The following is a 123,306-nucleotide window of genomic DNA, read 5'->3' as shown; positions in this document are numbered from 1 at the left end:
AAAAATACAAACCATATATGGAATCTGATTGGAAATGATATTTCGGACTCAACGGTGAAGGCGGAATTTCCATTTGGAGATCGTTTTGATGAAAAGTGGGTCCCACACCCAGTATCGTTTTGAGCCAGATTCCACAACTGCCATCTAAAGCCTCGGGAAGTGAACAAAGGTCGTTCTAGACCAAACTCGATCTTCCGAAGCTAACCTAGCTGTCAGAATTTTCATCTGAACACGTCTTCCAAGAAGGTTGACCAAAGTCAACTTTTCAAGTTATAAAAATCTCCAAAACAGGGAAACAGGCCTAAAAGCCAGACGAACGACCAGGCGACCGAACAGTCAGTGCCAGCAAGTCATAAATGACTTGGGGTCGCTACAGGAATGCTCTAAACGAGGGAAAGAATTCTTTAAATTTAAAAATGACCTGAAGGGTCATTACAAAAAAGAAAAAGAAAATAAAAAAAATAAAAAATAAATGGACTTTGTTGATAGTGGTGTCCATTCTAATGATCATGACATGCTTTTTGGACTAAATGGCCTGGTCTGTCCAGTCAATCTAAACTTCATTTTTGTCAAACTTTCAAATTTGAAATCGGACTTATAATCCAACTTTTGCACTAGATTTATGACTAACACTTGACTTGGGGCGCCTCAAAAGGTTTTCACTAACAAGTTTCTCTCTTTTTTATTATCTCTCACTCACTATCGTCTTACGACGCCTTGAGAGTTTTCACCAATAAGACACTCTCATTTTTCACTTTCTCAACTCTAATGATCTCCTAAGGGCTTTCAAGGATCGATAAGGTTCCATCATTTTTCACTGCTTATGCGAGTGACATGACATGTTTCCTTATAAGATAATCAATGCAGAAAGCTTGCTTAAATTGTCGTTGTTAAAATTGATCAGAAGGTCTTTATTTGGATTGGAACGTGACTTTTGGACAGGGTTACAAAGAAAGGATTGGCATGAAGGCTCAAATATAATGTGGTAACAGGGTTAAGACTTACAACTTTTGGAATCGACTCTTTTTTTTTGCTAAAAATAAAATAATAAAATACTAATAATAAAATAAATTATAATTATTATTATTATTTTTGCCCCAGTTTTTGGGATGAGAACTTTCTAGACCTTTTTCTTGGTTGGACTGAACCTCAAAATAAGGCTGCCTATGTATCTTTCCAAAGCAAGAATCAAGTCGAACGTAGTTCAGAAGTTTGTTCTTTTGTTGTTATTGATTCTTTTTTTTCAATCTCTCTTTTTTGGAACTCCTTTTCTTGACTCTTTTTTTGTGACTTCTCTTTTTTCCTTTTTGAATTTGTGATTTTTTTTTTACTGTATTTTGATTCCAAAAGAGGGTTATGAAAGAGAATAAAATTAATTCTCAAAAGGGGTAGCAAAGGATTACACGGTGTTTGGATAGTAGAATGAAATGCCTTCGTCATATCAATTATTAAAAATGACAAATACAAGCATACCCTTTAAGATGTGAAGTGAAAATCATACAATATCTCTTTGTAACGTATGCATTGATGGATATGTATATCATTTTGTCCCAATTGTCAACTTAAAATCTCCGTTTGAGTAATTCCTTCTTGACAACAAATGATATATTTATATTTTCAATCATTTTCGATACTAAAGGATGTATCAAGGTGTTTAAATCCTTTATTCATATCCTCAAATATTTTGTTTTTGACTTCTTTGATGTATTCATTCAATAATTAGATATAATTTTAAGAACTAACCAAATTCCTCTTGCATATCATGTCACAAAAATTGAATTGAAAGAGAGATGTATATATGGAAAGCTAAATAGAACACGTCAAAGTGACGTGGAATTTTTTTTATATTAAGATAAAATGACCTGATGACTAGACAATAAACAAGAATTTTAGGTTATAACTCTACAATAATCTAAACTAGGACAAGACTCAACAAACGGACACATAAGGAAAATAATAGATTTTGACTTACTAAACAAAAAATAAAAAATAAAAAAAATGAATTGCATAGCAGAAATGATGACAAAATAAACTATTCATACACTCTTTTCTAGATAAAAGAAGAGTGTATCTCAATCACCAAACTTGACTACTTAGCCACTCTTTTGCACGTTAGCCTTCGTGAAAGCTCCACAAATTTCAATTGTCTTTCCTTTAGAATTAAGAGAATTGTCATCATCTATCATCTCAATGAAATGTACATCATTAGGTGCTGGTAGAGAATTCTGAGTAACATTTGGGGGGTTATCATTTTGGACCGCAATCATCTTTTCCACCTCACTTTTCAAAGTTCGACAATCTTCAGTACTGTGCCCTGGGGCATCAAAATGGTATGCACATCGTGCTGCAAGATTGAAACATTTTGAACGTGAATCTGCATAATTTTGAGGAATCGGCTCTATCATGTTCAAACGTTTCAATTTTTCAAATATACTTGTGTAAGACTCTCCAATTGGTGTGAAATTGTTCACATGCCTTTGACCTCCTTCAAATCCCTGTCTTGGACGGGGATTATAACGTGCTTAGAGATTTTGAGAAGAAGAATGGACATTTTGATGTGTTGGCGCTTGCCATTGAGGATAGTTCGGTGGATATGCATATGGTTGTGCACCATAGACTGCATATTGAGATGAGACAACAGAGTATTGTGTGTCTTGCATGGGGAGATATTGATGAAATTGAGGTGGTACATATTGATAAATTGGACCCCTTGGACCTTTTTGTGTGTCAAACACAACATTTGCTACATCCTCCTTTATTTTCTTTCCCCCAAAATTTCCCGATACATTTCTAATCACCTGTGTTGTGGCTTTCAAAGCAGTTTGACTTACAATCTTTCTAGACTTAATACCATTTTCCACCATTTCGCCAATCTTAATAACTTCAGTGAATGTTTTTCCAACAACGGAAAGTAAATAGTGAAAGTAGTCTAGTTCTTGCACTCGGAGGAAAACATCAATCATTTCGGACTCTTTCATTGGTGGCTTAACCCTAGCAGCTTGCTCTCTCCACCTAATAGCATATTCACGAAAATTTTCAGTAGTATTTTTCCTCATGTTAGCAAGTGAGGAACAGTCTGGCATGATGTCAATATTATATTGGAACTGTTGAACAAAACATCTAGCCAAATCATCCCATGTATGCCAGTTAGAAGTATCTTGATCTATGAACCATTCTGAGGCAATTCCCATCATACTTTCCCCAAAATAAGCCATGAACATTTCTTCTTTGTTTCCAACCCCTCTTAGTTGATTACAATATCTCTTTAAATGAGCTACGGGATCTCCATGACCATCATATTTTTCAAATGTTGGAGTTTTAAAATCGACAGGCAAATGAACGTGGGGAAACATGCACAAATCACTAAATGAGATGCCTTTGTGACCTCTTAATCCCTGCATATCTCTTACACTTTGTTCCAAACTCTTTATTTTTCTAGTCATTTCTTCATGCTCCTCGTTCTTAATAACTTTCTCAACTTCTATAGGGGAACTATAATGATAAGTGTGGGGGTAAAATCCCGAATTTTTGAGAGCCTCTTCAGGAGTGTAGCCATGATCATGAAAAACTTTGGATGAAGGATCATTGTTGGATTTGGGCACCATTGTTGGATGCAGGACGCTATTAGTCGGCACAGTCGACACGAAGAGTGGATTACTCATCATAGGTGTACTCAAAGAGAGCACAATAGAAGTTCCAGCTACGTTGGATGCGCTACATAGGGATCGAATCCAGGTGGATAAACTAGATCACTTATCGACATTTGGACAGAGGGTGACATATTTGTATTTAGATAGTCACATATTGAAGATAGTGGAGCTTGTCCACTCATCCAAGCTTCGTACATCTCCGCCATTTACTGTCTTAATATCCTTACCTCTTCTATTGACACTATTTCTTGTGAAATACTCTAGTTTTGGACCTCGTTATTGTCTGACTCATTTTCGTCTTTGTGAGTCATTTTCTTTTTGCCTTTTGACCTTGTATGGTAGGGTTGAGATGCCAGCTTAACCACAAATCAACCTCCTTAATTTAACACTGTGCATGAGCGATAAAGTTTGTTAGGGTTAGACATTTCTTAATTATTAATTTTATTTTATTTTTTTAAAAATAATTTGATAATGCATTGATCAAATCCGTAACATGCTTCAGAACATGAATAAGATCATTGCATATTTTTTTTCTTCTAAAACTCAATAACTAAGTTTTTTTAGAGCTTTGAGATAAAATCCTTTATTTTTATTTTGAATTATTAAAAGAAAATTAAGAAAAACTTATTTTTAATAAAGATTAAACCTTTTTGATTTTTCATTTATTTTTTTTTGAAAAAATATATATATTTTTTAAATTTTGAATAAAGATCACCGAATCGAAAGATGGTTGCCTACGTATCTCAATGATGTGATAATCAGGTGTGCGTAGTTCATTAATTTTTTCAAAAATATACTCTATTTTTGAAACTATTTTTCTTTAGGTCATTTTATGGTATAAATGCAAAATTCAAACTATTTGAGATTTTACAAACAATTGATATATTTATTAAAATATTTAGGAAGATTTTTTCAGTTTCCTAATTTATCCTAAAGTTGGTCAATATTCAAATAGTATTTATGTAACAAATAACACATAGACTTAAATCCTGTGTTGAGCCGCATTAAATGTTCATGATGCAAACAAAGTGTATCCTACTAAGGATAGTCATTAGATGAGGCTTGTTCAACTAGGTTTTAAAGTCCTTATGAATTTGGTGTCTAGACTGGTTGTAAAACGAGAGGACAACTCGAGTTAGAGAGTAGCAACGTACCGGTAGCAGCGCTTTTCGGCTTTGTGCATGGGTGCTCCCCATCCTAAACAAGTGAGACTAAAATCCCTTCACAATGGACCGAAGATCCACTGGCTATATTGACAGAAGTCTGGTGCGCAGTCACAATTGCCGTTATAGTATTATATAAGACTTAGAGGGGTGTGCGAGAGAAAACAATTTATATACAGTTCAAATATTATCAAAACAATGAATAAGTAGAAATTAACATATTAGGCCAACAAATACAATATCCAAAAACATAAATAAATAAATATAAGTCATACATAAGTCAATATTTACAATCTCGAATTCTGGTTATCCCCAGCGGAGTCGCCATCTGTCACACCCCTATTTTCCCTCAAACACGAAATATTTTGAAAAACATAGTTTTTCCAATTAAAGTGACGTTTTGAAGAGGGATTATTTTGATTATTCAGACTCGTCACTTGGAATTGAGTTTTGATGTTCCAAGTCACCTTATGTAAATCCCTAATCAAAAAGAATTTGACTCGTTATTGTATTGGTCTGCGAATTAGAAATCTGGATAAGAAATTCTATTGACCGAGGAAAAGGTGTAAGGCTCCCCTCGAGTCCCATGGTTCTAACACGGTCTCTTTATTGACTTTTACATGACTTGAATTAATTTTGAATATATTATGTTTATGAGCGTCACATCAGCGATTCTAGATTCAGATTTATATATATATATAGATTGTCTTGTTTAGATTTTTAGAGTTTGGAGAATTTTAATATTGTCTTTTTAGTGGGATTTAAAAAATAGATAGTTAAATTATAATAGGAGGTAGAATTTTATGAGATTTTGGATTAGTTTTAGAAAGAAAATGTTAAAGACGTTAAGACCAATTTCTTGAAAATAAATTTCTTTTGTTTTCATTTTTTTTTCACGTTATTTTGTAATTTATTTTTGTTAGAATTTTTTTAAAAAACATTTTGTTTCTCTTTCTTCTTACCCTTTTTCTATTTTTTTTTGTTTAACAGAATGTTTCTCTTCTTCTTAGTTTTTATTAAAAAGAAAATTTTAGTTAAGTATTTTGTTTTCCCTTTTTTTTAACCTTTTCTTTATTTTTTATTATTATTACTTTTTATTACTTTCATCTTTTGTTTCTTCCGTTTTTGCTTTTTTTAAATGTTTATTTTATTTTATTTTATTTTATTTTTACTTTCTCTTTAATGGTTTGTTCGTTTTATTTAAATTATTATTTTTTATTTTTTTTTCAAATAAAAAAATATTAGCATAACTCAATTAATTGAAAACTTTTTAAGGTTTTGCATTAAAAGAAATGCAAAGAAAGTTGTAGATTCAATTTCTTTTACTTTTTATTTTAATTCTTCTTAAAAACAACAATAAACACAATTTTATTAAATATACAAAGTGGGAAAGTAACTTAACTTATTAGAACTAAATTTCATCTAAATATTATTAACTACATAGCGTAGAATATTAAGCTTTGTACTTTAATCAAGAACAAGATTAAAATGAGACTTTAAAGCATGCATGAATAATTATATGTTATATAAATTTTACTCTAAATTTAATGATATAAAATTTTCAGTCTATTTCATATCATAATGCAAAAATTAAACATACATAAATTTAAACAACTTCATAACATTGGAATCACATCTTGCATAATTATGAAATCAAATAATGTAATGAAGATCAAGTGTTACCTTTTGTGAAAATTAATTCACAAAGAAAAAAAAACCACAATTAGAAACCATGAACTTAAAATTACGTAACTCAATCTCAAACTCCACTTTTGTCCTTTGTTGTGCGTTTGTTTTTGGTGAGTTTAATGCTGTATTGCTATTTTTTTATGGTGTGCGTATACTTGGAGAGAAAAAAATATTTTTTTTGTATTCTGTGTTGTTGTGCATTTGTCGTTGGAAAGTATATAGTAATAGTAGTATGTAGCTTTTGTGTTTGTGGAGGTGAGTAGGAAATACAAATATTTTTGATTTTCTCCTCCTTCTTCTGTTTTGCTGATGATGTCGTGTATATGTAGGTAGTGTAGACGTGTGTGTGGGTGTGTAGTGTGAGGGAAGTGGGTATATGTGGTGTGAGGAAGTGGGGTAGTTGGGTAGTGTGTAGGTATATATAAATATAATTAAAACTAATTATTTTAAATTAATATAAATTTAAGAAAAGTTAAATAGCTAATTAAAATAGTATAATTAAGAAACACTAGTTTATTTATTAAATATACATTAAAAGAAAACATATATTTTTTGAACATCTTCTTTTCTTTTGAATAAATTGAAAACAAAACTTTACTTAAAACATGACCCTATTTTTGTGGTTTTCAAATATTTTTACACTAAACTTACTAAAATATGATAAAATTAAAATATTTAATCTAAACGTAAAAGAAATATTTAACCACTAAAATTTGTGTAAAACATCAAGTTCGATAAAAAATTACATCTGTACATTATTGAGAATCAAAAAAAATAAATCATGACAATTCTCTAACTCTTGAAAAGTTTAATAATTTTGGAAAAAGATATTCAGATATATATATCTACATCACAAGAAAAAATATTAACAAAAACAAATGAATTTATACTACAATAAAAACTGAACTAATACAAACTTCAACTGGCATTATTACAAGTCATATGAACTTCCTTTGTCGAAAATACTGAAATATTAAGAAATAGTAAATCAGTAAAACAAAAGGGCAATGTTTATATAGTAATAACTATTTTGAAGCAAACTTTCTAACAATCTAAATCACATGAGTAACATTGATAAATAAAATCCTTCTTTTGTCTTGGGCATCAAAAAATAAATCATGATAAGTCTCTAACTGTTGAGAAATTTAATAATTTTGAAAAAAAGATATTCATAAACATATATCTATATCACAAGAGAAATTGTTAATAAAAACAAATGAATGTAGAGTACAATAAAAATTAAACTAATATAAATTTCAACTAGCGTTATTACAAGTCATATAAACTTTTCTTTGTCGAAAAATACTTAAATATTAAGAAATAGTAAATCAGTAAAATAAAAGGGCAATGTTTATACAGTAATAACTATTTTGAAGCAAACTTTTGATAATCTAAATCACGTAAGTAGCATTGATAAATAAAGTCATTATTTTATCTCGACCATCAAAATAACAAATCGTGACAATTCTCCAACTCTTGAGAAGTTTAATAATTTTTGAAAAAAGATATTCCGAAGCATATATCTACATCACAAGAAAAATTGTTAAGAAAAAGAAATGAATTTAGACTACATCATGTTAACTTTATATATTGGAAAATTACTTATTAATGTATATACTAAGAAAAATAATAATTATTATATCATTATAATTATTTTACTCAAGTACTCGAGGTTAAGGAATATACCCTCTTAGGATAGAACAATTTACTTCATCAGAATAGTGGTACCTCATATTATGTTGAACCTCGAACTCACTCAACGACAATAAATCACACGAAATTTTTTAAAATAAAATAAGTAGAAGAAGAGTAGAAGATTAAAAAAAGTTGTGGTTGAAAAATGAGAGGAAATCCCTATATTTATAGTCAACAAAGAGTAGTATGAATAAGTGTATTTTGTGTCTTATCTTAAAAGTCATGACCTTTCTGAGAAGTCATATCCCTTTGGAAAAGTCACAACTCATCGAAAACTTACAACCCTTTGAAAAAAGTCACAACTCATCGAAAACTCACAACCCTTTGAAAAATATTAAAATAAAATTAATAAATAACTATTTTGAAGCAAACTCCCTGACAATATAAATCACATACGTAACATTGATAAATAAGATCATTTTTTTTTATTGAGCATCAAGAAAAAAAATCATGACAATTCTCCAACTCTTGAAAAGTGTAATAATTTTGAAAATAGATATTCAGAAACATATATCTACTTCACAAGAAAAATTGTTAACAAAAACAAATGGATTAATACTACAATAAAAATTAAACTAATACAAACTTCAATTGGCGTTATTACAAGTCATATGAACTTTCTTCGTCGAAAATACTGAAATATTAAGAAATAGTAAATTAGTAAAACAAAAGGGCAATGTTTATATAGTAATAATTATTTTGAAGCAAACTTCTTAACAATCTAAATCACATGAGTATCATTGATAAATAAAGTCCTTCTTTTGACTAGGGCATAAAAAAACAAATCATGACAATTCTTTAACTCTTGAGAAGTTTAATAATTTTGGAAACAAATATTCAGAAGCATTATCTACATCACAAGATAAATTGTTTAAAAAAACAAATGAATTTAGACTACAATAAAAATTAAACTAATACAAACTTCAACTGGCGTTATTACAAGTCATATAAACTTTTATTCGTCAAAAAATACTTAAATTTTAAGAAATAGTAAATCAGTAAAACAAAAGGGCAATGTTTATATAGTAATAACTATTTTGAAGCCAACTTCTTGACAATCTTAATCACATAAGTAGCATTGATAAATAAAGTCATTCTTTTATCTTGAGCATCAAAATAACAAATCGTGACAATTTTCCAACTCTTGAGAAATTTAATAATTTTTGAAAAAGATATTCAGAAGCATATATCTACATCACAAGAAAAATTGTTAAAAAAAAGAAATGAATCATGTTAACTTCATATATTGGAACATTACATACTAATGTATATACTAAGCAAAAACATAATTATTATATCATCAAAATTATTTTCCTCAAGTACTCGATGTTAAGGAATATACCCTTTTAGGATTATATAATTTACTTCATCAAAAAAGTGGTACCTCATATTCCGCTGAAGTTCGAATTCACTCAACGATAATAAATCACATAAATTTTTAAAAGATAAAAGAAGCAGAAGAAGAGTAGAAAATTAAAAAAAGTTGTAGTTGAAAAATGAGACGAAACCCCTCTATTTATAGTCAACAAAGGGTAGTATGAACAAGTATATTTTGTGTCTTCTCTTAAAAGTCATGACCTCTCCGAGAAGTCATATCCCTTTGGAAAAGTCACAACTTATTGAAAAAGTTACAACTCTTTGGAAAAGTCACAACTCATCGAAAACTCACAACCCTTTGAAAAAAGTCACAACTCATCGAAAAATCATAACCCTTTGAAAAAGTCACAACTTATCAAAAAAAATCACAACTCATCAAAAAAGTCACAACCTAAGTTAGGGATATTATAGTAATTTAACATTTAAGTTAGGAGTTCATGCTTTTAAGGTAATACTAGTTTCACGGCACATGCGTTGCACGTGTATATGTATATATAGTATACGTTGTTGTAAAATAGAATTAATAGTAATAAATTACATTTTTTAGTAAATAATTATAGTATAAAGAACATAGGACAAGTGCTTTTAAATGATTCCTACAAATTGTCATAGAGTTACTTGTATTTTGAGATCAAAATGACCAGATATCATTGAAACATTTCAAAATACATTCAAAGTTTGAATATGGGGAGAAAGTGACATTTCTTTAGTAGTATTATTTTTTACTTTACTAAATTTTGTAAGAAAATCTAACCAACAAGATTTAAAAAAAATATCAATACAAAAAATGTCACCAATAGTCTTTCCTCTTGAGGTTATGAACATAAATTATGGACACCATTTAAGTATAATTTTTCTCTTAAATATTCATACTTGAAATTTAGTATGTGCATGACACTAATAAGAATTACCATAAATATTTCAATATTATATCTTTATATACAATCTATCTTTTACTTGTTGTCTAATGAAAGTATCTAGTATCTTATAGAAATTATATCGTGATATAAAATATTAAACTTTTTAAATAATAAAAATTAATAGATGAATAAAATTTAAAGTATTATTTATAGAATAGTTAATTTGATTTAAGATTATTTTATGATCAATCACTATTTTCTTATCTATTTTATATAGATAGCAAGGAGTGTATCTTGTGACATACCATATTCTCAATTAAAATGAACACAAAATAACAGGAAATTCATACTTAAAAAATTCCATACTCACTATAAATATTAAAAAATATATATGGAATGATACATAGCCAATGAAGAAGGAAGACGAAAATATATGATCATGCTATATTCACTATAGTGTTCCATTTGATTAAAATCTCTTGCCACCACCACTTTACTTTCTCCATTCATTTTTACTTACATATCTATTAAAAAATAATTATTATCATGACTATATTATTATATTATAAGTAAAAGTGAGAATCTGTTTTTGAAATAGTGGAATTAACATCAAAACTAATGATTCAATAGACTACATTGATGCCCGTTGTTTTAGCAAAATTAGAAAGAAACTCCTTCATTGGAGGGTAATAAAATAATTAAAAAAAACAAAGAAGAAATATCTTACCCAAATCATGTGACTATTTTCATATTTGTTTATTATTATTGTCTTTTCCACAATTTTTCGTCACAGTTAACTCATGAAAATCGTAAGAAAAAATACGAGTGTGAATTTATGAATGTTTTGCTACAATTTATTCACGAACTATTTTTATGTGGTACATCAAATTTTGTTAAACTTTGAACTTAATGAACTATTGAAAATAACCCTGAGATTATTTAAGAAGAAGAAGAGTAGGAAACTTTAAAAAAATCGTAGTTTAAAAGTGAGAGGAAGCCCCTCTATTTACAGCTAACAAATAATAGTATGACTATGTGTTAATTGTGCAGTATCAGAAAAGTTACAACCTTTCAAAAAAGTCACTGCTCATCGGAAAAGTCACAACCTTTTACAAAAGTCACAACTTATCGGAAAAGGCACAAACCTTTTGGAAAAGTCACAACCTTTTGAAAAAATCACAACCCTTCAGAAAAGTCACAACTCATCGAAAATGTCAAAATTCGTCAAAAAAACCACAACCCTTTGGAAAAGTCACAACTCTTTAATATGAAAGGGTATCTACTTTTAATATAATATAAATAATTAAATTAATTAATAAAATAAATTAAGTATTTTTAATTAGAGGTGTTATAGTAATTTAACATTCAAATTAGGAGTTAATGCTTTTAAGGTAGTATAGATAGATATATATAGATATATAATTGTTTTATATATATATTGTCACACCCTGAGCCTACACCAAGGACGTGGTTGGCACTCAAGAACCATCGCTGGCCCCAAGCGAACCCTTGTCCTAGCTTACTTACTCAATGGAAGACTTTAAGCATTAAGAAAAGGATTCATATGCTAAATAACTCAACTGTCTCAAACTGAACTCATAATGTTTTAAAAGTAAGCATTTAACTTAGCCAAAACGACAACTCAAATCTGAACATAAGCCAATAAAAAATGATGACGAATGAACCAACATCTAATTGACCATCTATGAAGCCTCTAAAACAACTGAGATGGATGTCGGGACAGGCCCACGACATCCTAATGAACTAAAATGATAGAGTAATAAAAAAGGGGGATCCTCCGGAATGCAAGGAGGCTCACCAACAACTCTGAAGCTCAACGATGTGCTAGATGCTAATCCTGGTTACCCGCGTCTACATCAGAAGACGATGAAGGCCAATTGGAATCAATACATTGAATGTATGAGTATGCGAGTTGGAATGCTAAACACAACTTAAGCTTGAAAAGAATCTGAAAGGAACTGAAGAACTTACATGGTTCAACTCAACTCAACATAACTGAACTCACTTCAATATAAAGCAGTTTAAAAACAAGTGCACTATAAGGAAAACTTGTTTAAAACATGATGTCAACTCTGTGTATTTAGAAATACAACAATAACTGTGTATGTATGCAAAGATACAATATGAACTCTGTTTGTATATAAAAATACAAAATACTGCTGTGGGAGTTTCTCTAACCGACAACCATCACTTAAGAGCTATAGTGATGATACAACATTTTACCTCATGCTGCCAAGGACCGTCCTATACCTTGCTGGGGGTATAGAACCTAACTCACTAAATGGATCCACTAGTCTATGCTAAAAAGCACTAAAGGAATCATCTAAAAAGTATGACCCTTTTCTACCCATGGTGACTACATGGTTTATGGGGGCTGTGAGTTGTCTGAACTCTCCCCCATATCGGTGCTCAATACTACTCCTAAAAATATAATATTAGCTCTTATGTTTAAAAACATACTTCTTTCTGTGATTTGAGATTAGTGCTCTGATGAGTCCACAATTTGAACTCATTTAGGGATTTATTTTAATAGAAATAGTGTCCTCAAATGCTTATTTTATCTCAATATCTGATGAAAAATATTAAGTTTCAGGTATTTGAAGTTTTACCGGAAGCATGGAAACTTAGGCGCAAAAAGGAACAAAAAGGCTGGAAAGAACGTAAAAACTGAAGCTTGAGATTCGCCAATCACTCTTGGTGAATCGCCGAAGGGAAGCACTCTGCCCTTTGTTCCAGTATGCGAAGCCCTGAAGGAAGAGGATCAAATCGGCGGTAAAAAGGAGTAGTCGGCGCGTCACCAAATAGTTCCGCGAAGCAGTACAATACCGCCCAATGGTCCAAGATGCAATGATGCTCTAAGCAAGCACAGAAGGCGATGAACCAGATGATGGGCGAATCGCCGAGTCGATTGGCGATTCCCACTAACCTCGCCGAAAGATTCGCCAACACTATTTATTGAAGTCTATAAATACTAAACCTGTTATTAATTTTTAGGGGGTGGAACCATTATTATTATTTTACAGAATAGAATAGTAACTTTTGGGATATTTTTCTCTCAAGTTTGGAGAGGGTTTTGTGGGAAACTTGAAGAAAGAAAGATTTCATCTTCCCCAAGTTGGAAGTGGGTCTTATCCATTCTCCTTCATTTTCTTAAATCAAGGTTTAATTTCTTATATACCCATTTGATTTTATTATCATTTTAGGTATATTTTGTTATTTCTTGATGTGTGGCTAAAAACCCTCATTCTTGGGGTGTGATTTAGCAAAAATGTGTTGATATTGTTGTTGGATCTTGCTTGCTGATAGGTTAGATGTATTTTAATGTTGATTTCACCTAGTGGTTGTGGTTTAATTTAATGGGTTTGTAGTTACATATACAAAACCACCCATGTATTTTTGGCTTTCCCGAGAGGGAGGTCGCGAAACAAAGACCACTAGACTGATGGCCTAAGAAGTGGGTCGACATGAGGTTTAGCCCGAGAGGGTGATCCCTAGTCCCATATCCTAACACTCAGCTTGAGAGAGTGAGTGGGGTAAGGCGTTGGCTGGCCTTCATGCGACAAATGGGCGTCCGAGAGGAACGCATTTGAAATGGGGTAAGTTGCCCAAAAGGGAACTTATTTCCATCTAAAGCTTAGCCTAATCACTATTATCTTGCAAATTTCCTATCGAAAACATGTACCCAACGATTTATATCAATATATATTGTGGTCACACCCCAAGAACTTCTCCCCATACTAAAATTTTCTCTTTATTTTTGTTGTTTTAGCTATACTTGTGATATACCCCCATTGATATTTGACACTTTGGTGTCACCCACTTGAATTTAGTTTGATTTTATTCGATAATTTCTCAAACTACAACTAACTAGAACAAAATTCTAGCCTAACTACTATTTTCACTACCACTCCCTTGGGACACGACTCCAACTCTTGGTTGTGTTACTATATTATCGACGATCGTAGGCACTCGTACCGTAGGTTAGTGTCGTTGGTCACGATAAGCATCAAAATGGCGCTGCTGCCGGGGAGTGGTGTCAAGTGAAAATGTAGTTAACTAGAGTTTTTTGTTCTTTTTAGTGTAGCTTTTAGTTATTTTACTTTTAGTTTTGTTTTTCTTTGTTTATTGTTTGTGTATGCAGGTCCTCTACCTAGAGCCAAAAGAAGGGTGGCCTCATGAAAATGAGGCAAACCTCACTAATGGAACTTGAGTGAGGAGTTGCGTCGTGCCACGACGTTAAATAAGGCACTTCTTGGGAGGCAATCCAAGGTCATAAATTTAGGATTTTACTTTTATAAATAATGGTATGCTGATGTTGCAGATAAACCGAGGAAAGTGTGGAAAATCTCAGGTTGGCGAGAAGAAAGTCCATTCTGCGAGTCGCTCATTAGGTTGGTGAGCCAGACTGGATCCGCCATTTGGCTCAATACAAGAGTTGTACAGAGCTTGTAAAACTCGGCAAACTCGAAAAGCAGCTCGGCGCATCGCCAACCAGCTTGGCGATCTCGATGCAAACCGCCGATCTCACCCCAAAAAATTGAAGATTTTGAAGAAAGGGCGAGATAAATGACCACTCGGCGGACCGCTGAGTGGGTCGGCGAGTAGACTAACATCGCCGAATGTACAAGAACTGAACGGTTATAAAGTGACAAAAATCTCAGAATTTTTAAATTTTCCCACTCTCCCTCCTTTTAAACTTCTCAACTTCACATCTAGGTAATATTTTGTAGATTATTGCTTGCCTTTAGTATTGTATTCGATAATTAGTGCTTGGAGTGGATTACATTGCCGCCTAGCATTTCAAAAGTATTTTAATCGGCATCTAAGGTTGGTTTTCCAAACCCCGAATTTATTTTTAGCAATTTTGTACTCATTCGCAATGATTTTTTATTTGTTATTTGCATTTGAGGACAAATGTTTTTATTTGTGGTGGGGTGAGGCTCACCTTATTTTGCTTGTTTCGGATACTTGTGTTTTGGTGTACATTTGTGTTGTCTATTTTTAATTGTGTTTTTAAAAACTTCTTTGCGATTGTTTGAGCTTATGACTTTCTTTTGGTTTAATTGCAAAATAATTTTGACCCTTTCGATAAATTTTTACTTTTCAAAAATTTTCACCACCGCTTGTGTTGAAAGTGGATGTTCTTGTACAAATTTAAGTCTCGGTTTCGATCAATACCGATGACTTAAATAGTGCTCTCAATCGAACAAACATGAATGTGCGGTTACAATGAGACCAAATGAAGTTACATAGGCAATATGTGAACTCTTTGCATCTCGTTGTGATTAGCCATGTATCCAATTGATTTCTCTTGTGATGATCGTTGCACACTAGCGAAAGTGTGTAGTCTTTCTTGGCTTTAGTATCAATGCCTTGTGTGATGAGTTACTTTGAACCATGCATGAATAAACCTAGAATTTGCCCCGTTAGTCTGATTGATTTAGTAAGGTGTGCTCTTGAAATGATCTTTGGCAACTTTAAAGAGTATGAGCCAATCTGACATATACCTCTTTTGTGACCCACCCGTGAGCGTGTCAAACTCTTTTGAACACCCCTTGAGCCTTAACCTTCTTTGAAAGAAAATTTGATAAAACCTAGACCTCTATTCAACCACCACCTATAATCCTCATGACTTGTGATGTAGTGAATAGCCAACTTAAGCCAAAAGCTTAAGTTGGGGGTGTGGTGAAAAGGATAAGGAGAAGTCAAGAAGTGCAAGAAAAGTCTCTTCTAACTCATGGTGTTGTGGAAAAATGGAAGCCCTCCCTATATAAAAAAAAAGAAAAAAAAAGAGAATAAGAGAAAAAGAAAAAAAGAAAAGAAAAGAATGAAAAAGAAGACTGTGGAATAAAAGTACAAAAGAAATTGGGTTTCCAAGCAATCCATGGAGATGATTAAAAAGATGACTTAGAAGAACTAGAAAAAGAATTAATTAAGGAAAAGAAGGGGATTCCTTGAGAATACCATATCTCATGAGGAAAAAGTCACTGAGCCTAAATGACCATACCTTTGCACTCAGCCCCATTACAAGCCTTAGAAAGACCTTTTTGATCTTGAGTAAACCAAAACGAAAGTTGATTGGAAAATACGGGCAAACCTATGGGTGAAAGCATGCATTATGCTCTTCTTTTTTGAGTGTGAGCGTTGCATCTGATTTGTGATCTTTAAATGAATAGACCTTTGTGCGTGATTATGGAATCATTTTTCGTGTGAGGGCATTCAGATACTACTGTTGAGCTTGAACTTGCATTTGAAGCAAGTATTGCAAGCATGAGAATCTTTGGTAATGGTGTGTCACAACTTGAATCTTTGAGTACACAATTGAATCTTCACATAAATAGTTTGAAGTCTTGTTATGTACATTCATGATTGAGTCTTGTGTAGCACTATTTGAGACATCCTATTTGAACTCCTGAACTTGAGTTTTGCTTGAGGACAAGTAAAAGTTTAAGTTGGGGGTGTTGATGATTCCACAATTTGGACTCATTTAGGGCTTTATTTTAATAGAAATAGTGTCCTCAAATGCTTATTTTATCTCAATATCTGATGATAAATATTAAGTTTCAGGTATTTGATGTTTTACCGGAAGCATGGACACTTAGGCCCAAAAAGGAACAAAAAGGCTGGAAAGAATGTAAAAACTGAAGCCTGAGCTTCGCCAATCACTCTTGGCGAATCGCCGAAGGGAAGCACTCCACCCTTTGTTCAAGTATGCGAAGCCCTGAAGGAAGAGGATCAAATCGGCGGTAAAAAGGAGTAGTTAGCGCATCGCCGAACAGTTCTGCGAAGCAGTACAACATCGCCCAATGGTCCAGGACGCAGAGATGCTGTAGGCAAGCACCGAAGGCGATGAACTAGATGATGGGCGAATCGCCGAGTCGATTAGCGATTCCCACTAACCTCGCCGAAAGATCCGCCAACACTATTTACTGAAGTCTATAAATACTAAACTTGTTATTAATTTTTAGGGGGTGGAACCATTATTATCATTTTACATAATAGAATAGTACTTTTTGGGATATTTTTCTCTCAAGTTTGGAGAGGTTTTTGTGGGAGACTTGAAGAAAGAAAGGTTTCATCTTCCCCAAGTTGGAAGTGGGTCTTCTCCATTCTCCTTCCTTTGCTTAAATCAAGGTTTAATTCCTTATACCCATTTGATTTTATTATCATTTTAGGTGTATTTTGTTATTTCTTGATGTGTGGCTAAAAACCCCCATTCTTGGGGTGTGATTTAGCAAATATGTATTGATATTGTTATTGGGTCTTGCTTGCTGATAGGTTAGATGTATTTTAATGGTGATTTCACCTAGTGGTTGTGGTTTCATTTAATGGGTTTGTAGTTGCAAATACAAAACCACCCATGTGTTTTCGGCTTGCCCGAGAGGGAGGTCGCGAAACTAAGACCACTAGAGGAGTGGGTCGATATGAGGTTCAGCCCGAGAGGATGAGCCCTAGTCCCATATCCTAACACTCAGCTTAAGAGAGTGAGTAGGGTAAGGGGTAGGCTAGCCTTCATGCGGCAAATGGGTGTCCAAGAGGAACACATTTGAAACAGGGTAAATTGCCCGAGAGGGAACTTATTTCCATCTAAAGCTTAGCCTAGTCACTATTATCTTGAAAATTTGCTATCGAAAGCATGTACCCAACGATTTATATCAATATATATTGCGGTCACACCCCATGAACTTCTCCCCATACTAGAATTTTCTCTTTATTTTTGTTGTTTTAGCTATACTTGTGACAAACCCCATTGATATTTGACACTTTTGTGTCACCCACTTGAATTTACTTTGTTTTTATTCGATAATTTCTCAAACTACAGCTAGGTAGAACAAAATTCTAGCCTAACTACTATTTTCACTACCACTCCCTTGGGACAGACCCCTACCCTTGGTTGGGTTACTATATTATCGACGATCGTAGACACTCGTACCGTAGGTTAGTGTCGTTGGTCACGATAAGCATCATGCTCAAAAACTTAGATCAAAGGCTATCTTGGAAATCAAAGTTTCCTCTCTTGCTTCATTTAGAAAGCAATTACTCTTTTATGAAAACTAGCCCGAAGGCTCTTTGGAAATCAGGGTTTCCTTTCTTGTTTAAATGCGAATACATATCCCCCATATACTTTTGAAGAAATGAACTTCAACTTTACTCTTTACTGAACTCAAAACTTAAGTCTTAAAACAAAGTTAAAACGTTTGCAAAAGACTATTGGAAAACTTTATGAACTTCTCTTAACTTGACTCTTGACTTCTCTTGACTTGACTCTTAACTTTCGTTGAATTGAATCTATGGATTCAAGGATTGTGATTTGTGATAGGAAATATCTTATGATGTTTAGTAATGATTTTAGATAGCTAAACATGAGAAATGATCAAGAAATCACTGCCTGGAGACTACTCCGCGATGCGTAGGTGTAATTAAATTTTGGTCGCGAAAATACTTTTGAGGCAGAACGGTCCGTGACCGCTCTGCGGTGCGAAAACAATTTTGTCAAAACTGAGGAGTCGCGGACCTGCTACCTATTCCTTGTTTGATTTTTTCCTTTTTTGTTTTCCAGCCCCAATTTGCCTAAACTCGACTACCATTCTCAAGTTCTCTTTAAATTCAGATACCAAGTATGTATACACACAAATCTAACTCAAATAACTCAAGGAAACAACGTTTTAACCTCAAGGAACTCCTCAATCTCAACCTAACTCAAGAACAAAGGTCAATTTCAAGAACAACATTCAAGATTCATCAACCTTCAACTTTTTAGGACGAATTCACGCTGAATTAAACATGTTTGGCGTGTGGGTGGAGGAACCCAACGCTGTGTGAACTCACATACCTTGTAGGGATTAACCCTTGGCGAAATCCACAAGCAATTCTCCAAGAAATCGACGAATCCTTGCTTCTTCTCCTCTTCTTTTCTCTTCTCTCAAAACCCTAACTCTTTTGTGAAAGAGTAAACTGAATCCCATCAGTTTAGACCCCAATTAATTACCAAAAACCGAAATTAAGTCATGGGGCATGGAAAAGACCATAATGCCCTTCTAAAACTCGGATTGGACATTTTCTTATTTGAAAAGCCCAAATTCCAATGGGCATATCTCACTCATACGAACTCGGAATTGCCCAAACTTGGCGGCGTTGGAAATATTGTTCCAAGATATTTCCTACGATATTTGGAAACACACCTAACTCATCCTGAGCTGGGAGTTATGGTCGTTTGAAGTTGACAAAATCTCAAACTTAAACCAATTTTCCAATTTTTTATTATTTCCAAAAATCACTCTTTCTAATTCTGGCTCTTTCTACTTCTTTCAATTTATGAGATGTTACATATATATATATATATATATATATATATATATATATATATTAAATATTAACTCAATTATTATTATTTTTGTGCTATCACCTTTTTCAAATAATAATTAAAATATTTTTCGTCTATTATTGATCATTTATTTAGATTACTTACAAAAGTTTAATGGATTTGTTTTCCATTTATCTTATTTTCATAATAATCTATCAATCTGTCCATATTTGTATGTCTTTTTGTCTCTCTCTAGCTGTATGTCTTTCTCTCCCTCTATCTATTTTTCTCCTTGTCTATCTGTTTTTCTCTGTTGATTTAACGTTTCAAGCACACCTCATCCAATTCTAGGTGTTCAACGATCGTAAAACAGTATAAAACCCAACTAAATGAGTTGGGGTCGAATCTCACAGGGAGTGGTACGTGTTTCAGATTCAACTGGGAAGTATAAATGTGATCAAATCAATCATAGGAATAAACATTATTGAATAAAGACATCATTCAAATTAAGGGGTGACACGAATGTCAAATGGGGTTTTTGGTTTTGATTAACAACTACAAACAATACAAATTAACAAAATAGAGATGGATTCTTAAGATGTGATCAATTATAGGCAATTATAGACATATGGGTAATTTCACATATTAGTAAATAGCTAGATATTAGTGAGTAGGCTAGGCTATAAGGGAGGTAATTTTCTCTAGAACAATTTACCCCAAATCAAGTGATTTCTCTCGAATATCAACAAACATGCAAAATAAGAGCAATCCACACCTTAATCCATTCACTCTCTCGAGCTGAAAGTGTGGGATTGGGTTTAGGATTCACTCTCTTGAGCTGTACCCAGATCAACCCAACATCCACAAATCATCAATCAAAAACCTTAGTTCTAAAACTCCTCTCTCTCTCGAGCAAGCCAAGAACACAAAGCAAGAACTGCATCTGGAACTACAAATCTTAAGTTAAACCACAATTAATGATTGAATTCACTTTTAAATAGCATTTAAACTAACAATTAGGAATACTCATAAGCTAAATCAACCCATAATCACATAATAACACCCCAAGAATTTGGGTTTTAGCTAGACATCATAAAAAGGTAAAAACAGTTACCAAATTGATTATCCATACTCTGGGTAATAGTTATTTCGTCTTTACAATGCTCTAATTTGATGAACTTAAAAGACCCACTTCCAATCTCTCAAAAGTCAATTTCTTCAATCCATCAAAGCTAAGGAAAAACTAGAGAAAAACTCTCTCCAGATGTTCAAAACTTAATAATAAAACCGTTCTAAAGATTATTTGATACTAAACTAAATGTTCAAAAACGTATTTATAGTCTCCAAAAATGTGCTACAAAAGCCCATTCGGCGAAGTAAGTCGGGCTCGCTGAACCACTTGGCAAGCCGCCCTTTGGTCTATTCCATCGCCCTCTTGCCTTGGCATTCAGCATCCTCAAGATCTGTAACTTTGGGTGATCTATCTTGGCTTCGTGGAATTCACTCGACGATCCGCCGACTACTCCATTTCATCGCCAACTTGGTTCTTTCCTTCAGGGCTTGGCACACTGATACTTTTGGAGGTCTGATGATCCACTTGGTGACACACCGAGTGCTCTTGGCAATCCTCAGGCTCACCTATCTTCATTTCTTCAGCCTATTTTGTTTCTTTTTGCCTGTTAGTGTCCTTGCTTTGTATCTCAATCCATATTTCTGAAAATCAAGGATTTAATATTAGTTATTGGCACAAAATAAGCATTTGAGGACACTAAATCTCTATAAACAAAGCCCTAAATGAGTCCAAATCTCGGACTCATCAACACCCTCAACTTAAACTTTTGCTTGTCCTCAAGTAAAACTCAAGTTCAGCAGTTCAAAAAGTATGTCTCTAATAGTGCTACATAAGACTCAATCATGAATGCACACAACAAGGCTCAACTTACTCATGCAAGGATCAATTGTGCACTTAAAGATTCAAGTTGTGACTCACCATTATCAAAGATGCTCAAGTTCACAATACTTGCTTCAAATGCATGTTCAAGATCAACAAAGGTACTCAAATTCCTTCACAACAAAGATGATTCCATATTCACATACTATTCTTCAACAATTTATAGTTCCGAAATCACATACGACTCTCACTCTCACAAAGATGAACATATGCATGACTTCACCCATAGGTTTGCCCTTATTTTCCAATCAACATTCGTTTCAACTTACTCAAGATCGAAATGGTCTTTTCCAGGCTTGTAATGAGGCTGAGTGTAAAGGTATTGTCATTTAGGCTCAGTGGCTGCTACCCTCATGAAATGTGGTCTGAACATCACTTTCTTGCTTTTCTTCAACATTTGAATCATGCTCAACATTCACCCTATTATTGAACTTCCAATGGAATACCAGACACTCCATTCTTTTGCAAATTTCACAACTTTTCCATTCTTTTTCTTTTCCTTTCTTCTTTTCTTTCTCTTGTTTTTATATAGAGGGGTTCCATCTTTTTCAAGGCCATTTCTAGAAGGGGGAAATTCACATTCTTGATTTACCTTGTCTTTTCACCACACCCCAACTTAGGATTTTGGCCTAAATTGGCTATTCAAACAAACCACACTTGATGAGGATTATGGGTGAAAGGATAAAGAAGGGTCACAATTTCATCAAGTTTCTTCCAAGAAAAGGATAAGGCTCAAAGGGGTTCAAGCAAAGTTCACACATATCCCAAGGTTGGCCACAAAAGAGGTATATTGTCAAATTGTTTCACTATTCAAAATTTTTTCCAAAGATTATTTTAAGAGCTTGCATCACTTAGTCAACGGACCAACGGGGCAAATTCTAGGTGTCATCACACAGGGTTCACGGTAAGCTCATCACAGAAGGCATTGACACCAATATCAAACGAGACTCCACACTTTCGCTAGTGTGCAATGTTCATCACAAGAGACTCTATTTGATAACCAGCTAGTCACAACGAGATGAAAAAAATTTAACACATTGTCTATACAACTTTATTTGGCTTTATCGTAGCTGCGCATTCATTTTCGTTTGATTAAAAGCACTATTCAAATCACACAAGGTTCACGGTAAGCTCATCACTGAAGGCATTGACACCATTATCAAACGAGACTCCACACTTTCACTAGTGTGCAATGTTCATCACAAGAGACTCTATTCGATAACCAGCTAGTCACAACGAGATGAAAAATAATTAACACATTGTCTATGAAACTTCATTTGGCCTTATCGTAGCTGCGCATTCATTTTTGTTCGATTAAAAGCACTATTCAAGTCATTGGTATTGATCATAATCGATACTCAAATTTGCACAATAACAACAATATTCACACACGACAAGAGGTGGCAATTTTTTTTAGACGTGTTAAAAGCCATTTCTATTCAAAAACCATTTCTATTCAAAACAAGAAGCCATAAGCTCAAACATCCATAAGATAAGATCAAACTCAGTCTAAAATGCAAAACCCAATATATACACAAGAGGTAGGTATAGAAATACCTCAGCCACCATAAATAAAAAACAGTTGTCCCCAAATGCAACAAAAATGATCAACAGTCAATAAAAATGACAGAGAGGGAGGTAAAGAAGAATCCTATCTACACAGTCACTCCATTTGTCGGGGCATCAATGCCCGGTGTAACACTCTGATCCTGGGCATCAGTGCCATGTGTAATAGCAACACTGGCTCCACTAGCCTACTATGGACGTCTCTGTTAGCGATGTCTGAATTACTTACTATACAATCGTCTCCTCTAAATTGGACAGGTCTCCATAGATGGTCGCCTCCTGAGCATCCAACTGCTCCTCATCCGTCTCTACCTCTGACTCATCAGCTACCACATCATCCATAGGCACATCTTCGGTGGTGGCTGGAGGCATCTTCAAACTGGTCGAGGAATCCTGATCCTCTGTTGACTCAAAGAGAGAAGTGAAGTCTGTGGACTACAGATAGTCCACATCCTTTTTCAAATCTGAAACTTCTGCTTTTAAAGCCGTCACCTCTGAAGTAACCCTCTGTCCTTTCTCACAAATCTCTACTCTCACTGTGAGATCATCAATAAAAGTCTAGAGGGGTGTCAATGTAGTTAAGATGGCTCGCTCAATCATCCAAGGCACCTCGGCCTCTAGTCGGTTATCCCGCACATTGGCAGAATGGGCTAGGTGCCCCATCTTGAAGATCATAGCCTGAGTAATCCTGGTAGGCTGGGTAGCAGAAGAACCAGAAGTTTGAGAAGAAGTGAAAGCGGGTGTACCTGAAGTCCCAGAGGCCGGAGTAGGCAAAGATGCCTCTGCAGGTATAAACTCAACATCGACTTTCGGGGATGCATTCACCGGAACCGCTCTCCTCCTATCCACCTCATCTCGTGTATACTCGGCCTCTATGCACCGAATATTGGTGGAAAATGTGGGAATAACCTCTATGTCCCTCTTCTCGTCATGAGAAACTACAACACACCGACATAATTCTGTAATAAGGACTGGAAGGGAAGGGACGTTTGGCGCTGCTTTACCCTCATGGCCATCTCCTTTTCAATAATGAGTCCTAAGTTGAGCCTCTTCTTGGCGATGATCGATCCGAGACAGGCCGCCTTTGGGTGGCGGAGGATGGACTCATTCTGCGAGGGCTTGATAGAACTGCTGATGAACTCGAACCAATATCAAGAGGCAATGTTCAAGTCCTTCTTGTTGATGGGAGCTCCCCCCTCAATCTACCTCGGGGTGGTGTCTGAAATGTGGGGAACAAGCCATCCCTTTAGATAATCCAGTGTCTGGGTTGTAGCTAAACCCTTGTACTCATGCTCAAACCCAGTAGCTCTGTCAAGTACAACATTGATATGATCGCTGTTGCAGCCCACTTCTGTCCCCCGGACAATAAAGGACTTCACCGATCTGAAAGCACTGGCTTTCTTCTTCCCTTGGGGTACTAGATCACCATACGCAGTGTAGAACTCACGAACCTAGGTGGGGATATATGGGCCTCGGGGCCTGGTGAAGATGTCAAATCTATGGAACCGAAATGTGTCCCACACCAGATGGTACCTTTCCACCACTCCATCTGTAGACAATCGCTTCTCCTCAAGAATTGTCCTCAATCCCTCAGCCTTTAGCCTATTGAGTGGCCGAGGAGGAGGACCCTAAACTGATGGTGATGGAACCACCGTCTGTGCTGGAGCTGGCATGGAGTCAGTGACAGGAGGGGTATACTCCGGGATACTAGAAGAATCGTGACGAGACCATGCATAAATCTCTGCTCGTCGGGACTGTAGTGGTTGGTCATCATCATGCTCGGAGTGTGAGACCTGAGAATCAATAGAATCCCCCTCGTTGCCGGAGTTGTGGTCCAGTATCTCAGATACGAGCGCTTTTCCTTTGCATCCTTTAGGAGGTGCCTTCTTCTCTTTTTTAGAAGGAGCAGCTGCCCCCTCATTAATAACAATCCCCCCTGCTCTTTTGTAGGGCGACATACCACTATCATCCAAGTTGGACCTAGTCATATCTGCAATACACACCAAAAAGCGTTAGAATTAATCCAAGAAAAATTTCTGAAAACAAGTTGCACAAAGACTCGCCGAACCGGTCGGTGAGTCACTGAGTCACTTTGGCGAGCCAGATCGGGCACACCGAATAGACTGGCTTAAAAAATTCCCAGAAAATAACAGGTCGGCGATACACAGGGCCTTTCGGCGAGCTCAGCCTAGCCCATCGAAACTTACAGTACGTTTTAGGGGTTATGGGCTTAAAAAAGGCAATCGAGGGAGACTTTTATTGAGTCGCCGAGTGAACTCGAGAGCTCAGGAATTTTTCCGAAAGTTACATAATCAAATCTAACCAAAACATGAAATTAAAGGCGATTTAGCGAACCGTCGAACGGTTCGGTGATCTCGACCTAGCTCGCTAAACTGCCCAACGTGCCAATTTTTACCTCGTTTCCCAAAATCAAGCCTGCAGCCCCCGAAAACAAAATCAAACAACACACTCATGCAATTAGACTAAGATCCATACGACCCATGCCACCGGGGTACTCCAACTTCCCCCGGTTTGGCCAAAATTGGCCATTTGACGACTTTTGCCCTTAAGAATGACGTCATACGCTCCATCATCAGGTAAAGTACGTCATTTATAAAAATTGGGGGTTACTTAGACTTCACCCCACTAGACCCAATGACAATTTACCGCAACCTAACAAATTTTAATCAATTTTAAGGCACAAAACTTGGGAAATCAACAACTAAGGCAAGTAATCACAATTACGAAGCTACGATAGTCAAACTAACACAAAATTATGATTTCAGAGAGGCCCAGCACACATCAACAAGATTTAAATAATTGCATTTGAATTTAACCACTATTTAAGAGTTCAAGGTTCATAAAACCAACCTTTAATGCCGAACTACGAGTTTGTAAAGCTAGGTGGCAATGTATTCCAACTCCCGCAATAAAACTAGGAAAATATTGAAATTATAGAGTGTGGGTGTTATTTTATGAGGCTAAAACGAGGGAATATGAAAGAGTTTGAAATTTTGAACCTTTGGCCTTTTAATACCTTTCAGCTCGTGGCCCTTCAACGATATTAATTGTCTTTGCCGAACCACTCGGTGATGTGCCGAGTGATTACTTACCTCGCCGAGTTTACAGGACCTCAAGTTAATTTGGGGTCCAAATGGCATACAAAATCGGGCTCGCCGACCTGTTCAGTGGGTGGCCGACTCGTCCATGGGACCGCCGAGTTTTACAAACTCTCACCTATGATTTTTGTGAGTCCAACGGCGGTCCAAGTCGGGCTCACCGACATGTTTGGCGAGTCACCGATTGGACTTTTGGCTCGCCAACCTACACTTTTCAAACACATTCCACACTTCGACCTGCACAATCAACACCCGTTATTCCAAAAACAAACATAAAGCATTAAGAACTTTGGTTGCATCCTAAGAAGCGCCTTAGTTAATGTCGTGGCACGACACAAGTACTCACTCAAACTTCGTTCTTGCGGTTTGCCATAGTATCACTAGGCAACGTGAGATCATATCCTCAGTTTGGTTACGCTCAGAATCTTTGGGCTTTTGACGCTCATGGGGAGGAACATACCTATCTTTTCCCCTTCGCTTTCCTTCCAGGTAGCGTTACGATCACGCCAGTCTCTATCACGGTCTCTCCAGCCCTCATCTCTGTTCCAACCTTTTTTTCCACCCGGTCTAGGGTAGTTAGCATGATAACCTCCTCCTTGGTTGACTAGGAAATTTACTTCCTCGTTGTACAACTCTTCAAACTGGGCCTCTTTGGGGTTTACACCACCAACACCGAAAGCATTAATACTCCTCGTACCAGGACCCATGACTTCTTGGCCAAAATGTCCAGCTGGGTCATCATCTTTGCCATGTTTTGGTCTCTCTCTTGATCTTTTTCAATCTGCTATTTTGTCAAATTGTAAGTAAGAGGAGAGACATGATCTTCACGGGTGTACCATACTCGGTTAATCTTGGTCATGCCATCAAGGAGTTAGGTTACTATCAGATAAGGCCGTTGCATAAAAACTCCTGGAGAAAGTTGATCAGCCACTCCCTTGTTCACCGAATCAAGTCTTCTGTAAGAGTATTGCAGTAGAACGTTGTTGGGAAATCCTTGAGTTGGACATTGCAGCACCAACGTCTTAAATCTTAGCCAAGTCTCATGGATTGGCTCCCCCTCCAAACGCTTGAAGCTTTGGATGTTGTCCCGAAGAGTCATCATCTTCGAAGGAGGAAAGAATCGCACATGAAATGTAGTAATAAGCTCGTCCCACGAAGTGATAGAATCTCTTGGAAACTCAGCCAACCACTTACATGCTTCTCCCATTAGACAAAATGGGAACAACCTCAACTGGACCAACTCTTGAGATATATTCATAAAGGAGAACGGTCCACAAACATCAACAAAGTTCCTTATATGCTCATGGGGATCCTCATGAGCCAGCCCACCAAACAACCCTTTCAATTGTAAAAGCTGCAACATGGTGCTTGTAATGTGGAACACAACGTTCCCTTCAGGTGAAGGCAAACAAATGGCACTAACTCCACCCACTAGATTTGGGTCATTGACATTCGGTTCATTGACATCATTGAGATTTCAGATGTCATTTTGGTGGCCCACTTGGCTACCATTGCTTCCATTGACGCTCATTTCCTCTGTTTTAACCGGCAACACAAAAATCAAAACTAAAAGTAAGTACATTCAACTATGACTAACAAGAATACAATTCAACTTCACTAAAAGAATTTCAAAAAAACACCAATCTCCAGCAGCGACACCATTTTGATTCAACATTTCAAGCACACCTCATCCAATTTTAGGTGTTCAACGATCATAAATCAGTATAAAACTCAACTAAATGAGTTGGGGTCGAATCCCACAGGGAGCGGTACATGTTTCAGATTCAATTGGAAAGTATAAATGTCGTCAAGTTAGTCATAGGAATAAAAATTATAGAATAAATACATCATTCAAATTAAGGGGTGACACGAATGTCAAATGGGGGTTTTGGTTTTGATTAATAGCTACAAACAATACGATTAACAATATAGAGATGAATTCTTCGGATGTGATCGATTATAGGCAATTATAGACATATGGGTAATTGCAACTATTACTAATAGCTAGATATTAGTGAGTAGGCTAGGATATAAGGGAGGTAATTTTCTCTCGAACATCAACAAGCATGCAAAAGAAGAGCAGCCCACACCTTAATCCATTTACTCTCTCGAGTTGAAAGTGTGGGATTGGTTTTAGGGTTCACTCTCTCGAGCTGAACCCAGATCAACCCAACACCCACAAATCATCAATCAAAAACCTTAGTTCTAAAACCTCTCTCTCGAGCAAGCCAAGAACACAAAGGAAGAACTACATTTGCAACTACAATTCTTAAGTTAAACCATAATTTATGATTGAACTCACTTTTAAATAGCATTTAAACTAACAATTAGCAATACCCATAAGCTAAATCAACCCATAATCACTTAATTACACTCCAAGAATTGGGGTTTTTGTTAGACATCATAAAAAGGTAAAAACCGTTACCAAATTGATTATCTATCAACTGAGTAAGAGTGATTTCATCTTTACAGTGCTCCAATTTGATGAACTTCAAAGACCCACTTCCAATCTCTCAAAAGTGAATTTCTTCAATCCCTCAAAGATAAGGAAAAACTAGAGAAAAACTCTCTCCGGATGTTCAATACTTAATAATAAAATCGTTTTAAAGATTATTTGATACTAAGCTAAATGTTCAAAAACGTATTTATAGTCGCCAAAAATGTGCTACGAAAGCCCATTCGGCGAAGTAAGTCGGGCTCGCTGAACCATTCGGCGAGTCGCCTTTTGGTCTCTTCCATCACCCGCATGCCTTGGAATTTAGCATCCTCATAACTTTGGGCGATCTATCTTGGTTTCGCGGAATTCACTCGGCGATCCACCGACTGTTCCTTTTCATCGCCAACTTGGTTCTTTCCTTCAAGGCTTGGCACACTAGAACTTTAGGCGGTCTGATGAGCCACTCGACGACACATCTAGTGCTCTTGGTGATCCTCAGACTCACCCATCTTCATTTCTTTAGCCTATTTTGTTCCTTCTTGGCTGTTAGTGTCCTTGCTTTTTTCCTCAATCCATATTCTTGAAAATCAAGGATTTAACATCAGTTATTGGCACAAAATAAGCATTTGGACACTAAATCTCTATAAACAAAGCCCTAAATGAGTCCAAATCTCGGACTCATCATTTGTCTAAATGGTTGTCGGTCTCTCCATCTTCTATAGATATCTATATTTCTTTAAAACATGAAGGTTCTTAAAAATTTTGAGTGATATTTTTATATTATATTAAAAGACTCTACAATAGATAAAATGTCTCTTTGTTATTTTCCTCAAATAATAATTATTAAATTATTATCCTAATATTTAGGACTTTAAAATTAGTTAAATTTATAGCTTTTAACTTTTTACTTATTTTGAGTATGTATTAATTTTCAATGTTTATACTTTAAAATCGACTAAAATTCTATAAGGTTAGGTGCCTTAGATATGTAAGGCATAGGAACAAATGTTACTATGAAAAGTTGTATAATTATTTTCCTTGTTGGTTACATAAATAATGTGCCAGATCTATAATGTATGAGAACAAATTACTCTGAAAAATTATACTATTATTTTCACATTGTTTGTATTTACTAAAAATAGTAAGATGCAAACTCCCAACTGGTAGTCACCAGACCAAAAGGGCGGATAACCCAGTTGGCCCTACCTCTCCCAAGTTGACAGTGTTTACAATTGGCGAGGTTAAGTCACTTGGGAGATCCGCTCTTTTGGTAGGATACTACCAGTTGGGTGTTTGTATTACATTCAATGTTTTTTTGGCCTTTTTTTCAAATATTCATTCTTGCATGGTCCTTTAACCTCCATAGCTGCAAATCATCAAAATATCATCAGAATAGGACATTATTAGGCATTGAGGACACTATATATTGAACTAAAAAGCCTCAAATGAGTGTAAATCTACAACTCATCAACACCCTCGACTTAAACTTTTGCTTGCTCTCAAGTAAACAAAGAACAAAATTAGTTCAACAAGGGTGTCTACAACTGTTCTCAATGAGAGTTAACATGTAAGTGTCACCACAAGACTACTCTCAAGCATATGCAACACTCAATCATGCTCAAAATGCTTCAAATGATGACTAATCGACATCAATCCAAACTCAAGATCACTTAGCTTCCTTTCTAATGCAAAATCATGTTTCAACAAATGCATTCAAATTCCCTCACATAAAGAACAATTCCATGTGCTTACAAAGCATATCAACAAAGAAGTTAGGCATCAATACAACTCTCACTCTCCGAAAGAGAAATACATGCAAGCTTCATCCCATAGGTTTGTCCATATTTTCTAATCATCACAACCTAATTTACGAAAGATCTAAAGGGTCTTTTTATGCTTGTAATGGGGCTGAGGGAAAGGTATGGTCAATCTGGCTTAGTGACTTCACCTTTTCAAAAGTTTGTTGTATTCATCTTCACCTCTTCTCAAGTTCTTCATTCTTTTCACTTGGAGACTCAAACCTCAATCTTTCACTAAATTTATTAGATACCCCTTTTATTTCAACACACTTTCTTTTTCATTTCAACTTTTAAACTTTTGCTCACTTTTTCTTACACAGAGGGATTCCTTCTTCTTGCAACATACTTCAAAGTTGAGTCTCACTTTCACTTGTCTTTCTTTCCTCCTTCCTTTCCACACCCCAACTTAGGATTTTGACATGAGTTGGCTATTCAAAACAAACCAATGCTTAGAAAAGGATTTTTGAGTGAGAAGTTTGGGAAATTTTGGCTCAAGAGGTTTCAAAAGTTTAACGACAAATGGTTTAGACTCAAATGGTTCCAAGATGGTTTCACACCCTCACAAGGTAGTCCAAAAGGTATGAAAATTTGGGTTTCCTCTCAAAATTTTTACTTAAGATAATTTCTTGCATTCACCAAGACTAGAAAATTTGACTAACAAGGCCAAATCCAGGATTCAACACGCATGCTTTCAAGTTGGACCTCACCACATATGACATTTCAAACAAAATCATTTAGTAAAACTCTACAAAAATCAATAAGCTTGCATCCGATGTTCATTGCAAGGCTCACATCAAAATGCAGTTTTTCTTCACAAGAATAAAATAGATCATTCAAAAGTGAGACCACACTAATTTTCTCTTGCAACATTAACACAAAACACATTTCTAATCATAAGTATTATCCAAGATATCTATATTGAATACAACCGATCCTTGAACATCAAAAATGAAAACTCAAGCATTTCAACAACTACCAAACTCATGGGAAAAAAAGTAGGGAGAGACAAAATGAATCAAACCATCAACTATCATAACAAAATTCAAAATATCAAAATACTACAAATGTATCAAAATAAAGTTGAAAATAACAAAATACAATTAAAATGGGAATATAGGCACACATGCCCTCACCCACCAAAATAAGACAACAATGTCCTCAATGTGATAAGCAAATATAACTACGGGAGAAAAGATATATAAAGTTCCCCCCGACATGCTATGCTAGTGAAGTGCTCTGCTCTCGAGTATTGGAGGGAATTGCATCATCCGGGGCATTAGTGCCCATCACATATGTAAGAGGAATGGTGGAGTATGAACAAACTCCACAAGTGCCAACTGTTGAAGTCTCCAAACAAGATCTCTCCAATGTGGCATGCACTATTGCCTCCTCTATAGACTACAACTCTGTCAGCGTCTCAACAGTCTGCCGCTCATCCTCTGGCAAGAACTCATCCTCATCCTCATCACCAACCTCATCAGTACCATTATCAGACTGCTCAGCCACACCGCTAGGTGCATCCACTCTCGACTCAGAAAGAGGGACTACCTCAGGCACATCAAGTAAGGGGAATTCACCCCAAAGCATCTAAATATCAGTGGACCTCAGCTTATCCACATCATCCCTAAGAGTAGTAATCTCTCCCCTTATCACAGTCAACTCAAAGGCGGTACCCTCTCTCTTCTCCCTCGTATACATCCTAGCAGTGAGGTTATCTAAACTCTCCCCATATGTTGCTAACGTGTTCTGAAACTGCACCATATGGCCTCTAAATAGGAGTAATGCATTATCAATGTCCCTCTCAACAAACTTGGACATCTCACTCTCTACCCTAGATGTTCTCACATCCACCAAATGGGCAAAGTTTCCTATTTGGTAGATCAATGCTTGGGTAAAGGTAGGTCAGGACATGGGGGTAGGTGCAATAGATGTAGAGGTAGAAGGTACATAGGAAGGTTGAGTTGTACTTAGTGACTCCACAAAAGGGTGGGTTGAGCAGTATCAACCTTAAGGCCAGAAGGGTCTACCAAAAGGGTAGTGTCTAGTGGTGGCGATTTCCTCCTCGCTACATCATGCCACAAATAATCGCTCTCAATCCTTCAAGTATCATTGGATGAGGTGGGGGTGATCGTGACATCTGACCTCTCCTGTTAAGGCACTCCTAGAGCATCATACAACTATGTGATCAAGACTGGAAAGGGGATAGAGGTCTGCTCTAATGAGCTCTCATCAACATCTACTCCATGATAATTCTACCAACATTTATCTCCGTCTGGTCAGTGATGCTACTAACAAAAATTTATTTTGGATACTTGATTGAATAACGCTATCAAAGACACTTAATCCAGTTCTAAGAGTCAACGATCGTTAGTCAGTATATAACCCAACTAAATGAGTTGGGGTTGAATCCCATAGGGAGTGGTACGTGTTTAAGATTAAATAGAAAAGTACAAATATGCTCAAGTCAATCATAGGAATAAACATTATCAAAAGAAAACATAATTCAAATTAGGGGGTGACACGAATGTCAAATAACAGTGGGGTTTTGTGATTGTAATTATCAACTACAGCAGCAACAAATAACACAAATTAACAAATATTGAGACGGGTTCTTGGGATGTGATTAGATTATAGGCTAATATAAACAAATGGGTAATTGCAACTGTTAGTAAATAGTTGTAAATCAATGAATAAGCTAGACTTTAGTGGGGATAAACTTTCTCTCGAATAATTTACCCCGAATCAAGTTGATTTCTATCGAACACCAACAAGCAAGCAAATAAGAACATTCTACGATTTAGTGCATTCACTCTCTCGAGCTGAATGTATGGAAAATGACTTAGGATTCACTCTCTCGAGCTGAACCCATGACAACCCAATACCCATAAACCATCAATTCAGTAATCTTGGTTTTAAAACCTCTTTCTCGAGCAAACCAAAAACACGAAGGTAGAATTGCATTTGCAACTACAATCCTTTAATTTTAACCACAATTACTGATTGAAATCACTTCTAAACATCATTTAAACTAACAATTAGCAATACCCATAAGCTAAATCAGCCCATAATCACAAAATCACACCCCAAGAATTGGGGTTTTAGCTACATAATAAAAAGATAAAAATTGTTACCAAATTGTGTTTCAATCAACTAGGTAAGATTAATTTCGTCTTTACAAAGGTCCAAATTGAAGAATCTCAAAGACCCACTTCCAATTTCTCAAAAATGGAAAACTTCAATTCTTCAAAGCTAAGGAAAATATTGTCTCAATACTCTCAGTTCAAAACTCAAAAAATACTCTAATGAATGTTCATAATAAAATTTGATACTAAACATAATGTTTGAAAATGTATTTACAGTTTCCAAATACTGCGAAGGACCATTCGGCGCAGTAAGTCGGGATCGCCGATCAACTCGGCGATCCACCCTTTGGTCAGTTCCATCGCCTTTTTGCTTTGGCCTTCAGCATCCTCAAGTTTTGTAACTTTGGGAGATCCAACACTGCATCGCGGAACCACTCGGCGACACGCCGACTGCTCCTTTCTCTCGCCAACTTGATGTTCTCCTTTAAGGTCTTGGCACACTGGAACTTTAGGTGGTCAAATGGTGACTCGGTGACTCGCTAAAAGGACTTGGCGATCACCAGGCCGTTTTTTCTTCGGTCTTTCAGCTCAATTTGTTCCCTTTTGCAAATTAGTGTCCATGCTTTGTTCCTCAATCCAAATACCTAGAAATCAAGGGTTTTACATCAGTTATTGGCACAAAACAAGCATTTGAAGACACCAAATCTATCCAAATAATGCCCTAAATGAGTCCAAATTGTGGACTCATCAACACCCCCAACTTAAACGTTTGCTTGTCCTTAAGTAAAACTCAAGTTCAACAATTCAAAAAAGATGTCTCAAACAGTGCTACACAAGACTCAATCATGAATGCACACAAAAAGACTCAACTTGCTCATGCAAAGATCAATTGTGCACTCAAAGATTCAAGTTGTGACTCACCATTATCAAAGATTCTTAGGTTCACAATACTTGCTTCAAATGCAAGTTCAAGCTCAACAAAGGTACTCAAATGCCCTCACACAAAGAATGATTTTATATTCACACACAATGGTTCAACAATTTATAGCTCCAGAATCACCATCAACACTCACACTCACAAAGATGAACACATGCATGACTCCACCCATAGGTTTGCCCTTATTTTCTAACCAACACTTGTTTAAGCTCACTTAAGATAAAAAAGGTCTTTTCAAGGCTTGTGACGGGCTGAGTGTAAATGTATGATTATTTAGGCTCAGTGGCTTCTATCCTCATGAAATGTGGTATGAACAACACTTTCTTTCCTTTTCTTCATCATTCTCATTCATTCTCACAAGTCACCCATTATTCACTTTCCATGAAATACCAGAAACCCCATTTTCTTTTGGAGCTTTACTTCAAACTTTTTCATTCTTTTTTCTTTTTCTTTTTCATTTTTCTCTTTTTTTTTGTATGGAGGGGCTTCATCTTTTTCAAAATCATGGGTCAAATGGGACTTCTTTGCATTTCTTGATTTACCTTCTCTTTTCACCACACCCCAACTTAGGCTTTTGGCCTAAGTTGTCTATTCAAACAAACCACATCTCATGAGGATTAATGGTGAAGGGATAAAGAAAGGTCACAATTTCATCAAGTTTCATCCAAGGAAAGGCTAAGGTTCAAAAGGCGTTCAACCGAAGTTCAGACACTCACAAGGTAGGACAAAAAAGAGGTATAATGTCAAATTGTTTCACTCTTTAAAAATTGTTGCCTAAGATCATTTCAAGAGCTTGCATCACTTAGTCAACCGAACCAACGGGGCAAATTCTAGGTGTCATCACACATGGTTCACGGTAAGCTCATCACACAAGGCATTGACACCAATGTCAAACAAGACTCCACACTTTCACTNAGCTTTAAAAATTGTTGCCTAAGATCATTTCAAGAGCTTGCATCACTTAGTCAACCGAACCAACGGGGCAAATTCTAGGTGTCATCACACATGGTTCACGGTAAGCTCATCACACAAGGCATTGACACCAATGTCAAACAAGACTCCACACTTTCACTAGTGTGAAGTGTTCATCACAAGAGACTCAATTTGATAACCGGCTAGTCACAACGAAATGCAAAAAGTTCACATATTGCCTATGCAACTTCATTTGGCCTTATTATAGTCGCACATTCATTTTTGTTCGATTATGAGCACTATTCAAGTCATCGGTATTGATTAAGATCGATACTCAACTTTGCAAGAGAACAACCATATTCAAACACAATCAAGAGGTGGCACAAAATTTTCAAAAAGGGTCAAAAATCATGTACATTCAAAATAAGGAGCCACAAGCTCAAACATCCACAAAATACAGTGCCAAAACACAATTTATAGCACAAAACTCAGTATATGAACAGAGCAATAATCACAAAAGGTGGGATCACCCCACCACAAAACAAAAGCAATTTGTCCTCAAATGCAAGAAAATATCCAGAAAGTCAATAAAAATAAGACAGAGAGGGAGGTAAAGAAAATTCCTATCTAAACAGTCGCTCCATCGGTTGGGGCATCAGTGCCCGGTGTAACACTCTGAACATGGGTCTCAGTACCCGAAGTCACATCAACAGTACCACCAGGGTAAGCCAATGGCATATCTGCCAAAGAAGTCTGCACAACTGCATCTACCATGGCCTCCTCAGTCCCTGTAAGTCCCTCGTAAGAAACCTCCTCACCAACACTAAGAATCTGCTCATCCGTCTTCCCCTCAGACTCAGATCAACTGTCTCCTCAACTCGAACATCATCTCCGGTGGTTGTCGGAGGCATATTAGGCTCAACTGGCACATCTGGGATCTCTACCATCCCAAAAATCATAGATATGTCGGTGGACTTTAGCTAGTCCACTTCTCTCTTCAGCACAGTAATAACGTCCTTTAGAGCCGTCACCTTCTCAGTGGCCCCTTTCCCACACTCGCACATTGCTATCCTAGACGTAAGGGTATCAATAGTAGCACTCAAGGGTGTCATAGCGTCAACAACGACTGTCTTAATCATGCTCTGAATGGAGGCCTCAAATCTAGCGGCATGGCGATCAACAAAATGGGCTAGCTTCCCCATCCATTGTAATGTAGCCTGAGTGAGCTGGGGCCGGGAGGTAACAGTAGAAGTACCTGATCTGGGAGGAAAGGGAGCTACAGAAGAACTGGGAGTAACAGAAGGGGCAGCACTATATGTACCTGAAGGTCCAGGGGCCAGAATAGGTGCCTCTGCAGGTAGTGTTTGAATATCCACAATCGGGGAAGTATACACCAGGGCTGCCTTCTTCTTCTCTGCTCCATACTTCAAATACTCCGTGTCACACTCCGAGAGCACCCCTTAGGCATAACACGGCGTACTTAACCCTGAAGGGGTCTTAAGAAAGCCCTTAGCATATCTGTCATTGCATATAGACATTGAATAATGCAGAATTTAAAAACTTTTCAACATCAATGTCATAGTGTCTCATAATAGAAAATAGTAAGTAGAATGTCTAGATATCATCATCTCAATGAAACCATCTAAGTACACATAAGAATCTCGAATAGGGACCATAGCCCTTTACAATAGAATTGTCTCAAAATAACAAGTACATAGGAAGTCTAATAGTCTATTACAATATAAGGACCATAAATGTCATAGTGTGTGTCTTCGAAACTTGAGGACATACCAAAAAGTCTTGGAGAAGTCTAAATCCAAGCTTGAGTCTATTAGTAGCACAATATATTCTCGAAACCTACACTTAGTAGAAAAAGGAAGAAATATGGGTTAGCACAATCAATTGTACCAAGTATGGAAGCCATGCAATTAAAACCATTTAAATCATGCAAAAAAGGACCTTTAGTTGAAAACACGCTATTTCAAGTTAGAAGCCATAATGCATATTCAAAGAACATTTAGCCAATCCACATGACAAGGTAAAAGACATTCATGATCATAACAAAAAGCCATAACCCATACCTTACATATTTGAATTACATTTATATCATACCATCATAAGACACCAACCGTGACCCCCTTTCAAGTTCACTTGTGCAATGTACATATGAAGTTCGATACCCCCATATATACTAAGTAAATCTATCAAGAAGACACAAGTATAGTCACATACATAATAAACATCATAATAGGTGAAACCAACCTTAACATAATTCATACCTTACCATATATGAAGGGCTCACACAAGAACTCCTTAAGAACTCACTTGTGCAATGCATAGGTAAAGTCCCATGGCCTCACCTATACTAATTAGTATCCCTCAAGTAGTAATAGTTAGAGTTCATAAGTCATTTATATAAGTCATATTCATACATTAGATCATCTTCTTAAAACATAAGGATATTAGCAATAACCGACATAGACCGTGTGAGCTTGATGGAATCCAATGTTCTACTCCCACACCGAAAAAAGAGTGTTCCACTTGCCAAGGTAGAACTTAACATAATAGCATCTAGGTGGATCCACTAGCTAATACGTATGTGGGCAAACATAGTTATGAAACAAGGAGATTGCTACTAGAAATCCGGACTTATTAAACGTAAAAGGTTTCTATCTCATGAGATAACATATATATTGGGAACTCGGACTTGCTAAACGTAAAAGGAACCCACAAGGGAAGCTGGACTTGCTAAACGTAAACACTTTCATCTCATATTCATGTTCACTTGGTGCTAAGCACAATTCCCTTTTAAAGTAGTATTAGGCCTTTACTTACACATTAATTCAATAAGGAGTACATTAGGGATTCAACCCATCATTCATAATACAGCTCTAACATGAGAATAACCTTTCATCGTAGAAACGTCAACATATAATAATGTTCATTTATAACATAGTCATATAGTGTTCATGAGGTTTACCTTCTATTCATCATACCAACACTATCATAATCATTGCTTAACATTCCTGTTCGTATCATAACATACTTGTCAACACTTGGGGTTGTATGGAAGAGGAAACATAACTCACTCACTACAATTCATAATCAAGTAGCACCTCCACCATAAGTGGATCAACAATTCAATATACATCAATTTGACAATCTTCATTCGTAACCTTCAAGGATCACATCAAGATTCAACCCTAACTCATTGGTAATCATTCGTCATATAGAGCAACATCATAGTACCATAAGGAATTCCACAATTACATATTAGATTCTCATCCTTCATTCACCATTAAAGTAATACTAGGGTTTAAAGTGAGAAAGAAGAGGAATTCATGGGTCTTGTGGGGATTTGTTCAAAAAAAAAACAACAACACTACATTAATTCATCCACAAATTGTAATATATAACCATAATTAATAATTATAAATCAAAGAAAACACATTTGGAAAGTGACCCACGAAATTGAGAGAAAACATAGAATTTTGGGGAACCTTGAAATCATATTTTTGAGAGGGCCTCTTGCGGAAAAGATCCCAAGATTGAAAAGCAACCATACCTTAGTTGATTCCTTGAGAATCAATGGAGAAACTCCAAGCAATTTGGTAAGAAACCTTGAAACCCTAGCTCCAATGTAATCTTCCTCTTCTAGAGTCTTTAGAGAGAAAGTTTAGAGATAAGTGGGTTTTGATTTTTGTGATTTGGAGTTATAAGGTGGAAGACTTGTTATTACTTAATAATACCCTAAAGTACCTACTATAACTATTTATAACCATTTTTAACCCTTAAGCAATTAATTAGTAAATTACTAAACTACCTTCACTTAAACCGTGTGGAGGCAGTGAGCTCGAGTGCCATCCACATGTCCCCACCCACGGGGGGGTGGATTGAAGCACGGGCCGTGCTGGCCACTCGTGGTTTGGTATTGAGAGGGTGCAGAATAGGGTCTTGGTGAGTAGACTAAGTCTCAACTCACGGGATCCTTCCACAGAGTGTGAGTCGGCATGCTCGTGGTTAGGGACTGAGGGGGTTGATTTGGAGGCCACTTGGAGGATTCTAAATGTGGACTCACAACTCCCTTTCACGGGGCGTGAGTCAATCTACGCCTCGTAGTTTGCCCCTCCTGAGTCCAACATTTTTTTGGACATCTTTTTTTTTTTTTTTTGGTTCCAAGTTTTGGTACTTCTCAAGGACCCCTTGGGTGATCCTTGGGGAGTCATACCCGGACGTTTAGACCCTAAACATGAAATCTTACATTTTAAACCCTTTTATTCAAACTTTAGTCCACCTACGACACTCTAAAGTCAAGTCACAAGACCTAGCACCTCACTAGTTCAATGCACTAGTTTTCGAACGTCGTAGTCGTTTCTTGATGTTTAAGCACTAACACTTTCTTACGAAATTAGTTACATTAGATTAAGTCTTTGAAACATCATTTCTACTCTCATTAAGTCATTAGTCATCATTTAGGCTCTAGCTTAGGTCGTTAGATTTTCGGAGTGTTACAATATCTCCCTTAGGAACATTCGTCCTCGAATGCCACTTTAATCACTCCTAAGGGAACAAAGACTCAAGACTAGCAGCAAAACAACAACGCATATCAATCACGTACTCATTTCATAGGAGAAAACATCTTCTCCACATCATAAGCTCAATGCAACACAAGCAAAGAAACTATAACCCAAACATTTCATTATGCAACAAAATTACCGTTTCATATAATCATAGGAGGAACTACCTTCTCCAACACAAACCAGATCATCATAGAAATATTAAGCCTTCACGCTACTTCATCACCACATAACCAAACATGTTCATCGACTTATATCATGAGGTCACATATGTCAACATCATAATCAAATGCACTATAACATGAGATTTAACATATCTTTTCATTACACACAATTAAACATGCTCATCAATTACCTCATAAGTCAAATTATGCAATCATCATACTAAAGCAATTCAACAAGAGGGACATATAATTCATGAGAGACTCAATTAAGTACTTCATGCTTTCTCACATGGACCTACACCATATAAGAAGAAAGCATGGCAAAAGATCATACCACAAACATAACTCCTAATTCATTACAAACTCAAGAGAAACTACTTACCTCAAGTTTGAATAGGAGTAGCAAGAAAGATATGAGGATAACGGGACTTCATATCAGCCTCGGCCTCCCATGTAGCACTCTCCACTAGATTATTCCGCCATAGAACCTTAACGGAAGCTACTTCTTTATTCCTCAACCTCTTCACTTGCCTGGTCTAGGATCTCAACCGGAACCTCTTCATCAGAAAGGTTCTCATCAACACCCAAACCTTTTAAAGGAAGTATGGATATTGGATCGCCTATACACTTTTGAGCATAGAGACATGGAATACCGGGTGAACCAGAGCCAACTCATTAGGCAAGTTCAATTCATAAGCAATATTTCCAACTCTCTTTAAAATCTTATAAGGCCCCACATACCGGGGACTAAGCTTCCCATTTTCACCAAACCTCATTACCCCTTTCATGGGTGAGATCTTCAAGTAGACCCAATCACCAACCTCAAATTCAAGATCCCTCTTTCTATTGTCGGCATAAGACTTTTGCCGACTTTGAGCTATTTTCAACCTATCTCTTATAAATCAAACCTTTTCAATAGCCTCATAAACCACCTCGGGACCAAGAAGAGAAAATTCACCTACTTCAAACCAACCAACCGGAGATCTACACCTCCTACCATAAAGTGCTTCAAACGGAGCCATGGCAATACTTGAATGGTAACTATTGTTGTAGGCAAATTCAATCAAGGGAAGGTGACCATTCCAATTACCTTTGAAATCAATCACATATGCTCTCAACATGTCTTGCAAGGTTTAAATGGTCCTTTCCACTTGACCATCCATTTGAGGGTGAAATGCCGTTCTAAGCTTTACTTTAGTACCTAGCCCATTTTGGAATGCCTTCCAAATGTGCGAAGTAAATTGAGTACCTCTATCCGAAATGATAGATAAAGGAACTCCATGTAACCTCACCACTTCCCTAAGGTACAACTTAGCGTAGTCTTCCGCCGAATAATAAACCTTGATGGGAAGGAAATGGGCTGATTTAGTCATCCTATCAACAATGACCCAAATAGAATCATGTTGCCTTCGAGTACGAGGCAAACCTATCACAAAGTCCATATTGACATCCTCCCACTTCCAAGTGTGAATACTAATATCTTGAGATAGACCTCCCGATCTTTGATGCTTGGCTTTGACTTGTTGGTAATTTGGGCATTTTGCCACAAAGCTTGCTATATCCCCTTTCATTCCGTTCCACCAATATATCTCTCGTAGGTCACGATACATTTTGGTGGCTCTCGGATGGATATAATATAGAGAACCGTGAGCCTCTTCCAAAATTCTCTCCCTTAAGTCATCCACATCTGGAACACACAATCTTTCTTGGTACCTAAGCACCCCATCTCCCCCTTGGGAGAAAGCCTCCACAGACTTATCAAGAACCAATTCTTTCAATTCCATCAACGTAGTATCTTGGTGTTGCTTGGACTTAACCTCAACCACAAGTGATGACTCGGAACAATGATGAACCATAAACCCACCCTTGGAGGAATCCCTTAGTTGGACACCTAATCGGGCCAACCTATGAACCTCCCGAACTAACTCCTTCTTCTCATCCTCTATGTGAGCAACACTACCCATGGAAACTCTACTTAACGCATCCGCAACCACATTTGCCTTTTCGGGGTGGTATAGGACACTCATATGATAGTCCTTTAAAAGTTCAAAACACCTCTTTTGTCGGAGATTCAACTCTTTTTGGCTAAAAACATATTGAAGACTTTTGTGGTCGGTAAACACATCTACATGTACCCTATAGAGATAGTGTCTCAAAATCTTCAAAGCAAACACTACTGCCGCTAGTTTGAGATCGTGGGTTGGATAGTTCTTTTCATGAATCTTCAATTGTCTAGAAGCATAAGCGATTACTTTACCATGTTGCATAAGGACACACCCCAACCCTACTCTTGAAGCATCACAATATACTACAAACCCTCCGGTAAGGTCAATACCGGGGCGGAGGTAAGCTTATCTTTCAACAATTGAAAACTCCTTTCACAAGACTCCGACCAATCAAATTTAACCTTCTTTTGGGTCAAACTCGGTAATGGGGAAGCAATTGAGAAGAAACCCTCAACAAACCTTCTATAGTAACCGACTAATCCCAAAAAGCTTCTAATGTCGATAAGGCTTACGGGTCTAGGCCATTTATTAACCGCCTCCATTTTTTTGGATCTACGTCAATTCCCTCACTTGACACTATATGCCTAAGAAACGCAATCGATCTCAACCAAAATTCACATTTGCTAAACTTAGCATACAACCGTTGGTCCTTGAGAACTTGCAACACCATCCTCAAATGTTCCAAGTGGTCATTCTCACTCTTAGAATATATCAAAATATCATCAATGAAGACAATCACGAATGAGTCAAGATATTGTCTAAACACCCTATTCATAAGGTTCATGAATGCTGCCGAGGAATTTGTGAGACCAAAGGACATTACTAGGAACTCAAAATGACCATATCTTGTTCAAAATGCCATTTTAAAAACATCAACACCTCTCACCCTAAGTTGGTGATAACCTAACCTTAAGTCGATCTTCGAAAAGTAGCTCTACCCTTGGAGTTGGTCAAATAAATCATCAATCCTAGGGAGTGGATACTTATTCTTCATAGTGACCTTGTTCAATTGTCGGTAATCAATACACATCATAAGCGACCCATCTTTCTTCTTCATAAACAAAACTGATGCACCGCATGGTGAAATGCTTGGTTGAATAAAACCCTTATCTAGAAAATCTTTAAGTTATGCCTTCAGTTCCTTCAATTCGTCCGGGGCCATCCAGTAAGGAGGAATTGATATCGATTGTGTTTTCGACAAGAGATATATGCCGAAGTCAATTTCCCATTTGGGAGGGATTCTGGGAAATTCATTAAGAAAGACTTCCGGAAACTCCCTTACTATGGGGACCGACTCTAATGGAGGAGTCTCGGGTCCTTAACTATCACAACATGATAGATACAACCCTTAGAAATCATTTTACAAGCCTTTAGACATGAGTCAAGTTTCCTCCCTTCCATTCTACAATGGGTTCATTAGGAAATTGAAACTTCAAAACTCGGGTTCTACAATCTATGGAAGCAAAACAAACATGAAACCAATCCATCCCCAATATGACATCAAAGTCCAACATATCAAGTTCTATTAAATCAACCAATGTGACTCTATTGGACAATGAAATGGGACAACCCTTATATACTTTTTTAGCTATCACTGAATCACCTACAGGGGTAGACACGAAAAAAGGGTCTTTTAGGGTTTCGGGGAGCACATCAAATTTCATAACCACTAAAGGAGTAACAAAAGATAAAGTGGCACCCAGGTCTAACAATGCATAAAAATTAATTGAAAATACTTGCAACATACTGGTAACAACATCCGAGGAGCTCTCTTGATCACCTCGGGATTGGAGAGCATAGAAATGATTCTTCTTAGGAGCATCGGAGTTAGACCCACTTGATTGAGCTTGATTATTCTCCCTCCCTTGAACCTTCAACATAGGGAAATCTCTCCTCATATGACCATTCTTCCCACAACTAAAGCAATTGTCCGTGACAACTAGGCACTTGCCTTGATGCTTCTTGCCACACTTTTCACAATTAGGTTTTTCAACATAAGAACTACTACCTTTTCCTCCATGTGGTCTAGGGGTAGACACCCTACCTTTGTTGGGCCTAGGAGCATTGAAAGGACTTTGGTTGGGAAACCTCTTCTTAAACCTTGGTTCACCTTGACCTTCAAACTTACCCTTAGATGCATTTCCCTCATCGGCCCTTGGCCTCTTTACCTCTCTATTCATCTTCTTAAGCCTTGACTCTTCCACTTGTAGAGCATCTACCATCAGCCTAGAGATATCCATGTTGTCATGGAGCATTGCCGCTCGATATTCTTCTTTATTAGCATCGGACACATCGGTGACAAAATGACTCATTCATCTCTCGGATTAGAAACCAAAGAGGGAGCATATTTGGACAACTTCATGAATTTCAAGGAGTATTCTTGGACACTCATACCTCCTTTGTGAAGTTTGATGAATTTATCAACTTTAGCTTCTCTTTCTCACGAGGGAAAAATCGATCAAGGAAAGCTTTATTGAATACCTCCTAAGTTATGGGACCTACCCTTAAAGGCCTATTGTCATTCCATTGAGTGTACCATACTTGGGCCACACCTTTTAATTGATAACCGGCCAACTCGACATTCTTATTAGAAGAAACTCCCATAGCCTCCATAATCTTATAAACCTCATCCAAGAACTCTTGTGGGTCTTCATTCACCTTGGAACCCAAGAAGATAAGAGGGTTCATCCTAGTAAAGTCTCTCAACCGTGAGGCCATGGTACTCACATTGGTCTCCACTTGGGGTCTAGCTTCCTGGTTAACTTGTGCCGTCATGAGTTGAGTCAAAGTATGAAGAGCCGCCCTTATCTCCACATTAGACATAACCCCTTCATCAATAGGAGCTTGAGGATTTTGAAGAACATGAGGGGGAACCTCCTTATTCACATTTTCCTCTCCGGCCCTCCTAGCATTAGTCCTTCTTGTATTCATTGCCTATAAGCACAAGAAAAAGATTAGAAGGAAAGTCTTAATAGAACTAAGATTCTTGAGGCACGACAAATGAGTAATCAAGAAGTGAAAATTCCTAAGCATCTTATAGCCTCTCATTCATAAGTGTGGCGCGCTTCACACATATGAACAAGACCTTACTCAACGTGGTTTCATGAGACATCAACCCTAATATTATCCATTTAACCTTATGCTCTGATACCAAGTTTGTCACGCCCTGAGAGCACCCCCTAGGCGTAACACGACGTACTTGACCCCGAAGGGGTCTTACACAAGCCCTTAGCATATTCGTCATTGCATATAGACATTGAATAATGCGGAATTTAAAAAACTTTTCAACATCAATGTCAAAGTGTCTCATAATAGAAAATAGAAAGTAGAATGTCTAGACATCACCATCTCAATGAAACCATCTAAGTACACATAAGAATCTCGAATAGGGACCATAGCTCTTTACAATAGAATTGTCTCAAAATGACAAGTACATAGGAAGTCTAATAGTCTATTACAATATAAGGAACATAAATGTCATAGTGTGTGTGTCCTCGAAACTTGAGGACATACCAAAAAGTCTTGGAGAAGTCTAAATCCAAGCTTGAGTCTCTTAGTAGCACAATCACTTCCCGGAACCTACACTTAGTAGAAAAAGAAAGAAATATGGGTTAGCACAATCAATTGTGCTAAGTATGGAAGCCATGCAATTAAAACCATTTAAATCATGCAAAAAAGGACCTCTAGTTGAAAACATGCTATTTCAAGTTAGAAGCCATAATGCATATTCAAGGAACATTTAGCCAATCCACATTACAAGGTAAAAGACATTCATGATCATAACAAAAGGCCACAACCCATACCTTACATATTTGAATTCCATTTATATCATACCATCATAAGACACCAACCATGACCCCCTTTCAAGTTCATTTGTGCAATGTACATATAAAGTCCCATACTCCCATATATACTAAGTAAAGCTATCAAGAAGACACAAGTATAGTCACATACATAATAAACATCATAATAGGTGAAACCAACCTTAAGATAATTCATACCTTACCATATATGAAGGACTCACACAAGAACTCCTCGAAGAATCCACTTGTGCATTGCATAGGTAAAGTCCCATACCCTCACCTGTACTAAGTAGTATCCCTCAAGTAGTCCTAGTTAGAGTTCATAAGTCATTTACATAAGTCATATTCATACATTAGATCATCTTCTTAAAACATAAGGATATTAGCAATAACCGGTATAGACCATGTGAGATTCATGGAATCTGGTGTTCTACTTCCACACCGAAAAGAGATTGTTCCATTTCCCAAGGTAGAACTTAACATAATAGCATCTAGGTGGATCCACTAGTTAATACCTATTTGGGAAAACATAGTTATGGAACAAGGAGATAGCTACTAAAAACCCGAACTTGCTAAACGTAAAAGGTTTCGATCTTATGAGACAACATATATATTGGGAACCCGGAGTTGCTAATCATAAAAGGAACCCATATGGGAAGCCGGACTTGCTAAACGTAAAAGCTTCCATCTCATATTCATGTTCACTCGGTGCTAAGCATAATTCCCTTTTGAAGTAGTATTAGGGCTTTACTTACACATTAATTCAATAAGGAGTACATTAGGGATTCAACCCATCATTCATCATATAGCTCACAAGTTCTAAGATGAGAATAAACTTTCATCGTAAAACCATCAACATGTAAAAATGTTCATTCATAACATAGGCATATAGTGTTCATGAGGTTTACCTTCTATTCATCATACCAACACTACCATAATCATAACTTAACATTCATGTTTGTATCATAGCATACTTGTGAACACTTGGGGTTGTACAGAAGAGGAAACATAACTCACTCACTACTATTTATAATCAAGTAGCACCTCCAACATAAGAGGATCAACAATTCAATATATGAACATTCATCAATTTGACAATCTTCATTCATAACCTTCACGGATCACATCAAGATTCAACCCTAATTCATTGGTAATCATTCATCATATAAAGCAACTTCATAATACCATAAGGAATTCCACAATTACATATTAGGTTATCATCCTTCATTCACCATTAATGTCATACTAGGGTTTAAAGTGAGAAAAAAAGGGAATTCATGGGTCTTGTGGCGATTTGTTAAAAAAAAAAAACTACATTAATTCATCCACAAACCATAATATACAACCATAATTAATCATTATTAATCAAAGAAAACACATTTGGAAAGTGACCCACGAAATTGAGAGAAAACCTAGAATTTTGGGGAACCTTGAAATCATATTTTTGAGAGGGCCTCTTGGGGAAAAGATCCCAAGATTGAAAAGCAACCATACCTTAGTTGATTCCTTGAGAATCAATGGAGAAACTCCAAGCAATTTGGTAAGAAACCTTGAAACTCTAGCTCCAATGTAATCTTCCTCTTCTAGAGTCTTTAGAGAGAAAGTTTAGAGATAAGTGGGTTTTGATTTTTGTGATTTGGAGTTATAATGTGGAAGACTTGTTATTACTTAATAATACCCTAAAGTACCTACTATAACTATTTATAACCATTTTTAACCCTTAAGCAATTAATTAGTAAATTACTAAACTACCCTCACTTAAACCGTGTGGAGGCAGTGAGCTCGAGTGCCATCCACATGTCCCCACCCACGGGGGGGTGGATTGAAGCACGGGCCGTGCTGGCCACTCGTGGTTTGGTACTGAGAGGGTGCAGAATAGGGTCTTGGTGAGGAGCGTGAGTCGGTCTATGGATTGTACTGTATGCTCGTGGTTAGGGACTGAGGGGGTTGATTTGGAGGCCACTTGGAGGATTCTAAGTGTGGACTCACAAATCCCTTCCATGGGGCGTGAGTCAACCTACGCTTCGTGGTTTGACCCTAGTGAGTCCAACCTTTTTTTGGACAACTTCTTCTTTCTTGTTTTGGTTCCAAGTTTGGGTACTCCTGAAGGACCCCTTGGGTGATCCTTGAGGAGTCGTACCCGAACGTTTGGACCCTAAACATGAAATTTTACATTTTAAACCCTTTTATTCAAACTTTATTCCACCTACGACACTTTAAAGTCAAGTCACAAGACCTAGCACCTCACTAGTTCAATGCACTAGTTTCCGGACATCGTGGTCTTTTCTTGACGTTTAAGCACTAACACTTTCTTACCAAATTAGTTACATTAGATTAAATCTTTGAAACATCATTTCTACTCTCATTAAGTCATTAGTCATCATTTAGGTTCTAGCTTAGGTCGTTAGATTTCTGGAGTGTTATACTCCGCTTCAATCCTCCGCATGTTAGTAGAAGATATGGGAATCACTTCCACATCCTTCTTCTCATCTCTAGAAACTCGAGCCCCTCTGCACAACTCGGTGATAAACACCAAAAAGGGAAGGGAAATCTGTCGCTGTTTGGCCCTCATGGCCATCTCCTGCTCAACGATCATACCCAGATTCATGTGCTCTCATGCAATGATCGAGCCAAGACAAGTTGCCTTTGTGTGGTGTTGGACAAACTCATATTGGGATGGCATGATAGTGCTGCTGATAAAGCCAAACCAGTACCTTGTAGCTACATTTAGGTCCTTCTTTTCTATCAGAGCCCCTGCCTCAAACCACCTCGGAGTACCATCACATATGAGAGGGGCCAGCCAGCTTTTCATTTTCTCCATGGACTTAGTCTTGATCCTATAGTGGTGGGCGTCTGTAATGTTGTCTGTGCACTTCATCCAATACCACATTTATGTTAGTACTATCACATAGCACTTTGTTACCCTTAACAACCACATAGTCAACCGACTTGAATTTAGCAACTAATTTCTTCCTTTGTGGCACCAGGGCTCCGTAAGCGGTGTAGAATTCTGAGACCCAATTTGGAATATAGGCACCCCAGGGTTTTGTGAAGATCTCAAACTTGTGGGCCTTTATGGTGCGCCAGATGTCGGGGTACCTGTTTATCACCCCATAAGTATAGAGCCTCTTCTCCTCTATGATGGTCCTCAGCCCTGCAGTCTTCAATATGTTCATACACCGGGGAGGAGGACCCTGCACCGGTGGTGCAAGGACCATGGCCTGTGCTGCAGCGGGAGGAGTAGTAGTAGTGACCTGGGGAGTCCTGATCCTAGACGGATCATTTATCTTTTTGGATCGTAGCTCTGCCCTTTGTGCTTCCACTAGCTCATCATCCTCAGAAGTTTTAGCCTGATGCTCCTGGTGCTCACCCTCACTCTCAGAAGTGGTGAGGTGAGTGGCGTAGATACTGTCACTGCCGGAGCTGGCCTCCGGTGATGCAGGTGCCTTCCTTTTTCCTTTTCCCTTCCCACCTGTTGTGGGAAGTTTGGTAGCCTTATCCTTAGCCTTGGATGCAGTTGTATCCTCGTTGATTGCTATTCCCTTGGCCCTTTTGCTGGGTGGCATGTCTCTACCTGCTACTTTAGGTCTAGCCATATTTGCAAAGTATCGAGGAAAGTTAGAAACAATTCAAGAAAAATTTCAAAAAAATAGTTGCAAATAGACTCGCCGATCTGGTAGGTGGTCGCCTAGTCACTTTGGCGAGCCAGATCGGGCTCACGAAAGGATTGGCTCAAAAATTCCCAGAAAATTTAGCATGTTAGCGATGGGAAGGGCCTTTCAACAAATTGCCAACAACATTCGACGAGCAAGGACTAACCCGTCGAAAGGTACAGTGCTTTTAAGGATTAGGGGCATAGAAAATAGGTGATCAAGGAAGAGATTTGGCGAGTCGCCGAGTTCACTCGGCGCACTCAGGCTTCTCGCCAAAAGTTACAAAACCTAACTCAAGATTAAGCATGATATTAAAGGCGATAGGGGGGACTTCAGCGAACAACCGAGTGGTTAGGCGAGCTCGACCCAGCTCGCCAAACGGCTCAGCGTGCCTACTTTCAACCCCAACTTCCAATTTCAGCCCCACAACCCACGAAAACAAAATAAAAAAATGCACTCCTTTAATTAGACTAAGACCCATTACACCCATGCCCTTGGGATACTCAGACTTCTCCCGGTTTGGCCAAATTTGGACATTTGACAACTTTTGCCCTTAAGAATGACGTCAACCGCTCCATCATTGGGCAAAGTATGTCATTTTGGCACAAATACGGGTTACTTAGACTTCACCCGACTAAACCCAACAACCATTAAGCAACACCCCACAATTTTCATCAATTTTAAGGCATACAATATTTGGGAATTTAATAACAAAGGCATTACATGCATGATATTCAAATTAAAATAGGTGCATAGGCATACAATTACGATCATAGAGGCCCAACACAATTCACTAAGATAAAATCAATTGCAAATGAGTAAAAATTTCTAGAAGTAAATTTGGGATTCGAAAAACCAACCTTAGAAGCCGAATACGGGAAGTTGTAAAGCTAGGCGGCAACAAATCAAACTCTGAACACACAGATGAAGACTACTACGAATCTAAAATGCAAATATATGGAAAATATTGTGCGGGTGTGAGTTTGGGAAGTTTAAAAGTGAGGGAAAGTGAAAGAGTTTGAAAATTTAAACCTTTGGCCTTTAAAAACTGTCCAGTTCTCGCCCATTCAGGGACATAAGTTTTGCTCGCCGAGTGGGAACTTACCTCGCCGAGTTTTACAGGACCTCTAGTTAATGTGGAGGTCCAAACGGTGGACTAAATCCTGATCGCCGACTTGGTTGGTGATCTGCCAATCATCTCCTGGGATCGCCGAGTTTTACCGACTCCAATTTCAAAATGTCTTGAGTCCAACGGCGGTCCAAGTTGGGCTCGCCGACCTCTTCGGTGAGTCGCCGACTGGACTTTTAGCTCGTCAACCTGCACTTTTCAAACACCTTCTACACTTTGACCCGCACAATCAACACACCATTTTTTCAAACTCAAAAATAAAGCAAATTAAACTTGGGTTGTTTCCCAAACAGCGCCTTAGTTAACGTCGCGACACGATGCAAATCCACGCTCAAACCTCATTCTTGGGGTTGTCCATAGTATCACTAGGCAACCCTTCTTGTTTTCTCGGGTTTAGATGAGAGGAGATATGACCCATTTGGGTCTCCAACTACTTGATCGAGACGGAATGAGAGGTAACCGTCTAGCTAAGGGTCGACACATCTTCCTTCATTTCTTTCAAAATCTTGTTTGACCCCTGAACTTTGTTGAGGATATGAGAAAGCATATACTCCGACCGACCTCCCTCAGAATCCTTTGACTTTTGGCGCTCATGGGAGGAACATATCTATCCTTCTCCCCGTTTCTCTCTTTCCAAGTGGCATTACGATCCCTCCACTCTCTATCACGATCCTTCCAACTTTTATTCCTGTTCCAACCTTGGTTACCACCCTGCCTCGGGTAGTTTGAACGAGAACCACCACCTTGGTTTGCTTAGAAATTCACCTCTTGATTGTACAAAGCCTCAAACTTGGCCTCATCAGGATTAGCACACCCGACACCCACAACATTGATACTTCGAGCACCAGCTCCTATGAAATTTTTGGACAAAATGTCAAGTTGTATCATGATCTTGGCAATGTTCTGGCCCTCTCTTGGTCTTTCTCCAGATGCTCCTTGGTTAATTTAAACGTGATAGGGGAGACCTGATCTTCTCGAGTGTACCAAGCCCAATTAATTGTGGTCATACCATCCAAAAGCTGGGTTGCTATAACATAAGGTTGTTGCATCAAACCTCCCGGTGAAAGTTGGTCAGCTACCCCCTTGTTCACCGAGTCAAGACTTCGGTCAAAATATTTCAGCAAAACGTTGTCAGGAAAACCATGAGTTGGGCATTGCAGCACCAATTTGTTGAATCGCAACCAAGTCTCATGAATTGACTAACCTTCCAAACACTTAAAGCTCTAAATGTTGTCCCAAAGAGTCATCATCTTCGAAGGATGGAAAAATCACACTTGAAATGTGGTGACAAGCTCTTCCCATGAAGTGATTGATTCTCGTGGCAATTCAGCCAACCACTCACACGCTTCCCTCATTAGAGAAAACGGGAACAACCTCAACTAGACCGACTCTTGAGATATGTTCTTGAAGGAGAACGACCCGCAAACATCCACAAAGTTTATACTATGCTTATGGGGATCCTCATTAGCCAAACCACCGAAAAACCCCTTCAATTGCAAGAGCTGCAACATGGTACTTCTAATATGGAATACAACGTTCCTTTCCACCGGAGGCAAGCGAATGACACTAATTCCACACATTAGATGGGGGTCATTAGCATTAGGCTCATTGACATCGTTGAGGTTTTTGATGTCATCTTGGTGACCTACTTGGCTACCATTACTTCCGTTCACACTTATACTTCCTATTTTAAAACAAAAACAAGCAAACCAAAACTAAAAGTAAGTAAGTTCAACTATAACTAACAACAACAAAATTCAACTTAACTAAAGAATCTTAACCAACACCACTCCACGGCAATGACGCCATTTTGATTGAATAACACTATCAAATTCACTTAATCAAGTTCTAAGAGTCAACGGTCGTGTTAGTAACTATATAACCCAACTACATGAGTTGGGGTCGAATCCCACAGGGAGTGGTACGTGCTTAAGATTCAATAGAAAAGTATGAATATGCTCAAGTCAATCATAGGAACAAACATTATCGAAAGAAAACATAATTCAAATTAGGGGTGACACGAATGTCAAATAACTACGGGGTTTTGCGATTGTAATTATCAACTAAAGCAGCAACAAATAACACGAATTAACAAATATTGAGACAGGTTCTTGGGATGTGATTAGATTATAGGCTAATATAGACAAATGGGTAATTGCAATTGTTAGTAAATAGCTGTAAATCAGTGAATAAGCTAGACTTTACTGGGGATAAACTTTCTCTAGAACAATTTACCCCAAATCAAGTTGATTTCTCTCGAACACCAACAAGCAAGAAAATAAGAACAACCTAACTTTTAGTCCATTCACTCTCTCGAGCTAAATGTATGGAAAAGGCCTTAGGATTCTGGCTCCCCTGATATCAAGTCACCAACTTCCTTGACCTTCCAGCAATGGGCAGGTGTCAGCCCTCATACATGGTCTTACAACTTTGCAGAGACCTGTGTTTTTGGTAAACAGTCGCCCGGGCCTGGAAACTGCGACCCCCTTTGTGAGGAGGCACCCCTTCTCCCGAAGTGAAGGGGCTATTTTTGCCGAGTTCCTTAGAGATAGTTGCCTCGCGCCCCTAGGTATTCTCTACCTACCTACCTGTGTTGATTTCGGGTACAGGTAGCCACTTGCTTAACATCGTTCAAGCTTTTCCTGGGAGTATGGCATGGGTTACTTCAGCGCCGTAGCGCCTGGTATTCGAACATTGGCTCGAGGCATTTTCTCTACCCCTTCTTACCCTGAAAAAGCAGGGACACCTTACGTTCTTGAACCAATAACCATCTTTCGGCTAACCTAGCCTCCTCCGTCGCTCGGGACTAACAAGGGGTAGTATAGGAATATTCACCTGTTGTCCATCGACTATGCCATTTGTCCTGATCTTAGGCCCTGACTCACCCTCCGTTGACGAACCTTGTGGAGGAACCCTTAGGTTTTTGGGGCATTGGATTCTCACCAATGTTGGCATTATTCAAGCCGACATTCTCGCTTCCGCTTCGTCCAACACCACTCGCGCGAAGGGTTCTCTCTATGGCGGAACGCTCCCCTACCGATGTATTTCTACATCCCACAGCTTCGGTAGAACGCTTAGCCCCGTTCATCTTCGGCGCAAGAGCGCTTGATCAATGAGCTATTACGCACTCTTTCTAGGGTGGCTATAACATAAGGATGTTGTATCAAATCTTCCGGTGAAAGTTGGTCAGCTACCCCTTGTTCACCGAATCAAGACTTCGGTAAAAATATTTTAACAAAACGTTGTCGGGGAAACCATGAGCTGGGCATTACAACACCAACTTATTGAATCGCAGCCAAGTCTCATGAATTGACTCACCTTCCAAACACTTAAAGCTCTAAATGCTGTCCCAAAGAGTCATCATCTTTGAAGGATGGAAAAATCACACTTGAAATGTGGTGACAAGCTCTTCCCATGAAGTGATTGATTCTTGTGGCAATTCAGCCAGCCATTTCCTCGCTTCCCTCATTGGAGAAAACGGGAACAACCTTAATTAGACCGACTCTTGAGATATGTTCTTGAAGGAGAATGACCCACAAACATCCACAAAGTTTCTAATATACTTATGGGGATCCTCATGAGCCAAACCACCGAACAACCCCTTCAATTGCAAGAGCTGCAACATGGTACTTCTAATTTGGAATACAACGTTCCCTTCCGCCAAAGGCAAGCGAATGACACCAACTCCACACATTAGATGGTGGTCATTAGCATTAGGCTAATTGACATCGTTGAAGTTTTTGATGTCATCTTGGTGGCCTACTTGGCTACCATTGCTTCCGTTCACACTCATACTTCATATTTTAAAACAAAAACAAGCAAACCAAAACTAAAAGTAAGTAAGTTCAACTATAACTAACAAGAACAAAATTCAACTTAACTAAAGAATCTTAACCAACACCACTCCACGGGAGCGGCACCATTTTGATTGAATAACACTATTAAATTCACTTAATCAAGTTCTAAGATTCAACGATCGTTAGTAACTATATAACCCAACTAAATGAGTTGGGGTCGAATCCCACAAGGAGTGGTACATGCTTAAGATTCAACAGAAAAGTATGAATATGCTCAAGTCAATCATAGGAATAAACATTATCGAAAGAAAACATAATTCAAATTAGGGGGTTATACGAATGTCAAATAACAACGGGGTTTTGCGATTGTAATTATCAACTACACCAACAACAAATAACACGAATTAACAAATATTGAAACAGGTTCTTGGGTTGTGATTAGATTATAGGCTAATATAGACAAATGGGTAATTGCAATTGTTAGTAAATAGCTGTAAATCAGTGAATAAGCTAGACTTTAGTGGGGATAAATTTTCTCTCAAACAATTTACCCCAAATCAAGTTGATTTCTCTCGAACACCAACAAGCGAGAAAATAAGAATAACCTTCTCTTTAGTCCATTCGCTCTCTTGAACTGAATGTATGGAAAAGGACTTAGGATTCCGGCTCCCCTGATATCAGGTCACCAACTTCCTTGACCTTTAGGCAATGGGCAGGCGCCAACCCCTATACATGGTCTTACGACTTTGCGGAGATCTGTGTTTTTGGTAAACAGTCACCCGGGCCTGGTCACTGCGACCCCCTTTGTGAGGAGGGACCCCTTATCCTGAAGTTACGGGGCTATTTTGCCTACTTCCTTAGAGAAAGTTATCTCACACCCCTAGGTATTCACTACCTACCCACCTGTGTTAGTTTCGAGTACAGGTACCCTCTTGCTTAATATCGTTCGAGCTTTTCCTGGGAGTATGGCATGGGTTCCTTCAGCATTGTAGCGCCTAGTATTCGAACATTGGCTCGAGGCATTTTCTCTACCCCTTGTTACCCTGAAAAAGTAGGGACAATTTACGTTCTTGAACCGATAACCATCTTTCGGCTAACCTAGCCTCCTCCGTCCCTCGGGACTAACAAGGGGTAGTACAGGAATATTCACCTGTTGTCCATCGACTACGCCATTTGGCCTGATCTTAGGCCCTGACTCACCCTCCGTGGATGAACCTTATGGAGGAACCCTTAGGTTTTCGGGGCATTGGATTCTCACCAATGTTTGCGTTACTCAAGCCGACATTCTCGCTTCCACTTCGTCCACCACCTCTCGCGCGGAGGCTTCTCTGTAAGGCGGAACACTCCCTTATCGATGTATTTTTATATCCCACAGCTTCGGTAGTCCACTTAGCCCCGTAAAGGTTCGGCGCAAGAGCGCTTGATCAATGAGTTATTACACACTCTTTCAAGGGTGGCTATAACATAAGGTTGTTGCACCAAACCTCCCGATGAAAGTTGGTCAGCTACCCCCTTGTTCACCGAATCAAGAGTTTGGTAAAAATATTTCAGCAAAACATTGTCGGGAAAACCATGAGCTGGGCATTGCAGCACCAACTTGTTGAATCGCAGCCAAGTCTCATGAATTGACTCACCTTCCAAACACTTAACGCTCTAAATGTTGTCCTAAAGAGTCATCATCTTCGAAGGATGGAAAAATCACACTTGAAATGCGGATTGATTCTCGTGGCAATTCAGCCAGCCACTTACACACTTGCCTCATTGGAGAAAACGGGAACAACCTCAACCAGACCGACTCTTGAGATATGTTCTTGAAGGAGAACGACCCGCGAACATCCACAAAGTTTCTAATATGCTTATGGGGATCCTCATGAGCCAAACCATCGAACAACCCCTTAAATTGCAAGAGCTCAACATGGTACTTCTAATATGGAATACATCGTTCCCTTCCGCCGGAGGCAAGCGAATGACACCAATTCCACACATTAGATGGGGGTCATTAGCATTAGGCTTATTGACATCGTTGAGGTTTTTGATGTCATCTTGGTGGCCTACTTGGCTGCCATTGCTTCCGTTCACACTCATACTTCCTATTTTAAAACAAAAACAAGCAAACCAAAACTAAAAGTAAGTAAGTTCAACTATAACTAATAAGAACAAAATTCAACTTAACTAAAGAATCTTAACCAACACCACTCCATGGTAGCGACACCATTTTGATTGAATAACGCTATCAAATTCACTTAATCCAGTTGTAAGAGTCAAAGATCCTTAGTAACTATATAACCCAACTAAATGAGTTGGGGTCAAATCCCACAGGGAGTGGTACATGCTTAAGATTCAACAGAAAAGTATGAATATGCTCAAGTCAATCATAGGAATAAACATTATCGAAAGAAAACATAATTCAAATTAGGGGGTGATACGAATGTCAAATGACAACGGGGTTTTGCGATTGTAATTATCAACTACACCAGCACCAAATAACACGAATTAACAAATGTTGAAACAAGTTCTTGGGATGTGATTAGATTATAGGCTAATATAGACAAATGGGTAATTGCAATTGTTAGTAAATAGCTGNACCAGCACCAAATAACACGAATTAACAAATATTGAAACAAGTTCTTGGGATGTGATTAGATTATAGGCTAATATAGACAAATGGGTAATTGCAATTGTTAGTAAATAGCTGTAAATCAGTGAATAAGCTAGACTTTAGTGGGGATAAACTTTCTCTCAAACAATTTACCCTAAATCAAGTTGATTTCTCTCGAACACTAACAAGCAAGAAAATAAGAACAACTTACTCTTTAGTCCATTCACTCTCTCGAGCTGAATGTATGGAAAAGGACTTAGGATTCCGGCTCCCCTGATATTAGGTTACCAACTTCCTTGACCTTCAGGCAATGGGCAGGCGCCAGTGCCCATACATGGTCTTACGACTTTGCGGAGAATTGTATTTTTGGTAAACAGTCGCCCGGGCCTGTCACTGCGACCCTCTTTGTGAGGAGGCACCCCTTCTCCCGAAGTTACGAGGCTATTTTGCCGAGTTCTTTAGAGAGAGTTGTCTCGCGCCCCTAGGTATTCTCTACCTACCCACCTGTGTTGGTTTCGGGTACAGTTACCCTTTTGCTTAACGTCATTCGAGTTTTTCTTGGGAGTATGGCATTGGTTACTTCAGCGCCGTAGCACCTGGTATTCGAACATTGGCTCGAGGCATTTTCTCTACCCCTTTTTACCCTGAAAAAGCAGGGACTACTTACGTTCTTGAACCGATAACCATCTTTCGGCTAACCTAGCCTCCTCCTTCCCTCGGTACTAACGAAGGGTAGTACAGGAATATTCGACTGTTGTCTATCGACTACGCTATCGGCCTGATCTTACGCCCTGACTCACCCTCCGTGGACAAACCTTGTGGAGGAACCCTTAGGTTTTCGGGGCATTGGATTCTCACCAATATTTGCGTTACTCAAGCCGACATTCTCGCTTCAGCCTCGTCCACCACCGCTCACGCGGATGCTTCTCTTTAAGGCGGAACGCTCCCTTACCGATGTATTTTTTTATCCCACTGCTTCGATAGACCCCTTAGCCTCGTTCATCTTCGGCGTAAGAGCGCTTGATTAATGAGCTATTACGCACTCTTTCAAGGGTGGCTATAACATAAGGTTGTTGCATCAAACCTCCCGGTGAAAGTTGGTCAGCTACCCCCTTGTTCACCGAATCAAGACTTCGGGAAAAATATTTCAGCAAAACGTTGTCGGGAAAACCATAAGCTGGGCATTGCAGCACCAACTTATTGAATCGCTGCCAAGTCTCATGAATTGGCTCACCTTCCAAACACTTAAAGCTCTAAATGTTGTCCTAAAGAGTCATCATCTTCGAAGGATGGAAAAATCACACTTGAAATGCGGTGACATATTTTTCCCATGAAGTGATTGATTCTCGTGGCAATTCACCCAGCCACTTACACGTTTCCCTCATTGGAGAAAATGGGAACAACCTCAACCAGACCGACTCTTGAGATCTGTTCTTGAAGGAGAACGACCCGCAAACATCCACAAAGTTTCTAATATGCTTATGGGGATCCTCATGAGCCAAACCATCGAACAACCCCTTCAATTGCAATAGCTTCAATATGGTACTTCTAATATGGAATACAACGTTCCCTTCCGTCGGAGGCAAGCGAATGACACCAATTCAACACATTAGATAGGGGTCATTAGCATTAGGCTCATTGACATCGTTGAGGTTTTTGATGTCATCTTGGTGGCCTACTTGGCTACCATTGCTTCCGTTCACACTCATACTTCCTATTTTAAAACAAAAACAAGCAAACCAAAACTAAAAGTAAGAAAGTTCAACTATAACTAACAAGAACAAAATTCAACTTAACTAAAGAATCTTAACCAACACCACTCCACGGTAGCGGCACCATTTTGATTGAATAACGCTATGAAATTCACTTAATCCAGTTGTAAGAGTTAAAGATCCTTAGTAACTATATAACCCAACTAAATGAGTTGGGGTCGAATCCCACAGGGAGTGGTACATGCTTAAGATTCAACAGAAAAGTATGAATATGCTCAAGTCAATCATAGGAATAAACATTATCGAAAGAAAACATAATTCAAATTAGGGGGTGATACGAATGTCAAATGACAACGGGGTTTTGCGATTGTAATTATCAACTACACCAGCAACAAATAACACGAATTAACAAATATTGAAACAAGTTCTTGGGATGTGATTAGATTATAGGCTAATATAGACAAATGGGTAATTGCAATTGTTAGTAAATAGCTGTAAATCAGTGAATAAGCTAGACTTTAGTGGGGATAAACTTTCTCTCAAACAATTTACCCTAAATCAAGTTGATTTCTCTCGAACACCAACAAGCAAGAAAATAAGAACGACTTACTCTTTAGTCCATTCACTCTCTCGTGCTGAATGTATGGAAAAGGACTTAGGGTTCCGGCTCCCCTAATATTAGGTCACCAACTTCCTTGACCCTCAGGCAATGGGCAGGCGCCAGCCCCCATACATGGTCTTACGACTTTGCAGAGAACTGTGTTTTTAGTAAACAGTCGCCCGGGCCTATCACTACGACCCCCTTTGTGAGGAGGCACCCGTTCAACCAAATTTACGGGGCTATTTTGCCGAGTTCCTTAGAGAGAGTTGTCTCGCGCCCCTAGTTATTCTTTACCTACCCACCTGTGTTGGTTTCGGGTACAGGTACCCTCTCGCTTAACGTCGTTCGAGCTTTTCCTAGGAGTATGGCATGGGTTACTTTAGCGTTGTAGCGCCTGGTATTCGAACATTGGCTCGAGGCATTTTCTCTACCCCTTCTTACCGTTAAAAAGTAGGGACAACTTACGTTCTTGAACCGATAACCATCTTTCAGCTAACCTAGCCTCTTCCGTCCCTCGGGACTAACAAGGGGTAGTATGGGAATATTCACATGTTGCCCATCGACTACGACATTCGTCCTGATCTTAGGTCCTGACTCACCCTCCGTGGATGAACCTTGCGGAGGAACCCTTAAGTTTTCGGGGCATTGGATTCTCACCAATGTTTGTGTTACTCAAGCCGACATTCTCGCTTCCACTTCATCCACCACTTCTCGCGCGGAGGCATCTCTCTAAGGCGGAACGCTCCCCTACCAATGTATTTTTACATCCCACAGCTTTGGTAGACCGCTTAGCCCCGTTCATTTTCGGCGCAAGAGCGCTCGATCAATGAGCTATTACGCACTCTTTCAAGGGTGGCTGCTTCTAGGCAAACCTCCTGGCTGTCTCTGAATTCTCTCGAGCTGAACCCATGACAACCCAATACCCACAAACCATCAATTCAGTAATCTTGGTTTTAAAAACTCTCTCTCGAGCAAGCTAAAAACACGAAGGTAAAACTGCATTTGCAACTACAATCCTTTAATTTTAACTGCAATTCCTGATTGAAATCACTTCTAAACAACATTTAAACTAACAATTAACAATATCCATAAGCTAAATCTGCCCATAAGCACATAATCATACCCTAAGAAGATAGAAATCATTACCAAATTGTGTTTCCATCAACTGGATTAGATTAGTTTCGTCTTTACAAAAGTCCAAATTGAAGAATCTCAAAGACCCACTTCCAATTTCTCAAAAATGGAAAACTGTCACGACCCAGGAGCACCCCCAAGTCGTAACAAGGCGTACTCGACCCCGAAGGGGTCTTATACAAGCCATATAGTCATTCATTGCATTCAATAATGAAAATAGTGCGGAATAATAAAAAAAAACTTATTTACATCCACACATTTAAACTTCTTAAAACAACTTTAAAAACACACAGCGGAAGTCTAAGTCTCACATGGCCATCTTAGACACAGTCGCAAAACATAAGTAGGGACACGACCCTTTACAATCAAAAGAAGTCTATTACATGAATAAAAGAACTTAAAAGTCTTGTCCTCGAATCCATGAGGACATACCAAGTCTTGGAGGAAAGCAATCCAACACTTCAAACTAGCTAGGAGGGATCACTTGCCGGAACCTACACTTATAGTAAAAATATGAAGAATATGGGTTAGTATACAAAATGTACTAAGTATGATGACCATGCAAAACATGCTTAAAAAGGGACATTTTAGTTAGAAACCATGCATTATGCCACCTTTTTGAAATATCATGAACAATAGCATAAAAGACATACAAGACAAGCATAACATCAAGTAAGTCATAATATCACCTTTAAACAATATCAACATGAAAACCTTTACCTTGGACCTTCACCTCAAGAAACCCTTATGCTATACCTCGTGCAATGTATGGATGACGTCCCATACCACCATCCATACTAAGGCACCACATTTAGGTCACTTAAAGTAACTTATCATTCCTTTCTTTCACCTTTGCACAATATTCATACATAAGAGGTATATCATTAATTAAGACATGACAAGGGAAAATAACTCGTAATATAACCCAAGTATAACATGCATAACATATTAAGCATTTAAGAGCCAACATTCTTTAATAACCTCATTTAGGGTACATTCATGTCACAGTCATTAGGATTTAGAGAAACTCACTATGACCCTCTCCAAGCCTACTCGTGCAATGTATAGGTAGCATCCCATACTACTACCTACACTTTGTAGAACCTGTCAAGAAACCATAATGAAATCTCACATGATGGGAAGTAAGCGTTTAACCGACATAGACCATGAGAGCTTGTCATGGAATCCGGTGTCATGAGTCCCCACACCGAAAAGAGGTGGTCTACTTGCCTAAGGAAGACCGGTATATATAGCTTAATGGATCCACTAGCTTCCTATGCGGGCACATAGTTTATGGGATAAGGTAGACGATCATTGAAACTCATGCCTAACTGTCGGGGGAGTTTCCATCTAACCAAATCCGCTCGGTGCTTAGCCTACATTCCCATAGAATAGTTCATTACTTTGACATCATCACACATGAAAGGGTGCCATAAGCCTACCGATTCAAGGTACATTATTTAACACATGAAAGGGTGCCATAAGCCTACCGATTCAAGGTACATTTAGGAAAGCTCATTAACTCCTCTTGAAAGGGTGCCATGGGCCTACCGATTCAAGTCTCATCATTAACCTTTATGGAAAGGTGCCATAGGCCTACCGAATCCAAGGTTCATTACTTATCATTAATGGAAGGGTGCCATTAGCCTACCGATCCAAGGTTCATTATAAGCATGTGTGGAAGGGTGCCATAAGCCTACCGATCCAAGGATTCAACAATCAACAATATAATCATTTATACAAGAAAATGATGCATAAGCCCTACCAATTCAAGGTATACTTTATATTGAAGAATCCTTCATATTATATCATCAACATTCATGAGTGTCATCAACACATCTCTGGATTTCCATACATCTCATAACTCAAACTTTAAAGCATCGATTCATCAATTCTCCATAGTTGGACATTTTGTCAAACACCTTGAAGGCATGTAATGGAATCAAAGAGCATGGAAAATAGGGTAGTAATTATGCAACCAAACCAGTGAACAACCTACAACAACACCTTTACATTCATAACATGATCACATTATCTTCATTGAATTCTCATTCGTATAATGTCATGATAACACTCCAATTTCTCATACTATGCCTTTAAGGCCATAAGCCTCACATACCAATACACCAACAATACACCATAAAATAAGCATGGGTAATGACATACTTCAACAATCTAAAGACCTTTAAACAAGTTTGATTCATATACATTCATTATCTAGCAACCCACTTCATAAAGGCATAAACTAGGAATAGAGAGAAATCATGGGTTCATGGAGTATTTTCATCTTAAATCGTCAATACAACAACAATATAACCATAAAGTGCCATTAGAAACCTTTTAAAACCATTTGGTGGAAGAACCCATGAGATTGAGTGAAAACCTAGATTTTTCATACTTTGAAATAACTTTGGATTTGGCTCCTTGAATGGAAAATTAGACAAGGATCAAGACCACCATACCTTTGCTATGATCTCCCACGAAAATTGATGAAGACACCACCTTCAAACCAAGCCCTAGCTCCAAGTTCTTGACTTTCTTAAATGGAGGATTGTAGAGAGGGAAATGTTTTTAGGGATGGGAATGAACTAATGGTATATAGGAAATAATATAAGTCTTTTGAAAAAAATGGTCCAACACTTAGAAAAAATTTCAGGCGGGTGAACAGTAATGAACAGTAAAATTAGCTACTGGAATTTGCATTTTCTGCCGGACAGACTTTACGAAAATGGGCATAACTTCTTCGTCCGAACTCCGAATGAGGTGAAACGAAGTGCGTTAGGTAGCTAACTCAAAGGGCTTTCCATGGATATATTATGGGCCACCCAATTATTTGTGTGCTAGGAGATATGACCCTCCAAAGTAGACCCTCGAAAAAGGCTTCACTTGGAAATTTCGGATTTTGATACGGTTGCTCTAAAATTTGGGTTAGACCCATTTCCCACTCAATTTGACCCCCTAAACAAGAATATGAAGTCGGATTTTCGAAAAACGAAACGGATCTTTTAATATACAGCTAAACAAGTTTCCGGTAACTTCCGAAGCACATTTTTAAGAACTTTTGGGTCAAATTCAAATATAATCATTTCATTAAGTTCTCGACTCCAAACTCACATGTGAGGCTCTAGTTTCACTCTATCATTTTCCGAGTCGTTACATTATCCCCCACTTAGGAACATTCGTCCTCGAATGACACTTTAAACACATAAGGGGTAACAACTCAAGTATACAGCCCATCAACATGCATACAACATCAATACAAGTACATAAATATCGGAGGAAACATCAACTCCACATCAATGAGGCTCAAACAACTTCATGCAATTCAAGAAATTAGGAATACATCTACCAATTCCTTATGCATCAAGCTTTACCATTTCTCATTTCATTGGATGAACTTCCTTCTCCAATTTACATCACACTCATCCCAAAATTATTAGGCACATTATGCAATTTTCTCACAAAAGTACAATTATGCAACATTCTCAAGAACACATTTAAGCATGCCTAATAAATCAACTCATGCAACATTTAAGCATGTTCAACATTTATCCTCATGAAGCATATAGACAACTCAACTAAATGCACATCAACACGAGGAACACGTTTATGAAAACTCATTTTATCATTTAACAAGAATTCAAATAGGACATGCATAACATAAGGAGACCATGGAAACTCATTTTCACCCAAGACTCCAAAACATAAAACAAGCTACTAGGAACTCTTGGCCTCAAGCTTGAATAAGAATAGAAGGAATGAGATAAGGATATCAACACTCTCAACAACCTTGCTATTCAACCTACCATCCCCCACTTAGAAGAAAACCCAATTAAGGCAAACATGAAAAACAACACCATAGAAACCTCATCAAGACATTCATGACCATAAGGAACTAAAACTTACCGGCGCCTTCATTCGGATTAGCTTCCTTGTCCTTGCTAGCTTGGAGAGCATAGAAACGACCATAATTTGGAGGAATAGGAACCGTTCCATCTTTAGAAGCTTGCTTTGCCTCCCTTCCTCTAGCCGTAAAAGTAGGACAATCTTTCACCTTGTGATCATTCTTCCCACAACCATAGCATCCATTAGTACCGGCTAGGCACTTCCCATAGTGCCTCTTGCCACAAGTGGTGCAAGTAGGTTTAGAAAATTGAGATCCACCACCTTTATCTTGGTTAACCTTAGGAGCACTTGAAAAATCTTGATCTTGAGCCCTCTTCTTGAACCTAGGTTGACTTTGCTCATCGGATCTACCCCTCTTCACATTCCTATTCATCCTCTTAAGTTTGGACTCCTCAATGGATTGAGCATACACTATGAGCCTAGAAATGTTCATGTCATTATGGAGCATTGCCGTATGGCACTCTTCCTTGACTAGGTCGGATACGCCGGTCACAAACCTACTCATCTCATCCCTAGGGTTTGACACCAAAGATGGGGCATACTTAGACAATTGGGTAAACCTCAAGGAATACTCTTGCACACTCATATTACCTTGCCGAAGATTGATAAACTCCTCAACCTTACACTCCCTCATCTCACGGGGAAAGTACCTACCAAGGAAAGCTTCCTTAAACTCCTCCCATTCTATAGGATCCGCTCCCACCGGCCTATTAGCCTTCCATTGAGTGAACCAAATTTGGGCAACATCTTTCAATTGATAGGAGGCAAGCTCCGCCTTTTCTCTTGAAGTCACCCCCATAGCACTCACTACCTTATACACTTCATCCAAAAATTCTTGGGGATCCTCTCCCACCTTAGAACCTAGAAACACCGGAGGATTCATCCTCACAAAGTCTCTCAACTTAGAAGCCATAGTACCCTCATTAGCATTCACCCTAGGCCCCATATCTCTAGTCGCTTGAGCCGCCATGGCTCGGGCCAAGATTAAGAAAGCCGACCTAATCTCTTCATTGGTCATATCCGGGGGAACCACCGGAACCTCATTCTCTTGCTCACCTATAGGAACTTGATTGCATTGCACACCTTGACCATTTTGCACAACTTGGGGAGGAACTTCCTCATTCACATCCTCTTCTCCTACTCTCCTTGCGGGTCTCCCTCTTGTATTCATATCCTATAAACACAAGAGAAGGATAAGGATAAGAACACTTATAGAACCACACTCTAAGGCACGACTTTAAGAATATGAAAGAAGTGTAACTTCTAGCATCCTATAGCCTCTCGCTCATAGATGTGTCGCGACTCACACCGATGAACAAGACTCTACTAGATGTGGCATGTGAGACATCGATCCTAAAAAAAAACATTTCCAAAATCTTATGCTCTGATACCAGGTTTGTCACGACCCGGGAGCACCCCCAAGTCGTAACAAGGCGTACTCGACCCCGAAGGGGTCTTATACAAGCCACATAGTCATTCATTGCATTCAATAATGAAAATAGTGCGGAATAATAAAAAAAAACTTATTTACATCCACACATTTAAACTTCTTAAAACAACTTTAAAAACACACAGCGGAAGTCTAAGTCTCACATGGCCATCTTAGACACAGTCGCAAAACATAAGTAGGGACACGGCCCTTTACAATCAAAAGAAGTCTATTACATGAACAAAAGAACTTAAAAGTCTTGTCCTCGAATCCATGAGGACATACCAAGTCTTGGAGGAAAGCAATCCAACACTTCAAACTAGCTAGGAGGGATCACTTGCCGGAACCTACACTTATAGTAAAAATATGAAGAATATGGGTTAGTACACAAAATGTACTAAGTATGATGACCATGCAAAACATGCTTAAAAAGGGACATTTTAGTTAGAAACCATGCATTATGCCACCTTTTTGAAATATCATGAACAATAGCATAAAAGACATACAAGACAAGCATAACATCAAGTAAGTCATAATATCACCTTTAAACAATATCAACATGAAAACCTTTACCTTGGACCTTCACCTCAAGAAACCCTTATGCTATACCTCGTGCAATGTATGGATGACGTCCCATACCACCATCCATACTAAGGCACCACATTTAGGTCACTTAAAGTAACTTATCATTCCTTTCTTTCACCTTTGCACAATATTCATACATAAGAGGTATATCATTAATTAAGACATGACAAGGGAAAATAACTCGTAATATAACCCAAGTATAACATGCATAACATATTAAGCATTTAAGAGCCAACATTCTTTAATAACCTCATTTAGGGTACATTCATGTCACAGTCATTAGGATTTAGAGAAACTCACTATGACCCTCTCCAAGCCTACTCGTGCAATGTATAGGTAGCATCCCATACTACTACCTACACTTTGTAGAACCTGTCAAGAAACCATAATGAAATCTCACATGATGGGAAGTAAGCGTTTAACCGACATAGACCATGAGAGCTTGTCATGGAATCCGGTGTCATGAGTCCCCACACCGAAAAGAGGTGGTCTACTTGCCTAAGGAAGACCGGTATATATAGCTTAATGGATCCACTAGCTTCCTATGCGGGCACATAGTTTATGGGATAAGGTAGACGATCATTGAAACTCATGCCTAACTGTCGGGGGAGTTTCCATCTAACCAAATCCGCTCGGTGCTTAGCCTACATTCCCATAGAATAGTTCATTACTTTGACATCATCACACATGAAAGGGTGCCATAAGCCTACCGATTCAAGGTACATTATTTAACACATGAAAGGGTGCCATAAGCCTACCGATTCAAGGTACATTTAGGAAAGCTCATTAACTCCTCTTGAAAGGGTGCCATGGGCCTACCGATTCAAGTCTCATCATTAACCTTTATGGAAAGGTGCCATAGGCCTACCGAATCCAAGGTTCATTACTTATCATTAATGGAAGGGTGCCATTAGCCTACCGATCCAAGGTTCATTATAAGCATGTGTGGAAGGGTGCCATAAGCCTACCGATCCAAGGATTCAACAATCAACAATATAATCATTTATACAAGAAAATGATGCATAAGCCCTACCAATTCAAGGTATACTTTATATTGAAGAATCCTTCATATTATATCATCAACATTCATGAGTGTCATCAACACATCTCTGGATTTCCATACATCTCATAACTCAAACTTTAAAGCATCGATTCATCAATTCTCCATAGTTGGACATTTTGTCAAACACCTTGAAGGCATGTAATGGAATCAAAGAGCATGGAAAATAGGGTAGTAATTATGCAACCAAACCAGTGAACAACCTACAACAACACCTTTACATTCATAACATGATCACATTATCTTCATTGAATTCTCATTCGTATAATGTCATGATAACACTCCAATTTCTCATACTATGCCTTTAAGGCCATAAGCCTCACATACCAATACACCAACAATACACCATAAAATAAGCATGGGTAATGACATACTTCAACAATCTAAAGACCTTTAAACAAGTTTGATTCATATACATTCATTATCTAGCAACCCACTTCATAAAGGCATAAACTAGGAATAGAGAGAAATCATGGGTTCATGGAGTATTTTCATCTTAAATCGTCAATACAACAACAATATAACCATAAAGTGCCATTAGAAACCTTTTAAAACCATTTGGTGGAAGAACCCATGAGATTGAGTGAAAACCTAGATTTTTCATACTTTGAAATAACTTTGGATTTGGCTCCTTGAATGGAAAATTAGACAAGGATCAAGACCACCATACCTTTGCTATGATCTCCCACGAAAATTGATGAAGACACCACCTTCAAACCAAGCCCTAGCTCCAAGTTCTTGACTTTCTTAAATGGAGGATTGTAGAGAGGGAAATGTTTTTAGGGATGGGAATGAACTAATGGTATATAGGAAATAATATAAGTCTTTTGAAAAAAATGGTCCAACACTTAGAAAAAATTTCAGGCGGGTGAACAGTAATGAACAGTAAAATTAGCTACTGGAATTTGCATTTTCTGCCGGACAGACTTTACGAAAATGGTCATAACTTCTTCGTCCGAACTCCGAATGAGGTGAAACGAAGTGCGTTAGGTAGCTAACTCAAAGGGCTTTCCATGGATATATTATGCGCCATCCAATTATTTGTGTGCTAGGAGATATGACCCTCCAAAGTAGACCCTCGAAAAAGGCTTCACTTGGAAATTTCGGATTTTGATACGGTTGCTCTAAAATTTGGGTTAGACCCATTTCCCACTCAATTTGACCCCCTAAACAAGAATATGAAGTCGGATTTTCGAAAAACGAAACGGATCTTTTAATATTCAGCTAAACAAGTTTCCGGTAACTTCCGAAGCACATTTTTAAGAACTTTTGGGTCAAATTCAAATATAATCATTTCATTAAGTTCTCGACTCCAAACTCACATGTGAGGCTCTAGTTTCACTCTATCATTTTCCGAGTCGTTACAAAAACTTCAATTCTTAAAAGCTAAGGAAAAATTGTCTTATTACTCTCAGTTCAAAACTCAAAAACTATTTTAATGAATGTTCAAAATAAATTTGATACTAAACATAATGTTTGAAAATGTATTTATAGTCGCCAAAAATATACTGCAAAGGATCATTGGGCGCAGTAAGTCGGGATCACCTTTGGGCGCAACAAAGAGACCCTTTGGTCAGTTCCATCACGTTTTTGCTTTGGCCTTCAGCATCCTCAAGTTCTATAATTTGGGTGATCTAACACTGCATCGCAGAACCACTCGGCGACACACTAACTGCTCCTTCTCTCACCAACTTGATTTTATCCTTCAAGGCTTGGTACACTGAAATTTAGGCAGTCAAATGGCCACTCGGTGACTCGCCAAAAGGACTTGGCGATCACCAGGCCCTCATTTCTTCTCTCTTTTAGCTCAATTTGTTCCTTTTTGAAAATTAATGTCCATACTTTGTTCCTCAATCCAAATACCTGGAAAGCAAGGGTTTTACATCAGTTATTGGCACAAAACAAGCATTTGAGGACACAAAATCTATCCAAATAAAACCCTAAATGAGTCCAAATCATGGACTGATCAATACTGTAGGATAGAATCATTTTATAACGACATAAGGTTTCTACTAATAAAGCCAAATCAATATCGGGAGGTGATGTTCATATCTTTCTTCTCAATTCTTGCTCCGCTAACCATCCATGGAAGAGTAATGTTTGAACTGAGGGGTGCCAACCCTCCCTTGAGTGCATCTTGGCCCTGCTTCATCCGGATCTTATAGTATTAGTTCTTTCACCCTTGGTACCCAATATTTGATTTATTTTACCTGTGTGGCATGGTACTATCTTACTATGAATTTCAACCTCTTACATGGGCATGCAAACTGTGCATTTTCTCTTCTTAGGTAGGGCCTTTTCATAAGCCTGGTAGAATTCCCTCACCCATGCATGGACATAAGGAGGCCGGGCTCTCATGGAACTCTCGAACCCACAAAATCTTATGGTCACCCAGATGTCGGGGTCGTTGCTCATCACCCCATCTATGGAGAGTCACATGTCCTCATGAATAATATGTTATCCAGCTACTTTGAGCCTTTTGAGGGCTCTCGGAGGTATAATGGGGAGAACTTTGGAGGCACTCACATTGGAGATTGGGTTTGGCACAAATTTAGATTTAATGTCCGCCGTTTTCTTGGCTACCACCTTCTTTGGTTGTTCACCCACACATATATAAGAGCGCAAAGTGGTTTATTGTTGTGGAGCCTTAGACGGATCACTGATGATGATCCCCTTATTCCTCTTTGATGGGGTGGAGGAGGATGGTCTCTCTCGGAGTTAAAGGACAAAACTCTCTTTCTTTTTTATCTACCCATTTCTTGTAAGGCACACATTGTAAAACACAGATCGGGTTAAGGTTAGTTGAAACAAACTCAGAAAATAAAATAAAATCAAAACAAGTTCTAAGGCATGCCTACTGGAAGGAAATTCGCCGAATAGGATAAGTGAGCTCACGTGAGCTCGCGGAAGTTGATAGACCACAATTTAATTTTACTCAGGCATGAAGGGCGGAGTCATATCCAACTCGACAATCCACCGAGTTAGTTTGAGCGAATTAAGACAAGTTTGTTGAAAGTGACAGTGGCCAACTATAAAGGAAGTCAAAATGGCAATGTTTATTCCTTTGTGGCGATTACCAAGTTGGTTTCGACGAGCTAAGACAAGCTCTCTGAATGAGATATCTCAGGTCACAAGTTCAAACTCAGAAGGTGATTTGGGACTTATTCAATGATTCACCTAATCACCTTGGCAAGCTAAGACAAGCTCACCGAATAGGTAATTTCATTCGATATCTATTTTTCATAAATTTCAACACTAACATGCAACATTACCCATTACCCAATCAGTTTACAATATACCCACATGCTATTCTATCTATGAGTACTCATACTTCCCCTAAATTTCACAAAGTATTTCATAAATTAACATTTGCCTTTAAGAAAGTCATCACTCTAGCTATCATTGGGTAAATACAAGTCTTTAGGGCAACACTGGGCGAATCAAATTTCACCCATCTCATTACCAATCAAGACCCAATAGTTACAACAACTCAATTTCAACATTTAATCTTCACCTTCAAGTTTCAAAGTTTTAGGCACTGTTTCATCTATCCTAAGCCATGTGTATAGTTCAATAATAAGCATTTAGAACCACCTAAGCAAATTAAACATCACAAATACAATATAACATAAGACCCACAACATATACATCAAGTTTCAACAAAAAATATTAATGGAAGTCTTGAAAACCAACCTCAGAGAAACTCACAAAGAAAAAAATCAAGGGAGAATGGTCCTGGGATCGAGAATCACATACCACAATATTCTACACACAAGTAAATCCACGCAATCAAGGACACACAAACAAAGAAATACATGTATGAGAAGTTTAACCAGTGAAAGATCTCAAAAATATGAAAGGTTCTTTTCAAACATGAAAAGCCTCTATGCATTTTTATTTGAAGGACACTTGACACAATGTGACCAATGTTTCCAAATGCATATAGTGAATCATTGAAGATGCTTAAGCTCGCTGATGAGGCATGAACTTTGTAGACCCGATGTAGTTTGCCTAGTGTCATTGGTGAATCGCTAATTAGGTCCCTGTTCGCCAAAGTTGAAAGTACCATTTTTTAAAATTCTTGGCTCAAATGGAAAATGTGAAGATGTCCACCTAATCTTTTCGGGGCATTGCCAACGGGTATGTGCATCGTCTAGTGCATCTTTTTTAACTTTTTGACTTCTTTTCAACCTCCACTCACAACACACATTATTGAAAGCAATCAAATAAAGTTAGGTTGCCTCCCAAGAAGCGCCTTATTTAACACCATGGCATGACATAATCCTTACTCATTAACAATCATTTTTGGGATTTGGGATGGTTCACTAGGCAACATTCCATTTTGCCTTGGATTGAGATGGGTAGAGAGATGACACAAACAAGTATAGAGCTATTTGATTGATAAAGAATGAGAAGTAACCATTTGGGTTAAGGTGGTGAATTCATTTTTCAAATCATTCAACACCTTATCGGACCCTTCAACCTTGTTGAAGATCTTTAGAACGATTCATCAATATGGTTTCACTCTGGTCTAGCTGGTTCTTTTGGTTTGGGATGATCTGAGGTGGGACATACATATATTCAACTTACCTTCTCTCTAATTGCTACCTCGATTCTACAATCTCTCCGACCATTATCTCGATCCTTACTCCAACCTTTGTTCCCACTGTTTTATTTAAAGATAGGCGTAAAAGGAAAATGACTGAGTTTTTGAAAAATCGATTAAACTTATGATTTAAGAGAAATCGAATTTCCAAAAGGACAGAGTCGCCACTTAATTTTTAGTAAAAATCAAGAAAAAAAACTTAAGATTTTCAAAAGATTTAAACAGATAAAATCAATTGAAAAAGGGTTCGAAGTTCAATGTACATCCCGAGAAGGTGTTAGGCCCTCGGAATGCCCGCTAACCTGCGGTTGACCTGCAATTTGACTTAAAATGATTTGACTAATTATGAGAAATTTAACATAGTAATATTTAAATAAATTATAATATTTAATTAATTTTGAAAAAATAATTAGATAAACGACACATTTTTAAGAGAAAAGATTTCAATAATAACACATTTGGCTTGTGATACAAGTGATTAGAATTTTAATAAAACCATGATTAATTAAAATTTATTTATTTATTTATTTTAAAAAGTAATAATTTGAACCAATTTAATAAATTAAAGCATGAGACCATTTTAAATCAATTGGTAAAAAGAGAACACACACAATTTTTATTTTTTGGTTCATTTGAGAAAAGTGTTAACTTAAAACCATTTAAATAAGCAAGATGATTAAAGAAAGAGGCATTCAAAACATATCTTTTTTTAAGAACAAAAGATTTAATTAAAATGAAATATCGCCAATATATTTGATTAGTAAGATAAAATGAATACAAAAACAAATAAAAGAATGTATTAAAAGTAAGCCAATGTAAAGAAATTAACTTATCGTTTGGGGAATTTAATTAGGTTAGTTAACAATTTAAAGTTAGAGTCAACACACGATAAAAAATAAATAATCATAATTAAATAATTAAAGAGTAGGGAGAAATTGAATTTGGGCCCTTCTTGGGCCAAATTCGTTGTTGATTTTAGGCTTAGGCTCAATTTTCGTTTTTGTATACATTGGTTGTATACCCGTGTATATCGTATGAATCCAGCCCATTTTTTTTGTATATAAGGCTGTATACCAAATGTATAGAACCTAATTCAACTTCCAGAACACCTGTTTCGATTTTTGGACCTGTATATCGCTGTTTTTTCCGTGTATACTTGTGTATACAGTGTATTTCAGCTTGTTTTCAAGTTTCCGGAATTTGGAAACTCAATTTCCAGCCACCTGTACTGTTTTCCACCTGTTCATCACTTTCTCTCACTCGAAAATGAGGTTGACTCGATCGGGAAAAAGTAATTAGGCCTCTAAGGCCCAATAAATGAAATGCAAGGAAGATGAGTTTCCAAGGACTCGGAGAGGCCGGTTCATACATAGAAAGGAATAAAAACAAGGTAGAAATTAGTAATGGAGCACACATTAATTCTATGCAATATAACCAAGACATATAAAATAGAACTAAGACGATTTGAACAAGGTATAAGCCTATTCAATGTAAATCTAGACTACTAAACTAAAGCCAATTGACTAAACTCTCCACGTGCATGAATGGACTATGGAAAACCATTCTTTAAAAGAATTTGGACATTTAGAGACATGAAAATGCCCTTCCTTTTCTTTTGTTTTTAAATAAAAATAAAAATAAAAATAATCAAAAATCTATTAGCAAACAAGATAGTTAATCCAAACCAGAGGTAGTACCTTCACAAAGTAATGTAAATATTGCTAATCCTCATTAAGAGCAAAGTTTCATGCCAAACTTATTTATAAGCAGCGAAAACAAAAAGGCAGATTCAAATAGTCACCAGGCAACACACTTCTGTGGACCATAACCCCGACGAGATAAAATGAAACTCAATCGAAGCCTATTACGTTATGCTAATCTAGATTAAAATTTTATACCATCTAGCAATAATCAACGAAAAATATTCATAATTTTTGGAGAACAAACTCGATCGATCTAGACTCGGACAATACCCAATAACAGAAGATAAAGCAAAATATTCGAAGGACAGGGCTGAATCACGCCCCCAAGACCATTATAAGGATTCCTAGAACACCCTCAAGACATAGTTGGAAGATAAAATAAGATGAACATCAGCCTGAAGATTAATAGATGGGTAACAAGAATTTTAAAGCAATCATGACAACCGATGAATTCGTGAAGAACACTGACAACTGTATAAACTTAAACAAGCATTATCAAGGGACTATTGAACCAATTTTTATCATTGATTCCCAGCCAACCAAGAGTCATAAACATCCCCCAATACTAACATGTAAACAACTTCACATAGTTGAGAATCAAGCACCAACGCGTCAAGAGCAAAATGTATTTGAAAAGAAGTGAATATTACTTTTCGGGGTGCTGCGAAACTGGGACAGGACGAGCTGAACAGAGACACACTTCTGCTGCCGAGAGACGATTCCAAAGACTCCGAAGAACAGAACAAAAGCGAGCGAAAATGACCCTCTAGTCTATGTGTTTTCGATTCTCTTTCCTTCCAACCTTTTCTCCAAAGAATCTCTTTTTCTAACTCTATGTCTTAGAAAAAATTTTCCAACAGAAATCCCTCTCTTTTTCAAACGATTGTCTCTACCAAATTTTTGAACCCAAAATCTCTCTTTCAAAAAAAATTAATAAAAATCGAATTCTCCCCCGATTAACAGTGATTAAGTGGGAATATATAAGGGATTTTAGGGTTCCCCCATGGGGGAAAATAGATGAAAAAAATGGATTCAAAGGCCCACTTTGAAATTCAAAATTCAAAATTCTTTCACCATTAGAGGCAAACATACTTTTTTCTATGATTTTCAACCCATTCCGAAAGAGGAAAGGGGGACAGACATGTGCCTCTTTCTTGCTGTTGCAACATTAAATGGGGATAGGGACGTTGGCTTTCCGCTTGGTTGCTGCTGTCGCGTGAGGAAAGAAGAAGAAACGATGGGGTCTTGGGTCTGTTTGGTTTAGGCGTTGCTGTTGTATTGTTAGGAATGAATGTGTATATTTTTTAGATCAAGGAAATGGGCCGGGTTGGGGATTAATTGGTTGGGTCGGCTGGGAATTAAAAGGGTGGGATTTGGCTGGAAATTAAAATGGGATGTGGGGAAAAACGGATGAAGGGGCTGGGTTGTTGTATTGGGATTGTGGGCTGCTGTAATGTGAGGAAAAATGGCCCAAATTTTGGCCTTTTAAAGAATTGAAAGGCAAATGGCTACTTTCATAAATAAAATGCTATATTCTAAATTAAGATATGGCCCCCTCGAGTTCAATTGGGGCCAATTGGGATTTAGAATTTAAACGGATGAGCTCGATTGACAAATTTGGTTAAAATTTAAATAGAACGAATTCATATAATTAATTTACGAGCTTCTTAGTCTTAACGAAATAAAATAAATAACTTAATTATAAACTAATTAACTCAAAATATAAACCATTATATAACTAAACTAATTAACCAAATATTTAAGTAAAACTAAAATCTTTTTGAGACAATTTTCGAATATTCATAAAAATACTAATTATATGCAAAATTCTATAGAAGATATATTATTATTTAAAATTATAAAAAGTGACAAAATATTTAAAATAATTTGCAAACTATATATTTTATTTTATTTCAAAATTTCTAAAATTAATTATTTTAAATCGTTTGAAAATTAAGAAGTTCGGAAATTAATTATATCGGGGAAGGTCAAAATTGGGTGTCAACAACTGTCCCTCATTTTACTCGGATTGATGTAAGAAATTCGAGGAAAATGAAATTGACTAATCCAATTTTGACCGATTTGACCGACCACATCTTCATCTTTTGGAAAAGGGATTTGGTACGGACTTTAGGAGTTATGGCCGAACCCTGGAAGTGGGTTTCCTACATATCTCAGGCTATATGAGAATTCAGGCCACTTGTAGTTCGATATGCTTGATTTGACGCACGATTTTGAAAGAATTCAAAAGTCGTTCCGATATCGAATTATGAAGAGGCCGAAACGCTCGGGAATAAGATTTAAGAGGGAATGATTAGAGTACAGCCGCATTTTCTACACTGATCCCGCCTACATATCCCTCAACTTAAGGAATCATCTGCTTGTAGTTCGACTCTATCGGTTGAAAAGGAAATCTATTATGCTAGATCACTTTTGGTTTTAGAAAAGCGACAAAGTAAGTCGAGTATGAAAAGGAGGCTTGCAACCTCTTAACCATGAATGTGGTGCACTTCACACCCATAATTAAGAACTTACACAGACATAATTTCCAAAGCTCTTAGTGCATTGTCACTCAGATTGGAAAGCCGCTTCCGGTTGAGACCAAAAATTTTCGGAAGTGAAACTGAAACCGACAAACCTAAGAAACCCACATGCCTTCTGATAGGGGTGTGGTTTGATTGTGGTGGAAGTCGCTCCTCTGCTTGCGTCCTAAGAGTTTGACACTCTTCTTTGGACTATGTCCCAGTTCGCTGCTAAGAAAAAGTTCCAAGTTGTGCTACATCCTTTTTGATGTCGTCCGCACCTGTGGTTTGTTTTGAGAATTCATCCTCCTGGGATGCTCTCGGAAAAGACTGAGATAAAACTCATTAGCATAAAAGTGCAATTCAAATGGGGAGATAGTGTTTGTTATCGTGTTGACACTTAATTGCTCTCTTTGAATATTTGACGTCAACTCCATCGAGTTTGACATGAAGCAAATAAAGTTTGTGTCTCATATTTGCAATATAATCTTCAATGTACTCTTCCTTTAATGTCAGAGCAATTAAATAAGTTGATGTAATATGTTGATAATTCTTTTTATATTGTTTGTACAAAGAAAAATGATGTAGTCGATGTTGATCTTCTTGTGATGGGTAAATCTTTCTCTTGCGATGTCTAACTCCTTCTTATGCTATGCATGAATCCTTATCTTGCGATGTAGGAATTCCTTTCCCGGAATGCATGAATCTTTTTCCCGCGATGCATGAATCTTCTCTTGCGATGCATGAATCTCTTTTCTTTCGATGCATGAATCTTTTTTTCTCGCGATGCATGAATCTTTTTCTCGCGATGCATGAATCTTTTCCCCGCGATGCATGACTTTCTCTTGCGATGCGTGGTTTCTTCTTCTTGCTATGCATAAATCTCTTTCTCTTGATAAGCATGGATCTCTTTCCCGCGATGCCTGAATCTTCTCTTGCGATTCATGAATCTCTTTTCTCGCGATGCATGAATCTTTTTTTTCTCGCGATGCATGAATCTTTTTCTCGCGATGCATGAATCTTTTCCCCATGATGCATGACTTTCTCTTGCAATGCGTGGTTTCTTCTTCTTGCTATGCATAAATCTCTTTCTCTTGCTATGCATGGATCTCTTTCCCGCGATGCATGAATCTTCTCTTGCAATGCATTAATCTTTCCCACGATGCATGAATTTTTTTCTCCGCGATGCATGACTTTTTAGTTTTGATGATGCCTCCCTGATACCAAATGAAGATAATGCTTCACCGAGCAACATATGTGATCTTCTGGGTATCTTTTGGATAGCAGTATCGTCTGAATCGACAATACAATAAAAATGACCCTCGAAGTAGTGGTATCATCTCAATTGACAATACGATATAAATGACTCTCCGGGTAGTAGTATCGTCTCATTTGACAATATAAATAAAAATGACCCTCGGAGTAGTGGTATCATCTCATTCGACAATGTAAATAAAAATGACCCTCGGAGTAGTGGTATCATCTCATTTGACAATACGATATAAATGACTCTCCGAGTAGTGGTATCGTCTCATTCGACAATACGATATAAACATCCTTCAGGGTAGGAATATTATCATATCTGATAATATAACGCAGATAAATGTCTTCCAAGTATCTCTAGTTGTTCGGAAATAATAATATTGCTCTCTTCGCGGTTTTCATTTCTCCCATCTCTGAACGTAGTTGCACATTCATTATGGACTTCGCCTTGTTGGGAATTGAATGAAATAATGTTATTCATATTCCAAAATCCTTGATATAATTAGCATAAAATGTTTTCTGCATCCATAGAAAAAATGACAATTTTGGGGAGCTCTTCGCCCTTCTGACTTCTCCCTATTTATTGAATGGAGGAATATGTTGATCTTGAGGCGAGTTTATAGACCTGCATCCACAAAAAAGTTGTTAGTTTAAAAAATGAACTGATCTGTGTCAATCTCTTCGATTGTCTTCTCTTTGTTTTGCAATCTCCGATTGATTTCTCTGATCTCCCGCTTCTTGATAGATAAGACAAAACATTTTTATGCAAAAATAATTAAAACATGGAGAAAAAGTTTTAAGGAAAATAGATTTTCAAAAGTAGTATTTGGAAAAGGTCACTGCCAAGTGTCATGTCAAGTCAAGCTTAATGAACGTCTTTGAAGTTGATGCCTTGAGGTCCATCTGATTACTTAGCTTGTTGGGAAATATTCAAAGTTGTTCTAAAATGCCGATAAACCCTGTTGAAATTTTGAGGCCATCTCAAAATTTTTGTCCCAGTTATCTGTCTTGGCTTATCTTTAACCGTTGGTGAGCAATCGCGAAATTTTTGAGATCTTCTCAAAAATTCTGTCCCAGTTGCAAATCTCAAAGTAACTTTAGTCTTGACTTTGTAGGAAAAGACCTTCTTCTCGAGAATTTTTGAGTCCCTCTCAAAAATTCTGTCCCAGTTTCTATTGTAAAGGAAGAATAGAAATCTTGCGGGAGATATGACCGAACCCTTGTGGCGCCTACGTATCCCGTTGAGGCAGGAATCAGGTTAAATGTAGTTCCCCCTTGGAGATTAACAAAAATAAGAAAAATTACAAAGAAACCCGACCGAGGCCGACATAGGCCGCCTACGTATCTCATTCTAGAGAATTTAGGTCAGACGTAGTTCATTACAAGAGGATAAAATTCTAAACAAAGCGATTATAAGCAAATAGAACGATTACAAGGAAATGACAGAAAATACAAATTGAAACTTCACACATAGTATCTTTTGATGGCATCTGAGTTGATCGGTTTCGACCATTCAGTGCCATCCATCTCCGACAGGACCAAGGCACCTCCAGATAATACTTTGCACACCATGTAGGGTCCTTGCCAATTTGGTGCAAATTTTCCTTTGTATTCATCCTGATGAGGGAAGATGCGTTTGAGAACCAACTGACCAACCTCAAACATTCTGGCTCTTACTTTCTTGTGGAAAGCGCGAATCATTCTCTGTCGATACAGTTGTCCATGACAAACAGCAACCATTCTCTTCTCATCAATCAATGTTAACTGATCAATCCGCTTGCGAACCCATTCATCATCTCTCAATTCAGCTTCTTGGATGATTCATAATGAAGGTATCTCAACTTCGGCAGGTATAACTGCTTCTGTTCCATATACTAGCAAATATGGAGTAGCTCCAACTGATGTTCTGACAGTCGTTCGGTAACCCAACAAAGCATATGGCAACATCTCGTGCCAACCTCTGCGATTATCAATCATTTTTCTCAAAATCTTCTTTACGTTCTTGTTGGCAGCTTCTACGGCTCCATTCATTTGGGGACGATAGGCAGTTGAGTTCCGGTGAGTAATCTTGAATTGTTCACATAGCTCTCTCATCAAGTGACTATTGAGATTCGCTCCATTATCAGTAATGATGGATTCTGGCACTCCAAACCTACATATCAAATTGTTGCGAACAAAATCAGCTACAACTTCTTGGTTACCGACTTGTACGAAGCTGCTTCCACCCACTTAGTGCAGTAGTCAATGGCAACCAAAATAAATCTGTGTCCGTTAGAGGCGGTTGGCTCTATTGGACCAATGACATCCATGCCCCAAGCTACAAACGGCCAAGGTGAACTCATAGCATTGAGTTCGTGAGGCGGTACTCGAATCAAATCACCATGCACTTGACATTAATGACATTTCTGCACAAACTTGCAACAATCATGTTCCATAGTCATCCAAAAATAGCCGGCTCGAAGGACCTTTCTCGACAAAGTGAGTCCATTCATATGAGTACCACAAACTCAAGCATGTATTTGTTCTAGAAGCTTTGCAGCTTCGCTAGCATCAATACATCTGAGAAGACCTAAATCTGGAGTCCTCCTATAAAGGATTTCCCCGCTTGCAAAGAAACTAAGGGCCATACGGCGTATCGACTTCTTCTAATTAAACGTTGCATTCTCAGGATAAGTCCCGTCTTCTAAATACTTCTTGATGTCAAAATAGCACGGCAAACCATCTGGTTCCGCTTCGATGTGTGAACAATGAGCATGCTGTTCTTTTACCTCTATATCCACTGGATCAATATAACTTGTATCCGGATGCTTAATCATTGATGCAATGGTGGCAAGAGCATCGGCCAACTCATTCTGTGTCCTCGGAGTGTGTCTAAACTCAATCTTGCAAAATCTCTTGCACAACTTCTGTATATACCGCACATACGGTGTGATCTTCGGGTTTTTCACGGCCCATTCTCTTTGTACCTGATGAATCAGCAAATCTGAATCTCCAATAACCAGCAACTCGTGAACATTCATATCAATTGCCATCTTCAGGCCGAGGATGCAAGCTTCATACTCAGCTATGTTGTTCGTGCATTCAAATCGAAGTTTAGCTGCCATAGGATAGTGCTGACCAGATTCTGACACTAAGACCGCTCCGATACCTTTCCCTTGATGATTTGCCGCTCCATCAAAGAATACTCTCCAACCAAGGTATACATCAGAAATATCTTCACCCACAAATGAAACTTCATCGTCAGGAAAATAGGTCTTGAGCGGTTCATACTCCTTATCAACTGGATTCTCTGCAAGATGATTAGCCAAGGCTTGTGCTTTTATCGTCTTCTGAGTCACATACACAATGTCAAACTCACTCAAAGCGTTTGCCATTTAGCCACCTTCCCAGTCGGCATTGCTTACTGGAATATATACTTCAACGGGTCTATCCTGGAATAAGGTATGTGGTATAAGAAGACAAATAATGTCTCAATTTCTGAGCTATCCAGGTCAACGCACAACATGTTCTCTCTAACAGAGTGTAACGAGCCTTATATGGAGTGAACTTTTTGCTCAAGCAATAAATGGCTCACTCTTTCTTCCCAGTTTTGTCATGTTGACCAAGCACGCATCCCAATGCATTATCTGAGACAGACAAATATAGCAATAACGGACTCCTTTCTCGTGGAGGGACCAACACTGGCGGACTGGACAAATAGTTCTTGATGGCATCAAAAGCAGTTTGACATTCTCCGGTCCACTTGGTCGAGGCATCTTTTTTCAATAACTTAAAGATGGGTTCACACACCACGGTTGATTGAGCTATAAACCGACTGATGTAATTCAACCTTCCTAAAAAACTCATCACCTCTTTCTTGGTCTTCGGAGGGGGTAATTCCTGGATCGCCTTGATCTTGGAAGGGTCAAGCTCAATGCCCCTCCTGCTAACTATAAATCCCAACAACTTGCCAGCTGGCACTCTAAAAGCACATTTGGCAGGATTTAACTTCAAATTGTATCGACGTAGACGGTCAAAGAATTTCCTCAAGTGAGTCAAGTGATCCAAATTTTCGCGGGACTTGATTATGACATCATCTACATACACCTCGATCTATTTATGAATCATATCATGAAAGATGGTTGTCATGGCCCTCATATAAGTAGCACCGGCATTCTTGAGACCAAAAGGCATCACCTGATAATGATATACACCCAAGGCGTAATGAAAGCTGTTTTTTCTACATCTTCTTCATCCATCAAGATCTAGTGATAACCCGCATAACAATCCACAAATGATTGCATCTCATGCTTAGCACAATTAACAATGAGAATGTGAATGTTTGGCAATGGAAAATTATCTTTCGGGCTAGCTTTGTTGAGATCTCTGTAGTCAACACAAATTCTGATTTTTCCGTCTTTCTTGGCAACCGGAACAACATTAGCTAACCAAGTCGGATACTGCGTCACTTCCACTACTTGGGACTCGATCTGCTTTGTAATGTCCTCTTTGATCTTCAAACTCAACTCAGGCTTGAACTTTCGAGTCTTTTGTTTTACTGGACTAAAATCTAGATTGATTGGCAACTTATGGGACACCATATTCGTGCTCAGCCCTGGCATATCTTTATAAGACCAGGCAAATACATCAATGTACTCCCCGAGCAAGCGAATCAGGTCTCTTCTTTGAGCTTCCGTCAGATGGACACTGATTCTTACTTCTTTAACACATTCCTCATCTCCGAGATTCACATTTTTGGTTTCTTCCAAATTTGGCTTGTGTTGATTCTCGAATTGTCAAAACTCTTCAGCAACATGTTCGGGAACCTCATTTTCTTCTCTGTATTCCTCGCACTCATCATCACCTGCCTCATTTTGTTCACTTGGTTCGTGACATGACATGACATTGGCAGGTTTTAAATTATATTTACTGAAATCATAAACAAACAGAGTTAGGAAAGTAAAATATAAACAGACAAGTAAACAAATTTCGATAAAAGAGGCTTTCATTTAAATTGAAAAGCAAGAACGAACTTTGGCCATGGCCAAGGGCCATTTTGCCTTTTTGAACATCACAAGGGGAATTTAAAAACTTCAAACAAATAAAACTGCATAAAGGGTGGGTCTCGGGCCTCTTTCGGACTACCACCAATTTTTTTTAAAAAAACAAACAAAGACACATGTCTTTTCTACCAAGCTGCACGGGAAATCAGGAGCGGTGTGGAGGTCCAATTCTGCAATTGCTCCTCAGGTTCTGCATCACGGATGCCTGATGTCCCAGCTTCTTCTTCGATGACCGCATCAATCTCCTAAAAAAGGCCCAAGATTCCTTCCCCGAGACCATCATCATTGACAAATCGTCGCACCAGGAATGACTGGTACAGATGAGGAATTGGCCTGGTCAATGCTTGATCAATATTCTTGTTCTTCATCTCTGCTTCGTCATCGGTAGGGACATATCTCAAACCAAACTTTTCTCCTTTAGCCGAAATTCGGATAGGCTCGACGATTCCTTGAAAGTGCTTCCCCAGTCCGAAACCTGGTTCGAAACCATTCTGGAGTATGACAGTAGCAATCATCTTGTACACGGCAGGCATAGGAGGCTGTGGAGCCAAGTCATCACCGGTGGCATTTACCAGCTCCACCGTGTAGAAATCACAACCTCGAGAGACATTATCTGTGATCAATGCATACCCATTAGAATGACTCCCTTCACCATAAATGACCAATTCCTTGTCCTTCCAAACAAACTTCATTAGTTGGTGAAAGGTAGAGGACACAGCCCCAGCCATATGAATAAACGGTCTTCCCAGAAACAAGTTGTAACTGGTGTTGATATCCAACACCTGAAACTCCACATTAAAATCCGCAGGACCCACCTGAATATCCAAGTTTATTGCACCCAATGTGTCTCTTTGCACTCCGTCAAAGGCCCTCACATTGACTTGGTTCTGGTGAAGCTTTCCCAAGTCAAATTTCAGTTGCCTCAAAGTTGAAAGTGGGCAAATATTAAGACCGGATCCATCATAGACCAAGACGCGATTAATTATCTTATATCGACACATACAGGTGACGTGCAGAGCTTTGTTGTGCATCCTCCCTTCAAAGGGCAACTCTTCGTCACAAAAACTAATTCAGTGTCCTCGGATGACCTGGTTTATCATGGCTGCTAAATTATCACTGTTAGTACCTATAGGCACATAAGTATCATCCAAAGCCCTCATCAGAGCCTACCTATGCAACTGCGAACTCATCAATAAGGCCCACACAGAGATCTGAGCCGGCGTCTTCTCCAAATGCTTCACAATTGAATAATCTTTTGGCTGCATTTTTCTCCAAAACTCCTCGGCCTCGGCTTCACTGATCGGCCTCTTTATTTGGTCCTTCTTCTGCCCTCCTTGGGCCAATTCTTCCGGTGTGTAGCACCTGCCAAATCTGGTCATGCCTTGAGTAACAGCCGTTTTAATCACAAATTTTGGTCGGGTAAGAGTTTCTCGTGGCACCAAGACAACAGCCTTCTCTGTTTTCAGAGTCACAAACTCTTTCTTTCCTCTGATGCTCAACGAAGCTACAGCCTTTTCCAGTTCATCAGGAGCAATCAGAACTATTGCCTTTGTCACGCACCAGTCATCATCTGTCTCTATCATATTGATAGTGGCGCCTCCATGATTCGGCAAAGAATTACTATTGACATTGGGCGCAACTGTCTGAAGAGAGACCACATTCTGGTCAATCAGGTCTTGAATCTTATGCTTCAGGTTGATACAATCTTTAGTATCATGTCCAACACTGTTGTAGTGATACGCGCACCTCTGATTAGGCCTGTAAAACTTTGAGCTAGTGTCAACTGGCTTGGGACCCACTGGATGAATATATCCTGTCGCAGTTAATCGCTCGAACAACTTTGTTTGGCTTTCAATAAGCGGAGTGAAAATTTTAGCAGGCTTCTTCTTGAATCTAGGATGGGAGGGATCGTAATTGCCTTGTTGCGAAGGAGGCATTTGACGATAATTTGGAGCGCTTGGACAGGGGGTTTGATATCTGGGATATGAGTTGGTTTGGTAGTTTGGTTGTGGATCTTGGTAGTTCGAGGGGGTATTTTGGTAAAATGGAGCTGGGGTTTGGTACATTGGGGGAGGCATTTGGTAATTTGTCTGAAAGTTGGCACAGTTGGGGGCGACATTTCGGTAGTGATGAGATGGAGTCTGGTAAACTGGAGGGGGAGTTTGGTAGATGGTAGGGGGAGTTTGGTAATTAGGAGGGGGTGTGTTTTGATAGTTGGGAAGAGGGGTATTTTGGTAACTGGTGGGAGAGGTATTTTGGTAATCAGCCTGTGCATAACAAGCGGGTACAAACTCTGTGAAGGTCGAGAACGACTTTGGTATGATGATGACTTCTTCGGGGTCTTCCTCCCCTCATAAGAGATAGAGGACACATCCTCTCTTTTCTTCTTCAACAAGCCCGAAGATCCGGGCAAGGCAGCAACACGAGCAATCTTCCCGGTTCTCAATCCATCCTCGATAGTCTCACTTACCTTAACTATCTCAGCAAATTTTGCTCCAACAAGCAATATAATTCTGTCATAATATTCGGGCTCCTGCACCCGCACAAACACTTCAACAATTTCCTTTTCTGACATAGGAGGTCTAACTCTAGCTACCTCCTTTTGGCTATCTATATGTAAATTCTCTGTAGCTTTCAGTCGGCTTCTGCTTCATCTTCTCTAAGGAGTAACGATCAGGAATGATCTCCACATTGTAGGCGAATCATTCGACGAAGTCCTTGGCCAAAGCGTTCCAGCTAGACCACTGTTTCGTTTCATGAGACGTAAACCATTCCAGAGCCTCTCCGCTCAAACTTTGGCTAAAAAGCCGCATTAACAAAGCTTCGTCTCTCCCAACTCCTACGAGTTGGTCACAGTAGGCCCTCAAGTGTGCCAAGGGGTTCCCTGTTCCTCCGAAGATGTCAAATTTTGGCACCTTGAACCCTTCTGGGAGGTCCTAATTCGGGTGAATGCACAGGTCTTCATAACTCAATCCGGCGACCTCAGGAATGTAGTTCAACTCCTTCATGGCTTTTCTAATTTACTCCTTCATATCTATCTTGGCGGTCTCTTCCTTTGACCTCCACTCTCTCTCGCTCTCCTCATAGTGGTCGACCTCCGAACCATGGGCATCATGCTCGTTGGGGACTAGTATTTGGAAAACAGCTTTTTGCGGTAGTGGTGGAGCGATAGAGGGACTCTGGTCATTTAAAGGGGCGTGATAGTTTTGGATAAAAGTCTGGGAGTTGGTGTGAAGGAGAGAAGTGCGTGGGTTATTAGCGTTTTGGCTGTAGGGGGTAGGCCAGTTTGGTGGTTTGGATTAGGGGAAAGGAGTGGTACTTGGAGATTGGTGTTTTGAGGAGGGGCTGGTGTTTGATAAAAGGCTGAGGTGTAATGAGGGTTTTGGGTGGTAAGGTCAATGATAGAGGGATTACGAGCAAGACTCGAAGGCAGGTTTTGAGTTTGTTCCACGTTAGGAGGAGGAATTTGAGTTGGAGGTCTTCCGTCTGGTTGAGTGTTGACAGCAAAAAATGGAGGAGGCAAATCTTGTTTTTTCTGCATCTCGACTCTCATCTCAGCAATTTGTTGCATCAACTATAGGATCAGTTCATTCTGATCAGCAAGGGCGGGCTAAGCCACCACGACATCAGTAAGGGTGGTTTCTTCGTTGTTATCACCCATTGCTGCTTTTCCCTTTTGTGAACTTTGACTAGGGAAGGAATCTGTAGGTCCTTTAGATCTAGTGAAATAAAGATGATCGGTCAGTGTATCAACACTGATCAGTTCTGACTACCTGAAGAGAAAAACAACTCAAAGGCAAATCTGTCAGTATTAGTTCTNTCTAGTGAAATAAGGATGATCGGTCAGTGTATCAACACTGATCAGTTCTGACTACCTGAAGAGAAAAACAACTCAAAGGCAAATCTGTCAGTATTAGTTCTGGATGAATAATGCAAGATATCATATAGAAAGCAGATAAACACATAAAAGTTGCTTCGTTTGAGGACACGTTAACCCACGAGTAATGGGGACTGATTTTTTGAACAAGCAGGAATTTGCTCATTTTATTTTGGGGCTAGTGACTCAAAAAGGCTAAATTGCATTGAGCTAAGGTCTTCTTGATGCATCTTCTGGCATCTGTTGATCTAAACTCAATGTTTCCTCGTAGGATGAAAGGGGAAATGAAAATTTGAAAAAGATAGGGGCCGGGCCTTGAAAGGCTGCCTACGTATCTCCAAAGGAGAATTCAGGCCCTACGTAGTTCGAATACAAAGGAAATTTTTATTTTTATTCATTCATTTCTGGTGATTACAAGGAAAGTGAAAAACAGATAATAAAACTCCTAAAAGATAGACGGTGCCTTCACCGAAGCTTCTTTCTTCTGACTGCCGTGTTAGCCACGGGGGACAAACTCAACTTGAATCTTTCCCATGTTAACGAGGGACTCCACATCATAGTGAAACCTGAGGCACCTCCCAATGTTGTGATCGATAGCATCATGATAAGGGCAGGGTTTCCAGATCTCAATTCCAACAGGATCGAATGCTTCGTCATCCTTTCTGATAGAGGCCAAGACTCTTTTTTGAACTAACAGACTGTAGATGTCCAGCAAAGTTTTCTTGAAAGGCGTGAAGTAGTGACAATAAAACAAAGTATGTTTAGTGACTGGCATATTAGGCTCCTGTTGGTCACAGGTAAGGACGGTGTTCCTACCCCACATATACGGGATCTCCCCAATGTTGATCAGGTTGCGGATCGCTGCCTTAAACTCCACACATTCCTCTATAGTGTGTCCTCTTTGGTTCGGGTGGTAGGCACATATCTTTTGAGAGCTTTTATGCCCAAACCCAAAAGTGGTTCCTTCGAGAGGCTTCAGGATACCTGACGCCTTAAGGTGCTCGTAAATGAAAGCACACGACACGACTCTTGCCCCCACGCTATGTGTCCGCTCATACGATGGGAGAGTGATCGCTTGGTCCCCTCCTTTCAGACGTCCCTGGAAGGGAGGCATATAGATGATTTTCTCATCGACATCTTCTTCAGTAGCTCCAGGGTGAGTGTCTTTCGGACCACTATTGGCTTCTTGATTGAAGAAAGAGCATTTCCCGCGTATCTTCTGTAGTCTCATAGTTATGTCATTCTTGAAGGCGTCATGTTCCTTCTGCACAACAACTATCTTTTTACTTATAACATCGTATTTGGTCATCTTTGCTGCCAATTCTGCGTCTAGTGCCGCATTTGCTGCTTGTGCGACCACGGTGGCAAACTCCATTTCTATTCTCCTTTCTCTGGTTTCTTGGATCTCTTGCCTAAGCCACTGCAATTCCATCCTCAAATCCTCCTCAGTTAGCTCTATGTCGATACCTTTGCCCTTTTCCATCTTAGCGGCAACTTCACCTTTCCTGAGATGATAGAGTAGTATTTTAGGATTTGGGTGGTAGGATGTTATTTCTAGCTGAGAAACTCAAGACTCATGGAATTTTGGTCGGACATTTTGGTAGTGACTTGTATTTGGATATTGTAGGAATTTTTTTTTGGGATTTTTGAAAAGGAGTGGGTTAAAGGTGTCCTCATTCAAAGCAACGCACCATGTAAACAGTTAAAGCACACAAGTAAACAGACAAATATCACGTCTTAAACAAGCATGTGACCCTTTTGTGCCAAGGGTAGGCCTAGCGGATTGAAGGATATATATGTCTTTTTAAGCCAATTCGTTATCCCCAAAATATTTCATTAATAGCATTCAAAAATGTTTGAAAAACATACAATTGGGGAAAAGAGTTCGAAAAATAAATTACAAGACAAAGTACAAATAAAGCAATCCCACGTAGGGGATAATAACAAACTCCAAGCTCATTCTGATCTTTCACCAAGTCTGCTCCTCTTGGCTATGTTGACCTCTTCCCACATAGCATATTTGTTCGCCCATAGGTGATCATTTGCCAACCGAGCCCCTTCTTGATGTCTAAACCTCTCGACCGACTGAATCTGCTGATCCATGCAATCATCTAATTCTGACATACATTGCCTGGATTTTTGTAGCTCTTGCTTCAACTGAGCTATGGCTTTGGCGTCTTCTGAGTGTCGATGTTGATGCTCTAACTCATTCCTATCAAACTTCTCTTGGAGTTGATGAAGTCGAATTTGATGCTTGGCTCCAACTTCTGCAATAATATGGGGAACGTTTGGACCGGGTTAGATAGTTCCGGCGAGACTCTTCTTTAACTATTCTTTGTAATCCTTAGAACATTCCGGACTAAACCTATTCGGCACAGGCTCACCCAATACCCTTCGAGTCTTCCGTAATTGAAGCATCTTTTTAGTAAAAGCGACTTCGCCATTTTCATGGTCCGTCACAAATCTTGTCATGTCTTCGATCTAAGGAAGCTCTTGTTTCCCTCCTAGCTGTCTAAGTACTCGAGAAAGAGCATATGGCTGAGTTCCTCTTAACCCAGCAAATATCAAGTAGGGGGCCTTTCCACTTCGGATCGCAATTTGTTTTGTTACTACCAAGCACTGGATCGACCACTGCACATTTTCCTCTCTCAAACCCTGAAGTCTCGGGTACCAAAACTCTTGGCCTCCAGTTCTGTTGAAATGATTACGTTGTACCCACCAATCGTGACTTTCGAGTCTGTTTGGCCTTTCCAAGGGATCTGGTTCTGTGGGATCATGAGCTTTGATCAAGTGTCTCATCATCCACCATTGGAGTATCAGGTTGCACCCTTGAAAGAAACGTGTGCCGCTTTTACATCTATCCAATGCCCTATAAATGTCGGCAAGGATCATAGGAGCCAAATTATAGTACTTTCTTAGATGGATGGTGTAGTTTGGTCCTTGGGGAAACACCATTGTCTCAAGTAGACATATCGCAAAAGCGAGGGGGCGTGTTTCCTTCCATTTTTCTTCCAAAAAAAACTCTTCTTTGAACTTCTCGTGAGCTCTTTCACGTCCAAATCGATAATACAACTTTCGAAGTGGAATATTTGGCCCGGGAAGCTTGTCCATCCATTCAGCTTTGACGAGTGACAATTTTTCTTTGATTTCGGCAAAATCCCATACTTTTGGAAAGAGAAGATCAGTATCGGGTTGATGTTTCCTCTTGTTGCACATGCCGACGCTCTCGTAACTTAAAATAACTTCATCTATAGTCGGGGTCAACTCTACTTCCCCAAACCGAAATACCATGTTGTTGCTGTCCCAAAATTTCATCATTGTTCCAATCAAGTCGGGGTAAGCCACCATTTCCATTAATAACGAGAGATGGCCTATGTGTCTTTGAACTTTCTTCTTATCTTCCTTGTTCATGAATTTCCACCAAACTTGGAGGTAAGGATCAGGTATAGTCACCATTCGGGTTCTCAACCGCTCAAATGTCGAATTCATCCTACAAGAAAAACAAGCAAAGGTAAGTTAACCCCCACCCCCACTTGATAATCGATTTGTTTAAAAATGGCATATACATCCTTCAATTAAAACACATAAGTATGATTGTCTTTTTATTGGCAAATGGGCCAAATAGACACAAGGTGGCTTCTAATGGGCCCAACACGCCTTGGGTGTTGGGTCGACCTAGTTCGAAATGCACTAAATATTGGGATTTGGTTTCGTTCTATGCTAGTTGACTAAGAGTGGCTTTGAAAGACCGGGAACCCAAGTGGACAACTTAGGCTGGAATTCACGACAACCATTGGACGCATGACGTACCAATAAATTATCGATCCTTCCGGAAAAGGGTTGAGTATAAAAAGTCCGGTTGCGATCATGCAGAAATCGTTCTTAATATACTATACATATAATAGGAAGATGCCATGAATGCAATGACAGTTATAACAAATTAAACACGTTGAGAGCACATAAACAATTTAACAATTAATACAATTAGTCAAGCAAGACAAATCTTATGGTTAGAACTTAATTAAATCCCCAGCGGAAGTCGCCATTTTTGTTTTATTTAAAGATAGGCGTAAAAGGAAAATGACTGAGTTTTCAAAAAATCGATTAAACTTATGATTTAAGAGAAATCGAATTTCCAAAAGGACAAAGTTGCCACTTAATTTTTAGTAAAAATCAAGAAAAAAACTTAAGATTTTCAAAAGATTTAAACAGATAAAATCAATTGAAAAAGGGTTCGAAATTCAATGTACATCCCGAGAAGGTGTTAAGCCCTCGGAATGCCCGCTAACTTGCGGTTGACCGGTAATTTGACTTAAAATGATTTGACTAATTTTGAGAAATTTAACATAGGAATATTTAAATAAATTACAATATTTAATTAATTTTGAAAAATTAATTAGATAAACGACACATTTTTTAGAGAAAAGATTTCAATAATGACACATTTGGCTTGTGATACAAGTGATTAGAATTTTAATAAAAACTTGATTAATTAAAATTTATTTAAATTTTTTTAAAAAATAATAATAATTTGAACCAATTTAATAAATGAAAGCATGAGACCATTTTAAATCAATTGGTAAAAAGAGAACACACAATTTTTATTTTTTGGTTCATTTGAGAAAAGTGTTAACTTAAAACCATTTAAATAAGCAAGATGATTAATGGAAGAGGCATTCAAAACGTATTTTTTTTAAGAACAAAAGATTTAATTAAAATGAAATATGGCCAATATATTTGATTAGTAAGATAAAATGAATACAAAAACAAATAAAAGAAGGGAAAAGGGACGGATTGATCCCCGAACTTTAATAAATGGTACGTATATGCCCTCCGTTATACTTTGCGTCCACATAAACCCCTGCCGTCCAATTATAGGTACACATATACCCCTCTCACTAATGGACCCCTAATTTCTTACATGTGTCTAATCCTATTGAACTACCCGTTTGATCCTTTTTTTAACCCATAACCCAACTATCCGCTCCATAACCTAATACCCGCCCAATTTCCTCTAAAAGGAATCCTAATTAAAACGCCCAAATTAACACACCAAAATTAACCCACCAAACTTCTAGAATCTCAGATGATGAGACAGTGAAGTATGCCTATCTAACCAATATCAGAAGAAGAGTGAAGCCACCATTGCCAGCAGGTTACTAGGGCAATGGGTGTGTGCCAATATACGTTCAGCTCCTCGCAAAGGACCACATCAATGAACCTATCTGGAAAGCAGCAGATGCGATAAAGAAGAGTAAGGACATCATCACAGATGAGTATGCTCGTTCGTTCATTGATTTCCAGGAGCTGCATTTTGATGAAGGGATCACATCAAGGAATAAAGTGAATGCATTTACAGATTGGCGGTATGTAGGCCACGAGACGGTTGATTTTGGATAGGGTGGCCTTGTGACTGTCTTTCCTCTGTCTAGACACTTGGTTGGAAGTGTTGAGCCTTGTTTTTCCTTGCCTTATTCTTCTGCCACTCAAGTTAAGAAAGATGGTTTCAATGTCTGCAACAAGAAGCCATGCTTGTTTTCATGGAAGATATGGAAAAGTTGGACCATGGACTTGCTTGCTTTTACTATATATGCAACTCCTCTTATTTACTAATAATACCACTCGAGAGTCCAACAAGAAAATCTTTTAACTGTGATTTATTTATGTGTTTTAAGTATTAAATTATTAATTGGTGTGTTAATTTGGGTGTTTTAATAAGGATTCCTTTTAGAGGAAATTGGGTGGGTATTGGGTTATGGGGCAGATAGGTGGGTTATGGGTTAAAAAAAAGAGTCAAACGGGTAGTTCAATAGGATTAAGACACGTGTAAGAAATTAGGGGTCCGTTAGTGAGAGGGGTATATGTGTATCTATAATTGGACGGCAAGGGCTTATGTGGACGCAAAGTATAGCGGAGGGCATATACGTACCATTATTAAAGTTCGGGGGTAAATCCGTCCCTTTTCCCATAAAAGAATGTATTAAAAGTAAGCCAATGTAAAGAAATTAACTTATCATTTGGGGAATTTAATTAGGTTAGTTAACAATTTAAAGTTAGAGTCAACACACGATAAAAAATAAATAATCATATTTAAATAATTAAAGAGTAGGGAGAAATTGAATTTGGGCCCTTCTTGGGCCAAATTCGCTGTTGATTTTGGGCTTAGGCTCAATTCCCATTTTTGTATACACTGGTTGTATACCAATGTATATCGTATGAATCCAGCCCATGTTTTTTTGTATATAAGGTTGTATACCAAATGTATACAACCTAATTCAACTTCCAGAACACCTGTTTCGATTTTTGGACCTATATATCGTTGTTTTTTCCGTATATACTTGTGTATACAGCTGTATTTCAGCTTGTTTTCAAGTTTCCGGAATTTAGAAACTCAATTTCCAGCCACCTGTACTGTTTTCCACCTATTCATCACTTTCTCTCACTCGGAAATGAGGTTGACTCGATCGAGAAAAAGTAATTGGGCCTCTAAGGCCCAATTAATGAAATGCAAGGAAGATGTGTTTCCAAGGACTCAGAGAGGCCGGTTCATACATCGAAAGGAATAAAAACAAGGTAGAAATTAGTAATGGAGCACACATTAATTCTATGCAATATAACCAAGACATATAAAATAGAACTAAGACGATTTGAACAACGTATAAGCCTATTCAATGTAAATCTAGACTACCAAACTAAAGCCAATTGACTAAACTCTCCACGTGCATGAATGGACTATGGAAAACCATTCTTTAATAGAATTTGGACATTTAGAGACATGAAAATGCCCTTTTTTTAAAAATAAAATAAAAATAAAAATAAAAATAATCAAAAATCTATTAGCAAACAAGATAGTTAATCCAAACTAGAGGTAGTACCTTCCCAAAGTAATGTAAATATTGCTAATCCTCATAAAGAGCAAAGTTTCATGCCAAACTTATTTATAAGCAGTGAAAAAAAAAGGCAGATTCAAATAGTCACCAGGCAACACACTTCTGTGGACCATAACCCCGAAGAGATAAAACGAAACTCAATCGAAGCCTATTACGTTATGCTAATCTAAATTAAATTTTTATACCATCTAGCAATAATCAACGAAAAATATTCATAATTTTTAGAGAACAAACTCGACCGATCTAAACTCGGACAATACCCAATAACAGAAGATAAAGCAAAATATTCAAAGGAGAGGGCTAAATCACGCCCCCAAGACCATTATAAGGATTCCTAAAACACCCTCAAGACATAGTTGGAAGATAAAATAAGATGAACATCAGCCTGAAGATTAATAGACGGGTAACAAGAATTTTAGAGCAAGCATGACAACCGATAAATTCATGAAGAACACTGACAACTGTATAAACTTAAACAAGCATTATCAAGGGACTATTGAACCAATATTTATCATTGATTCCCAGCCAACCAAGAGTCATAAACATCCCCCAATAACAACTTCACATAGTTGAGAATCAAGCACCAACGCGTCAAGAGCAAAACGTATTTGAAACGAAGTGAATATTACCTTTTGGGGTGCTGCGAAACTGGGACAGGACGAGCTGAACAGAGACACTTCCGCTGCCGAGACACGATTCCAAAGACTCCGAAGAACAGAACAAAAGCGAGCGAAAACGACCCTCTAGTCTATGTGTTTTCGATTCTCTTTCCTTCCAACCTTTTCTCCAAAGAATCTCTTTTTCTAAATCTATGTCTTAGTCCAAAATTTTCCAATAGAAATCCCTCTCTTTTTCAAACGATTGTCTTTACCAAATTTTCGAACCCAAAAATCTCTCTTTCAAAAAAAATAAAAATCGAATTCTCCCCCATTAACAATGATTAGGAGGGAATATATAAGGGATTTTAGGTGTCCCCCATAGGGGAAAACGGATGAAAAAAATGGATTCAAAGGCCCACTTTGAAATTCAAAATTCAAAATTCTTTCACCATTAGAGGCAAACATACTTTTTCTAAGATTTTCAACCCATTCCGAAGGAGGAAAGGGGGACAGACGCGTGCCTCTTTCTTGCTGTTGCAACATTAAATGGGGATAGGGACGTTGGCTTTTCGCTTGGTTGCTGCTGTCGCATGAGGAAAGAAGAAGAAACAATGGGGTCTTGGGTCTGTTTGGTTTAGGCGTTGCTGTTGTATTGTTAGGAATGAATGTGTATATTTTTTGGATCAAGGAAATGGGCCGGGTTGGGGATTAATTGGTTGGGTCGGCTGGTAATTAAAAGGGTGGGATTTGGCTGGAAATTAAAATGGGATGTGGGGAAAAACGGATGAAGGGGCTAGGCTGTTGTATTGGGATTGTGGGCTGCTGTAATGTGAGGAAAAATGGCCCAAATTTGGCCTTTTAAAGAATTGAAAGGCAAATGGCTACTTTCATAAATAAAATGCTATATTCCAAATTAAGATATGGCCCCCTCGAGTTCAATTGTGGCCGATTGGGATTTGGATTTTAACCGGTTGAGCTCGACTGATAAATTTGGTTAAAATTTAAATAGAACGAATTCATATAATTAATTTACGAGCTTCTTAGTCTTAACGAAATAAAATAATTAACTCAAAATATAAACCATTATGTAACTAAACTAATTAACCAAATATTTAAGTAAAACTAAAATCTTTTTGAGACAATTTTCGAATATTCATAAAAATACTAATTATATGCAAAATTATATAGAAGATATATTATTATTTAAAATTATAAAAAGTGACAAATTATTTAAAATAACTTGCAAACTATATATTTTTTTAAAAAAAATTTCTAAAATTAATTATTTTAAATCGTTTGAAAATTAAGAAGTTCGGAAATTAATTATATCGGGGAAGGTCAAAATTGGGTGTCAACAACCACCAAGTCTAGGGCAGATTGGATGAGAACCCCCCTATTTGATTTTCCTAAGAATTGTACCTCCTCATTATATAATGCCTCAAACTTGGCATCCTACCGGCATTGTCCAATGCTTGTACCAACCACATTCACTACTTTAAGTCCATGTTCCATAACATGTTTACAAAGAAAATCGAGTTGGGTCATCATGTTAGCCATGTTTTCATCGCTCTCATGCTTCATTTCCACTTGTTCCTTGTCCATGCTCATTGTTGAGAAGAAACTTGATCCTCTCTAGTATGCCATGCTCCGTTTACTTTTGTCATATCATCTAGCTATATTGTTTCTACCTCGAATGGTTGTCACATGAACCTAGCTTGAATAAGTTGGTCAGCCAAGCCTTTGTTGACAGAATCAAGGTTGCAATAAAAGTATTGCAATAGCAAATTTTCCAAAACACAATGTGTTGGACATTGTTGTTATGCTCCCTAAAACTAGAAGACTAAGCTAGAGCCTAATGTGTAAACTAGTAGCCTAATTAGGGTTTAATGTAAAGCGTAGAGTCATAAAATAACCTTCGGTACTAAAAATAAATGTTTTTTGGGTGTAAATGTCAAGGTTTGACCCCCCAAGGACCAACCAAGGGTCCTTGAGGTAGCTCAAAAAGCTATCAAAAAGACAGCCTACCCACGATCCGTAGGTGGACCCATGCCCCGTAGGTGGGGGTCATGGGTCAAGGCTGGACCTCCCCTAATTTGTCAAACTCTCTGACTGATCTACGATCCAACCAGCACGGTTCGTGGACCCAACCACGGTCCGTGGGTGAGGTCTCGTGAGTGAGGGTTGTGTTGGTCACCTAGTTTTTAAGTTGGGGTTAAGAGAGGGGCTTAGGGTTAATTAATTAATGATGAAGTGTCATTTTAACACTAATTAAAATACCTATATAAACCTAATAGACCCCTAAACTAAGTCAATTAGTTCATTCATTCAAGACCCCAAAACAAACTTAAATCTCTCCAAATATTTCTCTCACTAAAACCTCCATTGAAGAAGAAGAAGAAGAAGTTGAAGTCTAGGGCTCAAGAACTCATCTTTTCTACCCAAATTCATGAGGAATCTTCATCTAAGGTATGGTAGTTTTGATTCATGGTTAACTTTTCATCCATGAAGTCCTTAAACTCTTAATTTCAAAGTAGAATTGTCTCCAAAACCTAGGGTTTTCAGTCCAAGTCATGGATTCTTTATAAAAACATTTTTATGATTTAATTATCTTATTTTATTGTTTAGTTTCTGTTTTATGGTGGTTTTATGATAAAGTCTTCCATGAATCCATGAATTACCCTAATTTCCCAAATTGGATCTTAAAGTGTGGGTGTTGATTGGTATAAGTAGAATGTTATAGAATCATGAATATAATGAAGTGATTACTTGAATTATGTATTAATTAAGAAATTTCTATAGTTTTGATGTTTAATTTCCTCCAAGAACCCATGAAACCCCATGTCCCCAATTTGTGATTATGTGATGTGGGTGAATTGTGGTGAGATGAATAGTATGAGATTATCTTGTAGTAGTTTAGTTATTTGATTCATGTTACCATATACATCTAATGTAGTAATTCTAGATTGATTGGTTGAATGTTATTTATAACCTTGAACGGCAAAACATAATAACTAGCTATATGTATGAGACTTGTGTGTATACTATTAGATTGCTTTAAGAGTAAAGTGCTTATATTATGATCTAATTGTGGTGTTGATTTGATGATTATCCTTACTTGCACACTTAGGTATGAATATCATACAATGTGAAAGGTTTGTCACATATAGTGATTCTAAGGGTTGAAGACTAGTCTCCCATAATGAATTTAAGAGCTTTAGCATGAGTTGTTGGATTCAGTGTCAAGACACTCTTCCTTAATTATCAATTTAAGTCAAGACTTAATATAACCTCAATGGGAATAAATGCTTAGCACCGAGTGGACATGAATATAAGATGGAAGCTTTTACACTAGTTGAGTCTGACTTCCCAAATGGGTTCCTTTTACACTAGTTGAGTCCGGTTTCCAAAAGTAGTTGTCTTATGAGATGGAAACTTTCTACCATAGTTGAGTCTGGGTTTCTAGAAGGAATCTGCTTATCCCATAAACTATGTGTCCACATAGGTCTTTAGCTAGTGGATCCACGTAAGCTAAGAGTTTTGGTTCTACCTTAGGCAAGTAGGACAACCCCTTTTCAGGGTGGGTAGTTACCGGATTCCATAATTAAGCTCTCATGGTCTATGTTGGTTTAGGCTAATCCCACTATGATAGAATGAACTAGAATTGGATTTATGAACTATATTCACTTCATAAGCTTTCCTTAGTGTGGGTAGGAGTATAAGATCGTATTCATACATTGCACAAGGATGCTTTGATGGTTCTTATGGGTTGTTTCCATTATGATGAGATGATTAATATGTTGAATACGCTTGCATCTTATGCTTTTGCACTTATTTTTCATAATGATTCTAAACTTGGTAAAATGCATAGTTTTCACTTAAAATGTCCCTTTTTAGCATGTTTAAAGGTTTTCATACATAGCTACCATACTTAGTGCATTTTTGTACTAACCCATATTTCTTCTACATTTTTCTACCAAGTGTAGGTTCCGGCATTTGAGGTGATTCCTTCTAGTTCAAAACTTGGATTAACTATTCTCCAAAGCTTGTGGTATGTCCTCATAGATCCGAGGACAAGTGCTATATTGTTGTTTCGTTTCTTTTATTGTACTAGACTTTCATATTTCCTATTGTAAGGGTTGTGACCCTATTTTTGAGACTTCGATTGTAATAGATGGTTAAATGAGACTATGTCTAGACTTTCGCTTTACGTTTTTACTCTTTATTATTCTATACTTATGTGATGATAAGCTAAGTGTCTTACATAGTGCCTTTAGGGGTATCATGTGCCATGTTACGTCTAGGGGGTACCCTTGGGTTGTAACAAAATTGGTAATCAGAGAAAAATGTTTAGAATGATTCTAGGATGATGTCTCACAAGCCACGTCTAGTAGAGTCTTGTTTATGAGTGTGAAGCGCGCCACATTTATGAGTGAGAGGCTATAAGATGTTTAGGAAACTACACTTCTTTCATTACTCTTAAGTCGTGTCATAGAGTTTAACTCTATAAAGTCTTTCTTCTAATCATTCTCTTGTGTCTTCAGGAAATGAATACATGAAGGGCCAACGTAAGAAGGGTGGAAGAGGAGTACGTGAATGAAGGAGTTCCTCAAGTAATCAAGCTCCTCAAGATGAGCAAGCTTCGATTGATCCTCCGGCTATGACAAATGTGGAGATTAGGTAAGATTTTCTAACACTGGCTCAAGCCATGACAGCCCAAGCCAATAGGGATGTTGGAGCCCATGAAAACCCTAAGATGAACACCGTGGTTTCAAGGTTGAGAGATTTCACAAGAATGAATCCTCCTATGTTCTTTGGTTCCAAAGTGAGAGAAGATCCTCAAGAGTTTGTAGAAGAGATCTACAAGAAAATTGATGCTATGGGGGTGACTTCAATAGAGAAGCGGAGCTAGCCGCTTATCAATTGAAGGGTGTGGCCCAAGTATGGTATACTTAATGGAAGAAGAATAGACCGGTAGGAGCGGGTCCTATAGATTAAGAGGTGTTCAAGAAAGCATTTCTTGATAGGTTATTTCCCCGAGAGAAGCCAAGGTGGAAGAATTTATCAACCTTCATCAAGGAGGTATGAGTGTTGAAGAATATTCTCTAAAATATACCAAATTGTCCAAGTATGCCCCGTCTATGGTATGTGACAGGTATATCCAAGGTGGTAAGAAAAGAATGTTGTATGGCAATGCTCGTTCTTGACATGGATCTCTCACGTCTTATGGTGTATGCCCAACAAATGGAGAGAGAAACTCCAAGGCAACAATGGGGGGGGGGGGGGTTGAAAAGAGCTAGAACCGGTGAAGGGAACTTTTCCAATACTAAGTTCGATGGGCAAGGTCGGCAAAGGTTCAAGCAAAGACTATCTAATCAAGGCTCCTCTAGTACTCCAAGGGTTGACAAAGATAGGGTTTCCAACCATAAACCTAAAGGAGGCAATAGTGGTGGTTCATATGTTGCTAGGCCTAATTGTGCAAAATGTGGTAGAAAAGATGAAGGCAAATGCTTAGTTGGCTCGGATGGGTGCTACGGGTGTGGCAAGAGTGGACACAAAATAATAGATTGTCCTATGCTCAAGGTTAAGGGGAGAGAAGACAAGCAAAGTCCTCCAAGTTGTTCCAACTCTAATACTCAAAAGCAAAACCACTTTTATGCTCTTCAATCCTGAGGTGACCAAGAGAGCTCCTCGGATGTGGTGGTCCAATACTACAGTATTACAATCATAAAATGTTAACTAGGTGATCATATGGAAAGCTTAATTCCGAGTGGACTAGGGTCAGTAACCCTCAAGTCCCAAAACTATGTGCCCCATAGGTTGTAAGTCCCCTCTGTGGGCATCATTTTAGTGATCACTCCAGCATGCCTATATACATGTACAGGTATATTGGGTCATCTCGATGGGGCTTATACATCGGACTCCACATTTAGCTCATGTGGTTTTATATCAGTTATTAGTAGTTCCCTTACAGTTAAGTCAGATTCTATTGTATTGACCATGTTATTAGTATAGATCATTATTCAGTCTCAACATGTTATAAACTTGGTCATTGCATTCAGTTTAGTCATGTTCAGTATTTCCAGTATCCTTATCATGTTTAGATCATGTTATTGCTTTATATGCATTGATTCAGTCATGTAATATTGTTCAGTATTACTCTATCCTACATGCTCAGTACCTTTCAAGTACTGACGAATACTCTGCGCTACATCTTCTAATGATATAGGTTCAGGTCCTCAGCAGTTAGATTAAATAGAGATCGGTTCCCGATCTTCAGTTCAGCATCATCAGTGTGAGTCCTCATTCTTCGAGGACTAGTGATATGACTATCTTTATCGCTTTTAGCTTTAGTTGCAGTTTCGCTAGATCTAGCTGGGGCATGTCCCAGCATTTCTAATCAGTATAGGCTTTATTTCAGACATAGTTAGTCTCAACTTTAGTCGTAGAGTTGATTTCTCAATTGTATTCAAACTCACAGTTTTCATATATTTAGATTAGTATATGGGTATTCCCCATCATTTTAGTTTATTATGATTTAGCTTCCACTCAGTTTTATTGTTCAATTTATCTTTATTATACTTATGATTATGCCAGCAAGGTTAGCTTGGGGTCGCTCGTGATCCTAGGTCCCGTGTTGCATCCAGGGGTAGCCTCGGGGCGTGACAATGCATTTCAACACAATATATGGTAGTTTTTCATCCATAGGGTTCGGATTACTTAAGCATAAACTTTGGAGGTACTTTTTCATAATAACGAAATTTCTTTTAAAAACTCCAAATTATTTTTTGTAGCACCTTTTGCGTTTCATGTGTACTTTGAATCATAATATTTGATTTTATAAAATAGTGTCACTCTTATTAAAACAAGTATTTTAGTAAAACTATACATGAAAAAATAATTTTTTTTATTTATATGAGTGATAAGTGAGATTAATAAAGCTCTAGTTAATCTAGTGTTTAGTTGTTGAGCTTGATGTATATTTCTTTTGATTAGAGTGTGCTCACGTGAAAACAATATAGTGAAAGTTTTTTATTTGTAATAGAAAATTCACATGTTTTTAGGTTATGTTTGTTGGGTTTCGAGCGGAGCTGTTAATATGGGATAGCTTAATTCTCAAAATATTCTAAAAAACAATTAGAAGAGTAAGCAGTCGTTAGCAATAAAAATAGCCAACAAGAGTCGGGGTTGATCCCACAGAGAGTGATATAGTGCAAAGAATTCAAACTAGGAAATTCAGAATGCAACCAATTCATTGTAATCATTAGAGGAAATGGGTGGATTAGTTTACCAAATTTGATGAAAGAACTTAGATATGATCAATTATCACTGTCAAACTAAGAACATGGGTTTATGCAAGTAAGAGATGATCTAGGGATGTCGGGATTAGTATTGATGAAAAATAGGGGTGTAGGCTCAAAAATTCTAAGCAAACATCGATATACTAGGAAATCTTTAATGACACTAATCTTCTTTCAATCTCAAAATATCATAGCATGAAATTTCCTTTCGGTCTCATCAATGAAAATAACAAATCAACCAACTACTTTACTAAAATGTCTCTTTTGAGCAGATTTAGGAATTAAGATTACTTCACAACTACTCTTTGAAGCAATTTATAGACATCAAGCCTAAATTGCAAGCATCAAACCATTTAACCACCTCAATTGATCCATTTTGGGCATCAATCGAAGATCAAGGCTAGGGTTAAGTTGACCACCATATAACCCATAAATTATTTTCATACCAAATGACTCAAATCCATGATTGAACAATAAAACAGTCACTAAAATAGATCAACACATATGTCAGGACCCAGGGGTACCCCCTAGATGTAACAAGGCGTATAGAACCCCGAAGGAATCCATACAAGCCACTTAGTACTCATAACATAAAGTAGTAGAACAATAGAGTACTAGAATAGAAACCCTGTCTGTCGGACCCTACATTTGTGAGAATGTAGGCAAGAATATGCGTTAGTACAAAAATGCACTAAGTATGATAGCTACGCATAAAAAAATGTTTAAAACATGCAAAAAGGGACATTTCATTTCATATTATGCAATTTCCCAAGTTTAAACATCATAATAGAAGTAGTTGGAAAACATTGGTCATATCATCATGGTATATGCAAGTTAAATCATCTCTAAGTAACCTTAGTTCATTAGTCAACTTGTTGTGGGAGAATTAACCATAACCGACATAGAGACCATGTGAGCTAAAATATGATCATCCGGTGTCTCCCACACCGAAAAGGGTTGTTCTACTTGCCTGAGGTGGAACCATGAACATCTAGCTTAAGTGGGTACACTAGCTAATGAACCTATGGGGGCACATAGTTATGGGATAAGGAGATTGATACTAGAAACCCGGCCTATACTAATTGGAGAGCTTTCATCTCATGAGATTCTTCTAGAAACCCGACCTCTACTAACGAGAGAGCTTCCATCTCAAGTTCAATATCCACTCGGTGATAAGCTTAATTCCCACGAAATAGTATTTTCTTACTTATTCTCATTATCCATGGAAAGACATGTCATCTTGCCAATCCTAGCTTAGTTCATTAGGATAACTCTTATTCATTAATTCAATTAGGTGAGAATAGCCTTTCAACCTCTATGTGAGAAAATCTTTCACATCATGGTTGTAAGTGTTTTATGACAATATCCTTTCAACAACAACAACAACAACACTGACACTTTACTCTCAAAGCACCCTTAAAGCATTTACATGGGTTTCATAAGATCATGCATAAACTCATACTTTGCCCTTTCAAGGTTCAAAGCTACTTTCAATCACCAAATATAGAATTCTAACATTATATAGGAATTTTATCATAATTTCATGTAATTCTATTAATTCATGCTTTAGACCATAAAACTCAATCTTTCATAATCAACAACCCAACTCTATGAGATTACAATTTGGAAAACATGGGGGTTTGCATAGGTTCATAGGGGAAACATCATAAAAGCATTCTAAATTACAAATTCATTCATATTTAAACATAATTCAATCATTAAGATCAATATTCAAAAGAACCCATGATATTTGAGGAAAATCCTAGCAAATTGGGGAATTCTACCATTTGAAATAGAGGAATTTGGGAACTTCATGGGTGGAAGGAACCCATGGAAGAAAGCTACCATACCTCAAGTCCAATTTCCTATCTTCAATGGAGAATTTGGATCCTTAGCTTCAAACTCTAGTTGAATCTTCTTCTTCTTCTTAAAGTTCTAGAGAGAGAATATTTGAGAGGAGTTGGTTTTGTTTTGGGATTTTGGAAGAATGAATTAAAATGGGGGTGAATTTGGGGGTAAAAAGGCTTATATAGGGGTTCTAAATATACACAAAATGACATAGTATAGAAACTAATTAATTAGGAAAAGACCCAACTGCCTCTGAAATAATAATTGATAGTAGTGACCCATGGAGCCTAGTCGACGGACCGTGGTCTAGCCCACGGCTCGTCCTGGTGGACCGTCGTTTGGGGTCAAAGACTTGATTTTTGGGGTCTCGAACCACGAACCACGAACCACGGACCGTGGTTTGACCAATGGTCTGTTGGTCAGGTCGTGGTCCTAGACCCTCATAACCCACTTGGACAGGCTAACCATGGACCACACCTACGGTGCGTGTCCACTCCACGGGCCCTGGGTGGCCGGCGTGGTTTGGCACCTGCAACTTTCTGGAAATTTGCTATTTTGTTTTTTTTAATATGAGGTGTTACAATATCTCCCCCTTGGGACCATTCATCCTCAAATGAGATTTAAATCGGTTCTCGAAGAATAGGAGAGGAACTAACAACCCAATCTACGATGTAATGTATAAAACCAAGGAGGAACTATCAACTCCAAGCTAGGATGTTCTCAAAACATCAAAAGAGGGGTGAACTAACTCTATTAGCCCATTATGCATGCAATACACATAATTAAGGAGAAAACATCAACTCCAAACTCATCATACTCAAATGCATCAAAAGGGAAGTAGGAACTACATCTAGCAACCCAATATGCACGAATTTCCAAATTTCTCATATCTAAGGAGGAACTTCCTTCTCCACACTAAAAGCATGCTCAACACAATCTCATGGAGCCTTTATGAAATTCATCCTCAAAGAGCATAACAAATGCATGTTCAGCAATCATCTCATGAAGTCTATAGGCAACTCATACTCAATGCACAACAACATGAGTAAAAACATAAATCATACAAGTCATTTCTTTCAGAAACTTAAACTTTGACATGAACATGCATAATCATAAGGAAATCATGGAAACACATAAATCACACATTACTCCCAACACATAAAACAACACAAGAGGAACTCATTACCACAAGCTAGAGTAGGAGTAGAAGGAAATAGATGAGGATATCGGGACTTCATATCGGCCTTGGCCTCCCAAGTAGCACCATCAACTAAATGATTCCTTCATAGCACTTTCACGGAGGCAACTTCCTTGTTTCTCAATTTTTTGATTTGCCGGTCTAAGATCTCAACTGACACCTCTTCATAAGCAAGATTCTCTTTAACCTCCAAACCCTCTAAGGAAACTATGGATGTTGGATCCCTAACACATTTCTTCAACATAGAGACATGGAAGACTGGATGCACCGATGCCAACTCACTTGGCAAATCTAGCTCATATGCAACCTTACCAACACACCTCAAAATCTCATATGGGCCTACAAAATGGGACTAAACTTCCCTTTCTTCCCAAACCTCATAAAACCCTTCATGGGTGCGAGTTTCAAATAAACCCAATCATGAACCTCAAATTCAAGATCTCTTCTTCTAACATTGGCATAAGACTTTTGCCGACTTTGGGTCATTCTCAACCTCGCTCTAATAAGCCGAATCTTCTCTATGGCCTCATGCACCAATTTTGGACCTATGAGAGCAACTTCACCCACCTCAAACAATCTTATAGGAGATATACACCTCCTACCATAGAGAGCCTCAAATGGAGTTATATCAATACTCGAGTGATAACTGCTATTATATACAAATTCAATTAACGACAAATGGTCATCCCAATTACCCTTAGAATCTATCACACAAGCCTTTAACATGTCTTCCAAAGTCTGAATAGTGCGCTCCGCTTGCCCATCGGTTTGGGGAAGACAAGTCGTACTAAGCTTAACTTTTGTACCAAGACCTTTTTGGAATAACTTCAAAAAATTGATAAGTTAATTGGGTACCTCGTTCGGAAACTATGGATAAGGGTACTCCATGTAACCTTACCATCTCTCTGAAATATAACTTAGCATAATCTTTCGCTGAATAGGAAACCTTACAGGAATGAAATGAGCAGATTTAGTCATCCGATCCACTATTACCCAAATTGAGTCATGTTTTCATCAGGTGCGAGGCAAACCAACTATAAAGTCCATATTCAAGTCTTCCCACTTCCAAGTAGGAATAGCAATGTCTTGGGACAAACCTCCCAGCCTTTGGTGCTCAACTTTCACTTGTTGACAATTAGGACACTTGGCCACAAATCCCGCAATATCTTTCTTCATCTCATTCCACCAATAGACTTCCCGTAGATCATGGTACATTTTGGTGGCTCCCGGGTGAATAGAATACCGAGAACTATGGGCTTCCTCTAAAATTTGTTCTCTTAAGTCATCAACATTCAAAACACATAACCGACCTTGGTACCTAAGCACCCCATCTCCCCCCTGAGAGAAAGCCTCAACAGACTATTTAAGCACTGTTTCTTTCAATTTAACCAAAATAGGATCAAGATCTTTCTTAGACTTCACATTCATTACAAAGGACGATTCAGAAGCATTATGGGCCATGACACCACCCTTGGTGGAATCCACTAGTTGAACACCTAGTCGGGCCAACATATGAATATGAAGAACAAACTCTTTCTTTTCTTCATCTACATGAGCCATGTTTTATTTAAAAATAGACTTAGACTGGTTTTAAGAGTCGCCACTCTATTTTATTTTAAAATAGATTTAGACTGGTTTTAAGAGTTGCCACTTAATTTTTAAAGAAAAATTAAGAAAATTATCTTTTCAAAAGATTAAAAATAGAAAATCTAATGAAAATAATAAAGGAGGTTTGGGGTTCATATTAATGCTCTAGGAAGGGTGTTAAAGCACCTAGAACATCCGCTAACATGCGGTTATCTGGTAATTACAGTATTTGGCTAATTGATTTTAAAATAAAAGCATGTACACTTAAACTATTTAAGAAGTAAGCCATTTAAAATTTGAAAATATCTTAAAGGGGAAAATGGGGATATTGAAATGCTACTAAGGTGCAACATTTTGCAAATTTTCTTAAAATCAAATAGAAAACAAACGTTTATTTAATTTTAAATAGTTTACTCAAAATAGATATCCTTTGGGGAATTGAATTAGGAAAACCCTAAAATTTGACTAACAAATAAGCAAATAATGACAATTAAACAAATATAAAACATAAGTAATGAGGAGAGAGAGATTTGGGCCCAAGTCTGATTTTCTGTCCGTCTGGGCCAGTACTTGGGCATTGGGCCTAATTTCATGTTGGACCTTTTTGTCCACTTGCACCTGTCTTAATAACTAGCATAAAAGCTGAAATGCTTTCTTTGGGCTTTTGGCCCAATTCTTGCCACCTTTTGTACCTGTCCTAGACTAGATTGAATTTTATTTCTTTGGGCCTTAGGCCCATCTTCTGTCCTAAATTCTAACAAGATAATAATCAGGATAAATGGGCTTTTGGCCCAATAATTACAAAGATACAAATCCGAAATTTGAAGGCTCTTTTAACCCATTTTCAATGCAATATTCAGCGCATACAACTGATGTATATCATTGTATATTGAGTGTATCAAGCCCTTTAACTTGTCCCGAACACCTGTACGTCAATTTTTGGGTTTCTATTCTTTACTTTCGATGGTTGGCTGACTCAAATAGAGGAATTTGAGCCTTTATGGCTCTCCCGAAATGCAAGAGGGAAGATAGGAATTCGTGGTAAACTCCAACAAATTTCACATGCAACATAGAAAAATAAGAAACACATTAGCAGAATTCTCTCCAAAGATGGTTAACATCAATTTAAAACACATAACTACATAATCAAAATAATAATTTAACATAATGACACATGTAAAATTATATGAATTATGCTCACATTTTTACCAATCCCAACAATAGCTTTGGCAAGCATTTAATAACTTATATAAATGTCTTCAAGAGGGTCAACAATTTACTAAGTCATGTCAAAAGTTAAGGACCAAAGCCACACTAATCAGATCATCTCAAGTGAAAAAGAAAACGACGCAGTTCAAATTACTATGCATATGAAACACTCAAACTCGTTCCTTACTAAATAGAGGCAACAATTGCAATTACTTAAGAGAAGACCATTATCATTTTACAACTACTCTACAACATAACAAGGGAAACAAGATAACCATTATATATTCAAAGTGTCATTGACCCCAAGACTAACTAATTACCATAATAAAAATAATCACACATAAGCAACGTATATCAATTAATGTCCTACCTTAGCTAATTCTGCATCCCATTTCAAAGAAAATGACCCAAGACTCATGCCATCACGTAGAACAAGTAAATCAAGACATTACTACCAATATAAGAATATATTTTTAGGGCAGAAAATATATCAGCCATGATACAACATCAAGCTAAATTCCCGTTAAAAAAACAAAACAAGATACGAATGATAAGCTCGAGTTCAAACCAACTCAAGACACGACTTTAAGAAAATAGAAAGATTTAACACTGATGCTAGAGTTAATGTCATCTTAAGGCGGAGAATCGAGACTATCGAAATGAGAACAAAGAAATCACAACCACAACAACACCTAACCCCTAAGCCTCTTGACTATTCTGAATATGGTGTCAACTGGTAACAAAAGAAAGCTTGAAGACAGTACAACAAGTGGATCCAGCAACATTCAAGCAAGCATACAAGAAGGAACAAGGTAAACTCGGACAGAGAAGCAGAGAGACGAAAACAATGACTACAAATTGGAAATTTTTTGAATTAACACTAAGAGTAAATCACTCAAGAACGAAATCTATAGCGTATTAGAGCTACCCATTTTCAGGTTCAAATAATAGTGACACAACAACACATTAGTGAGACATATCAAAAATAGAAGAAGAAGAAGAAGAAGAAGAGGAGAAGGCTGTGGAGATTTTGTTACCTTTTTCCGGGCAGCGACTGAGACCAAAACGAGCGAGGAACAATTCCACCACTACAAGGAGACTCCTATGACGCGAGCCAGACTCGGACAGCAAACGAGGAGTCCAAACGGAAAATCCAAACAATGAAAGAACTTTAGACTAGGAAATTTCCAAGAATTTCTTTGATATAAATTCGACTATTCCAAATTCTTTTCTAAGCTATTATTTTGTAGGTAAAATGATAGTCAGACCTCTCTATATTTTTTACTCAATCTTTCTTTCTCTCGTAAACTAAACTCTTGATGGATTTTCTACCAAAAAATGCCCACACCCAACAATGAAGAAGAACAATAGTTTATATAGGAGGAATTTAGGGTTGTTTGAGGGGGAATCGAGAGGGAGAATGGGTAAAATTTCAAATTTGAATTTCAAAATTCCCCCCCAAGATAAGGTTGGCCAGCTCAAATTTGTACCAACCTTGTACTCATCTGATTTGAGCAAAGGACAAACGAGCTACAAGATTGTGACACCTGGAAGATTTTTGTATGAAAAGGATAAGGGAGAGAGGGAGAGGATGACGTCTGGGTCAATTTGCTGGGCTACTGGTCTAAGTTTTGGGCTGGATTCACGTTTTCTGGGCATCTGGGTTTTGCATTCTGGCTGGGTTCACGAAGGAAGAAGAGGAACGAAGAGTATCGGGGAGGGGTAGCGTACTGTACTATTTGTTGTTGTATGTCTATGTCAATGTATGTTTGTTGGGTATTATTAGAATTGAATTTGGGCTACGAAATGGGTGGGCTGTTGTGATTAATGAATTCAGGTCCAAAATTTGGTTTCAAATGGGTTTAAGGGTGGGGCAAAATGGTAGTGAAAATTTGTAATAGAAAGGGTTAGATTTGCAAATACAAAATGGCTAAATGAATTGCAATTTTTGCCATAGAATTCACAATATAGCCGAATTGAATTTAATATACAAATTCGGCTAAAATCTAAGATGAATTTAAATAAGATTAATTAAGGAGCTTCTTAAACTTAATGAAATAAAATAATTAACTTAATAATAAACCGAATGATTTAAAAAATATAAACTATTATCTAACTAAACTAATTAACCAAATATTTAATTAAAACAAAATCTTTTTGAGATGATTTTCAAATATTTATAAAATATGCTAATTAATAATATAAAATATATATATTATTTAAAAGTTCCAAAAAGTGACAAAATTACATAAAACTAACTTGAAAGTATTTTGAATTTTATAAAGTCAATTATTTCAAATCGTTCAAAATTTAAGAAGCTCGATGATTAATTTATATTGTGGAGGTCCAAAATTGGGTGTCAACAAGCCACACTACCCATTGCCAATCTACTAAGAGCATCCACTACCACATTAGCTTTACCGGGGTGATAAAGGACACTCATGTCATAATCCTTCAATATTTCTAGCCACCTTTTTTGGTGAAGATTCAAGTCCTTTCGACTAAACACATATTCTAGACTCTTATGATCAATGAAAACATCTACATGGACCCCATACAAATAATTCCTCCATATTTTTAAGGCAAACACAACCGCCGCTAACTCAAGGTCATGGGTAGGATAATTCTTCTCATGGATCTTAAGTTGCCCTGAAGCACAGGCAATCACTTTACCATTTTGCATAAGCATAGATCCCAACCAAAGTCTAGAGGCATCACAATACACCACAAAACCATTCATACCTTTCGATAAGGTCAACACCGGAGCGAAAGTAAATCTTATCTTTCAACTCTTGGAAACTTTTCCCATAACCTTTCGACCACACAAACTTAGCCTTCTTTTGAGTTAAAGTCGTCAAAGGAGAAGCAATGGAAGAAAATTCCTCAACAAACCTTCTATAGTAACCGGCCAACCCCAAAATGCTTCTAATGTCGAAAGGAGTTAGAGATATAGGCCAACTCTTGACCACATCTGTCTTCTTAGGATCTACCTCAATTCCCTTACTTGACAGTTGACACAGACCTTGATGAGTCCAAGATTTGGGCTTATTTAGGGCTTTGTTTTGATAGTTCTAGTGTCCTCAAATGCCTAATTTGTACTATAAACAGATATTAAAGCCTTAATTTTCAGGTATATGAGCTAAGGAGCAAGGCAAAGACATTACTAAGCATAAAAGAGCAAAACAAGTTGAAGAAGTAGAGAAAGAGCGATCTTGGTGATTGCCAAGACCACTCGACGAATCGTCAAGTGGCTCTCCACTATGCAAGTCCTGGGGAAGAAACCAAGTCGGCAACAGAAATGGGCAGTCGGTGAATCACCGATCGTTTCCGCGACAACACTCTGGATCACCCAAAGTTACAAGACTTGAGATGCTGAGAACCAATGCAATTTGGCGATGGAAGAGAGAAAAGGGCGGATCGTCGAACCACTCGGCGTGCTCGACTTATCTCGCCCAATGGTTTTTCAGGCCAAATTTTGCGTAACTATAAATTGAGTTTTGAACCGTAAATTTATTATCTTGCAATTATACAGTTATTGAGAAGAGTTTTCTTTTGAGTTGTAGAGTTCCACTGTAGACTTTGAAGCTTTTTGAGGCTCAAACTTGAAGATTTGGAAGTGGATCTTTGAATTTAACCTTTGGAAAATATTGTAAAGGTTTGGAGAGTATTACCCGGCCGATGGCTAATCGAGTTGGTAATTGTTTTTACCTTTTTATAATGTTTAGCTAAAACCTCAATTCTTGGGGTGTGATCATGTGATTATGGGTTAATTTAGCTTATGGGTATTGTTAATTACTGATTTAAATGCTATATTGAAGTGGGTTTAATCATTAGTTGTGTTTAAATCTATGAATTGTAGTTGCAAATGCAATTCTAATTTTAAGTTCTTAGCTTGCTTGAGGGAGGTTTTGGAACCAAAGCTTTTGATTAATGGTTTGTAGGTATTGGGTTGATATGGGTTCAGCTCGAAAGAGTGAATCCTGATTTAACGTTTCAAGCACACTTCTTCCAATTCTAAGTGCAAATGATCGTAAATCAGTATAAAATCCAACCAAATAAGTTGGGGTCGAATCCCACAGGGAGCGGTACGTGTTTTTAAATTTAATTAAGAAGTATGAATGCGGTCTAGTCAACAATAGGAATATTATCGGAAAAGACATTAAAAAATTAAAGGGGTGACACGGATGTCAAATGGGGGGTTTTAGTTTTCAATTGTCAACTACACAACAGTCACAAACAATTTGAAGTAACAATAGGGAGAAGGATTATCGGCATGTGATCGATTATAGGAAAATATAGGCATATCGGTAATTGCAACTACTAGTAAATAGTTAATATCAGCGAGTAGGCTAGACTATAAGGGAGATAGTTTTCTCTCGAACAACTACCCCGAATCAGGTGATTTCTTTCGAACATCAACAAGCATGACAATGAAGAACAACCCACACCTTAATTCATTCACTCTCTTGAGCTAAATGAGTGAGATTGGGTTTAGGATTCACTCTTTCAAGCTAAACCCATATCAACCCAATACCCACAAACCATCAATCAATAATCTTAGTTCTAAAACCTCTCTCTTGAGCAAGCCAAGAACACAAATATAGAACTGCATTTGCAACTACCATTATTAAATTAAACCACGATTAATGATTAAACTCACTTTTAAAAAACACTTAAACTAGTAATTAGCAGTACTCATAAACTAATTCAACCCATAATCACATGATCACAACCCAAGAATTGGGGTTTTAGCCAAACATTATAAAAAGGTAAAAACAGTTACCAAATTGATTATCCATCAACTGGGTAAGAGTGATTTTGCCTTTACAATGCTTGAATTTGTTGAATCTCTGAAACCCACTTCCAAATTCTCCAATTCTTCAAAGCTAAGAAAAACTATAGAGAAAAGTGTTCTAAAGTTGTTTCAATGAAAAATAGATGTCAAAATATGCTAAACTAAATGTTCAAAATCTTAATTTATAGTCGCCAAAAATAAGCTACGAATGGACATTTGGCGAAGTAAGTCAGGCTCGCCGAACTGCTTGGCGAGCCGTCCTTTCATCTCTTCCATCGCCTTTTCGCCTTGGCATTCAGCATCCTTGGTTTCTGTAACTTTGGGCGATCTATCACTGCTTCGTGGAGCTGCTCGGCGATGCGCTGACTGCTTCTTTTTGTCGCCGACTTGATTTCTTCCTTCAGGTCTAGCACACTAGAACAAATTGTGTGTGCTTTTGATTTGGAGAATTTTAGTTATATAGTAGGACATATATATTTTGGAGGGAAAATATATATTATCCCTGTCTTTTCACTTGGGGAATGAAGTACAAGTTTAGTAATATCACTTTTTTTCTTATGTGATGCTCATGCAGAGGAGAGAAGGCATTTTGTAGCTCAGAGTGCCATTTGAAACAAATCTCAATCGATGAACATGAAGATAAGTGTGGTTCTGTAGCCATGAAATCACTCGAGTTCTTTTTCTCCCCTCGCTCTGGTATAATGTAGTTTTATGGTGGTGTTGTTGTGGCATAAGTAAGTTGGTGATATAGGTCTAGAAAGCTAACTCAATGCATAAGAAGATCAAAATATGTTCAATTTTGAGTAATGAAATGTTTTTCTGTCTGCCGAATCTATTAAGAGGGAGAGAGTTTCATAGTTTGGTTAAACCAACTGAGAATAGACATCACAATTTTTATATCTAAATACCACACACATATATTTAAATATATAAGTTTATACAATCGAAATCTTTTTACATTTCGATTCCACTGAACTTGTTGGATGTCTCATATAAAAGTGTTCTGCTAAATTTCTGCTGCAAAATGTGACTATTCGTTGATTTCTTCCCTAGGATTCGTACCTATAGAATAGCTTACCTTTTGTTGGCCAGTTCGCTTGGTGGTTTAAGCAACTGATAGTTGGTTGAAAATTGAAGCTGACACTCTTAGCCATATCCAGCCTGTTTAAACCAAGCAATGTTGGGAGTCCCTGTGATTCATAGTTCATAACTGCAACAACTAGGTCATTATGTACAACAACCTGCTTGTTTTTCTGTCTTTGAGGTCAATTAGGTTGGTGTACATAATGTACACATTTGTGTAACGAGGAGAGTCATTTGTGCCAAATGTAAAATGTCCTTGTGATGGAAGTCCTGCTTATTACAGGTTTCCTCTTGTAGAAGGAACACCACTAGATCTGCACCATCTTTTTGTTTAGGTTACATTTCGAGGTGGAATAGAAAAGGCATTTACCAAAAAAAACTTTGCTTAGTGACATCTTTCATTTTAAAATGTATTTTAATTAATTTTGGAGAGCGAATCTTCGGTATTAAACTACAATAAAATGCCTTTATCTAACTAGAGATTCAAAGAAACAACAATAAAATGTAAGTATGTCCACACATAAAACTAATTTTTTTTCTTGTGCTTACATTGGATGTCATATCCTTAAGATCGTAAATGTTAAAATACAATAATGGGCTTTAAATCCTTTGGTCTTATCCCCGTCATATGCTAGTTCGAATGTTCTGTGAAGCTTTTCCTACTCTTTCTCTAGTTTCATTTGGAAATTTCAAGTTCAGAAGTAACTAACAATTGCTTGAAATTGTTCCCAGGGTTAGAACAACCACCAAATTTCCACTGTGTGTCCACTAACAATTGCGATGACAGAGAAAGAGAGAGAGTGAGAATCGACTAAATGTTGAGACTAGAATATTTATTTCGGAAAGTTGATAAAGATTAAGACTTGAGAGAGAGAGAGATGACTAAAAATTGGTGAATATTGAGACTAGAATATTTATTTTGGAAAATTCATAAAGATTGAGGCTGCTACATAAAGGGTGAAATTCCTAAATCTTAATATGCACATGAAATACCTTTTGTATCAAACACCATAAGCTACTAAACTGAAGAGAAATAAATATATAAAACTAAATATAAAGATTCAACTTTGTCCAAAAGTTTGACACAAATAACTTGTTGATTGAACAACATTAGTTTATTTTTCCAACATAACATTCATAGATAAATAAAAGTACGATAACACGAAATGTGATAAAAAAAATGCAACAAACTAAGACACACTATGAAAAAAGCAACATGAAAAAACAATAATAGAACAACATAATTATTATATTCTCAATCGAGATCCTTGGAATGTCCATTATCTCCAACATTGGTGTCATTGGCTTTTGTTGGTGCAGACTCTATACTGCTTCCATCCCCTAATGTAGCCATAGTCTCAATAAACCACGAGTCATTGAATAAATCTCCCATTGGACTTGCTAATAGGGTGACATTTTCGTTGTTGGATGGAGGATTTAGAGGTTGTTTCAGTTGTTTCTTTCATTCATTTATTTTACCCGTTTTAGCAGAACACACCTTTAACAAACCTTTCATCTGTCTTGCATCAAGTTCATTAATACTCTTTCCCTCCACTAGTTGATTGAAGAGGAGTTCCATTTCCTTCTCCTCATTCATTTTCTCTAATTTGCTAATTTGTTTTTCTTTCTTTTCTGCTTTGCATTGAAGATAGGTTTCATGTTTAACAAAATTTTTAATCCTTTCATTTGCTTCACAACTTAAATACCTTGTTAAGACACCTTGAGCCAGACTTGCAGATTTCCAAGTAATGGGTTGGATACTCCCTGGCCTTAAAATAATTATGGTGACTTCTATATCACACATAATTGAAAGTTCTTCTGCTTTCTTAAACAAACTTATTACTCTTCTATCTAAGATGGAGTTCCTTATGTTTTCACTATAGTTCCTAGTATCCCTAAGCTTTTTTGTAGCCATAATTGATACTCAAACATAAATAAACACTTTCTTTTGGAGTAGAATATATAACTTGAAGAGGCATCTTGCTTTTATAAATGTCAAACAAGAATTGTTACTGTAGTCAAATTAAGAAATATCATAAATTGGAGTCCAAATTTTAAATAAACTGATTAGTGTAATTTGATTTTAAGAAAATTGTTTTACTTTTTTTCTTAAAAAGTTTAAAATTGCTAAAATTTTGACAAGTCATATTCCATAATTATTTTTGGAGACCGAAAGTGCAATATTTACATTCTGACATGGGCATATTTGGTAGAAAAGTATAATGGAAAATATATTTTACAAAAGATGTTAGTATATCTTTCAAATGTTATAATTCACTTCCCAGGTTGTTAGAGTTCATTTCCAAGGCTCACAAGATGTTAGTTTTCTAAGGATATACTATCATATTTTGTAAAACATATTTTCCATAAAACTTTTCTACCAAATATGCCCATGTGACAAGTTAAATATTGTGTTTCCAATCTCCAAAAATAATCATGGAATATGATCTGTCAAAATTTTAGCACTTTTCAACTTTTTAAGAAAAAAAGTAAAACAATTTCCTTCAAAAAGGAATACACTAATCAACTTATTTAAAATTTGGACCCCAACTTATGATATTTCTTAATTTGACTACATTAAAAATTCTAGTTTGGCATCTATAAATGTCACGATCCAAGACTACCCCCTAGTCGTAACACGGTTCTTAGAATCACAAGCGACTTCAAGCTAACTCTTGATACTAGCACATTCAAGAGCAACTAAATATGAACATGCAAAAACAATGAAAACGACTGAGCGAAAGCATTAATCTGAAATACTGGTTCGATATTTTTTTGGACAAAGTTTTGTATACAACAACGGTAATATTTTTGGCCAATAACAACTCTTACATCGTCTTGTATGATCTGTAACTCCGGCAAAGTCATTGTTAACAACAAAGTAACAAGAGTGAACTCTTGTTACTCATTTCTCATAAGGTAGATGAGGACTAAAGAAAATATTTGGAGCATAAGTTACTTGTATGTTTGTATGAATACTTTTTAAAAAATCCAAAAAATCCGAGGTTGCAAAACTCGAGTTTTATTAGTTTAGCTTGATTTAAAAATTAAAAAATTTAACACAAATGATTTGGTTTAATCTTTTAAAAATTCAAACTAATCCGGTCATGGACACCCCTAGTGACATTTATCAATGTCAATAACTTTAACAAATATAGTCAGAAAATTGGCACATCTTTATGAGAAATTGATTAACTTGGTAAAGAAGCTCTTTTCATTCTTTGTAGATGTGAGTAATCAATTATAGGAAGTAAAAACTATAGTCCTTTAAAATAATCATAAGTACAACAAGAAAGTTATGATTTCATCTCATGCAATGACACTTTATTGTCACATCTCATGCTATAACATATGTAAGCCATAGGACATCTGCCAATTATTTACAACAGAAAAATATTACTTTGAATAAATGAAGAACTAGGGACTGAGACTACACAGCTTGATCAATCTACCCAACACTTATCTACTTCACAGATAGAGAGAATTTGCAAATATTATCTCTCGCCGAATATTGTCACTTGCTGCACCAAATTTGTTCTCTAAATCTACATCTCCCACAGCATGTGCAGCAACTTTCAATTGTAAATTACCAACATAAAAGTGGAGTAGCTATTTTGTATAACGGAAAGGAAACTCATATTTTCAAAAATAGTAGATTATCACAAAAGGAACTACAGGTATCATTGACGTACTTGTTTACCACATCAGCTCATTCAACAAATAAGTATAACTAAAAGAATATTAAGTCTTATGGAAGTGCTCTCCTGATGCACCAAGTGGATACCGATGAACATTGATAGTCTATACCCGACAATTTCAGCCCATATTTATAAAGCATGTGCTATCAAAGGCGAAAACCACAAAAAAGCTCTAGGGTTGGGGGCTTTAAGCTCAAAGCGCAAATAAAGTGTGGGATTTAATGAAAAAATCGCAAAGGGAAAAAAGAATACAAATATATATGTTTAGTCCAAGACTAATAATTATAAACATGAATGACAAATATATGACAAAAGAAATTGAAATTTTTATGATTAAGTGAAACATCAATTATGTAGTTTCACTGCTGCATAAGAGGCTCATTGGCAAGGAAGCGTTGGCCTTAGAACCTTGATGACAACACTGAAGTGCACATAAAGCGAGGCAAAGTGCTCAACACGTTTTGAGCCTCGCTTCAGGGCTTAAGCGCACCTTAGATAACACTATATAAAGCTAGTCCATTTAATCTACATTTTAATGAGTTGGATTATGGAAAAAATATGGGTATCCACATATACCCAATAGCTGAGCCATTCATCACACCCTGATGATTATTGATGATTTCATTCGTTAAAATGGGATGAAGGGAATATTATTCAAAACAGGAGGAAATACCTAACTATTGCTAATTGCTTAAAACTGAACAATGAGCTTGATTTTTCGGGTTGTAATACTTCCTCCGTCACTATTCAGATTTCAATTGTCAAACTTCTTAATCTATTTTATCGTAAATTAGGTTATAGAATTCTTAAATTGTTTAAAATAAAGTCATAAAAGTACATAAAAAGTACTATAAATCACAATAATCATTAGTTAAAAGCATTTAAAATGCATAAAAAATATAATTAAAGAAAAGCTCGTTTGACTCTCAAATTCAAACACCAATACATAAATAGAGATAAATTGAGGCTTGTAGTAAGAGTTTAAGTTGGGGATACCTAGTATATAGTGTAATTTCAATTTATCATAATATCTAATCAACTTCATATAAAAAGTTCATACTGTATAGATCGAGTTAACCTATTACATACGGTAAAAAAAATTTATATTATGTAGATTTTTTTTATTTAAATGATATGCGCTACTATAATATGAGTTGATAAATTAGTAAATATAACGGGGTTATTTGGGATGACCCCGCCTAGATTAGGTTTTGTGGAAAAAGATAAGTTAACAATCGATACTTATAATCTCAACAGAATGATATTCATGAATTTTTATTTAGAATATGCATGACCTATGTAGCTGTGATATCCAGAGACAAAAGCTACAGAACTGTTTACTTATAGTAATAGTTTTCTTCTAAACACAGAAAGGAGTTAGAAAAAGTTGTTCTGAGAGGAACGCACTCTGAGCACTCAAAAGAGAATAAAGTTGAGATTATTTCACTCGATCCATATCTTAGCCAATCCAATTGTTATCCATATTTATATGGGTGGATTGAAATTCAAACCGATCCAATTCGTTCATTTAGCACCACTATCTGATACTTAATATCTCAAATTATTCATGAACACAACTAAAGTTCTAATGAATTTACCTGGTTTAAAAATACATCAAGCCTTCTAGACAGCCGTGTGATGCTAAAGCGAAAGCAATATGCAGATTAACGACTATTAGAGGAAGATGAAATCTCCAGTTGTTTCATTCGTTAGTTTTTTCATTGGGGAAGTGAAAGAACTTAGGTCAACTTCGGAGGACTCAACGTAAACCATTTTGTTTCTATAAAAGGTATTTCAGGTAATTGGCACCCTCATTCATTTTAAACAAAAAAGGAACTCAAATGCAAAAAATGATGCCTTTGAAGATTGAACAGCTTAACACCTGTCAGGCTGTCACGTACTAAGACTGAAGGTTGCTTCCATGTATATGATAAACTAGCATGATTACCATTTCCCTCTGATTGGTTTTCCTCGCCAACAGTATGAGACAACCTATTAGCTATTTGGGAGGGATGGATAATGACAATCATAGGAAAAAAATATTTCCCTTATAGCAATTGAACATTCACGTAAGTCTTCTAACTAAAACATGATCCTAAGCCTTGAGCAAAAAGATAAACAAAGCAAGAATACCACAAGGAGTAACAACATAACCACATTCAACAATATCCCAAGATGCCCACTAGATATAATGGGTATGGTAACTATTCTGATGGCACAACACTAGTCCCAGAAGTAATTGCAAGTAGTATGGAGTTGAAAGGCAATGGTTGGGACGATCAACTTTTGTGGATCTATGGGTAATCTTTTTGGTGTAAATGGTTGCCCCCCCCCCCTCCAAAATCTTCTAAATGGGTGCTTTACAACCTATTAGGAGAGGCCAATAATAAAGAAAGAGGGAGACCTTGAAAGGCAATGGTGCAGCGATATGATGTCTTATTTATATTTAGTCTTCATTGAATGGAAGAGAATGCCAAACAAGCTTTACTCTCTCACCACCTAGAGAGTTTGACTTGCAGAATGATGTTAACACTTAACAACATTCAACAAGACAAATCTATGATACTCATGCTGGGAAGGAACATGAATCATTGTGGGGAATAAACATGAAATACAATCAATTTACTCACCATTGACCAACAGTAAATAACATCCATTAAGAATGGTCGAACTGATGCCACCACATATTTATCAACAACTATTTCCAGCTTGCACTCATGTTGTATCTGAAAAGTTGTTGGTGTTATCCATGCTTCTGAAATGTAAATAAAGAAGGTCATATTCGTCTTTCAACTCACCTCTGCTATTCTTCTTGCACTATCTTGTAACAGTTGCAATGGTTTTTCAAGTTCATCTCTTAATTGTATTGTTTCCACTGATCTATCACCTGGGATAAAGCAGCTTGCCAGAGCCGTAACTTGATGATGATTAAGATTATTGAATGTACTTGGTCACAAAATATATTCACGATATCAGATATAACTACCCACTTTTTTTGCACCACCAAGGGAATTCCACAAGATTTTCCAAAGCCTGGTCATGTTCCACTGGAAATTAAACAACATTGAAAGAGTCTGATTGCCCAAGGGGAATATACAACAACAAGTCTATTCAAAAATTGAGTTAGCAAAAGTATGTAGGGATGACGATGATCTATACTATAAGGCTATAAAGAAATAAAAGAGAAGAATAAAACACATTTTTGTTTGGCGTCAACAGGTCTGTAAGTTTAAGTTCCAGAGCAACCAACCATAATTGTATACATATCTTCAATATGATCCAAGAGACTTGAGTAAAATTATTTATTTTTATCTTCAGAGTTCTATCAAGTTTAAGACCATGCAATACACCAGAACTGTATATAAATCTCTAAAATGCAATAACACTCGATTTAATTTGATCTAGTTTCCATTTCAAGCTTCGAAGTTCAAAACAAAATAGCCTGTCTCTAATTTTTTAAATAAAAGCAATATGTTTCCACATATTAGGCGTTAGGGGCGCAGAAAGGGCGATCAAAAGGACCTTTTGGCGAATCACCGAGTGAACTCGACGAGGTCAGACTTCCTACCAAAAGTTACAAATTCTAACTAAGCCAAATCAGGAAATTAAAGGCGATCAAGGGGGACGTTGGTGAAACTCTGAACCGTTCGGCGAGGTCGACCCTACTTGCCAAACTGCCCAACGTGCCAAATTTCAACCCCGAAGCCCCCGAAACCAAAATCAAACACATACATTATGCAATTCATACAAGACCCATAAGATCCATGTCTCTAGGGTACTCAAACTTCCTCCGATTTAACCAAAATTGGCCATTTGATGACTTATGCCCTTAACAATGACGTCAATCACTCCATCATTGGGCAAAGTACGTCACTTAGCACAATTGGGGGTTACTTAGACTTCACCCAACTAAACCCAATGTAAGATAACCACAACCCAACAATTAACAATCAATTTTGCCGCATAAAACTTGGGAAATCAATTTTGAAATACAAGATAGGCAATCCAACACATCAAATACGATTCAAACACAGGCCCAACAGAAATCATTACAAAATTACCAAAGGCATTCGAGTTCAACTTCTAAACTAGAGTTAGGGGTTCAGAAAATAAACCTTAATGCCGATTGAAGAATTTGATATGTTAGGAGGCAATGTAATCTAAATCTGAGCATGACATCAAGAACAAAAAATGACCAAAAACAGGAATATATGGAAAATTTAGAGTGTACGTGAGAGAGTATGGGGTTAAAAATAAGAGAATGCAAAAGATTTTGAAAATTTAAACCGTTTGGCCTTTTAAAACATTTCAGTTCACGGCCCTTTCAGTGGTAGTAGTCAACCACGCCAAACCACTCAGCGATGTGCCGAGTGCTGACTTACCTCGCTGAGTTTTACAGGACCTCCAGTCAATTTGGAAGTCCAAATGGCAGACAAAATCGGGCGGACCGACCTATTCAGCGAGTCACCAATTCATCCATTGGCCCACCGAGTTTTACAGACTCCACCTAATATTTTTATGAGTCTAACGGCAGTCCTAGTCGGGCTCACCGACCTCTCTGGTGAGTAACCAACTAGACTCTTGGCTCGCCAACCTGTACATTCTCAAACACATTCCAATTTTCAACTTGCACAATCAACACCCGTTATTCAAAAGCAAACTTAAAACATTTAAAACTTGGGTTGTCTCCCAAGAAGCGCCTTAGTTAACGACGTGGCACGACACAAGTACCCATTCAAGCTTTATTTTTGGGGTTTTCCATTGTATCACTAAGCAACCCCCCTTGTTGTCTTGGGTTAAGCTGAGACGAAATTGACTCATTTGGGTCTCCAACTGTGTGATAGATACTGAGTTAGAAGTTACCGTTTGTTTGAGTAGAAACATCCTCATTCATTTCATTCAAAACTTTATCGGACCCTTCAACCTTGTTGAGAATGCGTGAAAGCATGTCTTCCGTACGGCCACCCTCAGAATCTTTGGATTTTTGATGCTCATGGGGAGGAACATACCTTTCCTTCTCCCCCTCTCTTTCCTTTTAAGTGGCGTTACGATCACACCAATCTCTATCATGGTCTCTCTAATCCTCATCTCTATTCAAACCTTGATTACCACCCGGCCTTGGATAGTTTGCACGATAACCTCCTCCTTGGTTGACTAGGAAGTTCACTTCCTCATTGTACAACACTTCAAATTTGGCTTCCTTAGGGTTTACACCACCAACACCCATAATATTAACACGTCTTGTACCAGCACCCATGACATTTTTGACGAAGGGAAAAAGTCATCAAATAGAAAATTTTGGCCAAATCAAGGGAAGTCTGAGTACCCTGAGGGCATGGGTAGTATGGGTCTGACCTCAATTGAATGGTGTTTTTGTTTAATTTTGAATTCAAGGGCTGCAGGTTTGATTTTGAGAAATGGTGTTGAAAATTGGCACGTTGGGCCATTTGGCGAGCTGCGTCGAGCTCACCGAGTGGTTCGACGGTTCACTAATGTCCCCCACAGATCGCCTTTAATTTCCAATTTTGGTTCAGTTTGTTCTGTAACTCGACTTACCTCGCCTAGTGGCTTTTCAGGTCAAATTTTGGGCAGCTATAAATTGAATTTTGAACTGGAAATTTATGATGGAGCTATCATTGAGAAAAAGTTCTCTTTTGAGTTTTAGAGTTCCATTGTAGACTTTAAAGCTTTTTGGAGGCTCAAGCTTGAAGATTTGCAAGTGGGTCTTTGAATTTAACTTTTGAAAATCATTGTAAAGGCTTGGAGACTATTCCCTAGCTGATAGATAATATAGTTGGTAATTGTTTTTATCTTTTTATAATGTTTAGCTAAAACTCCAATTCTTGGGGTGTGATTATGTGATTATGGGTTGAATTAGCTTATGGGTATTGATTATTACTGATTTAAATGTCATATTGAAATGGGTTTAATCAGTAGCTGTGTTTTTATCTATGAATTGTAGTTACAAATGTAGTTCTTACTTTGAGTTCTTATCTTGCTTGAAAAAAAGGTTTTTGAACCAAAGCTTTTGATTAATGGTTTGTAGGTATTGGGTTGATATGGGTTCAGATCGATAGAGTGAATCTTAAACCAAATCCTACCCATCTTGCTCGAGAGAGAGGATGTATTAAAGTTGTGGGTTGTTCTTATTTGTTACGCTTGTTGATGTCTGAGAGAAATCACTTGAATCAAAGTAGTTGTTCAAGAGAAAGCTATTTCAATCATAATTAGCAGTCTTAATTACCCATATAGCAAAATTTGCCTATAATCGATCACTTCTTGAGAATTCCTCAATATATTGCTCTTTCAGTTTTGTGTGATTGCGTTGTAGCAGATAAATTGCAAACCAAAACCCCCCATCTGTCATTTG

General features: G+C 37.7%; 2 pseudogenes; both read right to left on the bottom strand.

Moving 5' to 3' along the window:
- Positions 1–2,522: 2,522 nt before the first annotated feature.
- On the bottom strand, positions 2,523–82,155 carry LOC125861506 (uncharacterized; annotated as a pseudogene).
- A 32,338-nt stretch (positions 82,156–114,493) lies between these two features.
- On the bottom strand, positions 114,494–115,153 carry LOC125863090 (agamous-like MADS-box protein AGL36; annotated as a pseudogene).
- Positions 115,154–123,306: the final 8,153 nt, after the last annotated feature.

This window comes from Solanum stenotomum, chromosome 4 (assembly GCF_019186545.1).
Source record: "Solanum stenotomum isolate F172 chromosome 4, ASM1918654v1, whole genome shotgun sequence".
In the NCBI taxonomy this organism is placed as follows: domain Eukaryota; kingdom Viridiplantae; phylum Streptophyta; class Magnoliopsida; order Solanales; family Solanaceae; genus Solanum; species Solanum stenotomum.
The sequence above is the reverse complement of the archived record's forward strand: the minus strand, read 5'-3'. Positions and strand labels throughout refer to the sequence as shown.